This window comes from Grammomys surdaster, unplaced genomic scaffold, assembly GCF_004785775.1.
Source record: "Grammomys surdaster isolate TR1022 unplaced genomic scaffold, NIH_TR_1.0 138, whole genome shotgun sequence".
In the NCBI taxonomy this organism is placed as follows: domain Eukaryota; kingdom Metazoa; phylum Chordata; class Mammalia; order Rodentia; family Muridae; genus Grammomys; species Grammomys surdaster.
The window spans coordinates 3,162,225-3,286,346 of NW_021604596.1; the positions used below are offsets into that span (position 1 = coordinate 3,162,225).

Genomic DNA, 124,122 nt, shown 5'->3' on the forward strand with positions numbered 1-124,122 from the left:
GGGTAGGTAGGGGTTACATCCACAGAGAAGAAGGAGGAGGGGTGAGGGGATAGGGGGTTCCTGGGTGGGTGGGGGATGGGGTAAGGGGACAACATATGAAATGTAAATAAAACATCCAATAAAAAATTAAAAAAATATATACAAGAAAAAAAAGATGCAAATGTCATCATCAAGTGCCCTTCATTTAGGAACATGTCAAGTCAAAAATGATTCCCCAGTGATGCTCTTGTCTTAATTAGGGTTTCCATTGCTGTGAAGAGACACCATGAGGCACCGCTTATAAAGGACAACATTTAATTGAGGCTGGCTTACAGGTTCTGAGGTTCAGTCTAGTATCATAATTCGGGAAGCATAGCAGCATCCAGGCAGACATAGCACTGGAAGAACTGAGAGTTCTACATCTTCATCCAAAGGAAACCAGGAGCAGTCTGTTTGCAGGCAGCTAGGAGAAGGGTCTCAAAGCCCACCCCTACAGTGACTCACTTCAGCCAACAAGGCCATGCCCACTCAACAAGGCCACACCTACTCCAACAAGACCACACATCCTAATAGTGTCACTCTCTAGGTCAAGCATATTCAAATTACCGCACTCTTAGAACCAAAGCTTCATCACATCAGACATAGAGTGGACAGGTATGTGGATGACGTTGGAAGGCTGGAAGGACTCTAGGAGTTAAGATCTGGAAAGATGAGATGGGTACTAAAGAATCTGCCATAATCCAATTAAAGAACTAATACTGTGGCCATGTTTTCATTTATTGATCCCAAAATATATAGCATAGCACAGAGTCTTAATCACCATGGAATTTTGCGTGTGTCAGGACTTCTCAAATGTTAAAGTGCTTGTAAACAATGGGCAGATCTATTTGAAATATAGATTCTGAGGGCTTGGAGTGTAGCTCAGTGGTAGAGTATTTGCCTAGCATGCATGAGGCCCTCAGTTTAATGCCTAGCACTTAAAAAAATTCAAACAAACATGTAAAATTCAGATTGTTGTCCAGCAAATCAAAGCAGGATCTGAGAGCCTGACTTTCCAACCATCTTCAAGTGTCTCTACAGCTGCTGGTCTTGGGCTACACTTTGAGAAGCAACTGTTTAAATATGTGCAAATTATTCCTAATGCTCATGGGCAAGGAAAACAATTTTGCTGCTGGTGTATTCTGTTGTCTCACACTGTGAGGAACAGGATGGCATGGCACAGCCAAATGACTTCAAGTTACAGTTTTCCTGCCTCTGCCTCTCAAGTATGATGATTTCACATTGAGTTTCCAGCCTCACTTTGGAGATAATTTTAGATGAAAAAAAATGCTATGCAAACAGGATTGTTTCTCATGAGATGAATGAAAGCAGGTCAGATGGTAGTAGTAGAAATGCTAGAACAGATGTTGCCTGCCTTAGGTCGGTAATGGTGGACAAATCATACTGTGGTCTTTTATAGTTATGCTTCTAACTAAGATGACTGCAGTCTATTTGGGTTTTACAGTTTGAGGGCATTTTTACTTGTTTATTTTAAATGTATGAGTGTTTTGCTTGCAGGGATGCATGTCCCACAGGAGCTAAAAGAGAGTATTGGATCCCTTGGAACTAGACTTTCAGATGGCTGAGAGATACCCTGTGTGTGATGTTGGAAATGGAACCCTGAATTTCAGTGTGGACAACAAATGATCAAAACCATTGAGCCATCTCTCCAGCCTCACAGCTTGAGTTTTTAAGATGTTGTCTTTATGGCTACTGTTAGATGGAATTGGAATTTCTGGCATAGAGAACGCTAAGTCAAAGTTGATACTTTCATCCCCAAGAGCTTCAGAGAAGCTAATTTCAGGTAAAGCAGGTGTTCAGACTTACATCTGAATCCTGCAGCAAAACTAATGCTGACTCTACTCAGCCCCACTTGACTGTATACTTTCCTGGGTTGTAAACTATGTTTTTCCTTTTTGTCTAGCCTTCCCTGTCTTTGTAAGCAAGTACCTAACAGCCCACACACTCACAGCTTAGAAGCAATGATCTTGATACACGTCATATGAGTAATAGGCCAAAGAGACTTAAATGATGGAAAAGTGGTTCTCATTTTTTTCAATTTGTGTGTTTTGCTTATATGTATGTATCTGTACCATGTGTGTCCTCAGAGCCTGCAGAAGTCAGAAGAGGGAACTGAAGTTAGGGATAGTTGGGAACCACCATGTGGGTGCTGGGAACGGAACCCATGTTCTCTGAAAGAAGAGCAAGTGCCCTTAACTGTTGAGCCATCTCTCCAGCCCATGCTTCTCATTTCTTACTCAAGTAAATAGCTTTGGCCCTGTACTGTGACTTTAAAACGGTATTTGTAGTTTGGAACGGTTTAGGCCCATCTTCCCCACACACACACCTTTTATTGGTTATTTTATTTACATTTCAAACGTTATCCCCCTTCTCAGTTTCCCCTCTGAAATCTCCCTATCCCATCCTCACCCTTGCTTCTATGAGGGTGCTCCCCCACCCACCCACCCACTCCTGCCTCACTGCCCTGGAATTCCCCTACGCTGTGGTATGAAGCCTCCATAGGACCAAGGGCCTCCTCTCTCATTGATGTCAGATAAGGCCATTCTCTGCTATATATGCAGCTGGAGCCATGGGTCCCTCCATGTGTACTCTTTGGTTGGTGGTTTAGTCCCTGGGAGCTCGGGATGGGAGGTTCTTTCTGGTTAATATAGTTGTTCTTCCTATGGGGTTGCAAACCCCTTCAACTTCTTTAGTCCTTCCCCTAACTCCTCCATTGGGGTCCCCATGCTCAGTTTGATGGTTGGCTGTGAGCATCCACATCTGTATTGGTCAGGCTCTGGCAGAGCCTCTCAGAAGACAGCTATACCAGGCTCCTGTCAGCAAGTGCTTCTTGGCATCAGCAATAGTGTCTGGGTTTGGTGTCTGCAGATGGGATGGATCCCTAGGTGGGGCAGGATCTGGATAGACCCATCTTTTCTTGCACATTCAGTCTCACCACCATTGAGCAACTGCCAATTGTGTTGGTAATATCGGGAGAGCCGGAGTGGGAGGCTGTGAGACAGAAGCTCCTTGATTACTTCTGTTCCTGCAAGATCATCTTTTCTTTGCATTGTTTACTGAATAGACATTTCACTGCACATCCCTGGTTGGCCAGGAACTTTCTATGTAGCCTAGACTGCTTCAAAGTTGTGGTGATTCCCCTGCCTCTGCATCCTGAGTGCCAAGATTACAGGAGTGCACTACACCTGACATTCTTTTGATTTTATACATAAGAGTATGAGCATACCCCCCTTAAATGTTAGGGTTTTACCCTGGATGTGGTAAGAGAGTAAAGTGAATGCAGCCTGTGAAACCATCTGAAATGATTCTGTTGTGATTTGAATGCATTGTCGCCCTCAGTGTCAGTCTTGCAATGTTTGTACTCCACACGGTGGTGCTAGCTGGGAACTTTTGAAAGTGGGGCCTTTGATCATTGACAGTGAGTGGGTCCTTGAGAGAATAGCATCCCAGACTTGTTCCCATTTCACTCTCTCTACTTCTTGTCCACCAAAATAAGAACTACTCCTTGCCTTCCCTGCCATGATGGACTGAAGACCTCTGAAACTGTAAGCTAGAATAAATCTTTCCTCCCTCCATTAAGTTTTGACTGCCAGGTACTGTGGTCACATGATGCTATTGTAACTAATGCTCCAAGCCAAACTGGCTTCAGCTGTATTCTGAAGAGAGGCAACACTACACAGAAACTAGCCACACTAATGTCACAATGCTTCCTCCGACCAGTGGTGATTGTTTACTCCAAGGCCAGAGAAATGGTCCAATAAATAAAGTATCTCTGAGTAACTAAGTTCAGATTCACAGCACACATGTGAAACCAAGGCATGGTGGTGTTGTAGGTACAGGGAGTGGGTGTGTGGAGACAGGCATAGCCCTTAAGAACCGTTAGTCTTACTACCACTCAATCTAGCTCTGGGATCAGTGAAAGACTTTGTTACAAAAGACAAGGTGAAGAGCCATAGAAAAAGACACCTGACACTGACCTCTGACTTCCATACATTTGTACACACATATGTATGTGCACATTTGTGTTCAAAGACACACACACACATGCACACACACCCTCATTCCCAATAGGTAGACAACATTAGAAGCTAAACATACCTACCTTCTCTACACCTATAAAGTTCAAAGATATAAGTACAATAAAAACCAGAGTAGTAAAACACATTTAAAAGTTTATGTTCAGTTTTCTTCAGTCAAAAAACAAAGCATTGTGGAATATAGGGGCCATGCCTTTAATCCTAGCACTCAGGAGGCAGAGGGAGGCAAATCTCTGTGAGTTCAAGGCCAGCTTTGTCTACACAGCAAGTTTCAGGACAGCCATGGCCATAGAGAGAGACCCTATCTCCAAAACAAGATTTGCAAAAGAAATGTATCAAAAGGCAAAATGTAAAAAGTAGCACATGTCACACCCTTTATGCCAGGCATTGTCCTAACATCTTTAAAGCTCGCAGCCACCCTTGGAACACTTTTACTACATCTGAGTTGAGAAAACTGACTTCTAGGGAAGATGAGGAATTAGAACGGGGTCAGAGTTGGTAAAGTAGAAGTTTACATCCATGAAGTTGGACTCTGGATCCAATGTATCAACCATTATTCTGTTTTATCACCCAAGATACCAGATATTATGTCTACAGAGATAAACCTGTGGCCTGACGAATCATGGCAGCACAGGTCTTTAATCTCAGCATTATGGGTGTAGATGCAGTGGATCTCTGTGAGTTCAAGCAAGCCTGTTTATATGTCGAGTTCCAGAGCATTCAGTGAGATCATGTCTCACAAACAAAACTTCAGCCTCTTTTAATTTACAAAATACAGAACCCTATATGGAAAGCATCTTAAATTCAGAGTTCCTGCCAGAAAAACACAGAATGACCAGGTGTGTTGCTGACCTCAAGGACAGATGCATCCAGGAATCTGAACACAGAGTTTCTTCTTGGTGCTCCCTGGTGTAAGTCAGACTTGTGCTTTCAGATCAGCTTGTGTGGAATCACCTGATTCTCAGATTCATATCCTAGTTTGAAGTAAAAGAAGAAGAATGTGTTCATTTGTATTGGTTCCTGTAAGAACAATTACTGCAAAATACTGTGGTTTACCCACTTTAGGTCATGTGCCCATCCTTTTTTTTTTTAATGTTTTTCCTTTTTAAACTATTTATTTATTTATGTAAGTACACTGTAGCTGTCTTCAGACACCCCACAAGAGGGCATCAGATATCATTGCAGATGGTTGTGAGCCACCATGTGGTTGCTGGGATTTGAACTCATGACCTCTGGAAGAGCAGTCAGTGCTCTTAACCACTGAGCCATCTCACCAGCCCCCTCATGTGCTCATCCTTGAGGAAGTCACAATAGCAAGGGAGCTGGAGGATGGTAATTGTCTTTCTTGACCATACGCTGTGCCCTGGGGGTGCTGGGTCTGTATCAAAGGACAAAGTTCTGAATAAGAAAAAAAAAACCCAAGCAAAAGACCTTATACGTTTTAAAAATCTGCAAACTCCCTTCACACGACGAATTGTTGAGTCTCCATGGACCCTGGGAAGATAGCAGACCAAGTATAACTAAGGACACCACAGTAGATTAAGACACCCACAAAGTCTCTCACAGAGTTAACATCCTCCTAACTTGAATCAGGCTGGCCCTCATACTTAACCAATACAATGCAGCAATTTTTAAATTTTTTATTTTATTTTTTATTGTATATCTTCTTTATTTAAATTTCAAATGTTATCCCCTTTCTCGGTTTCACATCCCTTGCAAACCCCTTATTGCATCCCCCCTTCCCTTGCTTCTATGAGGGTGTTCCCCAATCCATCCACTTCTGCTTCCATGCCCTGGCATTCCCCTACACTGGGGCATCACACCTTCACAGGACCAAGGGCCTCTTCTCCCACTGATGCTCGACAAGGCCTTTCTCTGCTACATATGCAGCTGGAGGCATGGGTTCCTCCATGTGTACTTTTTGGTTGGAGGTTTAGTCCCTGGGAGCTCTGGGGGATCTGGTTGGTTGATGTTGTTCTTCCTATGGGGTTGCAAACCCCTTCAGCTCCTTCAGTCCTTTCTCTAACTCCTCCATTGGGGGTCCCATGCTCAGTCCAATAGTTGGCTGCAAGTATCCGGCTCTGGATTTGTCAGGCTCTGGAGGAGCCTCTCAGGAGACAGCTATATCAGTCTCCTGTCAGCAAGCACTTCTTGGCATCCACAAGTGTCTAGGTTTAGTGTCTGTATATGGGATGGATCCCAGGTGGGGCAGTCTCTAGATGGCCTTTCCTTCAGTCTCTGTTCCACATATTGTCCCCATATTTCCTCCCGTAAGTATTTTGTTCCCCCTTCTAAGACAGACCGAAGCATCTACATTTTGGTCTTCCTTCTTGAGCTTTGTGTGGTCTGTGAATTGTATCTTGAGTATTCCAAGCTTCTGGGCTAATATCCACTTATCAGTAAGTGCATACCATGTGTGTTCTTTTGTGATGGGGTTACCTCACTCAGGATGATATTTTCTAGTACCCTCCATTTGCAGAACAACTCAGGAAGTCATTGTTTTTAATAGCTGAGTAGCTTCAGCCTCCCCTGCCAAAGCACAAGTGCCTTTCTCTTCCCTGAAGAATGCTCTTAGGATACTCCTTCTGAAAACCCAGAGAACAAACTGAGATAGAAGTCTAGTTCCCATGGCAAATGTACAAGGAGACAGGCACTCCAGTGACACTTCCAGCAGGGCCCTTAACTTACAGGAAATAGATGCCAGGTAAAAGGAATATGCCAGGGTACCATGGCCTACAGCAATACAGATCAAAACTTTAAACTCTTAAAGAGAAGCTATCACTCCAATGATTCAGGGTCCCAGCTCGAGGTATCAGGGTCCCGATGTATAGCCTGACATTCTCTCACCCTACTATGCTTGCTCTGGTTCCTCTTGGTTTTCTATTCAAAAGAGAACATGTCTCAATCTTAAATTTCCACTTGAGGACTTTCTGCCCAAGACACCAGCTGGGTAGAGCACATAATTGTCCAGTCATCAAGTCAGCAAATAACAGAGGGGTGTCAGATAACTGAATCAAATGTGCTTAAAAAAATTTATTAAAAATTTATTTATCTTTCCGATAAATGCCCCTCCCCCCCTTCACGACTCGTCAGAAAGCTCCCCTTTGCTACACCTCTTCTTCCGGACTTACGAACAAGAACAAGTGAACACATCGGCAGTGGCTAAGCCTCTGCTGGGAATGGTGCTTGAGTGTAATGCACATGGGTCTCCCTCCTTATGCTCCCTCAGGAGTTGGGTCCTCACATGGCAAAGACCTGTGGGATATTAGAGTAGCATCTCCTGGCCTTTCCCCAAGAAATGCTTGGTTCACTTTTGCCTTGGTTTTCATTTTTGGCTTTGTTATTGGAAGTTTTTACTTTCACTTTGCCTGTGACAGATGTTTCCCTAGAATCAGAAAGTTTGGACTGTAATTCACTCTTGTCTGTCTCTGAGGACCATGGGAGTGGAATAGGTCACTACTTCTGTTTGTTAATAATAATGCGGTTGAATCAACAAGAGGACCTGGTCTAGGTACACCAGCTAACGTCCAGATGTTCTCTCCCGATTGTAACTTAGTTCCTACAATTGCCCCCACCGACCTGTTCCAAACAATAGTTAGATGAGTATTAAAAGCTTAAGAAAGTCTTGCTAGATTGTTGGTTCCAAGACTTAACAGAAATATTCAGAGGTACGCCAAGCGTAGATGTGAAACTGACTCGGTCTACTAATTCGCAAAGAGCACTGGGCGTTAGATGAATTAGATTTCCCAAGGGGAGACGCTAGGTGTCCAATAATTAAATCAGAATTTCACAGGAATGTAGTTTTATCATCTCTCTATACTGTAACTGCAATTGGTTATGTACCAATGTGCTGGGTTAGGTGTTAACCGCTTGCTGAATCTACATTTCATCTTTCTTGATACAGTTCATGGGTTAGCAGGAAACCGTGGCGATTGAGAAGTAGTGTGCACTCGGTTGAACGTAGGAAGTTCTTAAGAGAGACTACGCGAACAAACAGATGTATAAATAAAGGTAGCCTGAGTTGCTTCGGTGAACTGCACTTCCTGGTTCACGTCTTTCGCGGATCCCACACAGCCTCCTTCAGGTTCTAAACCTGACCCAGGCTTGACTGCCGGAAACACAACACCACAGACCAAGTGAGACAAGACCCCGGCAGTTGAGAGGGATAATGGCCCGTTGCGCAAGACTGCGCGTGCGTGCGTGCATGTGGGCGGGGCTGCGCTTGCGCTGGGCTGGAGGTAGGCGGGGGCTTGGCACGGCGCGGACTTCCCGGCGGCCCCTGCGGAGGCGGGCCCAAGCTAGTTCCCGCCGTCCGATCCCGCCATTGGCGGGCCGTTTGAATGACGGAAGTGACGAGGGCTGGGCCATGGCTGCCCCACAGGTACACAAACGGCTGCTGGGTAGCTGGCCGGGTGCGGGTGCCTGTGTGTCGTGAAGTCCGGCCGCACACGCTGTCAGGTGAGTGACGGAGGCCCGTCAGGGTTCTTTTGGCAGGCCGCGAGCATGCTGGCGAACCTTCCGGCCCTTTAAACCGCCCCGAGGCCGGTCCTGCGGAGAGCTCGGCCTTTCTGTGGCATCCGCCACCCGTAGCTCTTCTGTCTTACACTCAGCTTTGAAAAAATGGCAGTCCCAGCCGGGACTGTTAGTTCACCCTGTAATCCCAGCACTTGCAAGGAAGTGCTGAGGCAGGAGGAATGTCTCGAGTTCAAGACCAGCCGAGGCAACGGGCGTAGTGAGACCCTGCCTCAAGAAACTATAGCAGCGAATGGTTGTCGTCAGTCTTATATTAGAATGTGTTCGACGGTTTGGAAGTAACTAAGCCAGACATTTAGTACAGCCACGAGTGGTGGCTATTACTCCCCTTACACGGAATAAAGTTAACAAGACCCAAGGGATTTGAAACTTGGCTGCTGCCTTCTGTTAATGAATAGCAATGTCGGCTCTTGCATCCACATTTACTATTAATTTTGTGATTACTGTGTGTCAGATACTGCCAAATCCTCCGAATGAAATCTATCAAGATAAGTCCTACTGTGTCCATCATTATTGGACACTTAAAACAGAACTTAAAGAATCCACGCGGATAGAAATGACTAGTGAACAAACCAGGTAACAGGATTCTACTTAATAGGTGTAGGAGAAGTACTTTACTCCTATGGAAAACAACTTACAATATTCCTCTCTTGAAGCCTCAACCATCCTCAGGAGTTTTTTCTTAAGAATGTCAGTGGGGTGTATTGGAAAAGGTTTTCAATTCAAGCAGTTACTACTGTTTGAGGTTTATCCTCTTGGATCTAGTCTTGATTGGGTCTCGTTCAGTCCACCCTGAATTATTTATAGGATGCAAGATAGTTTTTTTAGATAAAAGACATGAGGTGGTGAATAAGTTCATATTTGTCCTGACTACAGTTGTGATAGAGAATTCTCTGCAAAAGGTGTTCTACTAGGTTGCCCAAGCACTTCATTGAAACAGTATTTTTAAGTTGTTATATTTGAGTATTAAGAGTTTTTAAAACTATAGCTACTATCACTCAGTTATTAAGACCCTGTCTACAAAAGACAAAAAATAATGAAAAACTAAAGGAGAAGCTATCTCTGTATGAATATAGATAGTCTATATTCTAGGCGAGATGAGTAAGTAAAGCTCATTCATAGAAGACAGCTCCTTTGATGCATCTGAGCTTAAGCTGGCTTCACAGCTGTAAATATCCAATAATAAATTTGCCTGCCTCATCACTGTGAAGAGACCAGAGAGATATGCATTCATCTCAGATAAGATCATGGCGTGCTGATGCTAAGGGTATACTTTTTGGTAGTGGTGATCATGGGAACAGGTTGATAGCAGAATTACTTGGAAAGAGTTTCAAGTTACACCAGCTCTCACAGCATTCCTCTAGATAAGAGCACATCAAAGAAAATTCTTAAGTTCTAGAGAAGAGGAGTGGGATTGTAGCACAGTGGAAGCATGAGCATGTGCAAAGCCTGGAGTTCTACAGAGACAAAAAAAAAAAGTGTAGGGAGGACATCAAGAACACCCAGACTAGACCCAGGAATCTAAGTACTTATGCCATTATAATTATCCTATAGGGATTTTTAAAAATGGTCATAAAAAAAAACTTTATAAAAACGTTTATATCACTTTGTCATAAGTTAGAGTCATTGGTAAGAGAACATTCAATTGAAAACATGCTCACATAAGATCTGTCTATGGTCACATGTGTAATACGATTTCTTGATTAATTATTGATGTGGAAGAGCCAGATCCAGTGTATGCCGTGCCATCCTTGGGCAGGTCATGCTGGATGGGATAAGAAAGTAGATTGAACGAGCCAACAACCAACACATTACTATGACCTCTGCATCAGCTCCTTGTTTCCATGTTTCTGCCATTTGAGTTCCTGCCCTGACTTCCCTTAATGATGGACTATAATGTGGAAATGCAAGCTGAAATAAACCCTTTATTCCCAATTTGCTTTTGGTCTTGGTGTTTTATTGAATCAGTAGAACCCCTAACTAATACGTGTTTGTAATTGTTGAAGGATCTTTTAAACGAAACCCATGGGATTGATAATATTCATGAGATTTAATGGTGCTAAATAATCAAATTATATACAGCAAACCAGGGGCCCCTAAAGTTACCTTTTTATTTTTATTAGGTACAGGTTATCAGTGTTAAATTGTACTTGTAAAAACATTTGTTTGATGCCAATAATAAACTATGGAAATGCCAAGACAGGGAAAAGGTAAGTACTGAAATATTGTTAGTCAGCTGTAGATGGGGCCAAACTTGTGAGGGATTCTACCCAAGCTTCATTTTCCTCATCCATCTGACAGCCAGTGATCTAAAGAGCAGATTTAGAACTGGAGCTAAGTTTGACTTTGTTTACCTGGATATAGGAAATACATATTACCCTTTAATTACTGAAAATATTAGCATGAAGTTTTAGAATCATTTTAATTGTTGCTGTATTTTAGTAATATATTTTATAGACATTTATCTGTTTATTTCTCTTCAATTCAGATCCATTATATTTAAAATACTCAGAAATGAAAAGAAAGGTAATAAATGGAAAGCTGAGATTGAGTCCCAATGAAGAAGCCTTCATTCTGAAGGAAGATTATGAAAGAAGACGAAAACTAAGATTGCTACAGGTATTGTTTACTTGGAGTTTAAATTTTTATATCTTCTTCAAATCATTCATATATTTTGGATAAGATTGTTGTAAACAAAGTGTTGCATTTACAGGCTTTTTCTATCCTTGAAAGAGCCCTGGTTCTTGCTTATTTACATTTGAAAAATAAGCTGATAAGTAGAAGGAGAAGAATTGAAAGATATTGCTTAACCCAAGTATTGAAAAATAATTATTTAAATATCTATATATTTTTTAAAAATTTTTATTCTTTGATAATTGCATTTGTGGATAGAATATATTTAGATCATTATCCACCCCTCTTTTCTCCCTCTATTTTCTCCCCAACTTTCTCTCATATCTTCCCTACTTCATGTCTTGTCTTTTTTTTTTTTTCTTAAATAACCCAGAGTTCATTTAATTCTGCCTGCATCTGTATTGTGCCATCCATTGGAACATGAGCAGTTTACTATTAGACCGTATTGCTGAAGAAAACTAACTGTCCCCCAGCAGCTGTCAGCTCCCAATAGCTCTGTAGCTAGGGTGGGGGGGTCTCATGAACCCTTCCTCTGTTCAGGAGTGTTGACTTACTTGATCTTGTGTCAGCAAGATCCATGCCTGCAACACTTCTGTTATGTCCAGAAGACATTATTTTGCAGAAATATTTCTCAATTTCTGGTTGTTAAAATCTTTCTGTCCCGTATCTCAATGGTACATAGTTGGTGAGCATTAGAAAAGGAAGCTCAAAAAGAATTTGGAAAAGACTATTGGAAAGATGAAACAGATTTACTAATATGAGCATCTAAAGCAAGTTTATTAGGAAAGTTTAGATTTCCCTTTCTAGCAATCTAAAATTCAGCTTTTGTGAGTCATGTAATAGATTTCTCCCTAGAATCAGAGGTGATGTGCTCTAGAGAGGGAGCTCCTATCTAACCTTGACTTGTGAAACTTGTGAAAGCATCTTACTCTTAGCGTCTTCTGTGTAATTGGAGGTAGAATAGATGAAACAGTGTTTGATTAAGTAATTTTAGAAATACCTTTGAGGGCTGCTGAGATAGCTCAGTAAGTAAAGGTATTTTACTGTCAAGCTTGGCAATCGAGGTCCTCAAGCAGGGATCCTCACGCAGGTTGTCTTCTGGCTCCTGTGCTACATACACATACACACCACCACCACCACATACACACAAATGAATGCAGTAAACATGTTCTAAATAGCTTCTCCATTGTTTTTCTCTCTGTCAGTGTAACTGTTTTTGCTAACCATAGTCTGTGTCTAATGAGTATTTAGGAGAATGGTAGATATGAAGAGAATTCATTTGCATTCTTATTCTCAGTTAAATTTTTTTTAAATGTTTAAACCCCCTTCATGTATTTTGTATAAATCCTCATCTTTCAGGTTCGAGAACAAGAAAGGGGCATTGCCTTCCAGATAAGAGAAAGCATAAAACAGAAGCGAAGTCAGCAGGTTTCTCATTTGGCTGAGGAGCTAAGGACAGAATGGGAAGAAGCACAAAGCCAGAAAATACAGAACTTGGAAAAACTGTATTTGGCAAGTTTAAGACATATAGGAGATGGACATCGACAGGCCAAAGAAAATGTGAGTGGTGAGCTCATCTGATCACTGATGGAGATAGTGTGGGTATATTTAAATTGATTTATTGAATGCTTACATGATAAACATGTTTTAATGTGTAGAACTGGGAGAGGCAAGCTGACCTTTAGTTTTTCAATCAGTTTACCATGAGAATAATGGCGTATCCATTGCCTTGTAAATCATGCCAAGCATACCTTTCTTCTTCTGGTTAATAATAATAATTTAGCATTACATCTTCCAGTTATTGCCTGTATAAAATGATGGTAATCTATGCAATCAGAAATTGTTTGACTCAAGCAGTTTGGACATATTCAGGGGACTAAATTCAGACTTCCAAATTTAAATTCATTCCTGACACCTCTAAATATGTATGACTGAATATGTACTTGCTTTTGTTGATGATTTTCCTAAAGGCAACTTAGAGTTCAATGTTTTCAGATAATTCCTTGAGTTTATTTGATTTGCTTACTGTAATTTATGGCTAGAAAATAGTCATTTGGCCAGGCATGGTATACATGTATGCCTGTAATCTAAAACTCATGAAAAGAGACAGGAGGGCTTCTTTAAGATCAGAGCCAACCTGGTAAACATAGTGAGTTACAGGTCAGTCAAAGCTACATAACAGAACAAAATAAAGAGTAAAAGGGGGCGGAGGAAGAAGGGAATAATAGCTTGTGTGTTTGTACCAAAAGTCCTAAGTTCTGACTTTTTTCTTTCACTTTTTTACCTTTTTGTGTCACTATGGGCCTTGTGTTTAATCATTTTCCCAAGCCTAACTCTCATTTGAATGACACCCATATGATTTTTGAAGGCCAGAAAACCAACTGTATTACTATACATTTGGCATTTTAGTTTAAATAAAATATTTTATTGCTTAATTTAACCCTGTGCACATTAGCTTGATAGTTTATATTTTTATAGGAAGTTAGATGTTGAGTACTGTGGCATGGTGATGGTGGTGGTCCCATTGCCATGCTTTGGGAAATATTTGTGTACTGTGGGAAGAGATGATGGAATCGCAAGGTAAGATGTTGATGTCAAGTAGACACATTTCTGTTCCTCTTGTATAGCATGAATTTTTAAGTAATATATACTTCTAGGAACCTGACTTGGATGCTGTTTCTCGTCGGGCAGCGGAAAGAAAAAGAAAAGCAGAAGTGAGGCATAAAGAAGCCCTAAAAGTGCAGAAAAATCAAAAAGAAATGTTAATGAAACAGAAAACCAGGTGACAAAATAACCTTTTCCATATTTTGAGCTGAAATTATTGTGGCAAGAAATAGAGGGAGTGTGGGGGGCTGTGAAAGGACATACCAAATGCAAGGTTGTGTATCCATGGCACTCTGATGCAGTAATGCAGTACGGAGTGGCTTTACTCGCTGAGTTCAGCAGGAGTTATTAAGTTTCTGAAGAAATGTATGGACAGTTCAGACTTAACATCAGCCAAAAACTGTCTCTGATGTAAAAACAAAGTAAAAAGTTTTGTGTGATTGAGAGCATTACAGAAGTCTTAGGGCAGGGTATGGTGGCACATACCTTTAAATCTAGTGCTTGTGAGTCAGAAGCATGCAGATCTTTGTGAGTTCAAGACCAGTCTGTTCTATACATACTGGGTTCTAGGCCAGTCAGGGTTATATAATGAGACTGTCTCAAAACACACACACACATATACACATGCACACACCTACGGTTGTGGACTGGAAAGCTTCAGTCATTAGTAACTTTTGCATACTGTTAGTGGTCTGTATTGTTCATTTTACACTGTGGCCTATCTTCAATATTTTAGTTCTGCTCTTATTGTAAAGAACTCTTGATTAACCCTCTCAGTTGACCCTCCTGCCTTTATGTAAGCCTCTTGTAGCTGGTAAACATGTTCAAACATTTATGTTTTGTCAAGCAGCAAACTGGGTGTGGACTCACTTAGAAGATGAGTCTCTGGCTTTATGTTTTTGACTCTGTACTGGTATCAAGTAAATGCATTTCTGATCCTCTTGGTGAAAACAGATACTACCCGAGAGACTAATTGGTGGCATCTCTTTTCTTTTAAGGCACATAAAAGCTCGAAAGGAAGCAGTGCTTGCAGAAAAACAGAGATCTGCTAAAATGATCAGGCTGCCGCCACCTGTCCCATCCCCCTTTGAGGTGAATTGCCTAGAGCTTTGTTTAAATGAGTTTTAATAATATTATTATACGAGTATATATGGAAGTATTTTAAAATCCTAGATGTTGTTTTACCTATTAATATTTTAATGTATGTCTTTAAGAACTGTAAAAAAAAAAAAAAAAACAGGACTGACATTTTGCTCAGTGTTACCTAACCCTTGTTGTTCCCATATGTATTGAGTTTTCCCCAGTGGTCTCAAAACAATTGGTGTTTGCAAAGCGTACTGGTTTTGGTTTCTCTTGTGCTACTGACCATTCTGCTTTTTACTTTTTTATAGCCTTTATTTGCTGAAAAGTTACATTAGTTGTTCTATAGATAATTGTATGAGTACTAGAATAGACATGCTAGCCCAGAATTTGTGAAGCTGAGGCAGGAGGATGGCTATTGAGCATAGTAAGGCTCTGTTTCAAGAGGGAAAAAAAAAAAGGAAAAAGAAAAGAATCACTTTTATTTACATTAGCATTTTGTGGTCATTGGAGTGGCTATAGAGCTGACTGTCAAAATTAGTTGTTTTATATAGAAGCTTTTTTTTTTTTAAACATGAAGACATAATACTGATATGAGTCTCTGTATCATGTATTTGTGTGCATATGATCAGCATGAGTGGCAGGCTCTGTCAGCCTCTCTGCTCTCACTGAGCCGTCTGCCATGACCCATTTAGGCCCAGGTAGAAATGTCCTGTTTCAGCCACTCCCCCAGGACCATACAAGAAGTTAAAAAGGCAGGCAGCATTTTAACCCATGATGCTTTTTTATTGCTTTTATTATATTTTCTAGTATTTATATTATAAGCCAGCCTTTAGCTTCTTGAAGAAGAATGCTTTTTAGAGTGCTGGATGGATAGAATTATCAGTTCCAGGATGGCAAATTTGTTATTTTTGTTTTGTTTTGTTTTTTTCTTTTTGGCAGTGGTGGTATGTTAGGAACCAACTCCTAGCAGAAAGCGGCTATCATCTTTACAGCCATCTTGGGGCATATACCCTGACAAGAGACTTGTTTTCAACAGCCTGCAGCAGCTGAGCACACTCTGATAAACATCTTGTTTTTCTCACATATCTTGTTTTGCTGCTTAGTGGCCCCAGCTGCAAGACACACTTTGTCTCCACACTGCTAGCTAGGCACACGTGGTCTCCACACTGCTAGGCGCACGTGGTATCCACACTGCAAGGCACATGACGTAGTGCCTTCAACTGTGCTTGTCCACGAGGACAAGACACGTGGTAAAGGGTATAAATACCCAAGATTTCCTTTTAATAAAGAGAGAGACTTGATCAGACACCCTGTCTCGTCTCCATTCTTCTCGACTCTTGCCCCTCCATCCCCACTCTCTTGCTAGACCCTGACCCGCAGACCAGAGCAGCAGCTCGGCCAGAGACAAAGTGGCCCCTGAACGTGGGCAGAACAGGTCGTTCCAGTGGTAGGGTCTCTTTCATTTTTGGGAATATCATTCTGGAGATATTAGATTTTATTATGCTACAAACAACTATTATCATTATTCTTTTTTATCTTTCTTGGAAGTTCATATCCTCTTCAGTGGAAGGAAGGCTTTTCAAGTTGGCTCTGTATTCATGTTTCTTAAGTGCTTCTTTGTTCTGTATCCCAGAAAATGACTGGCTCCTTGTGAACATACACAGCCCCACTTCTGGATCTTCCAACACACTTCGCTTTGTGTGTGTGTGCGCACACGCCATTTGTAGATACATAGCTCTTATAAGCTAAGAAGATCTGAATGATTGTATTCTTTTTTTCTTCTGTGGTATAGTGCACATTTGTTCTTTTTTGGTTTTTTTATGTTGTTGATGTTATTTTTCAAGACAGAGTTTCTCCATGTAGTTCTGGCTGTCCTGAAACTCACTATGTAGACCAGGCTGATCTCAAACTCAAAGATTCATCTGCCTGTGCCTTCCTACTGCTGGGATTAAAGGCATATACCACCTCTGCTGGGTTAAGATGATTAGTTCCTAATTTTTATTTTTGTTTGTTTGTTTGAGACAGGGTTTTTCTTGTAGCTTTAGCTGCCCTGGAACTCTCTCTGTAGACCATGCTGGCCTCAAATTCATAGAGATCTGCTTGCTTCTGTCTCCCAAGTATCCAGTGCATGACGTTTCCTTTTTGCACTGCCTTTAGAGATAGTAGGGAAAAAAACTAGATGCAGGAATAGTTGGATATTTTGTCTCCCCCTTTGATGGGTGAACCAGTCTCAGGTATTGCTGAGCTCTGCTTTTAGCTTGTACTCTGATAGTTTAAGTCCAGTGGTAACTTACAGCAGAGCAGAATTTAGACTGGAAGCTAGATGTTAACTGAGCAATTTAAAATCATTTACAAGTCATCCTAACAATACTGACAGTCCACAGACTAATTGACTAAACTCTAAAGTCTAGTTCACTGGAAGTTGTGTTTTAACTAATAATGATTGGTGGTAATTTGACTCTTAGGAGGTGGTCCTGTTTGGTTTTCCTACTCATCTATGTTAAAGCTGTGTCTAATTCTCAATTATACTTCTCCCTCTGCGCTCATCAGTGTTACCGCTTTGTGGTTTAACAGGTGATTTCTCAGACACATTGTCATTCTCACAATAATTGTCACCATGACCATGCAACATAGAAATAGCTTTGTGCCTTCTTTTCATAAGAAAGCTGAGGGATAGAGTCAGGTGCAGAAAAGACTCAAAGAAATTGTTGGCATTTCTCTGTGAAGGGACTTTTATTAGGTTACATACAGAACGTCAATTCATTAAGAACTCATTTTTAGAAGTGTTACTTTGAGCTGTGCAGTGGTTGCACACACCTTTAATCCCAGCACTTGGGAGGCAGAGGCAGGCAGATTTCTGAGTTTGAGGCCAGCCTGGTCTACAGAGTGAGTTCCAGGACAGCCAGGGCTACACAGGGAAACCCTGTCTCAAAAAAAAAAAAAAGAAGTGTTACTCTAAGTTTCTTGAAAGCAGGGGTTGTTACTTTATTTTATTTTCTGTTTTATTACAGTGCCTAGCTTGGACATGGTGATTGCTCAGAAATCCCTTGTTTAGTATAATTGGTTTAATTATATATCGATACATAATAAATTACAATGGCCTGACTGGTTTTATGCCAAAGTAACAGAAACAGGGAAGTAGCTTATTTCATCTTTTTGAGACTTGTGGAATTAATGTGCTTAAATATTAGCTAGTGTTTTCATACCAGAACTTAATTCATGATGAACCATAGTGGAATTTTTGTGATTAGTTAGTTGTGCTCTAGCTTGATTTGGTGTGTCTTACAAGCACATTTGTATTCAGGACATTTGAAAGTGCTCCGAGTTCTAAAGATGAAGTCAATGAAGGGGAGCACCTGCCTAGTATGTGCAAGGCCCTGGATACAAGTCCCCCGTAAAGAGTGTAGGGGGTGCTATAGCAAAACTAAATGTCTCTTTAAATAACTGAGAAGTTAGAGTGAACTTCTGAACTGAAATAGAAACATTGACTATATTACAGATACCTAGAAGGTATTTGAAGAATTAAAAAATCTAATATTTTTATTAAAACATGAAGTAATTTAACTTTGAAAAGATTTCTTTCATTATTAAGCAGATTTTAGCACCAGTCTTGTTTTAGTGCATTTCTAATAATACAGCGCAAGAGGCAAAGTAATTCATAGAGAAAAGACTGATTCTCCAAGACAAATGGGCTGCATCTGCTGTTGGCCTCCTTACTGGCAGTCACAAGTTGATGGAGAGCATCAAAGCCACAAACAAGGATATCTAAGCAAACTGGCGTTTGTAACAGATTCACTTTAGAAACAATTCGCCTTGGGATCCATTAATCACTTGAAAGGATTAATCTATTCATTTAGAAGAGCTGCCCTAATCACCCCTGAAGTTTCTACCTTGTTCCCTCCTAGTATCTTCTAGTGGGGATTAAAATAAAACAAATTATAGCATAGATTAATGCACAATTTTGTGACAGTGCACCTTGTAATCCCAGCACTCAGGAGGTTGAGACAGGAGACTTACCATAAGTCCAGGCCAGTCTCGGACTATGTAGCAAAATATTGTTTCAAATAAAAAAAAAACCAATTTTACTTTTTGCATTGGATCCTCTTTTAATTGAAATTGTAACTCTAACTGTATGTTATTTTCTATTTTCCAGAACATTGACATAAACAGAATTCCTTCATTGAAAACTAACAGTTCCACCTACCATCATATTTCCACCTTTGTGAGTAGACAGATGGATACAGAACAGGTGATTGACTTACTATTTGTGATCTTACTTGAGTATGTCTGTTCACTCAGTTGAGTTTTATCTTGATTCTATGGCTGGTGTGGCCAGTTCTCAAAATTTGAACAATCCTACTGACTACTCTAGAGAACACAAAGCATTCTAAATGTGCTTTGAATTTTCATGTCAGATATATGGTAGTCCTATATAATGGAAGAAATCCATGAATATTTGTGACTGTCTTTTAAAATGATAAATATATTTTTGTCATACATTGTACAAAATATGCTTCATTATAACAAAGTGGGTTTTAAAACTTGTAGTCATAAAATAGACTCTGTAGAAATAGAACTTTATATAGAAGGTAAACTAGGAGAAACATCAAGGATACTCCTACTAGAAAACAAAATGATTAATATTATATAAATTATAGTCTGTCTTTATGTATAAATGTACACACAAACATTTAAAAATAGTTGTTTGGTTTTTTTTTAATGTTTTATGGATGTTTTGCTTTGTAAGTATGTCTGTGTACCATATCACATGCCTGGTGCCTGCAGAAGCCAGAACAAGGGACATCTGATCCTCTAGGACTGGAATTACAGACAGTTGTGAGCTGCCATAGGAGTACTGGGAATTGAACCTGGGTCCTCCAAAATCATAGCCATTGCTCTTAACTGGTGAACCATCTCTCCAATCCCTAAAAAGAGGATTTTTTTACTTCACTAAATAATAGAAACATAATAATCTTGGACATTTATATCTAAATCTGATTGTATATTGAGAATAAATTTATAGAGGAAAAATTACTGCTTCCGAACTACATAGCATTTGATAAAGTTAATTAAACTGCCTTTTATAAAGTACCAATATCAGAATGGCTTTTATCCCTCTGCGTGCCTGCGTGTGTGTTTTCTGTAGATTGGATGTAGCTGTCTTCAGATACACCAGAAAGAAGAACATATCAGATTCCATTACAGATGGTTATAAGCCACCATGTGGTTACTAGGAATTGAACTCAGGACCTCTGAAAGAGCAGTCAGTTCTCTTAACTGTTGAGCCATCTCTCCAGCTCCTCTTCAGTGTTTGTTTGTCTTTCTGTTTGTTTGTTTGAAACTGTGTCTCAATTTGTAGCCCTGACTAGCCTGGAACTCACAGAAATGCACCTACCTCTGCCTTCTGTGTGCTAAGATTAAAGACATGCACCACCATAACTAGTCCCTTCTCCATAATGCATACTTCATTGTCTCTAGATCTTAATTATCATTCATGTTATGTATTGTTTTGAAGTTTTTTCCTCCCTCTTATGATTTTAATTTATCAGAATTGACATTCTGCTTTAAATTCATCTTCAAGTGGGGAGACTTCCATAGGAACTTTTTTCATGAAATTTTTTTCATGGCCTGAATAAAGTGAAGTGTTGTCTTAATAGCTTATTTTGTTTAATGATCTGTGCTCATTATAATTTTTATTTAATCTATTTTTGTTCTGCCTGGCATTATTTAAATTTGCAGAAGTATTCTGTCTCAAAAGAGGCTTATTTGATTAGTGTAACTCTTCCTGTTCACTGTCAGTTCTCTTCACCTGCTTGTCTCTGTATTTGGGGGCTTTTCATCTTCCTTCCGTGAGACAGTGTTTCAATTTAGTCTCATTGGCTTCAAACTTAGTATCTTAGTACAAAGATTGTAAGAGTGAGCTACCACGCCCACTCTGGGAGGAGTTAATCTTATGTATAAAGTTAATGTTTTCATTAATATTGTTTCAATTTATTGATAGAATTTGATCATATAAAGAACAAAGCTTTTCATTCAAAATGCTACCTATAGTGATGCAGACATGGCTCAGCAGTTAAGTGTTCACTGCGCTTGTAGAGTACCTACACCCACAGTAAACTTGTTATAACCAGCCTTTACTACAGCTCTGATAAATCAGATGCCCTTTTCTGGACTCTCAGGGCACATGCACATACACATAATTAAAACAAAATAAATGTTAAGTATATGTATTTGAAAGTAAATATTTAAAAAAAAAAAGCCGGGCGGTGGTGGCGCACGCCTTTAATCCCAGCACTTGGGAGGCAGAGGCAGGCAGATTTCTGAGTTCGAGGCCAACCTGGTCTACAGAGTGAGTTCCAGGACAGCCAGGGCTATACAGAGAAACCCTGTCTCGAAAAACCAAAAAAAAAAAAAAAAAAAAAAGTAAATATTTAGATAAGAGTGACAAGTTGTGGTAAGTGGCATAGTCACTGTTTCTGTATGAATTCTAGGAAACTAGGGTTATGTCTAAGTCATCATTCTAGCCTTCTTAGTTCAATCAGCATTGCCATTTAGAGGAATTTCTTAAAAATCATGGAGTAAGGCTGGGCAGTGGTGGTGCACACCTTTAATGCCAGCAGCAGGTGAATCTCTGTGAGTTCCAGGACAGCCATGGTTCCACAGAGAATCTTGTCTTAGAAAACAAAACAAAAAAAAGGAGTAATACCTTTGAATAGACAAAAAAAACCTGATGTGTTTTTAAATGTATTTATAAGACTTTATACTAATAATTTGGTCATTTTATGGCCAGATATTTTGATAATTGTAGACATTACTTCCAGGCGTGGTAGTGCACACCTTTAGTGTGCACTTGGGAGGCAGAAACTGATGCATCTACACAGGGCTACACAGAGAAACTCTGTCTTGAATCCCTCCCCAACCCATCCCTCCCCAACCCATCCCTCCACATCCTACCCCCTCCCCCAAGGGAACCTTTTTTAGTATTTCATTTTTATGTAAGTAGAAAAAGTTTTCTATTAATGACATTACTTTTTAAAGCTATTTCTTTGTTTCACGCTTCCTAAAAAAGATCTAAAATTGTGTTGATTGACTGCTAGCCAGATGCTCATTTGGCTGCTGAAGAAGAAGCTAGACGGTTGGAAAGACGACGAAAACAGGCAGCACAGGAGAGAATGGAACAATTTGAAAGGGCACATGTGCGGGGATCCCAAGCCATGAAAAAGATCCACTTGGCCCAAGTAAGAATTGCTGTCCCTGTGACCTGTAACTGCTGCTGATAGGCTGGTTGGTGGCATTGTAGAACTGCTCAGGGAATAAGTTCAGAGTCCAAGAGTATGAATATAGTATCTCATTGTCTTTTTCTGTTGCTGTGATAAAAATACGCTGAAAAAAGTAACTTAAGGAAAGGTTTCTTTTCCCTCACAGTTTAGGTGCAGTTCATCATGGAGGGCAAGTGAAGGAAGCAGGAACAGGTCACATTACACCAGTAAGGAACAAAGCATGAATGCCTGCAGCTGCTCAGCTTCCTTTCACATACAGTCTAGCACCCAACCAGGGAATGATGCCATCCACAATGAGCAGATTTCCTCAACCTCAACACAAGCAAGATAATTCCCAACAGGCACACTCAAAGGCCCATCTCCCATGTGATTCGAAATGTTGTCATGTTGACAACGTTAACCATCACATAGTATCTCATTAGTATGATTTCATTAAGATATCCCAGTATCCTTTCCCAACCTCTTGTTTTTTCTTTTTTAAAAAACTTTTATATTTTAAATTTTTATAGTTTTAGTTATATGAGTGCACTGTAGCTTCAGACACACCAGAAGAGGGCATTAGATCCCACTATAGATGGTTGTGAGCCACCATGTGGTTGCTGGGAATTGAACTCAGGACCTCTGCAAGAGCAGTCAGTGCTCTTAACAGCTGAGCCGTGTCTCCAGCCCTGCCATCCTCTTTTAAGCTCAGGTTAGATAAAGCTGTCTTCATAATATATCTTTGTTTTGCATGTTTACTAGGAAGATTAATCACTTTTTTCGATGTAGTAGTTTTTATTGCATTGTGTTGTATAACTCTGTGCAGTTGATGCATTAAACATTTTCTGAACAAAGTACTTACCGGCCTCTTAGAGAGCTGACTCTAAGGTAGGCTCGTGTCCTTGCTTATTTTTGTAGCACAGCATGAAAATGGTTCATCGTGTTTCATGTTTCTCTTTACTTTCTGTGTTTGACTACATTTGTGCATTTTAAACACCCAGCACCTTAAAAGAGAGTTTTTAAGTGCTCCTTTGAAATTTAATGCTTATCCTAAGGAAATTTACTTATACAGTAGGGTTTAGATTGTGACTCCCCTCCCTCAAATTTTTCATAAATGGAAATGAATTATGACTCAGTTAACCGAGTGTCTGAATTTTTAATCATTGTCATCTAAGACTTAAACCTACAATTAATAACAACAGGAACTGTGAGGAACGGTTCTAAGCTGAGTCTGTCCTTCCATAAAAGCAGCAGTGTTGAGTGGCTACAGAAATGAGTTTCCACAGCTTGCCTGGATTTACCTCTGTGTTGTTGATCTTAGCTCACCCTCTGAGCTAAGTTTCATAGTTTGTTTCTATGCATAAAGCTCATAGGAACATGGCATGGAGTTTTATAAATTCACCGTATTAGGAGAAGTACTAGTGGAGTGACATATCATGCTTTCAGTGAGCCAGGATAATGCACTTGCTCAAATAGCAAGTAACACATACACTATCATTATGTTCAGGCCACTCCTCTCTCTAGACTAGTATTTCTCACATAAAAAAGTCATCCATGCCAGACAGCCAGCCTGGTCTACAGAATGAGTTTCAGGACAGCCAGGGCTACGCAGAGAAACCCTGTCTTCAAAAGCAAAAACAAAACGAACAAACAAGTTATCCAAAACAATGACATCTTCCTATTAATTCCATTGCCTTATCTGAGCCTTTGGCCTAAGACCTTTTGGTCTGGGAATGTGTTTCCTGCTGGGCCTGTTGTAATTGGCATTTGGATTCTATCCTCTTCCAGTTTTATATTTTTTGTCTCTAATCCCTCTACCCTAGCCATAAAATGATATGTTGTTCTCTGGTTACTTTCACAGCCATGCCTGTATGCTGCCTCTGTTTTTTTTTTTCTACTACTTCATCTTTATAACTAATGCTTATCCACAAACTGAAGAAACTTCTCTGATCTCTCTTCTTTGCCCATACCATCAAAATTAAATCAGATAACTTTATTAAGACAATCTGGTTAAACTTTCATGTTAGTTGTCCTCTACACATAGAGATACACAAATCCCGTTTACTCATGGGAATCAGTGTGGAGTGGACAGAAAGTATCGTCAGGTAAAGCACAATCACTTAGGACCTGAAAGGTGCAGGGAGAGCTAAACTACAGCACCTTGCAGGGGCCCTGGCAATGAAACAGAAAGTGATGCCATGGCTTTCCTTTCCCAGGAGAATGGGTAATGGCAGACACCTTTCAGATTGATGGTGTCAGCAGTATCACCTGTGCTACCTGTTTTGCCCCATTACTAGTCTAGGGTCGACATACTATTTACAGTATGTTACTCACCAAATATATATTGATATATAGATTAGTATAATATCTCTTAGGTCAGAACAAATGGGAGAGGGGCTAGTTTTAGACCTTATTCTTTATGCTTTCCCCTCACCAGTTAATAGAACTATCTGAAGTTTGACTCTGCTGTTACTCATCTGTTTATTCTGTTGAAGAACCAGGAGCGGCTAATGGAAGAACTCAAACAGCTGCAGAAAGAAGACCTGGCCCGTAGGAGACAGACAGTGGCACAGATGCCACCACAGCTGCTGGAGCTGCCATACAGGCGGAGTGAGATGAAGGAAGACTGGCAGCGAGAGCTGGAGTTTGCCTTTGAAGATATGTACAATGCAGATAGGAGTAAGGGACTTTCAGCAGTGCTTTTAAATGTTTTGGTAGGAAATATTTGTAGTGATATGCATTGTTTATTTTTAAATGAGTTATTATATAAAAGGGGACCTAATGCTTTAGACTTAGAAAATTTTATAGTTAAATTCTTGTGAGTTTTTTTTTTTAAGTATTTTTCAGTCATATTAGAAGGAAACATGTCTCTGTATTTTTTTATTCAGAGGTGAAAGGAAACCTGATTTTGCATCTTAAGCCAGAACCTTTGCCTACAATGTCTGATCAGCTCCAAGATGAAGAACTGGACCTTTCAATGGAACGAGAAAATGAAGGTGAAACTGAGAATCCTCAAGTGCTAGATACTGAAATATGTTCTAGTGGAACAGGTACCTAAGCTGAATATTAAAACTTACAGAAAAGCATTTTAATCGTTAGCTAATAATTAGGAAATCTGTTCAATTTAAGTGCAAAAAAGGACACTAATGGGAGCAGTGCCACTCTGCATGTCTGTTTCTGCCATTGGAGAGCAGGTCACGACTTGTTGGAGATAGTCAATCACATGTCACAACATCTGGTGATCTTTAGATTACATGAGATAGGTTATCTTTAGAGTTGACCAGATCATTAGAATTTCTATTTTGTTCCATTACGGCTGGGTGGGTACTTCATGTATCATGATGAGGCATACAAACTTTGATCTTCTACCCTTCACCCCCAGCTTCAACGTTGAACTTCCTCACTTGACTGTCCCACAGGTACTTAACAGCCATATCCAGCACTAAACTTAGTCATCTCTTGCCTACTGAAACGTTAGTTTCCTAACTTAAGTGATTGATGGGTCCAACAAGATGGCTCAGTGGGTAAAGGCACTTGTCTCCAAGCCTAGCGACCTCACTTTGATTCCTGGGACCCCATGGTGGAAGGAGGGAACCAACTCCTGCAAGTTATCCTCTGACCTTCACATCCCCTTCCCCTGTGAATAAATATATAAGTGTAATTGAGTGATGGTATCGTGGTTAACTGAGGCAGACCACACACTTTGTTCTTTCACTTCTGCATCTCCTTAGAGACCACCCCACACCATTGAGCAGAGCTCAGCTTTCCTCTTTTCTTCCTATATTGCCTTTACGACATGCTTCTCAGGCTTACGTCTCATCGCAGGCACCCTACACGGTGGAACTAGCTCTCTATGGCTCTAACTTGACGGTGGGAGCTCAGAGCCGCCTTCTCCCTGCCTGCTCAGCCCACAAGTCTCTCCTCACCTATAAGACACTGTTTGACTCTGCGCTTAGCAGACAGTGGGTTGGTTTAGTGTTTACCCACCCTGTTTTTAATTGTTTTAATGGAACTTTTTATTTATATTTCTGGTTATCCAAAATTGAAGCCTAGCATTACATAAAGAAACATTCTATTTCCTGTTGATCCCAGTTAGGATCTGGCTTAATGTTGGTCAGTCTTCCAGCTTTTCATAAAAAGGTCGGAAGCTGTGTGTTACTGCACAACCTGTAGTTTCAGTTCTTCAGGAAGCTGAGGCAAGAGGATATCCAGGAGTTTGGTGATGCTCTGGACAAAATAACAGTAGTTTGTCTCTTGAAGACAACAACAAAAGACTGGGCATCCCTATTACTCTCCTTAAATTAAACTAAATCCTCATTGAAAATAATTACAAATAAAAGTTGGCAGCGTATCTCAATGGTAGAGTGTTTGCTCAGCATGTGTAAGCCCCTAAGTTCCATCCCTAGTACACACACACACACACATGTGCGCGCGCGTTTGACAGACACATCTGCATTTTGCTGTGCTGAGCATGCAGTTTTTGTGTGCTGAACTGTTTGCTACCCTTTTTTATTCTATTAGATTTTTTTCTTTAAATTTGGATGAAAATGTACTAATTGCCAGTTTTCCACTTCTATGGTATTCTTAGTTTTTTCTTTGATTAAACCAAAGCATTGTGTGCTTTCATCACAATTTGGTCCCGTAGAGAATTTTGAGTTCCGTTTGTAGTTAGGTTTTGCCATCTTTGTGGAAAAAATACTTGTTTCTGGTTTGAGAGTGAAAGGGTTTCCTTATGATGACAGACAGACAAGTTCATCTCAGGTCTTAGCAAGAATGATTTGAAAGCAGAGTCCTTACTCTGAAGGCTATAAAATTTGGTTTTGTTTTGTTTTGTTTTCTGTAGCCTGCTAAGAACTGTTTGGGTCATTACCTAGCACTGAACATAAAATCTTATAGTGCTTGACTCAAACACTAACCTTAGTCACAAGCTAATTGGGAGTTATAGCACTGAACATAAAATCTTATAGTGCTTGACTCAAACACTAACCTTAGTCACAAGCTAATTGGGAGTTATACAGTCTGCCATCACCTAGCAAGCAGAGTGTCCTCCTAAGATTTAAGCTTGAAATTAGTATATATGTATTATGCTATTGGAAATGGTCTAAATTTGAATTTAAGTTGAAAGAAATTATACTTGATTGGTAAACTAAGACAAGTTATCATTGTTGAATATACTGCTAACCTTTTATTGAAAATAAAGCTGTGCTTTTGTTTTAGCTAAATAATTATAGCAGTGACTGGGTGTAAAGGTAGCACAATTTGCCTAAATGTAATGAAGTTATTTTTCTCTTTTTTTAGTGCCCTTGGCAATGAAGACCCAACAAATTCCCTCAAGAATTCTTTTTAAAAGATTATTAAATAAGATTCGAAGTCAAAAATCTCTCTGGACAATTAAATCCGTGTCTGAGGATGAAGGTGAGGTGACTGAGAGCATCAGTGAGATTGAGAGTAAAGTACCAAGCATGGACTCGGGAGCCGTTACCATGGAGGAGAGGACAGCGTTCTTTAAGCGGGAGCAAGGTGCTTTCTCCACTACTCTGTCTGATGGCACATTGGTAAAAGGATGGATGCTAATACCTGGGTTTGGGGCTTAGAACAGTGATAGAGCTTCAAAGCCCGTGTTTCAGCCTGTATTTCTGGCAACCAGGAGGCGATGGCAGGGGTGGAAGTGGGAGGGTAGTAGTTGACTCATGTATGAAGAAACAAAGAACAGGGGCCAAAAGTTAAGATATGGGCTGGAGGGATCGCTCAGTGGTTAAGAACGCTTACTGGGAGGGCAGAAGGGTGTGTTTTAAAACAAAGTGAGCAGAGAAAGCCTCACCGAGAAAGCACAGTTGAACAGACTCTGCTCCCATCCCTTCACAGCCTCTCTCACCGGCTCGCTCTCTGTAGCTCTTCCCAACAGGCAGTGTACTTACTGTATTTTGCTTATTTTCTTCATCTCTAACCCACTTGTAAGAGAGAAACTTGAAGATTTTATTCGTCCCTCTGTTCTCAAGACGCCTTGTGTATAAAAAGTACACAGATTTTGTTGAATTAGTTGGATAGCTTAAAGCAAGAGAGTGAATTCAAGAAGTCAGATATTTAAAGCCACGAGAATGGAAGTTTCTTTTAGAGGAAAGAATTCAATGAGAAGGTAACTTACCTATGACTACCCAAGGGATTGCAGCTGTAGAAGAAGTTGCAAGAGGCATACAAGTAGAGAGAATACAGTGTTGGAATCCCAATAAAAGGAAGCTGCTGTTGAATCTGTAATTACATTCTTTTGAAAATACCCTGCATGAATAGAATAAGCATTCTTCCCTTTCAGCTGACTACACCACTTGTCTGTGAGTCTTCTAGTTTCTTGAGTAATCCAAAAAGAGTATGTGGTGGGGGGGGGGTGAGTTTTTTGGTTTATTTTTCTTTCTTTCCCCTCACAGAGCCTTCATACATGTTAGTGTCTGGATAGATCTGTTCATTTCCTTCACCTGACCTCCTTTCTTACCTTTCAGCGACTGCTTAAAGATCATTTTCTCAGAGAAATCACACCTGACTCACTAATCTGATATCCTTGTTTATTTAATAATATAGCCCTTGTTTTCTTTATGTAGTGCCTGTTTTTAATTCTCTTAAGTTTTATGTAGTTATATGATGTTTTTGTCCTCCTTTCAAACTTTCAGCCTCCTGCCATTCAGCACAATATTCCTTGTCATCTACCATGCCGTGATAGGTGGTTGAATGAGTGGTCTGTGCAGAAGAGCTAACTTGATATGATAGGATTTGTATCTTACAATTCCTAGAATCTAGTTATTCTAGTAAAAATTCATTGATTTTTCTTTAGCTCCTTTTTAGTCTTTGATTTTTCTTGTAATATTTGGCTTTGGTTGGATGGTTAATGTGTGTAGCTAACCAAAAGAATATAGGCCGGTCGGTGGTGGCGCATGCCTTTAATCCCAGCACTTGGGAGGCAGAGGCGGCAGATTTCTGAGTTCGAGGCCAGCCTGGTCTACAGAGTGAGTTCCAGGACAGCCAGGGCTACACAGAGAAACCCTGTCTCGAAAAACCAAAAAAAAAAAAAAAGAATACAGAGCTTTCACTGAATGTCTACTTCATATAGATGAAAGGAGAATGATTGATCTGAATCCTGTTCATTTGCCTCCCTTTAAGTTTGACACTATCCTAACAGTGGTGTCTTTTACAGTCATGGACAGTGATAGACTGACGGTAGAATCTGGACCACTGAGTAGTGAAGATAAGCCATTTGTCTACAAAGCGGGTACTGGAAAGGAACAAGGTACTTTTGTCATAGCCTCAAATTAAACTTGCTTGGTTCTTCACATTTTTTCTAGTAAAGAAGGGTACTGTAGTGGATTCATCTTTCTGAATTATTGATGCTAATTTTTGTTTTTGTTTGGGGATTTTTATAGCAATCACTGTGTCTCCACCTGCCACAACTGTGGCTCAGAGTTCAGTCCTGCTTCATCCTCAGGAAGAAGCAGTCAGAATTCGAATGTTAGTAAGGCACAAACAGGTAAACACACCCTGGGGCAGCAAATTTGTTTGACCTGTGTAACATGTCTTAATCTATGTTTTTTCTTACAAACATTCAGGTGACAAGATGCATTTGGTCTCTGCTTTACACTCATTTGCCCCTTAGGTGTCTGCTGTGTGCTTCTTTCCACTTTCTCTTGGTTCTCCCATAATCCCCTTTGCAACACCACTGGCAGATTTAAGACTAATTTCATGGACAATCAGTCCTTTTGGGTGATGACATGTGTTTCTTTTTACTGCACTGTACGAACTTTTGAAAGTCTATTGCTAGTTAGAACAATAGTGTTCTCATTACCTAGATAATGGAGATAGAAGAACAGAAGCAGAAGCAGTTGGAATTACTTGAACAAATTGAGCAACAGAAGTTAAGGTTAGAAACTGATTGTTTCCGAGCTCAACTGGAAGAGCAAAGAAAGAAAGCTGATCAGCTTCAGGTAGGATGGCATTGGGAGGCCAGAAAGTATTTTTTATGTTCCACCCAACCTGATATTTTTCCTCTTCAGTTTGTGTGCTATGCCAGTGTAATTTGATCAGGTTTATTAGTAAGGTGTGTATTGAGATTTTGGATTTACCTGGCACTGTAGAAAGTGGTAAATTAATTTTTTTTTTTTAATTTTTAGGTTTGCCCTACTCCAATGTCACATAGTATGATTTCTGACGAAGACTGTCACAGGCAGATGATTCGTAACTATCAACATCAGCTTTTACAACAAAACAGGTATAGACCAAGTCATAATTTCTGTGAGACAGTGTGCTACATCTTTGGGATTTATTATTTGTTTTATATAAGAATCTAATTGGAATTCCCTTAAAAATTGCCACATTTTCTTCAAGGGCAGTGGGAATGTTAGTACTTTTTCACAGTAAATATGGCCAGCTTTAGATTGTTGCTTACAGAGTTTAATATGTAAAATTTGAGAACCTGAGGGGTTTTAATTACAAATTAGTAGTATTTGTTTTTTATTTGTTTTTGATAGGTTACACAAGCAGACTGTTGAAACTGCCAGGAAACGATTACTCGAATACCAAACTGTATTAAGAAGAAGATTCCCATCCATGTCAGCCGCATCACTGATACCTGATTCTGTTGTGTCAGGGCCTCCACAGCAGTCCCAAAAGCCGCCTGCTGCTTCAAACTATTGGGATCCAAGCCAGAGACTGAAACTAAGTCCTAGCAAATATCAACCTGTGCAACCCTCACAGATCCATGCATTAGAGCAGAATCATATTCAGGTCACAAGACAGGGTCACATTCCACAGAGGCAAGGAGAAACAGTTGTATCAGAGATGTTAGAAAAACAGTCTGTGGAGTCACAGGAACGTCAGTGGCAATTCTCTCAGGTGGAAACACATCAGAGAGACTGTGAGTTCATCCTTAAAGATTCTCATTCACTTTCAAGGACTCTGTCTTATGTTAGGCCACAAACATTACAGGATGCTGACCAAGTATCTAAACCACTGAGAGCAATAATTTGTCAAAGTTCAGATTCCCAACAGATATCATCAGAAGATAGTGAAAATTTATCTTCTAAGCCAACTGAACCGTCTTCTTTTCTCCCACTGGTACCTGAACGCCCTTTTACTAGTCTCCCAGTTAAACTCGAATCTGGAACAATTCAGACACCCTTTAGAACCTTAAACCAGTCTGTGAACAGTCAAATGCATGATCAGCCTTTGCCATCCTCAGAGACTATTACAGCTCAGCAGGGTGACTTAAGGTTTCTTCAAGAACAGTTAGAACTACAGAAGAAAGTTCTTCAGGAAAGACAAGAGGCTCAGGAAAAGCTGCTTTTATATACACAGAAAGAACTGGAAGAGCAGACTGGCCTCCCAGTATTCCTCCCTTCACCAATTGGAAAGATACTTTCTTCACTGCCCTCTGCCTCAGCTGAATCAGGAAACATCCAGACATCTTCGACAAAAAGTGATACCACTGTTTCCTCAGACAATATGGACAGGCTTTGGGGTTCTTCACAACCCATCTCATCACAGCATGCTAATTTAGAATTTCTCCAAGAGCAGTTCAGTGTTGAGAAGGATAACCTCCAGGCTAGGCGGGAAGCCCAGGAGGTCTTGTTTGCACATACACAGAGTAAGCTGGATAAAATTGTACGTTCTGAACAGGCTGGGTCTTGGCCACCTCAGGTGGCTCAGCAGTCATTTAGTTCACTAACATCGGCTGATACACAATCTGGAAAAATCCAGAAACAGCCTTTACCTACAAACAAGAAAGGGCTACTCCCAAGCCAGTCTGAAATCTCAAGACCTCAGGATGGATCTTCAGGTTTTCTACAGCAGACTCTACCTCTCCAGAATACTTTAAAGTTGCTTCAAGAACAGCTGACTATACAGAGGGGTATGATTCAGGCTAAACATGATGCTCAAAAGGCATTACTTTTAAATAAAGAAAGATGTTCAGAAAACAGTGAGGATGGGCCAGTAAATTCACTCTCCTCAGTGGTTGCTCAGCATTCAGATGCTTCTCCTGCAGTTTCAGAAGTTGGGCCTAAGAGGCTCCAGGAACCGTATTCATCTAAGAAAGAAAATAAAGTTCTCTCCAGTCATTTGATCACCCCAGCAGTTCAGGAGGAGTCTCATGGCTTTCCACAGCACAGCCTGCCAAGACGAGAACATTTTACATCACTCCAGGAACAAACACACATTCAGAGGGTTATACTTGGTGCTAGGAAAAAAAATCAGGAATTTGCTCACAAACAACATGAAATAGAAAAGGGACTCTGTTCTCAACAGACTGGTGCCTTGTCTTCTCCATCCCAAGGAACTGAATGGGAAATATCCCAGGAGTCTGTATCAGTCAAAAGTGATAGTACAGATCCCTTAAGCCATTTTAAGATTCCAGGATTTCAGGAAAAACTAGTTAGATTTTCACAACATACATTCCCTCTACAAGATAATTTGCAAGAACACCAAGAATGGCTAGACACAGAAAAAGAGAGCTTTCAATTTAGTCCTCAAACTCCAGAAAATCCATCTTCTCAACAGACAGGCCTTTCGTCCTCCAAACCCTCATTAAGACTGCCATCATGTGTGTCCTTGCCATCTGCTGACTCTGGTATAACACAGCAGCCTCTCTCAACAGAGAGTGACAGTAAAGTAATATCAAACCATCTTGAGATACCAGAACTGCAGCATAAACTCTTAAAGATATCCCAGCTCATCCAGCCTCAGCAAGACAGTTTGAAGGCCCTTCAAGAACAATTAGCTACACAAAGAGAAGCCATCATCCACTCTAGACAAGAAGCTCATGAAGAAACACTAAGAGAATGGAAGGAAAAAATATTTCCAGAGCAGGTTGGTTCATTTTCTCCCCTGATACCACAGTGTTCACTTGCTTCATTCCCTGTTTCTGACACTGAAAGAGCACAAGAACTGTATTCAACCAACAGTGACACCATATCTTCCGGTTATTCTGAGATGCTAGAGTTGCCTGACAGGGCACTGAGTTTCTCATGTACTCAGCAGGATAATCTGACTGTACATCAAGAACGCCTTCATGCACAAACAAATTTCTTTCATTCTACTGAGAAAGCCCAGAAAGGATTGGTGTTTCCCAGACCACGTAAATTTGAAGAGATGTCTGCTGAGCATTTTATCCAACCTCATCATGATGACTTAAAGGCATTTCAACAGCAGTTAGATATGCAAAGAGAAGCCATTAGATCTGGCCAGGAAATACAAGAGGAACTGCTTTTGCAAAGGTTAAATAAATTGGAGCAAAGGGTATCTTCCAAACAAATTAGCTCCTCTCCATTCTCATCCCAGGTAGCACTGCCAACTGCCAATTCTGAAGGGGCCTTACAGTCTTTCCCAGCCAAAAGTGATGATACTGAGATGCTCAGGTCCCATGATGAGTATCTGAGCTTTTCACAGCCTCTTCAGCCTCTTCAGGATAACGTGACAGAGCAGTTGGACTTAGAAACAGTATTTCATAAAGAACTGATTTTACACAAACAAAAGAGCCAAAACAAAAGTGAATCTCCTGAGCATTCCCTCCCTGCTTTGTTTCAGTCCAAGGAAGTAGAGCATCCATTCATTCCACTACCTTTTGAAGAAACTAAATCTAAAAGCATTTGTGAGTTGGTTTTATCTGAAAAGAAGCATGCAGCTCCTTTTAATGATGCTGTGATCCCAAGATTGCAGGACGGACCTTTAAGTTATCCCCAGCCTGCCTTAACTCAGCAAGATAACATGAGTCTTCAGAAGCAGCTGAGTCTACAAAGAGAAGCTCTACACTCTAGGCAAAAAGCTCAAGAAGAATTGCTTGTGCAGAGACAGACAGCCTTACAACAGCAAATCCAAAAACACAGAGAGACTTTGAAAAATTTCTTTAACGTCAGTCAGGTATGTTCTGAATTTAAGACTTTAGCATTACATAATAGATGTTTAAACCTGAGTCCATTTTAATCCTAAACCTACCTTCTTAGTTATTGGGACTGTGGAAATTAAAATTATCTGCAGTAAACATTAAAAAATATCCATCTTCATTTATAAGTTTCGTTGCAGTGGGTTCTCAGATAAAGTTATAAAAAGGGCTGCCTAATAGAATTCTAATAGTGTAGCAGTAACATTTGTATATGAATCAAAATCTGTGTCCTGTTTTTCCCTAAGTGACATATGATATAGCTGGTATGGTTATAGTCTCATAGAGGCCAGACCTACGCTTCTTACATTGAGTTGCTGAGAAGACTGGTGTCGTCACTCAGACACATATTTAGTTAGAATGGGTCTATTCTACTCTAGGCCACTTCTTAAGTTCCTTAGTGCAAACAATTCTGCAGCACCTAGATGTTCAAGAGGCACTTGAATCTAGAAGTTAAAATCTTAGAGTTGTTGAAGGAAAAGTAATGGGGGAAAAGGCAAAAGGAAACGTTTAGGTCTAATGTGTCAGCAGGTGCAGAGGAAGCTAGTGCTTTGGGAGTAGGGCTGTACCTTGATTGTACTTTGCACTGGGAGTTTTACTCATTGAGTGAAAAAAGAATTTCCTAGTTTTGATCTGTCAGTATAAAACAGATTGTTTATTCTGAACTATATTTGGAGATAAGGGTTTAGGTTTTCCTAAATAGCTTGTTCCACTGTAGAAACAGTTTTTGTTTGTTTGTTTTGTTTTGTTTTGTTTGTTTGTTTCGAGACAGGGTTTCTCTGTGTAGCCCTGGCTGTCCTGGAACTCTCTGTAGACCAGGTTGGCCTCGAACTCAGAAATCCGCCTGCCTCTGCCTCCCAAGTGCTGGGATTAAAGGCATGCACCACCACCGCCCGGCCACTGTAGAAACAGTTACAGGAACTTTGTAGTTACAGAGCAACAGAAGGTCATATATTTATGGTGCTTTCCAAGTAGAGCCCATGAGGTAGGCCACTACAGAGATGCAGGGAAAACCTGCTATAGTGATGGAATTAGTCATTCAGTTAAGGTTCTGACTTAAATGAGATTTAAATCTCACAGTTTATTCACTTGATCCCTTAACCCACATCCCCATTTCCCTTCCTGTTTTTTCAGGCATGGAATCCCACAGGTGAGAATGACTTGGAAATGCAGAAGATAGAACAGCTTAGAGGGTGGTTTCCTCACATCCAAGGCCTTACCTGGAGAGACTCAGATCAGGGGAGCTCTGGTGGTGAGCAGCCACATTCAGCAGATGTCCATGCTGAGCACAGTGGTAAGACGATCCCTGTTGTCTTCTGATTATACCCCATCCCTGCAGCTAGCTGGCTGTATATTCACAAAGTTTCATTTACTTAACCTTTTCTTGACCTGATAGGTGAGAGTCTGGGCAAAGAACTGAGTGGAAGAGCCTCAAAGCCACCTGTCTCCAAAGTTAAGTGTGTTTTTGACTTAAACCAGCATGAGCTTAGTACTATACAAGAAGTAGAGTCACCAGCAAGTGGCAGGATTTCCATGCCAGGTAAACAAAGTGATAAATCTTACTAGTTTGTTAGCTTTTTACTTTTTCTCAGTATGCTAAAATGTATCTAAGAGACAGTCTTTGAGCACTTTTAGAAAGAAAAACTGGTTTACATAAAAATGATCAAAAATTTGGGGACAGAAAGATGGTTTACCAAGTAAAAAGCATTTTCCTGTTCACAGACCTGACAGTTGGAGTTCAGTCTCTGGATCCCAGGTAGAAATAGAAAACCAACTCCTAAAAGTTGTCCTCTGACCTCTACATACATGCCATGCCATGCATAAAGCAACACTCACACATATCGTATATATATACACACAATAATAAATAAAATAGAATGTATTGAAGTACTTAAATTTTTGACTTAAAGAAATATAATACTATAACTAGCTTTACTGTCTCACATGTGGAAGGCAGTGTGTACTGTAACTAACTAGCTTTTTTCACATATGGAGGACAGTGTGCTGTGACAAAGTCTTTGCTCTCCCACATTCTGACACAGTGCTTTCTTTTATGTCTGCTATCTAGAAACGCCTCAAGGTGGGACCTGGTTCTCTTTTTCTTTTCTTATCTATTCTCATTAGTCTTTTCCTGTATCTGGGTGGAACTTTTTTGTTTTGTTTCTAGACAGGAGCTTGATATTTAAACCAGGCAGGCTTTGATCTTTTTCTTGTATCTTTAATAGGATAATTATGTCTAAAGTGTTGGCTTTACTAGTCATTAGAACAGATTTTTTTTTTTTACCACACTACTTTTATGTTCAAACACCTAAAAAAAAATTTCTTCCTGAAATTCTTAACTCCCTCTAAATTTTAAAGTCACCAGATAATTTTCTTGATGAATTTACCAGAGCAAATCTTGTTTACAAGAAAGTTACCTTTTTTTTTTTTTTTAATTAAAAAGGTAGGAATAGATATGAATGTAATGTTAATATCAGCTGTTTGGGTCAAGCCATAAAATAAAGTGCCTTGCTTTCTTACTGAAAGAATATGGAAAGGTGAGGAACCACAGACCCTCTAAGAACCCGTGCCCTGCTCATAGTAGGAGAACACATATGTTTCATGAAATGAGAATCAGAATTTTTTTACTAGCTTTGGAAGCTTTTTCCCATTCAGGAAATTAACAATTTACCTAATTTAGAATAATTGTGAGGAAATTCCTTCTCACTGATTCCTGTAGTTAACTGAATCATGTTTGCAATTATAAAAATGCCATTTTATCTAAAGGGAAAGTCACATTCCTTCACTTCCTCTTTAAGGGTTGGTGTCCTAATCCAATAAATCACTGTCTCTTACCTCTTTGAACTCTTAAAACTGCCTACTTTCCATTCCCACTCAATCCTGGCTGTCCTGGTTTATCTTTGTTTTTTGTTTTTCTCGGATGGCTGCAGTAATTCCCAGCATTTTCTTTTGGCTCTTTCAAGCAGAGTCTTGCAGTGTAGTCCATGATGGTCTGGAGTTCACAGTGTAGCTCAGACTATACTCATGTGATCCTTTGTCTCAGCGTTCCAAGTGTTGGGATTACAGATGTATGCCTGGCTAAATGAGGTCATTCATAAAAAAATGTCTTTACCCCAACAAAATGAAAACTATTTGAGGGACAAGTGAAAACTTTGCAGTGATTTTTAATCCACAAACTACAGCTTGTGGGTAGGGCAGTTAGAGGGGACACAGGTTAATAATTAAATTGAAAACACTAATCTCTGTTGATTTTCTTTTTCTCTTTTGTAGCTCTTTTCCTTTGTCTTTGCTTTCTGCATAATTTTCCTTAATTCTTTTATTTTACTGTTTCTTTGCTTCTGAATTTTTATTGCTTCTGAATTTATTGTCTAATTAGAGTTAACAGTCTTTGTTTTTGGCTCTTCCAACACTCTACCTAGGTACATCCTACTTTTGTTCCATGAATACAGAATAGGAATAACTTTAAAAGTTAAGTTTTTGTTTTGGTTCCATATTTTCTATTGGTCCAAATTTTTCCCCATCATATATTTTAGAAGCGTTCCTCTAAGTTCCTGCATATTTGCTATACTAAAAGGCTGGCTGGATTTTTAAAACCTATTATCTATATGGCCATTTTATATGACAAAGTGGCCATTTATACACTAGAGAGGTAGTTGAGAGGTTGAGCACTAATTGCTCTTCCAGAGGATTCATGCACAGAACTATTTTCATTCCAGTTCCATGGGATCCATTGCCCCTTCCAGCCTCCAAGGCACTGCACTTATAGTGTAGATTCATATAGGCAGGCAAAACACTCTAAACACCTAAAGTGAATATATCTAAAAACAAATGGCCATTTTAACAACTAGAACTCTAATCACCTGGAGTTTCTTTTTTTTTTTCTTTTTTTTTTTGGGGGGGGGTGTTTTGTTTTTGTTTTTTCCCTATTCAGGAAAAGCAGAGTTTTATCAAGACCGAGACCCATTAAGGGTCTCAGTAAGCCGAGAACAAAGTTTCCTGGGGAGCCCGCTGGCACATGATACATTTGGTTATCACCAACCACCTGCCCAAGAGAACAGCAAAAGCGACGACAGTGCTGAAGCAGGTAAAAGTTATGTAGGAAGTGGAAATGTCCACAAGGACGTGTGGACAGAAGGTGACTGTTAGGTTGTGTGTACTAGTGGTAAGTAGCTTTGGTGACTGTCAGTAATAGATCATTGAGGTACATAGTTGCTCTCTTGATTTATGCAAGCTGAGACGCACAGAGATCTTTCTGCCTCTGTCTTGCAAGTGCAAGGAAATTTTTTTACTGCCAAACTGTCAACCTGCAGTGAATGCCATGATGGGGAGTATATGAGGAATGATGAGTTGGCAACTTTGTAGGCCACGTTGTGAATACAGTGGTAGGAAAGCTACCTTCTAAAAGCTGTGGCATTGTAAGAAAGAACCTCATATATGACTCGTAAACATTATGAGTAATCTTAAGTCAGTTATTCCACCAGCCAGTGGCATCCAAAGTTAGTTTTGTTGCTTTTAAATGAATACATATAGATACTCAGCTGTAATATTGTTTGCTGACCTACAGAGCAAAGCTCCAATAGCACTTTATTCATTGTAAATAACTTGTTTTTGTTTTTGTTTTTTTGAGACAGGGTTTCTCTGTGTAGCCCTGGCTATCCTGGAACTCACTCTGTAGATCAGGCTAGCCTCGAACTCTCGAACTCAGAAATCCACCTGCCTCTGCCTCCCAAGTGCTGGGATTAAAGGCGTGCACCACCACCGCCCGGCGTAAATAACTTTTTAAGTCATTAACTTTCAAGGATTTTTTATCTTAGCTTGATTTAAACACAGATAATTGGTATATGAGTTGTAGTTGAAACATAACAGGACACGAGAGGCTTTCTGTTGAAGGGTTCATAGGAGAGGGATTGAGTCCAGCAACTGCTTTTTGTGTTCTAATTGAAACAACAGTATAGGACATTGTCAGTTTTGATATTTTGATATGTACTTTTGACTCTTCCAACTTTATAATTAATTTTAAATATTTTAAAAGAATTTTTCCCTTGACTAGTGTGACAACTACATTTTTTTTCCTTTTCTTAATGAGTATTCCCCTAGTAAGTATTATAGATGACAATAAATGTTGGCAATTTTTCTTTGGCCTGAGGTAAGGCAATTTTAAGAAGGTAAATAAAAAATAAGGTATAGAAATGCAGAGAATGACCCCCCTCTGGTGCTAAAATTTACGTTGTCTTAATTGTCCCTACTCTTACTTTGACCCCTCAAATTCACATTTTAGTTACAGTCAAGAAATCTGATGTTGAAGATCATGCAGTACTGAGTCACGCTATCTCAGAAGAAGAAGAAGAAGCATGTACATACCTGGGTCCACTTGTGAAGCCAAATGAGGAGGTCAGTAATACTACTTGGTGTAATTTATTAAGCAGTTTGTTAAAAACTTAGTCTGTCCTCTGAGATCTACTGAAGTGGATCAATGATGAAAATAGCCAAATCTGAGCATCAGAAGACCTTTCGGTCTGTTTGGTGCATGATCTCTATAGTTCTGAGAAGCAAAACTACAAAACAGCTTAAAACAATTAGGTATGGTGAGAGAAGGAAGGGTGGTGTGGGTGTGTGGGTGTGTGTGTGTGTGTGTGTGTGTGTGTGTGGTCATTTCTGAGCAATGATGAAAAGGTTTTAGTACTGAATTTTGTCACTATGAAGGTTCCTACACTTGACCTGAGCTCAGAATTGACAACTGGCAATGTAGATGATTTGTCGTTTTTCTAGATGTGTCATGATCATGATCTAATATTTCCTTTTAAAATTTTTAGGCTGAAACACAAGAGATTTCTCAAGAGCCATTATCATCAGTAACTGTTTCTACTGGAAGTTTCTTAAGTTATGAAATCACAGATTTGAGCCTCACAGATCCAGGTACTATCAGACTTTGTGAACATTTTTAAAGGAGCTGCACTGGCTGGACTGTAGTGTGGTAATGGAGGAAGCATAGCTTCTTCATGGTGTGTCCAGGGGATTAGGTTTGGGGTTGAAACAGTCTCAAGTCTACAAAGAAAAAAGCATCAGTGTTGAATAGAATACAGTACTGTGTGATATTCTGAAAATGACAAAGTCAAGTGTGCATTCTGATACATTTTCTCTCTGAACAGATATCTTGGTTCTAGCAATCTCAGCAATATATATTGCTATGACATATGTTTGTGAGGAAGTACCCAGATATTAAATTACTGTATTATAAATGTTAATTAAATATTTTTATTACATTCAATTTCAGAGTCATTTTCAGAACACACAGAGCATCAAGAGCAAGAATCTATCAATAAACAGGAAGAGACTGATCCTCTTAGTTGTGCAGTCCCTTCAGTACAAGTTATTTATCATCAGCAGCACTCCTTAGGTGCTCATAACTCCCTGTTGCCCACGGAGGAAGAAAGTACATCTGATCATACACATGTTCAGCAGATCATAGACAAGGATATAAATGAAGCAAATTTGATACCTGACAAAAAAGACTTGCAGGGTAAAATATTTTAAAAGAATATTTAACTTATTCTAGCTTAACTTATTCTTCCTTTTTTTAGTTTTAAGTTTTGTTTGAGCTTCATATTTCTTATGGCCTGCACATCATTTGTGCCAGATAATATTGAGGGCATTATGAGACAAGGTATCTGGGAGCACTGTCTAACTGAAAAATATAAAGGGGCCAGTGAGAAGATATCTTGGCATTTGTTTTGGTTAGGGTTTTACTGCTGTGAACAAACACCATGACCAAGGCAGCTTTTTAAAGAACAACATTTAATTGGGGCTGGCTTACAGGTTCAGAGGTTCAGTCCATTATCATCAAGCCAGGAGCATGGCAGCATCCAGGCAAGCATGGTGCAGGAGGAACTGAGAGTTCTACATCTTCATCCGAAGGCTGCTAACAGAATACTGGCTTCTAGGCAGCTAAAATGAGTCTTAAAGCCCATGCCCTCAGTAACACACCTACTCCAACAGGGCCACACCTTCTAAAAGTGCCATTCCCGAGCATATACAAACCATCACAGCATTAAAGGCACTTGCTATCAACCCTTGATGTAGCTGGCTGAGTTCAATTCACAGAACCTACATTGGTGGAAGGAGAGAACTAACTTCTAGAGGTTACCTCTCACCTACATACAAGCACTTAAGCACTATGGTAGGTGCACCATGGCATATACATGTGCATACACACACATAAATGATTTTTTTAAATTAAAAAAAAAAACAGCTTGAGGAACCTAATGAGGACATCTACCTTTGCCTTTAATCACTACAACTAATGCAGGGATTTAGGTGGGATTTGGAGCATTTGCCATTTTGGGACCATAGAGAAGTTAATTTATCTCTTTTATAAAAGGGGTTGAAATTAAATAAGATAGTACACACATCAACAATAGTACATGTGCCCCATCTACAAGGAAGAGATACTCGGTAATGAAGTAAAGTAAGAGCTCAGAGCTCTTATAGCTAAGTTTTCCCACGTAGTCTTATGTGGCCTGCCACTCCTTTTTTTGTTTGTTTGTTTGTTTTTCGAGACAGGGTTTCTCTATGTAGCCCTGGCTGTCCTGGAACTCACTCTGTATTAGAGATGTTTAAACACTAGTGGACATGTTCTTAGCATTCATTTCCTGGGCTTCATTGAAGTTTTTAAAATTATAGTTATTTTGGTTTTTCTCTTTAAAGTTCCTGCTGTGGACATTGACTTTCCAGAATTGCAACACATATTTCCACACTTGCATCGTCAGCTCTTTAAACCCTTAGAACCACATCTGGATTTTGACTTTTCATCCCCTGGGACTCCTCAAGAAGACAGAGACTTTTACCAGGTATATGTTTACCAGGTTCAGTGCTGAGTATTGATGGATGGGTGATTGAAAGGTGGGGATCAGTCATCTTGAGGAATTTGTAGCTGAAAATGAGAAACTGCTTCACTCCCTTCAGATATGTGTGGCTCCTTGATAAAGGAGGTATCCCACTTATCAATCATTAGGTTTATAGAAACCAGAGGAAGGAATTAATTATCTCACAGCAGTTACAACATTCTGGGCAGAGTACAGGTTCATCTTTTAGGAATTTAGGCCTGGTGCCTGGTTTAGAATGGAATTTCTTTAATCATCACAACTCTGTGACTGTAAAGTTGTAAGGAAAAATACTAAAAGAATATAGTGGATTTGACTGATAACATAGGATCAGTGTTTCAGCCCTTTTTTCTTACTGTCCTCAGCAGTGCTCCTCATCTGAAAAACACATTAAGGCACCATCCACAAGCACAATCTGCTTCACAGCACTGAAGGCCAGCTCGCATTCTCCTAACTCAAGGCTGAACCAACTAGTTGATGTTAACCTGGGTACAACTGACGGTGTGTAACTAAGAGAGAGTGCTAAATCAACGTGAAGATTCTCTCCCATCCCTTCGGCATTTATGCCTCCCACATCATCTGTCCCCTCTCTGGTTTTCAGCATCAGAGGATCTGTTCCTTTAAGCAATATACTTGAATATGCACAGTACTGAGTCCCTTTTGTCCCACCTGACCAACTGCAGTCCTATCTTTGTAGAACTTTATATACATACACACATGCACGCACAAACATGTTCTATTTTTGCTATTCAGAATTCTCATGGGAATAAGCATGGAACCTGAATACATGATTTCTGTGAAAATTGCTGCCCACTGGCTTTATTGAATGTTTATACACATCAACTTTTCCTTCTAAAACTGCATAAAACCTATTTACAGTTTACTAAAAATCTGCTCTATCCAGTGTTGACTTTGTGGGGTTTTTTTGTTTTTTGAATGCAGGATCTGAACAGTCTTTTCAACAGCTCCTACCAGAATTCTCTTCACAGGAAAGCCAACATACTGATCTACCCAGTATTTATAGCATTGAAGCCAGAGGTGCCGCCCAAAGCATGGAAAACTATTCTGAAATATTACAAACTAAGGAAAAAAGTATCTATCTTCAGCCCTCAACAGGAAATTTGAGTCCAGCCTGCAGTTCAACTGATACTACTCTATTTGATCAGTTACACCTGCAGCACAGCACCCCATGGGGTTCTACCTCTACTGAGTGCTCAGTAAAACAATTAGGAAGCAGAGAAATGCTGGGTTTTGAAGATCTGTCAAGAGCAGTTACAATGTCACAAAGACTCACTGAAGATAAAAATACAGCTTTACCTATAAACCCACATGTAGGAACAGCAGAGATAGAAACTTCAGTTCAGGGGTCGAATTCGTTGAGTATTCAAAATGAAAAGCAAATTCAGAATGTAATTAAAACTAAAACTACAAAAGCTGCAAGAAATATATGTCAGCTAGCACAAGCAGAGCACATATTGAAATCTGAGTCCTGTCCATTTCGGAGCTCTATTCCAGTCTGGGTAAGTTAATTCCTCTTCATTAATTCCAAGCAAGTTTGAAAGGCCCCACTTTGGACACTCAGAAAATGTAGCTCGGCATGTAGGCTGTTTAACCCACCACTATATAACTCAGCATGGAACAGTTAAATGAGATAGGTATAAAAGTAGGTTTGTGAGAAAGCCTAAGACAGGCGAAGGCCTCCTAGGGATAGCAGAATGAGAGTAAAATGTTCATATTCCTAGCTGTTTATAATTGCAATGGATAAAATTGTTATTGACTTGTATGACAAATGGTTAACTGGAGTTGGTAATTTTAGGTCCTATAAAAATAGTAACAAATAATAAACTAGCTGACGTTCTGGGGTTTTAATTCTTAAGGGAAAATCGATTCCTATTTCAGGAAACTGAAACTGGCTATGGTATAATGGAAGAACCAGATCTTACTCTAGTGAGTACTAGTGACATCAGCATCACTGAAACAGATCTTGCAAACTTAACCCTTGAAGACAATGAGGCACAGAGTTGTTTTCAGGTAAATGTCTTAACTAGAACAGGCTGTTCTTGGGCCAAACAACGAGACTTCCTGGCACTAGCAAAGGGAAATACCTTAAAAATAAGCATGAGAACTGGGAGGTGGGAAGAAGGCAAGATGCTAGCAAACATAACTTCCTTGCAACTAGGCAAATGTAGCTCTGCCTACATCTTCAATGGAAACCTCTGTTTGTGGAGCTGTATCAGAGCCTTGTGTGGACCAAGCCACAGCACCTTCAGGTAAACCCCTTATCAGCTTGATAACATTATCAACTGATGTTTAGGTGAAATCCATGAATAATTTTTCTCAAATATTACAGCTACACTTATGGAACGATCCTACCAGAGACAAAGAGAGATCTGGAATAAAACCCGACTCCCTCAAACCAAAGAATCCAAGGAGAAGCTACTTACAGGTATGTTTCCTTAACAGTGGAGATTAAAAAAAGACTCAACCTGCCGGGCGTTGGTGGCGCACGCCTTTAATTCCAGCACTTGGGAGGCAGAGGCAGGCGGATTTCTGAGTTTGAGGCCAGCCTGGTCTACAGAGTGAGTTCCAGGACAGCCAGGGCTATACAGAGAAACCTTGTCTCAAAGACTCAACCTAAAAAAAACCTCATTCATCCCTGCTTTTCAGGTTCATCCTTGAGCCACCTGAATGAAGTGTCTCTTCCTGAAGAGAGAGAAGCTGCCCAAGCCCTTGTGCACCAAAGGGCACTAAGGTATCTATTCATTCCCTTGCTCTTAGCATTGTGTTACATGCTCCAACCTAATTCCACAAATTTCTCTTACAGGTTATACAGGCAGTTAGCTGAGGTGAAACAACAAAGAGAAGAGAAAGCAAAGCAAGAAAAAGGGTGAGCAGGAGCCACCTTTTCACTCACAAAGAAATACAAATTAAAACAGCTAAGTTTTCTTTCTGCGGGAAAACACTAGAGAAATTTCAGGCCAAATACATGCCAACTTCCTACAAATAGTGTAAAGGGTTTTTTTTTAATGTATAAAATTATTTATTAGGTCAAATAAATTCTTATTTAAGGGATTTGAATTTGATTCCTTTGTTGTCCATCCAGATCATCTGAAAATAGTCCTAAGAGAAGACAAAATAAAAGTATTGATGAGTTCATTATATTATTCAGGGGGAAGCCATGTTATCTTCTCAGAAAAACACAGCACTATCAAAAAAGTGCAGCATTTGCTCTGTGAAGAACATCAATCTTTGGTCACAGCGTTAAGAGCTTTTGGTTTTACAGCCCAAACAAGCCCTCTTTGAGATGACCTTCACTACCTGCCTCCCATATACATACCTTTCTCAAAGGTTGTCCAGTTGTACTTTTCAACTCTACATAAATAAGAACATGGGAGCAATTAGATGAGCATTCTAGAACCATCCACATTGCATTAGTAACTGGGTCCTAATTTACTGCTCGTCAACAAATGTTCCCAACAGGTTAGCCACTAGTCAAGTAGCATATGGCAAACCTAATGGGAATTTTTCTCTATGGTCATGTCCACAGCAAATGAGAAACTGCATTCTAAAAGCCTTGGTAATGACCATTATAAAAATAAGTAATATGACTAAATAAAATGATTATTACTTGCCTTTCTTTTTATCTGTCATTGACAACTTGTAAGTTCTTAACCTGTGGGAGGAAATGTTTCAAAGAATTACAAATTTCTATAAGGTTAGTTTTTTAGAGTGCTAAAACTAGGGGGAAATGAATGTTGCACTTGATACCCTGAAACTACAGTGCTGTGACTTCATACCCAGATGGGCTACATGAAGCAAGTTATCTTGCTCACATATATTGGCTGAGTGGGTAAAGGTTACTGTACAACTGCAACCCTGAATCCAAGAATATACCCATGGTTGAAGGAAAGGAGTCATCAATCAGGTCTGCATACATGGACTCTAAAGAGACTTACCCAAATATCGATGTTCAGAAAGGCTACTGTCATTCAGCCCAGTCAGAGCAGTTGAACATTTTGCCCATCATCACAACATCGTTTATCATAGGTAATGTTTTTCAAACCTGGCAGTAAATAAATTTCAGTGGGTTGGAAGTTAAGATCTTACCAGAAGATTTGAAGAAATACTCAATTTTCTTTAGGGATCCTCCTTATCTTTATAAACCTAGAAGATTGACAATAAACTGAATTATTATAGACTGAATTATTAATATCTCTGCGTTCTAGAGTGTAGTAGACAAATGTTACAGGTCTCATTGTCACCACTGTAATTTATCTGCTGTGATGGAAGCATGACCTGTATATCAATTTAGCCACATTGACCAGTTCTGGACACTGACCAACAATGCCCATTCTTACAATGAGGCTTAGTTTCTACTCAAGTAAGGACTGCTAGAAACAGAAATGCCTTACCATTTTAACGTAGGCTTCACTTGTAACAGCCTAGGAAGAAAAGGAATGGTTCATTCACCAGGAAACCCACATTGAGATCAAATTTAGAAGTTGCTGTGCCCTCCCCAAAAAACCTACATAAAAAATATGTACACGCATATGAAATAAACTGTATCATTAGAAATACCAGGTTTAACATGCACAAAGCCAAGAAACCAACGATGCCAGATAGTGAGTTTCTATGGCACTGCCTTTTGAACACTCAACAGGAAAGAACTGCTGAATGCAGATACCATGCAGTGCAAAGTCCTAAAGCACTCTCAGCCTTGCACTAAAGCAGCAGCTAATTTTTTAATGTTAACATATGTATACTAAGGGGGTTGGGTGGATCCCTCTTTCAGCTACTTAAGAGTTCTATCTCACATAAAAATAAAATCCCCACAAAACGGGAAAATCAAAAGATTAATGTTCTCTTGCACACACACTGACTGGTGTTGGCTACCTTCCCTGATCACTCCAACAAACACTGAAGTCTCACTAAAGTCAGAGCTTCTAGATTTAGCCATCATACCTGCCTGGCTGCTAGGGTTTTGGACTGTAGTACTTATATTCACTGTGGAGCTACCCAGCCAAGAATTTGATCTTCTGAGTTTTCCTGTTTCTCAGGCTGTATTCAAACTTGGATCTTCATACCTCAGACTCTCAACTCCTAGAATTACAGATGTGGGACTAGTACATGGTATATCTTTTAAAAATAACTCAATTATCCCTACTGAATGAGCACTTCTAATCATTTTGGTCTGGCATTTGAATGATTTACTTACTAGCCTAGCACAAAGAAAGTACTTTCTAGTTTGTACACACATGTTATCCCTGGAGATTTGTAATTTTTTTAATACAAAAAACCAACAGGAATATAGTTTTACTCACCAACGTCTCTGAAAAGTCTTCTTATATCCATTCCTAGAGAACAGTACATATGACTTTAAAAAGATATTTCATTTATAAAAACTACAATGTTTACCTAAGAGCTGTAGCCAGTTCTGTCAGAATTAAATTTTAGTTCATGTCTAGATCATTCAGCAGTTGAACAGTTAACTCATCATCTGAACTGTAGCTGTATTTCCCCAAAATGAATTAGTGTCACTAGAACTCACCTAAAACTCAGAATTCTAATCTTTATGAAGAAAATGCCAGTGCCTGAAGTAAAAAAAACAAAACAAAATTGACACATCACATGACACATCGGTTTTGCACTTTGTTTGCTGTCTTGTAGTTTCTTCCCACAGACCTAATAAACCGTCCTGTGAGAGTCAAGTAAAACCACAAGTTACTATATGAGGCGTTTCCAACGATGTCTGGCTACTAGGGAAGCCCCATCGGGATAGACCTCAAAAGCAATCATTTCAACAACTGTGAAGCTTTCTTCTATATGGACATCTATGAATAGGAAGTTAAGGAAATCACAAAGTAATCTCACAACATTTGCCTAGCTTAAGACCAAGGTTATATTCTTATAGTGCTGAGCTCTCAAACTGTCTTTTACTGTAGACATAGTTAACATGGTTATGCTGGCTGGAATACAGACACGCCCTTAGCACATACCTTTTATCCTAAACAATGAAGATAAAGTTAGTTTGTAGAAGCACCCATGTTTGAAAGTGATGTCTAACTGAGTGGAAGAGTGACAAAGATTTAAAAGAAGATATGCCCAACTGTCAGGAAGAAAGAGAAGCATTTAAATGGGCAGAAGGCAGGAGGAGAGCTTTACAAAGACACCTGTACATGAACAAGCTAGAATGAGCCAAAAGGATAGAGGCAGAAGTCAGATTCAATCAGTCAGCTGATGGACCATGAGCCAGAACAGCTGAGTTAAACCAGACAAAAGATCAGTAAGAAAGGGTGAAAACAATCTAGGCCTAGATCAGATTGTACAGAGGCTGGGAGCTTCCAACACGCCTTCATTAGCACATGGGCAGTAAGGCTCAGAGACAAATTAGGCAGAAAAAAGGTAAGTACCAGCATATATGGGCAGATAAAACTAAATCAAGAGCCTAAATAAAGGGGCAGTCTGAGTTTTTAGGAATAGCTAACTCATTACTTTTCAAATATTATGTGATGTTGCAAATTTCTGCTGTAGTTTATAAACCATGCTTGAGAAACTGATACTTTAAATTGCGTATTAGTCCTTATAGCCTTGTTTACTTTTGCATTATCCTGCCAAACATACCTCACAGTTCAAATTATTGTTTCTAATGTTCTAACGATTTACTGAGTTCCGGAGCACTCAAACTTTATTGAATTAACATCACTGAAAGTTAATGTAATTCTGAGATAAAACTGAAGATGTAAATGGACATGCTACTTACAACACTGAAACAAACATCCATTCGTGTATATCTTCCAATTCTGACTTCATAATCAAGACAAGCCTTTAAAGAAAGGAATATTCATCCATCGCATTGCCTTTATAGGATAAGCTATATATGTGTACATATATATATTACATATATGTGTGTGTATATATGTATACACATATACATACATATATATGTAGGATACTGCTAGAACTAGTCTCATTAATATCACCTATGTTCTTAATATTCCTTCTTGTATGTATCAAAACTCATACTGAACAATGAGTTCTGGGTTGCAAAAGAGGATTTTATTTTTTGCACCTGTCCACTGGCCTTTGTCCAACAGCCGAACAAAAACACACCAAGTGCTATCAAATTTGACACAAAACCAGCCATACAATTGTGACCACATTATGGACAGTGGTAATAATTCTAAACAACCATAGGGGAAGATAAGCACTTGTTTGACTCAAGACTTACATACCCAGCTAGAACCTGTCTGTGGATGTGAAAAGAAATCTCAGATAAGAACATTCTTGTAGCCGGGTGGTGGTGGTGCACGCCTTTAATCCCAGCACTTGGGAGGCAGAGGCAGGTGGATTTCTGAGTTCGAGAGTTCAAGAGTTCGAGGCTAGCCTGGTCTACTGAGTGAGTTCCAGGACAGCCCGGGCTACACAGAGAAACCCTGTCTCAAAAAACCAAAAAAAAAAGAACATTCTTGTAGGTGTAGATAGAATTGTGGTTCAGCTCCCATAACCTCAACAATGGCTGGCTAATTACCATCTTATAACTTGAGATCCAGGTGCCCTGATGCCTTCTGACCATGAGTACCAGGATGCATACCGCACACATATGCATGAAGGCAAAATACACAAATATGAAATAATGTTTAAAAAATTTGTTTGAGTTAAGCACTGAACTGTTTTGGTTCTTGAAACTACACATGTATAAGAATGTTAGCATTCTCCCTCGAGAATCAAAATCATATTTGCTCTAATAGTAGAATAGTCCCTATAGTATTTCTTACTCTGAAATCAAGCACTGAAAAGAGCTTTGCTGAGTATGTATTAGCCTCCCTCAGCAAGTTTATCTTCTTTCCCAGAATGGTTCAGTGATTCTTACTTTTCTTGATCTATTTGGCATACACAATCATCTGTGTTCTTTACCTTGATAGTCACATGTTCATCTCCTTTCCAGGTCCTTCTGTGCCCTGTGTGGCATCTTTGGCTTTTTTAGAGAATGTAGATTCTTTCTTAATCTTCTCTGGTTCTAAGTTTCTCTTCCTTGAGAATTCTGAACTTATTATGAAGCAACTGTCTTCCTGCATTTAATAGAAAAACTAGTAACTAAACTCACCAATGACTGGTGCATGAATGCAAATACATTCCTCACTACACCAGCACTATTTTCTCATAACAGACTAGCCAAATGTTCTGTATTATCTTATCAGGAGTTAGAGCAATGGCTCAGTGGTTAAGAACACCTGGAACACTAAGAACTGTTCTTTCAGGGGTCCTGTGTTCAATTCCCAACATCCACATGATGGCTCATAACCACCTATAACGTGACCTCTTCCATTAATCAGGTGTACAGATAGAGCACTCACACATTAAGTAAAAAACAGAAAACAGAACAAAAAGCAAGCGACAACATTGGCTTCTCTTACTTTCAAGACTAAGTTTCAATTCCATGCACCCACTATGTGTATGTAGCTCCAGTTCCAAGGGATCTATCTATATAACCTCTCCTGACCTACCCAGGCCCTAGGCATACATCTGGTATACTTACCTGCAAAGCACAATACTCAAATTTAAAAATAAATTTAAAAGAAGTCATTTGAGCCAGGCACAGATACACATTTTGCAAGTCAATAACAGGTACAAAGACTGTGTTGGCAGGTTAATCCACTGGTTTGTGGTCTCAAGAGGCCAGACTGACTCTGGCCTCCACAAATCTGTACTCATACCTGCATGCAAATACACACATACCCTACACACAAATATTCAAAGCTAGAATTATAACTCAGCAGTATGATGCCTTGTCATAAACATAAATGCAGACAAGGCTTTGAACCCTAACCCCTGGGGATAAGAGAGAAGGGCCACCAAAAAAAAAAAAAAAAAAAAAACCCCACCTTGGTATCAAATAGCCTGAATTGTTTAAATAAATGAAATTTCAAAATAGTATACAACTTCTACATTCTGTAAATGAGACAATAAAAATCAGCCACTTACAACCAACTTGATATCACATTCAGACTGAGGATTTGTTGCTTCATCTTCAGTTCTGTAACATCAAATGGAATGTGTCACAATCTTACCTAGTATTCTGATAACACTGAAACCTATAGTCAAAGAAAAACAATCCTCCCAAAGGTGATGTCCTGTACCTCAGATTAAACTATCCTAAATGGACTAGAGGTTATGATTACTATTGAAGAATTTTATAGGATGCTCATTTTATATAGATGGCACATGCCTTTAATCCTAGCAGAGACAGATAAATCTGAGTTCAACTCTAGCCAAAGCTATATAGTGAGACCATCTTTAAATTAGCTTAAAAAATGACAAATCCCATTAACAAATTACCCTTCAAGATCCAACTTACAATGGCTCTTCAATAGGAGAAAGCGGACCATCATCATCCATATACTTGTATCTACGGCTGTCAAGGTCTTCTTTTTCTAAATCTTCCCCAGCATGCATTTGCTTCAAGCATTCCTTAAGGTGGTGTTCATACTTGAGTTTCTCAATATGGTGAAAAAATCCTCTTGCAACAGCTTGCTGCAAGTTAGAACATACAATTCCTTACATAGTAAAACATAAATACTAATTATAACCAAGCTTGAAACTGTACCAAGGGCTAGACAACAGCTTGCTGTTCATCAAAGGACCAGATTTGAAAGCACAGAAGCCATGTAATGATGGTTCTTCTGTAATTCCAGACTTGGGTAGTGAAGACAATATCTAAGTACAAGGTGACTAGGAAGACAACCCAAATTGGCAAGTTCTGCCTTGTCTGCACATGCACACACAAAGAAATACAAAATAGACATCAATCCTCTGATTACACATTCCACCCAAGAACCATTCGCAATCAGTTTAATGCTCAAACATTTGAAAAACCTAACTGGTATCTGGGTGCTTGGTTTTTCTCTCCAGCTCTTGTCCTAGTTAACTTTAATTATCAATTTGGCATAGCTCAAAATCACCCGAGAAGGGATCCTAAACCAAAAGACTGCTTTATTTTTGCACAGTGATAGCCTAGATTGTGGTCATTACCATTTTGAGCAAGAGCTCCTAAGCTAACAATGCACATGATCAGCAGCTTCCTTCAGGGTCCTATTCTCCAGCCCCTCCTGGGTACCTCTAAAAGTGGGCCTTAAGAAGTGACACCATATCTGCTCACCTTGTAATGACAGGTTTGACTACTGCTGAAAAGTTGGGTAGAGTGTGCTTCAGAGTAGTTTAAAGACAATAGTATGAAGGGACTCTGTACAAGGAACCCTGTTGGAGTAGTCTAACTCCCTAAATCTGTGTGCACACTGACAAATGTACCTGTGCACATTTCTCTCACTAGTGATGCACGTGAGATGAAGAGTGGAGCACTTTACATAGATGACACTACTGTTAAAGTAACATCTGTTTCACGTGTCCCTCAGACAAGTAAGAATGGCCATCAAACCATTCCATCTTACCTAATGCATTCACCTACATTAAAAAAAAAAATCACTCACCTCATATGTTAAAATTTTCTTCCAAGGTAAAGGTTTTCTTCCACTTTCAGATTCTAAGAATGGAAACACAGCTCCTTTGTTTCTAATTTGTTTTGCATCTATTTGTGACCTTCTAGTGTTCCTTGTTCCATATGGTCTTCCTCTTGGTCTTAATTTTGGCTTGTACTTCCTCTTTTTCCTCCTTTTCCGTTTCTTTTTCTTAAATCTTTCAAAAATTGCCTTTAAAGTCAAAGGCCTTGGCTCTAGAGAAGAGTCACTTGATGACTCTGTTTCAACACTTGCAGGGGAAGTAACACTTTTCACAGTAGGGAGTCTTTGCTTTTGTGTAGGTGAAGGAACACACTGTGTTTTAAATAAGCTGCTATCAGATGAGTCATCACTAAAACAAAAATGAAACTGCATCACTGAATTATCATTAGATATAATCCTCCTCAAGTGGCAAGGCCCAACTCCCAGGTAGCTATAATCATGCATTCCTTCAGATTCACAGCTCTAACACCCTCTTACTGAACTAAGAGCACCAGGACAGACCATATAAAAAGCACTCACAAGAAATCCAAACATGTTAAACAGTCAAAGTACATTTCTTCAAAGATCAACCCCCCCTAAAATCATACCCAGCATTTTAGAATGAACTCAGGTACCAGTTAGCCACTATGTCCTTATTATACCTAAAACAAGACATTGTTGGCTAAAATGTTCAATTTTATTTTTCAAAAGCTCCACTTAACTACTGAAGCTTCCACTATCTACTAAACAAAACTGGGCCAAAAACCAGAAATAGCCCCCAAAATGTAGTTTTCTTAGAAAATTAGACTATGTTCCATTTCTACATGTTCAGATAGCTGCAAAACTGTTTTACTCAAACTGTATTAGTCAAGCCAATATATGTTGAGTTTTCTACATCTTTATGGACAAGCATTACAAATAACTTCCCATCATTCAAACACACTGGAGTGCAGGGTGTGGTACCCATGCCTTTAATCCCAACTCTTGGGAGGTAGACAGGCAGGATTACCTGGGTGAGAGCAGCCATGGCTCTATCCATTGAGACCTTGATTGAACATCTGGCCGAATCTACAGTTTCCCCACAAAGCTACCTTACCTTTGGTTTCCAGTATCTCCAGCTCTATCCGAGGCCACACCGTCAACAGAATTCACTTCTGATTGAGACATCACTTCTCTGCCTTACCCAGTTTTCTGCAATTACAAATTTCAATGATGCACCTTCCCATACACAGCATTCTAATGTTAAAGTTCAACATACTCCTCACCATTATGTGAAACCGCTCTGGACAGTACATTTTACATCTACTTCTAAAGCCTGAGTGAGCTCAGCAGAGCTCCTCTGCTCTTCCAGAGTTCCGCTTCCAGTACCCACATTGGGCTGCTCACAATTTCCCGTTAACCCCAGCCCCCGTATGTTTCGGATCTTTTGTCTTCCTGAGTACCCTCACACAGTTTTCTTTAAATCTGAGTGAAAACAAAGAAACCACATCCCAATGCAGTTTGTTTTCTCTCTAAATCTAACCCCCAAACCCTTCTTGGCTGTAACCACCACCTAGCCTCACAGTAATATAGCATTTCTAATTCCAATCTGGGCTGCCACCTGACACTCCAACTAGAGTTCGGGTAGTTGGGACATGGCGATAGTGGCTCAAAAGATTGTTACTGATCAAACGGTACAAGAACCTTTAGATTATGGCTGGAGCGGTGGCCTAGCAGTACTGTCAATGGACTAAGATTATACTCCCAGCACCAACATGGCAGCTTAAAAATAGCTGCAACCAGTCCTATAAGATTCGATATCCTCTTCTGGGCTCTGTGAGCACAGCGTGCACATAGTGTAGAAATAAGAGGGAGGTAAAACGGCCACGTGTACTAAAGGACAGAAAATTTCAAAGTTATTCTGGGCTACACAAATCCTAGAACTAAACTAATCACAATCTTCAAGGGTAAGAAAAACAGGTGACTACGACCTTAGATCGCAAAATATCCACTATATGAACTGCTTTTCTAAATTAACCCATCAAAACTGAAATATAAGGTTGGCCCGGTTACACCAACGATACATCTGTGGGTAAATCCAAAGATAATTACTATAAAGCCCTATCTAGGAATCACTCCTAGGAATCACTGTATGCTACTTTCAAGCTCCGAGCCTGCAAGCTTTGGAGGCCACGTGGTGAGCTGAGTCGAACATGTGCGGTGGGCCGGCAGACAAGACCCTTTAAGCAGGTTACGAGATGAGGGCAGGCAGCACGGACCCCTTTCAACACACTAAAAAACCCTTCCAGGCCCAGAACACCCCGGCCTCTCTCAACAGCGATCTGGAGTCTCGCGCGGTCTGCGGATGGCTGCAGCCTGGCCCGCTCTGCGGCTCGGAGCCCTACATCAGCGCCGTTTCCGCGCGGACAGCCGCCCAAAGAGCCCCGCGCTGCGGGCCCCGCGGTCCCGCCAGGTGGGCCGCGGCAGACCAGAGCACTCAACCCGAACAACCGTTTACCTCTTTCGCCGCGCCGAAAAGAGCGCTCCGGCGTCCAGGAGACGAACTAGGACAAGGACGAAATCTCGCGTGAGGGCACGTCTGTGGGCGTGGCCATACGTATGGACTGAGTGGTGGGCGGTCCTCCGGGAGGGGCGGTACCCAGGCTCTTGCCTTGGCCTAGAGCGATCAGAAAAGACAGGCTGGAGAGTGAACCTGTGTTGCTTCCTGCAAGCTTGAAGACACTGCAGGTCAGGTGAGCGTCGGTTTGTGGTGGTGACTGAACCGCAGTGTGCCGAGTTCCGTCAGACTAAGGGTGGCCTGTGCTATGGTATTTGTGTACTGTAGCTATGTACTCAGTTGCCTTACTTCTACTTTTTGATCCTAGCAGTTTGCCAACAATCTGTGGAATCCTGAATCATTGACTCTCTGTGGCCTTGCACACATGCAGCTCCACTAGGACTAAGTTCTAATGGAACATGACAAACACCTTATTCAGTGGGTGACAAGGTCTGATAAGAGGGCGTTCATGCTCGCACTTCACTATCCCTTGAGTTCTCATAGACAAATACATTTCAAATGTAAAGTTGTTGACCTAGAGATATAATTGGATTATAGAGAGCTTGCCTAGTGTGCATGGCACCACCGAGAAAAAAACAAAAAAGCAAACAAAAACCTGTGTGTGTGGTTAGATCTGTTTGAATAGGGTCCTATGTGACTGTACTATTTGCAAAGCTGTAAAGCCAGCCTTGTACTTGACCCCCTACTAGTCTAGTATATCATAAAAGTCTACCATATCATAAATACTTAACAATTAACTAATACACCGCCTACTGTGTGCAGTATACTTGGAAGAGAGGAGAAATCCAGTCTAGGAGGAAGATGAAGTTCAAGCATGATCAGTTCCCCTGAGTGCCGCTCTGAGTGCCGCGGGATCACTCCGAACACAGTCTTCCTGTTGGTAGCTGAAGGGGCGGTTTCTCTACTGCTCATTCAGCTTGGGATGGGTGCGTTCTGGGTTTACAGATCTGCCTTTGAGTTTGTAGCTGTTGCTGCTGTTCTTTGACACATGTCTCTCTATGTAGCCCTGAGAGTCCTAGTACTTGATATGTAAGCCGGGCTGGCCTTAAACTCACAGAGAATCTCTTGCTTCTGCACCCCTCTGCCCCTGCCTCTGTCTCCAGTGCTAGAACTAAATAAACATCTGCACACCACGCCTGGCTTGAATCTGCTTTCGAATTCTGCTTCTGCCATGTAACAACTGAATGATCTTGGGTAAATTCTATGTTTCTTCTTCTGTACAATAAGAAGTACAAGATAAGTCTGTCATGGATTTGAGAATTTTGAGGAACTTTAAAGGGCCTGACAGTTTCTGAATACAGGGTGGCCTTAATAATGACACTCAGCATGGTTGCCACGGTTAGTCTGTTGCCTACAGTGTTGTTTCTCCCTCTGCACTTACCTTCCTGTTCGTTCACCTTTTCTCTACCCCGTTTCTGGCCCATCGGCTCCCACCACTTACATCAGGAAAGTAAATATTTGCCTTCATCTGGCTGGAAGCTGTGCTGGAGCAGCTCTGACTGTCTGTGGAAACCATTCCCTTTGGGTCCGAACTCCAACCCCACCCTCTCCACACACGTTCTCCCCTGCTCCCGAGGAGCAACATATGTTCGATGGCATGTTCATCTGCATGAACATCTACATTTCTAAACCAGCTATTCGGGCTGGAGACTCCCCTGGTTAGACTTTTGTCTCTATTTTGGTAGGAATATAAAACAAACCGACCGATCTTCTCTTAAGAAAGTAAGCAGTTTAAATTAGGGATATTGCTGGGCGGTTGGTAGCACATGCCTTTAATCCCAGCACTCTGACTTCCAGAACACCCAGAAACCCTGTCTCTGGGGTGGGGAGGATGTTTTTAAATCTAAGTTGAATTCCTATTATTCTACTACATAGTTATCTAAAGTGCTTTCATTTTCCTCACTATGTACTGAGCTATACTAAGACCGGGTGTGGCAGTACATACATTGAGCTCCAGCACTCAAGGGATTCAACAGGAAGAGCATAGTTCCAGAGCAGCTGGGCCATACAGTGAGCCTTATCTCAACAAAAAAAGAAAAGAAAAACAAGCAGTAATGGATTAATATGCTATTTATCGTGCAGATTTGACATTTCATATATTAGGAAGTATCGCTGGTTAACCTCTACAGAGTGTGGTTAACTGTTAACATGGGGCATCTGGGTAAAGAGTGTGTAAGTTCTATCTGTATACAATATACCATTCTTAAACTATTTCAAAAGAAACTTAACATGTTTTAGTTCTAAACAATTAAAGACACTCAATTGGAAAACATGTTTAGAGTGATTCAAGCATGATTATAGCATCTGGGGCCCATTTTCAATAATTACTTATATTTCATTTGAAACACAAGAGTATATGTGTTAGATAATTAAAAGACTATAAAAAAAAGAATGTTTGGTAAAGTACTGAAGTAAATGTCACCTATTTCAACTACCCTGGAGGCCGAGGCAGGAGGATGGCTTGGGGGACAATGTAGGGATCCTATATCTTAAAGAAAAACTGTAAAGATAAGATGCTAAGTATGTGCAATGGCATGTTCATGGAATATGTATGTTCTGAAAGTATGGTCAGAAATAGAAATCGTAGGCCAGAGATGGCTTAGGAGTTATACATGGAGAGAGCTTACTTCTGCAAGTTGTCCTCTGACCTCCACATGTGGGTTGTGGCGTGCATGCGTGTGTGCACACACACACACACACACTAAACACACACATACACAATAAATACTTTTTAGTGAAATAATTTTTTAAAAAATTCTGAGCCTAAGAAACATATGAACCTGTAAAAATGGCTCTGGCTCAGCTCAGCAGTTGAATGCGCATTCCTCTTTCCAGCAGGACTGAGTTCCATTCTTAGCACATAGCCAAGGCTTTCGTTTAAGCCTTAAGTGATTGTGCTTCACTGGAGACACAGAGGCAGGGCGAGCTGTGAGCTGGAGGAAAACCGAATCAAAAGAAACGAACAGCAGTCTGAGGGCCCACTTCTCATTTGCGGCATGAGCACTTTTAAAGCCAACCATTCTGATTGAGATGTTCCATTAACAGGATTGAGTGCTAGCTACTCCCATGGTGCTCTGGGAGGCAGGAATGCCCTCAGTGATTTGACTGTCCTGTGCTGTGATTGGACCTGCCTGTCACCTCCCTGCCCTTCTCCTTTTCTTTTCCTGAATTCCCTTTAGCCATCTCACTGGGCTTGCTTATGAGGCGCATCTCCTGAACAGGGAAGTAAGTACCAATCTATGAATATATGTGCTTGGTTTTTGTAAAGTGTTTTTGCCATGCATTTTTAGAAATATAAAATTATAATTGATTAGGTTACCAGGTTAATTGAACATTAAAAGTACTTACCAAGTAAGTATATTTATTTATAAATTAAAGTATAAAAAAAAGACTTTCAGAATCTAATCATTCATAGGTTTCCATTTCAATTAGTAACTAAAATTTTCTCTTATAAAAATGACTAGTAAAAGGAATAATTCAAACATAAACAAATGAGATTTGGCAACATAATTTTTTAGCGTCAGGGAAAAAAACAAAACAAACTCCCATTGTGTTACTATAATGCCAGACTTTGGTGTTTTGTTATTAATGAGACCTACTTTGGTATTTTGTTATTAATGAGATCTACTTTGCTTTTTTGTTATTAATGAGATCTACTTTGCTTTTTTGTTATTAATGAGATCTACTTTTAGAATGAAATTTGTACTCTGTTTAAAAATAATAAAGGTGGGTAGTCAGGCCAGCATGACCGCTCAGTGGGTGAAGGAACTTACCAATAAGCCTGACTGAGTTCAGTCCCTGGCATCCACCTGGTAAAAGAGAGAACTAAGTCCTACAAGTTGTCCTGTGACCTCTACAGGTATGCTATGGCATGTACACAAGGACACCCATACAACACACACATTCACATACACACACACACAAACAAATGTAGTATTAAAAACAATTTAATAACTCCAAGACAATTAACTTTTAGGTTAAATGTCAAATATAGAGTAGCAGTCAAGTGATCTATCATATACAATACTGTGGACTGTACAGATTGTGTATACATACAGATGCACACATCTGCAAAACCAATTAATTATTTGTAATTCTTAATGCATGCCTTTTATTTCAAGACCATATTCTTAGACTGTCTGTTAGAAAACCTCAGGTTAGGCTGAGTATAGCACTCTGTGAGAAAGTGCTTTCCTGGCATACTTGAGCTCCTGGCTCAATCTCAGTACCAAACAAATAAAAATGAAAGGAAAAAAAGTATAAAGAATAGATTCATATAACAGTATTGGGCTGGGATGTAGCTGAAGCCCTGGGTTCCACCTACAACACTGCCAGGAAGGAGAAAGGGAAAGGAAGAAGGGAGGGAGAGAACAGAAAAATAGATCAAAATGGAGAGGAGAGAAAGAACAGTGGGGCAGAGGTCCCTCAGCTCCTGCTCACATGGAATAGACAGGAAGTTGTCTGAGCTCCGAGTGGAGCCTTGGAGCCCTTTGCCCTCCTTACGTAAGTGAACTCTGAGGATATGGAACCTCCATGGCCTTTGCCTTCATCAAGTAACTAAGCTCTATCATTCATTTCCAGAGCTGAGACTTCGTGCTGGTGCCCTGTGAGCTCTCGAGGTAGTCAACAACAGCTGCTGTGTTTGAGCAGCCTTGCTGAGAGGAAAGAGAATGGCTTGCATTGAGTTTTCTTTTCACATGCCAAGTCTAGAGGAGCTTGCTGAAGGTAAAAGTGATGTTAGCTTTGGGTGATTGTTTTTTGTATTGTTTGTTTGGTTGGTTGGTTGGTTTGATTTTGTTTTTTCAGAGACAGGGTTTCTCTGTGTATCCCTGGCTGTCCTGGAACTCACTCTGTAGACCAGGCTGGCCTCAAACTCAACAGAGATCCTCCTGCCTCTTCCTCCTGAGTATTGGAATTAAAGGTGTGTGCCACTAGCCCTGGCTAGCCGGCCTCAAACTCAACAGAGATCCTCCTGCCTCTTCCTCCTGAGTATTGGAATTAAAGGTGTGTGCCACTAGCCGTGGCTAGCCTTGGATATTTCAGGACTATTCCAGGAAATAAAACCAAAAGATCTCTGAGGTATATATGTAGCTGTAAATACAGTCTGCTGGAGCTGGAAAGATGGGGCAGTGGTTAAGAGCACTGGCTGAACTCTGATGACCTGAGTTCTGTCCCCAGAACTCACATAGTAGCTCACAATTGTCTGTAACTGTCAGTCATAGATGATTCAGTGCCTGCTTCTGGCTCCTTCAGCCCCAGACACAGGTAGTGCACAGACATATATGTGGACATAACACTCAAACACATTAAAAATAGATAAATAATAAAAACAAAAGATTTAGTCTTTTCCTGAGTGTTGATCATAGTCTCAAATATACTTTGCATATTGATGCACTGTCAGTTCACTTACTTTAATTTCCCTGCGTGGATTCTTTTTTGCTTACTTGTTTTTTGCTTTTTGGGTTTTTTGTTTGTTTGTTTGGTTGGTTGGTTGGTTTTTGAGTAGCCCTGGCTGTCCTGAAACCCACTCTGTAGATCAGGCTGGCCTTGAACTCTGAGATACACCTGCCTCAGCTTCCACAGTGCTGGAATTAAAGGCGTGTGCCACCATGCTCAGCCTTTTCCTTTCTTTCTTTTTTTTTTTTTTTACTTTGTTCAAACAAGAATGTAGGGAAGTTCTCCAGTGTAAATTAGAGAAAGAAAAAGATAGACAAATGCACCAGACAAGCCCAGAAGGTCTGCATTGGAAGCTGTGATATCTTTGGCTCCATTCTGTGGCGACTGCTGTCTCTAAAACCATCCATTTTCATAGTATACTGGCTGAGTAATAACATGTTCTCAAAGAAACTGAATCAGACATTTACTTGCTTTTTGCTTTTTTGCCTGCATGTATGTCTGTGCATCATGTGTGTGCCCCATGCATGCAGAGACCAGAAGCCATGCTGGATTATTAGGAACTGGAGTTACAGAGTTATCAGCCTTCTTATGGGTTCTGGGGATTGAACCTGACTCCTCTGGAGGAGAAGCCAAAGCTTTTAATCACTGAGCCATCTCTCCATCCCTGCATTTTGCTTTTTTTTTTTTCATTGCTTGCTTCCTATTCTTTTTGAATAAGAAACATAAAAATATAATCCTCCTGGAGTGACAAGTTGGCTCAGTGGATAGATGTGTTTGCAGCGCAAGTGTGGCTGCCTGAGTCCCATCCCTAGGACCAGCATAGTGAAGGGAGAGAACCGACTCCCATAAACCTTCATCTAACCTCCACATACACCTTGGCATGCATTAAGCTCTGTGTGTTTGTGTGTGTGTGTGTGTATGTGTGTGTGTGTGTGTGTGTGTATCACACACACATACAGATACTATAAATAAATGAAATATATATGTATATTAGTGTTAAATAGATTTGCATTGTAGCTGTGTCCCTTCCTAGCCATGGAAGAGACCATTTTTGTTGGCAAAGCTATCAGCTACTTAATTGGCATCAGATTCTGACTTTCACATTCTTCACTGACAAGGAGCTGTGGGATACCAGGTTATTGGGCATACTTTTTTCCTATTATTAATCATTCCATTCATTTACATCTCAAATGATATCCCACTTCCCAGTTACCCCTTCACCACCACCCCATCCCACATCTGTCCTCCCCTTTGCCTGTATGAGAGTGCTCCCCCACCCACCCACACTCTCCCGCCCCACCACTCCAGCATCCCCCTACTCTGGGGCATGCAGCCTCCACAGAACCAAGGGCCTCCCCTCCCAGTGCTGTCAGGCAAGGCCATCCTCTGCTACAAATGTATCTGAAGCCATGGATCCCTCCAGGTATATTCCTTGATTGGTCTAGACTTTGGGAGAGCTGGGTGGTCAGGCCATCCTATGTTGTTCTTCAAATGGGGTTGCAATCCCCCTCCGCTCCTCCAGTCCTTCTGACAGTTCCCTAACCAGGTTCCCTGAGCTCAGCCTGATGGTTGGCTCCCAGCATCCACATCTGCATTGGTTAGTTGCTAGCCTGACCGCCAGAGTAACCTCCATACTAGGTTTCTGTTGGCAAGTGCCTCTTGACCAGGGCAACAGTGCTGGGTTTGGTGTCTACAGACATGTTGTTTCCCCAGTTGGGGCTGTTCCCTGTTGGCCCTTTCTTCCGTTTCTGTTCTATTTTTTTGTTCCTGTTCTTCCTTTGGACAGGAACATTTCTAGGTTAAAAAACTTTGAGATGAGTGGGTGGCCCATCCCTGGTCCAGGGGCCTATCTACTGGAGGTGGTACCCACAGGTTCTATCTCCCCCTTCTCTGCACATTACGGCTAAAGTCAATCCTGTTGGGTCCTGGGAATATTGGGCATACTTTTCTAATGTCTCTTGAACAGAGTCAGGAAGATCTCTATGAATTTGGGACTAGCCTGATCTATGTAATGAGTTCCAGGACAGCCAGGGCTACATAGGAAGATACCTGTCTCAAAAAAACAAATAAAATAAATTTCTAGAATAAAAAGCTCTGGAATATTAAGACACTATGCTTTTCTACATTTGTATTACAGCACAATGCATCTACAGTAAAGTATAGTGATTGCAGAGTGTGAGCACATGTACCTGTGTGAACACATGTACCTGTGTGAGCACATATTCCTGTGTGAGCAAATATTCCTGTGTGAACACATGTACCTCTGTGAGCACATGTACCTCTGTAATCACATGTACCTCTGTGAGCACATGTTCCTGTGTGAGCACATGTACCTGTGTGAGCACATGTTACTAAGTGATCACATGTTACTAAGTGATCACATGTACCTGTGTGAGCACATGTTACTGTGTGAGCACATGTACCTGTGTGAACATATGTAACTTTATTAAATATATATTCAGTATCTTAATAGGCTCCCCCATGGACCTTCCAGTCAGCCTTTCTATCTGCAGAGATCACCTGAGATGCCTGCCTTTGAAACACTTCAAGTGGGGTCATGCAGTCTCTGCTCTTGTGTCTGGCTGCTATGGCTTGCACTGTAATTTGCCTGTATCACCACTGAATCTGTGGCATGAGATTCCTTTCATTAGGTGTTTTGAAATTCCCTCAAGGGAAGATAGCTCTCACCTGTGTGCAGTCTGGTTCCTTCCCACATCTGTTAGTTGCTGTGAAGGGACGCCAGGAAAAGACATGATAAACCTTCCCTCAAAGCCACACCTCCTCCAACAAGGCCACACCTTCTATTCCCTGATGACTAAGCTTTCAAATATGGGGGCCACTGTTCTTCAAATCAGCACACCAAAGTTAGTAATTACGGGTATTTATGTGTCAGAGAGTACATTATATCTTCTGAGCATGTCAAAGTCTAATTTTATTCATCAATACGAATATTCTGGGGCTGGAGAGATGGCTCAGTGGTTAAGAGCACTGCTCTTCCAGAGATCCTGAGTTCAATTCCCAGCAACCACATGGTGGCTCATAACCATCTGTAATGAGGATCTGATGCCCTCTTCTGGTGTGTCTGAAAACAGCTACAGTGTACTCATGTAATAAAATAAATTAAAAAAAAAAAAAAAGAATATTCTGGGGCTGGCTCATTGGCTAAGAGCACTGGCTGCTCTTCCAGAGGTCTTGCATTCTATTCCCAGCACCCACATGGTGGCTCATGATCATCTGTAACGGGATCCGATGCCCACTTCAGGTGTGTAGGTGTACATGCAGCAGAGCACTCATGGGTTAAATAAAAAGTAAACTTAAAAGAGCCGGGCGGTGGTGGCGCACGCCTTTAATCCCAGCACTTAGGAGGCAGAGGCAGGCGGATTTCTGAGTTCGAGGCCAGCCTGGTCTACAGAGTGAGTTCCAGGACAGCCAGGGCTACACAGAGAAACCCTGTCTCGAAAAACCAAAAAAAAAAAAAAAGATTACAAGGCTGTTTTTTGTTGTTTTTTTAAGAGCATTCTTGGGTTGGTGGTACAGGTCAATAGTAGACTATACTGTATGCCCCAGGTCCCTCATGTCCGTTTTATAATGTAACTTAAGGCTGTGAGTATAACAAAGAAGCTTTGAAGAAAGATTTACTACATGGTGGCTATTTTTTTTTTTTTACTTAATGTTAAATATCTCCTTTGTGTGTCTTTTATTAGTTTTGCAGAAGGGGCTAAAGGACAACTTTGCCGATGTCCAGGTCTCTGTGGTTGACTGTCCAGATTTAACAAAAGAGCCATTTACCTTTCCTGTAAAAGGTACGTAGTTTTTAAAAAAAGTTTTTGGTTTTCAGTTATACACTTTTTTGGAAGCAAGTGTTATTTTCCTCTATGAATAAAAGCTGTTATTACAAATTCAGGCTCAATTTTTGCCCAGTTTCTTTGGTTCAGATGTGGGCCCTTATATGGAGAAACTATGTTTCAGGTGTATTTATAACCCCCAACGGTTTGGTTATGCGACATACTCAGTAGGCTAAGTTTTAATAGAACAAGAATTTTGTTTTTAATTCCTCGAGTGACTTGTGAAGACTACCTTTAATTTTTGGTTGTATATGTTTGCTCAAGTTCACAAATATCTTAAGAGGCCTATATTTGGGGGCTGAAGAGATGGCTCAGCAGTTAAAAGCATTTGCTGCTCTTTTGGAGAACTCAAGTTTGGTCCCTAGCACCCACATCAAGTGGTTTGCAGCTGCCTGTAACCCCAGCTGCAGAGGATCCAAGGGCCTCTTCTAGCCTCTGAAGGAATCTGCATTCCTGAGCACATAGCCCCATACATACACATGCCATATACATAATTTAAAATTAAGTAAGCTTCTCTTTAGGCCTTATATTTGATTCATCTATTAAATGCTTAGACCCCTTCCATAAATTTGCCAAGTTTGAAGTACTAAAGGAAGGAAATGAATATTGGTTGAGTAAAACAGCCTCAGGGTGACAGACACTTGAGTCAGATGCATGTGACAGCAGCACTCCAAGGCCCTAGCTTCAGCTTGCTGAGCTAGAGAGAGGCCACATAAACTCAGTGTGAGTCATAATCAAGATCAAGTGTAGGCATGTTTCAAAAGTCTGACCTCCTCCGTTATGCCCTGTGGTGATGAGGAATTATAGGGTAGTGTATTCCTTTGTTTCTTTTATGTTAATTGACATAGCTGGTCACAAAGTAATCTGCTTGGAATTCTTAAAACACTGGTCCTAATGTCTATTCATCCATTACTTGGACTAAATCCCATAGTGTCCCAGGGCCTTAGATAACAGTAAGTAGGAGAGTCCAGCTGAGTGTTGTAGGAATCTTCCAGGTTAAACAGTCTTTGACTGTAGTCTCTCGACACCTTGCAACTATTAGAAACCATTTTGGAAACATTTATTTTCTATATACTGGATTCTATGTATGTATGTATGTATGTATGTATGTATGTATGTATGACTGTGTACCTTGTGCATGCTTGGTGCCTATGGAGTCTGGAAGAAGACATCAGATCCATCTGGAGTTACAGATGGCGGTGGGTGCTGGGAACTGAACCCAGGTCTTCTGGAAGAAGAAGCCAGTGCTCTTGACTGCTGAGCCATCTCTCCAGCCAGGGTTCAAATTTGTGAATGGGCAAAGTAAGATCACTTCTTTTTTCTTCCCCCTTGTAATCGTCTGTGGTTTCTGGTTTTCATTTTGAGAGTAAATTACTCTTTCTTCCTTGTTTCTCAAGCTGCCTCTCTCTATCTAGAAGACACTATAATGTTTCACAGGAACTTTTCCCCTTTCCTCCACCTACTTTGTAGAATCTTTCTGTATTGGGATGATATTTAGAAAATGGCACCTGGTCCAGCTTGTTCCCAGGCAGCCACTATGTTCCCATTGCTCCTCGGCTCTGTCTGGGGCTCCGATTAGCTGAATGCCCAGGCCCTGGCACCCACGAGATGCCAGCATTCACAAAGCTCGGCTGGACCCCAGACAATATCTGCCATCCTCTCAGTACCAGGTAGAAGTGAGACTCTTAAAGCGTAATGATCATCTAAAGGATTTATGTATTTAGAAATGCTCAATCAACAAGATGCCCACACGATTAGAGTTGTTACCCAATTTCTAATCTTTTGATACAAGTTGCTACCCAGTACAGCTTTCGACCCATCCTTGGTTCTCCATAGCCCATAGGCTCCTCCTTCTCCTCTCCTTCCGGTCTTTCTCCCCTCCCCTTCTTCTTTTTCTTTCTTCCCCTTCCTGTCTTTCTCCCCTCCCCTGACTCTTTTTCTCCCCTCCTCTTCCTCTCTTCTTCTCCAAGCTCCACCTCCTCTCCTACTGCCTAATCACTGAGCTCCACTGCAAATACAATGTAGCAAAATAAATATCCTGCAACATCTTTCCATCTTTTTCATCTAATCTTGTACTTCTAACCAGAATCCAGCACCTTTAAAACCTCTCTCACCTAGAGCTCTAGAATCTCCAGCTGTGTGTAGCACATCTCTACCTAGGACTTCCTTCTTCCTTAGTCCCTGGACAGCTGTGGGTCCTGTAGTAGTATCTCCAACCACCAGCATCTTGTCACTCAATGTACAACCTGTGGATAATTTCTGCACCTCCCAAGCTCCTCCCACAAATGGCACTTGTTTTTTGTTTGTTTGTTTGTTTGTTTGCTTGTTTGTTTTTGGTTTTTTGAGACAGTGTTTCTGGCTGTCCTGGAACTCATTCTGTAGACCAGGCTGGCCTCGAACTTAGAAATCCACTTGCCTCTGCCTCCCAAGTACTGGGATTAAAGGCGTGTGCCACCACTGCCAGGCCACAAAAGGCACTTGTAAGACTTTTTTGCATCTCTTCTCTGCATAACAGTAGGGCAATTAAATGTACTTCACTTAATGATAACCTTGAAAGACTTCTCAAGTAAAAGATAATGAGTGTCTACTCTGCTTTAAAAAGTGCCTTCTCCAAAACTGCCTCACTCTGTTGTTATAATACTAAAAATGTAAGTAACAGGGCTGGAAAGATGGCTCACGGTTAAGGCCCTTGCTGTCACACTTGGTGAAAAGAGTTCAATCCCAAGAATCCACGTTGTGGAAGGGGAAGACTCCCACAGGTTGTTTTCTGACCTCTATACTACATATACCCTCTACTACCACACACATATAAAATAAATAAACGTAATAAAGGAAAATGTAAGTAGAAGGGCTGGAGAGATGGCTCAGTGGGTAACAGCTCTTGCTGCTTAAGCATGAGGACTTGAGTACAGATCCTAACACCCACATAAAAACCTGGAAGGAGCCATGTTTGTCTGAACCCCAGCACTCAGGCAGATAATAGAAGATTGCTGGGGCTCACTTCAAGTTCAGAGAAAGCCCCTCAAGAAATAAGGTGGAAAGTGGAGCAGGTCACTCAGTATCTTTCTCTGGCCTCTACTTGTGGTATATATGTGCAGTATATGCACATAAACATATTTGAATATGCCATATACACACCACACTCATATACACATACATATACAATAAATCAAGCAATTAAAATGTAAGAAAAGTACAATATATAGTTTAATTTATTTGGTTTAAAATTAGTTTTAATAGTTTAACCTTGATTTTAAAGTAAGTAGGAGAACAACAGCTTAGTAGTACAATATGTTATTACCCCTGAGTTCAATTCCCTAGCACAGAACAAACAATAAAATACCGGTACAGCTACAGAAATACACACATAGAAACTTGCTAGTATCCAAAGGTTATCCATCATTGCTTGTTTTTTGGATAAACTTATTTATATAAACTTATAAAAAATTTCTCAACATGGGTCTAAAGAACAACATTCTACCAAAGTAAAATGTTATAAAAATTTAAAAATATGGGGCTGGAGAGATGACTTAGCAGTCAGGGGCACTGATTGTTCTTCCATAGGACCCAGGTTCAAATCTCAGTACCCACATGGCAGCTCACAACTGTCTGTAACTCCAAGATCTGAAACTTTCACACAGACATACATGCAGGCAAAACACCAATGCACATAAAATGGAAATAGATAAATTATAAAAAAATAAAAATACAACTTATGCCAAAAAAAAAAAGAATAGAATTTTTAAAGGAAAATGCCACCTGGGGGAATTTTTAAGGGAGTAGGCAAATGAATTCTAGAAACTCTACTCAAAAGTTGGTCCCTGCTCTCTTAGAAATCAGTCATTGGTATGCCACTGGCCTGTGAGCCACGCTCAGGAATGATGATGTTGGCGGCAGTTAAAGCAGACCAGAGCAGGGACCACTTGCATCTTTTCGTCTCTGCTAGTTCCAACTGAGATTCTCTTACATGCGTTCCTAATAAATTAGTGTCTTCTGGAATTTTATACATGAATGATGTGTTTGCCTGCTTTTAAGATGGCTTGTGTTTTTTAGGCATCTGTGGGCAAACTAGAATTGCAGAAGTAGGAGGTGTGCCTTACTTATTGCCTCTTGTAAACAAAAAAAAAGTAAGTATGTTTTTATTCTCGGTATTCACAGACTGTAGAAACTGGGTTGACTCACACCAGCAAGTGTGGCAGGCGAGGATCCGGTGGTCTGTTGTAAAAAATAAATCAAGAAATTCATTACAGCTTCAATAATTTTTCCTTCTTACAGGTTTATGACCTAAATGAAATTTCAAAACAAATAAAGCTGCCCGGAGCTTTTATCCTTGGAGCAGGGGCAGGTCCATTTCAGACACTTGGGTTCAATTCTGAGGTCAGTACGTATATATAGTATTATTTTATTTTGTTCATTTGGCTTTTCAGTTATTCATAACTTTTTTACTGGCCTGTCAAAAACTTACTTTTAGCTGGGAATGGTGGCTCATATATGTGGTTCTAGCACTTAGAAGGCTGAAGCAGGAGGATTGTGCAAGTTCAAAGTCATCATGGGCCAGATAGTGAGTTCCAAGTCAGTCTGGGTCACAGTGGGAGAAACCTGTCTCAAGGGAAAAACAAAAAACAAAAACCACCTTCTTTATGAGTGAATTGTAAGTTGTTGGTTTCTCTTCAGATTTGGGCCCAAGTGGACACTCCAACTGCTCCAGTGCTAATGAAGTGTCTATTTCAGAGTCTATAGAAAATAGGGGCCGGGCGGTGGTGGCGCATGCCTTTAACCCCAGCACTTGGGAGGCAGAGACAGGCGGATTTCTGAGTTCAAGGCCAGCCTGGTCTACAGAGTGAGTTCCAGGACAGCCAGAACTACACAGAGAAACCCTGTCTAGAAAAACCAAAATAAATAAATAAATAAATAAATAAATAGGTTAAACCCAAAAGGTGTGTGTGTGTGTGTGTGTGCATATATATCTGTAGTATAGTGTGTATATTATGTATATATGTGTGTATATGTGTAATGTATATGTATTATATATGTGTAGTGTGTATATGTGAATGTATGTGTATACTGTGTATATATTATGTGTATAGTTTGAATGTGTATTATGTGTGCATGTGTATTATATATATGTAAATGTGTGCATATGTTTAGTATGTAGTCTATATGTATTATGTGTGTATTATGTATGTGTGTATGTATGTAGTATGTACTATGAGTCTGTATTATGCATGTATGTGTTGTGTATGTACTATGTGTATGTGTTGTGTGTAGTGTATGTGCAGCGTGTAATGTGTATTATGTGTTTATGTATTATGTGTGTATTGTGTATAATGTATGTATGTACTATGTGTCTGTGTATTGTGTGTGTATGTGTGTAGTATGTGCAGTGTGTATTATGTTTGATGTGTGTATTATATGTATTATGTATGTGTATAGTGTGTTATGTGTATATGTGTGTAGTGTGTGTGTACTGTGTGCATTATTATGTGTGTAGAGTGTATATTCTGTGTGTATGTGTGTAGTGTGTGTACATATTATATGTGTATATGGTATGTATGTATGTGTGTGTATTATATATGTGTATATTATATGTGTATGTGGTATGTATGTGTATTATGTCTGTGTGTTATGTGTGTATGTGTATATTGTGTGTGTGTTATGTGTATGTATATTATGTCTGTGTGTATTGCATGTATTATGTATATTGTTTGAATTTTGTGTAGTGTGTTATGTATATAGTGTATTGTGTGTGTTATATGTATTATGCGTGTATGCGTGGTGTGTGTATTATGTATTTATGTGTGCTGTGTGTGTGTAGCATGTTATTATGTGTGTATGTGTGTGTGTGTCCTTGTTTCTTGAGCAGAATCTGGCTATATTATCCAGGCTGACCTCATTACAGTCATCTTTCTCTGCCTATTGAGTTCTGGATTGCCATGTCCACTGGAGGTCTCATGATTTTTGTTGTTGTTGTTGGTTTTGTTTTTGTTTTTCGAGACAGGGTTTCTCTGTGTAGCCCTGGCTGTCCTGGAACTCACTCTGTAGACCAGGCTGGTCTCAAACTCACAGAGATCCACCTGCTTTGCCTCCCAAGTGCTGGGACTAAAGGCGTGAGCTGCCACCTGGGTCATGATTTTTCTTACATATCATAGGATCCCTCACGTCTCTATAAATCCTTGCTGTCATATAAAGGCCACTTTGGATCCAAAGAGGAACAATAGGGAGAACTCCATGATAAAAAGCAGATAGTAGCCAGGCATGGTGGTACGTGCTTTTAATCTCTGAACTTGGGAGGCAGAGGCAAGCAGATTTCTATGAGTTTGAGGCCAGCCTCGTCTATGTACAGATCTATGTATCCAGGTCAGCCAGGGCTGTTAAACAGAGAAAACCTATCTCAAAAAACAAAACCAACAACAAAACATGGTAAATAACCATCAGAGTGAACAATTGGCTACTTATGAAAGTAAATTGCTAGTACTAGTGCCAGTCATGCATGCTATCTGTGATGTGTTATAATGTGCCTTGTTCCATTTATATTAAACATAATGTGTTCTACATATGCCATATGATAGTAAGATGCCACTGTCTAGATCTTATGATGATGGGACAGCACTGCCATTCTCTTATAACTTCATCAGATAGGGCATTGTTCAGAAGTTACACAACTTCTCTTGCAGAAGCAGTAATAGAATTTTCCCGGAGGCAGAGGCAGGCGGATGGAGGCAGAGGCAGGCGGATTTCTGAGTTCGAGGCCAGCCTGGTCTACAGAGTGAGTTCCAGGACAGCCAGGACTATACAGAGAAACCCTGTCTCGAAAAACCAAAAAAAAAAAAAAGTAGTTTCCCAGTATGCAAGATGGAAAAAAAGTTAAAATCTACAATTAGACATTTTCAGCCATGCATGATGACTCATACCTGTAATCTTTTTAGGTTTTTCAAGACGGAGTTTCTCTGTATAGCCCTGGCTGTCCTGGAACTCACTCTGTAGACCAGGCTGGCCTCAAACTCAGAAATCCGCCTGTCTCTGCCTCCCAAGTGCTGGGATTAAAGGCATGCGCCACCATATACCTGTAATCTTAATATTTGAGAGGTTGAGAAGGATTACTATAAGTCTAAGGTAAGCCTGGTCTACACAGCCAGCCAGAACCATAGAATGAGATCCTACTCAAATAAATAAATAAATAAATAAATAAATAAATAAATAAGACATTTTCTCAGGTGATGTGGTAGACACAGTAATCCCAGAATTCAGGCAAGAGGATTATATCTAAATTTGTGAGTTCCATGCCAGATAGTCTTCACAGCAACTTACTGGGATATACAGCAAGAGGCTGTCTCCAAAAAAGAGATACTGTAAACATTTTAGATAAGTGGGATGAAGAGGTGGTTCAGAGGTTAAGTGGCTGCTGTTCCTGAGGGCCCAGGTTCAGTTCCCAGCACACATATGGCAGGTCACAGCTGACTGTAACTCCAGTTCTAGGGATCCAGTGCCACCTTCTGGCCTCTGTGAGGACCAGGTATGCCACACATACGTGTAGGCAAAGCACTTACACATGTAAAAGAAATGAATCCAAAAGGAAATTAGAAAAGCATTTTACAAAACATTTGTGCTGAATGTCTACAGCTGTGACAAAATATTGGCAACAGACAACTGAAAGGAGACACTCTTGGGGTGACAGTTTCAGAAGTTTCCATCTGGGGTTGACTTCCAGGTGTTTTGGGCCTTTGTGGAGATAGCACAGTGAGGAAGGCATGGTGGGACACAGCTGCTTACCTTACTGTAGCTGGGAAGCGGACAGCCAGGGGACAAAGCCCTTTCCCCCAAACCACTACATCTCACAGACAGGTTAAGCTGTTGCCGAAGTGGCACTAGGGAGTGGTCATGCTGTTGCTTGAGTACAGTTTGAATTTGGCAGGGAATGCAAACCAGTGGTAGAACCTTGTCCTAGCATAAACAAAGGCCTGGGTGCAATCTCCAACACCACTACAAAGTGTGAATATAGTGGAAAAGACCTCGAATAAAATCTCCTAACATCTGAGAGAAGAAAATCATTAATGAATGCACTAGCACTGATTTTTTTTTTCTTTTCAGTTCATGCCAGTTGTTCAAACAGCAAGTGAACACAACCAACCTGTGAATGGAAGTTACTTTGCCCGTGCAAATCCTGCAGATGGACAATGTCTGCTGGAGAAATACAGCCAAAAATATCGCGATTTTGGATGTGCACTACTGGCTAATCTTTTTGCCAGCGAGGGCCAACCTGGCAAGGTGATTATGCCCTTAAGAACATAGTATTCTTTACATCTTCTCAGATAGCTAAGTAGGAGGTCTATTGTCCCTAATAGAGTTCTCCCAAGAAAATCAGATGTGCCAATGCCAACATTTTTATATGACCTATTTAGTTTACAAAAAAGATTCAGAATAGTACAGGGAAAGACAAAGTCTTTTTTCAAAACCCAAAGTTAAGAATATTTACTTAGTAAACAGAGCATCTGTTTGCTCTACTTTTCTGAGTAAAAGGTAACAAGATACAAATCTAGGATATTTATCACCTGCATAAAGCAATAAGATTAGGCCTACTTACAGGTGGGTAACTAGGTGTTTGTTTCAGAATGACCTGCACTGAGCTAGAAGTGTTGGTGACAAAAGCAAGAGCTGACAAGGAGCGTGCATGCCTGCTTGATCTCAGTGTTATCCCCTGTGGGGACCTAGACTGTGAAAGGAGAGAGCCTTGAGAAATGAGATAGGGGTGCAAAAGTACCCAAGAACACAGGCAAAACTTGTCCAGAATTTTAAAGGAAGTGAGACCTTGTAAATGTGCCTTCAGCTCTCATTACTCTAGGTGAATCTCTCTAAGCCCAGTAACTCATAAACTTTCTGAACCTCCTTGCTTTCCAGAGTTCAGAATAGGACTCAGTTCAGTACTCATGAGTAAGACTGTTGAAGTTACATATAGCTGGTGTGTGTGTGTGCGTGTGTGATGTAATGGAAAGAAATGAGGCATTTTAACTCTGATCCTTGTGTGCTGAACAAATAAGAATATTTACTTGGTGGCAGTAATTTTATAATGGTTGTTTAGGTAGTTGTCTACATAGAATTGTATAGTTTATGCAGTTATGAACACCATTTTACCCTCTCCAGGTCATTAAAGTGCAAGCCAAGAGGAGGACAGGAACACTTAACTTTGTGAGCTGTATGAGGCAGACTCTGGAGAAGCACTATGGTGACAAGCCCGTGGGGATGGGAGGCGCCTTCATTGTGCAGAAGGGGAAAGTGAAAGCCCACATCATGGTAAGCGCTGCGTCTGCTGCCTGCACACACTGCTGCCTGCACACCTACACACTGCTGCCTGCACAGACTGCTGCCTGGAGACCTACACACTGCATACAGCTGTCTGTGGAAGCAGACAGCTTTCCACAACTCAGGCTAGCTTCAAACTTACTACACAGACCACATTGCCTTTGGATTGACCAGCCTTTTGCCTCAGCCTGCTAAGTGCTGGCATTACAGATATATACCACCATTCATGGTACAGGTTTTTACTTTTCATATGGCCCAATAAACCATAACCAACCCCAATGTCAGAAATTTTCCCCTGTGTTTTTGTACGTTTTCTGTGCGTTTTAGCTGCCATTCTATCTTCTCCCCATTGAAGGTAACTTTTGTATATTACGCAGAGTCTACCTTCACCCACCCCTGTGCATGTGTGTGTCCAATTTTCCCTTTGGCTGGCACTGGTATTCTTGTTGAAAACTCATTCACCCAGGCAGGGGAAATTACTCAGTAATTAAGAGCACTCGCGGTTCTTTCAGAGGTCCTGAGTTCAATTCCCCCCATAGTGGTTCATAACTTTCATTATCTTGAGATCCATGGGCACCAGGCATGCACATGGTGCACACAGATACATGGAGGAAAAACATGAAAACACATAAAAATAAGTACATTTTTTAAAGGAAAAAAATCATTTGCACCCACCCCCACCCCATGGAATGCTTTGTTTTTGGCCTCTCTATTCTGTATCATTGGTCTACATGCATTCTGGTTAGGTTTTTATCAGTTTGACATAGGTTAGTCACCTGGGAAGAGAGAACCACAATTAAGGAAATGCCTCCATTAGATTGGCCTGGGAGCAACTCTGTGGGGTATTTTCTAAATGAATGATTGATGTGGGAGGGCCCAGCTTGTTATAGGCAGTGTGGTATAAAAAAAAAAAAAGCATGCCTAGCAAGCCATGGAGAACAAACCAGTAAAGAGCACCCCTCCATGGCCTCTGCTTCAGTTCCTGCCTTGTGTTCCTGCCCTGACTTCCCTTCACAATGGACTGTAAGCTGTAAGATAAAATAACACCTTCCCTACCAAGTTGCCATTGGTTGTGGTTTATCACAGCAATGGAAAGTAACAGGTAAAACATGCCTGTTTGTGCAGCTGGCACCATCAATTGCAGTAGACCTGTACATTTAGAAGTTAAAACGTGAAGACTTCTGACTTGTTTTACAGAATTGTTTTTAAAATTTCATAGAAATTTTAGGTGCATTTTTCTACTTGAAAAAAATAAAAAAGAAGTCAGTAAGATTTAAGTAGCTTGATATGGAGGTACATGCTTTTAATCCCAGAACATGGGAGGCAGAAGCAGACAGATCTCTGAGTTCCAGGCCAGCCAGAGTTACATAGTGAGACCAACATTTAAATAGCAATTACATTGATTTTCTCTGCTTTGCCCTTTGCCATCTTGGCGATCAAACCCAGGACCTCACAAACACCACAGAGCCATATTCCTAGCAACAATGAGTCTTGTTATTAGTTTTTGCTTTGGGGGGCCAGGCTGGTTCTAGAAGCCAAGGCCTCATACCCAGGAGGCCAGGACTGTAATGCTAAGACCCCTTCAGCACAGGGTCAAGTCCTTAGCTAGCCTTCAGGAGCGCTGGCATCTCGATCTTCTGTCATCTCTGTCTTCCCTAAATGCGGTGTGTTTTTCCATTATAATTTCTGTGTTGTATATTGTACGCGGTGTATGTGTGAATGCAGAAGCACACATGTGGAGAGAAGACGAGAACCTTTAAAAGTCTGTCCTCAGGCTGAGAGTTGCCTGCTCTGAAGACCTAGAGATAAGAGTGTAATGCCCAGATCCCACTTACAGGTAGAAGGAGAAAACACACTATGGAGTTACCCTCTGACCGACAATATTGGCACTGTGGTACACACACCTCCATCATGCATGTACACATCGATAATCCTTTTTTTTTTTTTAAGTTGGTTCTCTTCTGTTGTTAGTTTCAGGGATCGAATTTAGGACACCATGCTTTCATGGCAAGCACTTTTACCTGGTGAACCAAATTCCTGGCCCCACTCTGATTTCTTTCAGCAATTTTTATAGTTTCCTATATAAGTTCTCTCACCTCCTTGATTAAGCTTATTACAAAAAAGTTCTTGGGCTGGAGAGATGGCTCAGCAGTTAAGAGCACTGACTGCTCTTCTAAAGGTCCTGAGTTCAATTCTTAGCAACCACATGGTGTCTCACAACCATCTGTAATGGGATCTTATGCCCTCTTTTGGTGTGTCTGATGACAGCGACAGTTTAGTCATATATAAAATAAATAAATCTTTAAAAAAAAAACAAAAACAAAAACAGAAAAGTTCTTTATTCTCTTGGATGCCTCTGCCCGCTTCTAAACGTGTGTTCCCTTGTCCTGCCCACTTGCTGTCCTGGCAGCAGTTATGAGGTACAGACAAACACAGAGGAGCTCAGAGGAGCTCCTTGACTAGATGAGCAAGGCCCTGGGTTTGGTCCTAGCACTGAGGAAACTCTAAAGCCTAGGGTGAAGGGTTTGGGAAAAGGAAGGCGAGCAGTTCAGTGTTAGAGTACTTACCTAGATGGCAGGAGGTCCTGGTTCTAATCCCCAGAACTGAATGAGAAAAAATATTTTAGAATGGGGAGGGACTGGGGCTATGCCTCAGTGGTACAGTACTTGCCTAGAGTGTACAAGTCCCTAGGTTCAATTCCCAATATCACAAAAAAATTAAATGAAAATCACACATAAAATGGAACATGTATAACAAGAAGACTGCACATCTGTGGAAAGTAAAAGAAAAACAGTAATGCCTCATTTCATTAATTAGGAATAAGTTTTAGATTGTACAGGTTGGTTGGCTAGCCCTTTAAAAACTGCCATATGTGACCGATACCAAAGTGCACTCAGTGAAAAGTATAAACTCATAACAATGAGACCACACGTTTTTATTCTCATTATTTTTATTTTTCATTAATATTCAGTGTTTTGCTGTTTTACAATTTCTTATTGCAGCCTGCAGAGTTTTCTTCCTGCCCACTGAACTCGGATGAAGCTGTCAATAAATGGCTACACTTCTATGAGATGAAGGCTCCTTTGGTTTGTCTACCAGTTTTCGTTTCCAAAGACCCAGTGAGTCTTTCTCCTTCCTTTTATATGCAGTGAAAATGCTTGGTGGAATACTCATTCGTTTAATATTTTGTTAGTGTGCGTGTGCGTGTGCGTGTGTATGACATGGGTGGAGATCAGAGAACACCATGTGAGAGTCAGTTCTCTCCTACTATGTGAATACACAGATCAAACTCAGGTTGTTTGGCTTGGCAGCAAGCACTTTTGCCAGCTGAACCATCTTGCCCGCCTCATATTGATTGAGAATTAGGTAATTTGGATTTTTTTGAGGATGCACCAGGAGGATGTCAGAGGAGAAGGTTTACTGTAGATAAAAGCTTGAGCATAGCCAGAAACAGGGACATCTGGGAGAGTCCGTAGTGGACATGCCCCTGAGCCAAGTGAGGAGGAGGTGGGAGGGAGAGAGGAACCAGCTGCAGCAGCCAGGAGGGCAAAGGGTAAAAAAGGGGGGGGGCAGGTAACCAAAATGGCTGGATTATATAGGAAAGAAGAAGGATAGCCCAGCCCCTGGGCTGGAGAGTTCAGGGTAGAGGGCAGGGTAAGGCAGCCATACCCTGTAACTGGTAAGGACTGAGAGACACTAGGAGAACCTGGCAGCCAGGTCTGCTTTTATATGTTAAACAGGCATCTTAACCAGTTGTCCAAGGGTTTGAGACTTAATGTTACTGGCTATCTCAGAACTCACTATGTAGACCAGGCTGCTTGCCTCTGCCTCTCAATTGGTGGCACTAAGGGCATGTGATATCATGCCTGGCTTCTTTTCCCCTTGACCTTATGCATCAATCCAAGCCACCAACTCCCTCTTTAGCCAAGGATGACCTTGAACTTCTGATCCTTCTGCCTACATTTTCCTCTTTGGTGCTGAGGTTACAAGCATTGCCACCATGTCCAGTGTACGGACATTATCCTGAGAGACAAGGGATGTGTGGCTTTCTACACAGAGTGTTTGGCAGAGCAGACTTTACCTTCAAGAATTTTAAATAACACAGCAGTAGTGCTACTACACAATGGAAGAGCTGGGTGTGTCGGAACAAGCCTTTAATTCCAGCATTCTATAGGATCTCTGTGAGATCAGGCCATCCTGGGCTACACAGTGAGACCCTGTCTCAAAAAAATAAATAATAATAATAATAATAATAATAATAAAGCACAAGATTTAGGTCCCTTGCCATCCTGACTGGTGTTCATCGTATCCTAATGTTACATGCCAGAAAAAAAGTACTCTAGGCCAATTCGGAGAGTGTCTGCCAAAGTCCTGACTAGTGGGCCTTTTAAGCCAGTGCCTGCCATCTAAGATCTTATTTTTACAAGGCTGCACAGTGCTCAGTTAAAAGGCTACCAAGGACAACATTCTGTAGTAGTAGAAATATTGGAAATGTGTCCAGTGACACAGTGAGACCCTGAGCAGAACGCCAGAGAGTGTCCAAGAAAGCGAAGCACTTAATCTCTCATAGGCAGAAACTTGAAGATATATTGTAAGTTTGTGAAGAAAAAAAATTAAGTTGTATTTCTTTTCTATGTATGGATGTTTTGCCTACATGTAAGTCTGTGTGCCACAGGTGTGCCTGGTGCCCCTGGAGGCCAGAAGAGGGTGTCAGATCCCCTGGAACTGGAGTTACAGATGGTTGTAGCTGCTATGTTGGGGCTGAGAATTGCACATGGGTCCTCTGTTGATTCAGCCAGTGCTCTTAACTACTGAGGCACCTCTCTGTCCCGCTACATTGTTAATTTTTGAATAAGCAATATGCAGAAGAGTGTAGAAAGCTGCTGTTTGAATAAAAATGGTGAAAGTCTTCCTGGAAGGTCATACAGGAAGGTGCTTATATCTGCTGCCTTGAAGATAGACTTCTAGGGATTGCACTGACTGTACCATCCTGCATCCTTGCCTTTCTTTAGTGCAAGTCCATTGCCTACTTAAAAGCTGGTCAGCTGCAGATGTAGCTCAGTGATAGAGCCCTTGCCTGGCATGCATGAGGCCTTGCAGTCAAGGACCAGCACTACAAAAAGATTAATTGCAGGTTTAAGGGTAGATGCCTGTGGTCTGTCACTCAGAAGGTACAGTAGGAAGACTGGGAGTTTAAAGTTAGTCCCAGCCACAGTAAGTTCCTGTCCTAAAGAGAAAAAAAAAAAACCTTTAAGAAAAAGTAACAAAAGGCTTCTCTCCTTCCCCTTAAATACACTGTATTCAAAATAATTTGAATCTGTACTAACAGACTGCCTACTGTCCTAGGGGCTGGATTTGCGACTGGAGCACACACATTTCTTCAGTCATCATGGAGAAGGTGGACACTACCACTACGACACCACCCCAGACACAGTGGAGTATCTTGGCTACTTCTCACCTGCACAGTTCCTCTACCGCATTGATCAGCCCAAAGAGACCCATGCCTTTGGAAGGGATTAAAGCAGCTGGTTTAATGGTTAGCTAAAGTTAAATTACTAACCCAGCAACTGATAGTAATTAAAAAATATAGTAGAGGAGGAGGGAGAAGAGGAGGAGGAGGAAGAGGAGGAGGAGGAGGAGGAATGAGGAGGAATGAGGAGGAATGAGGAGGAATGAGGAGGAGAGAGCGCTTCCCTAGCAAGCCAAGGCCCTGCCTTAATCCACTGCACAACCAATAAAAGTAATTTCACTAAACATAGCACTATTTTTTATGGCATTTGAAATGCAAGGCTATGGACATATGATACTCATATTATTTAGCATTTTCATGTGAAGGAGAGTATTGGGAACATAGGTAACTAATTGAGATGTTCACTTTCCTATATGCTCACTTTAGTAAACCAATTTTATGTCTTTATAGCCCAGCAAAGCCTACCTTTTCTTCATACCTCAGATATGAACATGGACAGGGATCTTCCATTATTCCTGCTATCTAGGAAGAACTTACATTTGGGTGGCATTACTAGATTTTTCAAGTTCATCTCACAAGGGCTAATGGATTATTACTCTAATACTGAGTATTAGATACAACAGTGTGGAATCTTTGCACTGAGTTTTAAAACCCCACTCGGGAAATCAGTGTACTATGTTCTCAGCACTTGGGGGGCTCCCTACACTCAGAAGTCTGCAGCTGTCTTCTACAGATGTTAATAACATTGACTAGCCAGGCTCTTCCTGAATTAGGTCTCTATCCAACAGTTTTACCTTAGTAACAGTTTGAAAGATAAGAGAGAAAAGAAACAGCAACAAAACACAACACTGAACTCGGCCATTCTCCATTGTGAGATATAAAACTACTCTCTTAGTGTGAAGTGTCTTAAAAAGACACCTTTGTACCTGCCCTTTCTTTGGCTATATGGACTGTTGAGACAATAGACAAGACATTGGAATTCCCTCAGGAATTTCATGCCAGAGGAAGGAAAAGGCTGAGGCCTGGTGCCAGCCAGAGGAGGAACTTGTCTCCAGGAAAGAGATGTCACATAGCTCTCAGGACAAACAGAAGCCTAGACAATGGTGGCGGGCAGGACCACAGGTTGACCTGCTTTGTTAGGCATACCTCGTGCCTTCTACTTAAACTTGAACCTCATGCCAGGACCCAACATGGATTCTGCAGGATAGTGGGGAGGGATGGGAATCCAGAGACCTGTTTGTTCCTCTTCCCAAAGTGATTACATTCAAGAAATCTTTTTGTGCTTTTTCAAAAGATATTACACTATTACTGTGCGCTAATGGTTAGCATATGGTGATGATAGTTAGAAAACTCCTTGCTGTTCTGTATCATAGAACCTGTGATGATCATTAGCCAAAAATCAACTTTCGATCCTTGCTAATGGCAATAAGATGTGGGTCTAGGAACTCTTTAGAACTAAGCCCTAAATGTTTTCTGATTCTTTACTTTGTAATGCACATGCCTTGTATTATTTTTAATAAGTGTTATTTTTAATTAAACATGATTTTTGAGATGAACCTGAATAGAATAATTTAGTACTGTTTTTCTTTTCTCTCTCATTTATTTGTTTATTTATTGAGACAAGAGTGTCTCTATGCTGTCCTGGAACTCACACTGTAGAATAGATTGGTCTTGACCTCTAGATCTGCCTGCCTCTGACTCCCAGGTACTAGGAATAAAGGTGTGTGCCACCACTGCCCAGCTGATCAGCTGATAGTTTCTTTTAATACCTTACCTCAACAAAAACAATATTACTAACTTTTTTGTTTGTTTTTGGTTTTCAGTTTTTCTAGACAGGGTTTCTCTGTATAGCCCTGGCTGTCCTGGAACTCTCTCTATAGACCAGGCTGGTCTCGAACTCAGAAATCTGCCTGCCTCTGCCTCCCAAGTGCTGGGATTAAAGGCATGAGCCACCACCGCCCGGCCAATATTACTATTTTTAAACGTGTGTGTATGTGCTACATGTTTGCATGTCCACGACATAAGTGCGTGTTCATATGGAAGCCAGACGTTATCCCCAGTCTCTTTGATTTCTCTCTACCTTACATAGTGAGGCTTGCTGACTCAGGTAGGCTAATCAGTGTGATCCTGACTTTACCTCCATGAGCACTGGGAATACATGAGCTGCCACACCCACCTGGCTTTTTATGTGGGTTCTGGGGATCCAAGCTCCAATCTTCACACTTGTACAAGGGCTTGATCACCCCAGCCTAGTGCTAGTATCCTCTTATCTCACTTGCCCTGTACTCTGGAGCTGAGGGACGTATTAACTCACCATTGTAACACAGTGCCAAAAATAAGCATACAGTAAATATCTGCTGGGTAGGTGGATGATTATGCCAGATATGTCACTAGATTCTGGGATATGTTTAGTTGAAGAAACCAAACAAATATTATGTGATTAACATATGACTATGTGAAGAGAAATGCAGCAGGGGTGGAACATAAAAAGAATTTTATTTCTTCATGAGGTGTCCTGTCCATCAGGACATTAAACAGGGGTCCGGGGAGATCACCTGAAAGAGAAGATGGAGGAAACAGGCGAACACAAGGAACATGGCTTGTCTATAGGCTGATCAAACCGTAATTTTTACTTTTTCACACACAGGTTATATACACAAAAAGGCAGGATGTGGGGAATGGGATGACGCAGGAATGTGGGTGTTAAGGGGGAATACAGATTGTTCAGGGGGAGTACAGATATCTTCCAGAACAGAGTGTCAGCTAGGTGAAGGTTCAGGGGACAGACCACTATGACTCCGCCTATGATTCACTTGTCTTTATCTAAGTTGGTACTATCCACCAAGGTTACCTATCTTACAAGACCTATCAGTAGCCAGGCTTGGCAGCCTTCCACCAAAGCTGCTGTTTACAGTAACTCCCAGCTATCTGTTTCAGTGTTTTTCCACAGAGATCCAAGACTTGATGCTAGCAGGCATGTATGTCAGGCCTATTGCTGATTTTAGGTGTATGGCTGATTTTAGGCCTTCAGTGTATAAGCAGGGCTGCTCCCAACAGTGGGGTCCCACACTGAGAGGATGGATTCACTTCCTTAATTTGATTCAAATATCAAGACTAGTGAAATCACACACCTACAAGATTAATCCTAACATAAGGAAGGTTTCTAGAGAGATCAGGAGGGCTACTAGGCCTGTCTGAAAACAATGGCCTGACAGAATAGGGAAAGACTGGCTTTAATAGTTCCTGTATGAGCTTGGACTTTCCCACAGACATCAGTGGAGCATTCGGGTGCTCTTGACTTGTCAAATGTAGGTTTAAAGGCTGCCTGCAGTCAAGCATCACAAGTAGAATCAGGAGCTGGAAAGATGGCTCCACAGTGCTTGCTGCTCTTCAAGAGGACCTGCGTCTACTCCCTACCACCCACATCAGGTAGCTCACAACTGGCTGTAACAACAGCTCCAGAGAGTCCAGTGCCCTCTTCTGATCTCCATAGCACCTACACGTGCATGTGGGGATGGACACCAACACACATAAACGCTCATTTCCCTGCAGAGATTGCACTGCCAAGTGGAAGAACTGATACTCTTCAGTGTTCAACTGGCAAAGTGCTCTCTGCTCTGCCTGGATGGAAATCCTGGGTAGGCAAGCTTGTTAAATGTTGGTTTCCAGAAGCTTTTGTTTCCCTCAATGTCAGACTGTAATGAGTGGTGACAGTGTTGGGGGCCAGGGTGAGGAGTGCATGGTAACTGGAACCCTCTAATGTTTCTACTTCCTTGTTAAAAGTTGGCCTCCAGCAGCTTTCGTTTCCCTCAGTGTCTGACAGCAGTGGGTAGTGACAGTGTGCATGGGTAGGGACATTGTAAATGAAACTCTCTAATGCCTCCACCTCTCTTTTTCTTTGTGCCCTGACTACTCTAGGAACTTTTCAGTATTTCCTTCAGCTGTCAGTACCGTGGTCACAACTACTTGGAGCACTATCTCTGCTAGGAGTGTTTGAGAGCCAGGGCAGCTGGAGGGCTGTTCAGACTCTGGACACTGGGCCCAACTCAAGAAGCATCTCTTCCAGCAGATGGAATCTCCAAAGCTTTAGTGGCTGTACCAGCACTACTAGTGGGATGCAGGCCTGTGGACATTGTCAATAAGAAGTCAGAGGCTTCTGCAGACTACAGCTTCTACAGCTGTCAGCCAGGCTTGCTAAGGCCTCCATCTACACCTTGTAGTGGGAAGCGAGGGCCCAAGGACTTGACAAATGACTTCTAGACAAGGCAAGGTTGTTCAGAGCCCAAGATTAGACTCAAAGTGGTATCAAGGGCCAGCCTGGTCTACAGAGTGAGTTCCAAAACAGCCAGGGCTACACAGAAACTCTTAAAACAAACAAACAAACAAACCAAAATCACTGGATGGAAGTTGGGGGTTTAGTACCTATCAAGCTGTGGGACACTGTTGCCAATCAGCGTTCCTTGCTTTTTCTGGTGCAGCCTGCAAGTTGAAAGTAAGTAGGGAATGGCTACTCAGTAAAAGGCATGGCTGGACCTGACATCCTAACACCATGAGGAGAATGCCTCTTGGTGGGTCACCTGAGGAGTAACCTGCTCATACAGCCCAAGAAGGGGTATTTGGGCCAATCACAGCCATTTGTTTGGCTAAAGACAACTGTCTTTTGTCCGTGTGTGTACATGTCTGTGACTGTGTGAGTGTATACCACTTATGTGAGGAGACAACATAGCTCTCCATTTTGTCATTAAACCACTAGTCACAGCGGTCTGCACCAAGTCCTGGCCCAAACTGTGCCTACTAGACCAGGACAATCAGTTACAACCTTTTGTATAGGCATATCTGAGTGTTCTTGTAGTGTTTAAGACACCTGGTGCGGTCTGGATGGTAGCACTACTAGCTGTTTGACTAAGTCTTTTTGCTGGAAATCAGAGAGACTCCAACAGCTGCGAATTATACGGTGTCTTTGTAAGTGTTTACATAAATGTAAAGCCCTTACTTGTAACGGTACATACGTCTTCATCGTTAACTTCACTGAATGTAAAATCACCTAGAGGACATACCTCTGGGAGTATGTTCTCAGAGAGGTTTAACTAGGAAGTGAAAACCTACCCAGAAAGTGAGTGGACGCATCCCAGTGACTGGGTCCCAGACTGAATCAATGGGAGTGGTGTGGTGGGTACGCTGCGTGTCCCAAAAATCAAATAACTAACCAACTAACAAAGAAGCTGCGTGTCTCAACAACCAATCAACAAATTAATCAGATCAATAAGAAATAAGTTATTTTAAAAACCAAGCAACCAACTAAACAAACAAACAAACAAACAAACAAACAAACAAAAATTACAACACCCAGCGTATCTACATAATCAGCACACACTACTTTCAATGCTGCGGCGCGCCTCAGTCAGACGGAAGTTTCCGACTCTCGCGTGCAGCATACCGGAAGTGTCCGGGCAGCTGGCCCTCCGCGCCTGCTCATAGCGTTCCGCGAGACGCTACGCGGAGGATTGTGGGGCAGCGGTGGTGGTTGGTTTCCGCCCGGGCCGTTGCGTCGGGCTTTCGGGGAGCCTGGTGTCCAGGTTTCTGTGTCCGTGCTGTTTCTGAGTCTCCCGCGGGTCTCCCGCAGGCCGCCGCCAGCATGTCGGGCGTGCGAGCTGTGCGCATCAGCATCGAGTCGGCCTGCGAGAAGCAGGTGCAGGAGGTGGGCCTTGATGGCACCGAGACGTACCTGCAGCCGCTGTCTATGTCGCAGAACCTGGCGCGCCTGGCGCAGCGCATCGACTTCAGCCAGGGCTCCGGCTCTGAGGAGGAGGAGGCGGCGGGGCCTGACAGCGACGCGCCTGACTGGGGCGGCGCGGGGGCCGACCAGGACGACGAGGAGGGTGAGGCTTCGCCCTCGTTGCTGGTTCTGCCCCAGGTTCTCCCCTAGGAGTAAAGTGTGTTTTGTGGTGGGCGCCCTTGAGCTTAGCAGCCCCCACTTGTAATGAGAAGTAGTGACAGCAGTGGGAAGGCCGACCTAGTCGGGACGAGGTGTCACGTATAGCCTGGCAATCGCCTTTTTTTTTTTTTTTAGAACAGCCGAATGCTTTTGGGGGTGATTTTAGATGGAAACAGGTGATACTTAAAGATACCACTGAAACTTTGAGGTGCATGAATTATAACGAAACAAAACTGAAAGGGAAATTTGGAGAAGCAACTAGACTGGATTTCGGATTCTTCTTATCAAAGAAACAAAAATTTAGAAACCACAGTTCTTGATTTAGTGATGTGACAGAGTTTGTTTAAGTGGGGATGTTCATGTCTAGTGTGGCAATTGGCCAGGCAGAGGAAGTCAGATTTATGAAAAGCATGAGCTAATAGTGAGACACCATTTCAATAATTAAATAAAAATTTAAATGTAGTTTTCATAAATTTTGCAGAAAGTTAAAACACTGGGGACTGGAGAGATGGCTCAGCGGTTAAGAGCGCTGACTGCTCTTCCAGAGGTCCTGAGTTCAAGTCCCAGCAACCACATGCTGGTTCACAACCATCTGAGATGGGGTCCAGTGTCCTTTCTGGTGTGTCTGAAGACAGTGTACTCACATACATTAAATCAAGTAAATCTTTAAAAAAAAAAAACAACATTGTTATTATCCTGTATTGGAAGGGCAGATTAGCTCAGTAGTTTTAAATGCAAAATTTTAAATGTGTATCGTATTTGATCCATGAAATCCCCACCTACAGAACTGTAGAGTGTAAGTGTGTATTGAGATCCAGTACTGCCATGATTAGAAGCATTTGACCTATTAAGTGACAGGCTTAAATGGCTGCCTCCAGGCTTCCAAATATCTTGAGATGTGTGAAAGAATGAGTAGGTCCTATATTCTGGGTTGAGATATCTCTAAGGACATACCAACTAAAGGAATGGGCAAGTAATAGTATTGTGTTAAATTTGCTGGGAAAGCTTTGGAAGGGTTCACCCCAACTGTTAAGAATGGTTATGTCTCAGGAGGGAGGAGAGTCAGGCCTGAGATTAAAAGAAAACTTTTGACTTTCACTCCCTGATCCTTTATCGTGAACTCTGTAGAGTGAGCATGTATTAAAAATTGATTAAAAGGAAGATATACTCATGCAGCCAATAGTAATGCTGGTGGTATTGGCCATTTGAGGCTTTGCCTGTTGTTTTGCAGTTCAGGAATTTGCTACAGGTATTCAAGTTCTAAATGTTGGAAGGAAGCAGGTTATTTTAAAGGGGCCTGGAGATATAGCTCAGTGCTTATCTGGGATGAATGAAGCCCTAGGTTCAGAAAGATTCGAGTGCCTACCTAAGATATCTTACTGACAGTTTTGGGCCTGTGGAAATTACACTGGCATTTGTTTTGCCATAAAAGGAGTATTAACTGTTAACAGTTCAAGACAAGGCATGGGGAGGAGGTGAAAGAGGGGCAGTTTGTAAGAGAACTCATTTCTCCTTTTCACACTTTTAAACCTCTATGAGCCTTCTTCTGTCTTGTATTCAGTGTAACCAGTACACATGTGTTTCTGTTTTTCAGGGTTGGTAAAATTCCAACCTTCTCTGTGGCCTTGGGACTCGGTGAGGAACAATTTGCGAAGTGCCCTCACAGAGATGTGTGTTCTCTATGATGTCCTCAGTATTGTCAGGGACAAAAAGTTCATGACTCTGGACCCTGTCTCTCAGGATGCGCTTCCTCCCAAACAGGTATATGTGCCCTTTAACTGAACATCTTTTAAGTCCTAGGACCAATATTTGGTTGTGTGCGTTTTGCTCCCTTTTATTTTGTTGAAAAATTAAATCCACAAGCTAGAGCAATGGCTCAATGATTAAGAACACATATTGTTGTTACAGATGACCTGAGTTCTTAGTACCCACGTCAGGCAGCTTAAACCTGCCTGTAGCTCCAGGAGATCTGACACCCCCTAACCTCTTCAGATGCACAGACACACGTGTACAGATAAAAGTAGCATTAGGATTACAAAAGAGAAAAATTAAGTCCTGGCAAAGATGTAAGGACTGAGCGCTTCACAGATGAGGAGTATCTATGAATCTGGCTCCTTATATAGATAGAGAATGAGTGTGGCCTCTCTCCAGGTACTAACCAGGCCTGACCAACTTAGCTAGTCTGTGAGGTCAGGTGAGGTGGTGGGAATTCAGAGTAGTATAATTGCAGAAGGCTGGGGCCTTTTTGTGAAACTTACTCTTGCAAAATCTTTCGCTTCGTCTTTGGACACTCTTTACTGTTGGACAACTTGCACTTGTTAGACTTGTCATGTAGGAGTGTAGCTACTCAATAAAACACAAAGCTGGTGGTTGTGCACGCAGTCTGCAGTCACTTTTCAGCAGCTTCCATGAGTGAGTGTAGTTAATGCAGTGCTTCGGACTGATACCAGTCGAGATTTCAAAAGTCCTGGAGGCACCTACTTGGTCTTATGTCAGTTGTAAGCTTGGTGTTGATGTGTACCATATAGATGCTGATTTCTTTGTGTAGTTACATCTAAGCAGGGGGGTGGAATTTAACATGAAGTATGGGCGCCACAGAAAGGCATGCATAAGTTGGAGCTGGATGGTGAGGACAGGGCTCCGGCCTAGTTTGCCCCAAATGGCGTATTGCTGAGTTCTCATTTCTGGGCCACTATGGTGATTTGGCTTAAGGTCACTTTGTAAGCTTGCCAAGAAACAGGTTACGTTTGTTGTTTAAAAAAAGTTTTGCACGGGAAGATTTTTTTCAAAGCCTTGGTATGTTACTTCACCATCTGCTCATTTTTCTTCTACATTTATTCATTATGTTTTTGTGTATGTATTTGTATGTGTGTGTTCGTGCACACATGTGCGCATGGAAGGATGTAGAAGCCAGAAGTTACCCTAGATATCTTTCTCAGTTCTCTCTGAATTTTTATATTTTTGAGTCAGTTTTTCTTTCTGAAGGTAGAATTCACTAGTTGACCAGATTGACTGGCCAGAAAGCCTCCAGAATTGCCCTTCCCTGGGCTTGGAATGCCAGGTTCCTGTTGCTGTACTGGGTTGAATTCGGATGCTGGAGATGGAACTCAGCAGGCCTCATGCTTGCATGGCAAGCCCCTTGCCAACTGTCATCCCTGTTCCTTCATGTGTGTGCGTGTGTGGGGGTGGGGGGTGTTTAACCACAACTTTTCTTCCAAGTAAAATATTTTCTGCTTGAGAAAATATGTAGTTTTAAATGTATCTAAGATAATTTGGAACTCATTTTTTTTTAAATGTTTTTTTGAGGAACTCATTTTTGATAGAAAACATGCTATATTATTTTTTGCTAGAGTCCACAGACACTGCAGCTGATCTCTAAGAAGAAGTCCCTTGCTGGAGCGGCTCAAATCCTACTGAAGGGAGCAGAAAGACTGACCAAGTCAGTGGCTGAGAACCAGGAAAATAAGCTCCAGCGAGACTTCAATTCTGAGCTCTTGAGACTACGGCAACACTGGAAACTGAGGAAAGTGGGGGACAAGATCCTGGGTGACCTGAGCTACAGAAGTGCAGGTACAGATATCTGACCGTAGAAATTGCTTTGTATGTCTCCTAGCTTCCTGCCATGATCATTTCTCACCTCCCTGTGATAGTTAATATCTTTACCCATAAGCCAAAACCATTCTTGGCAGAGGTTGGTGTCACACACCTGGATGGAGTCCTAACACTTGGAAATTGAAGTGGGAAAGTCAAGAGTTCAAGGGGAACTTCGCCTACATGAGATCCTCCTTATCTTGAAAATCCCTAGACAGGCCAGTCTTACTGTAGTAGCTACACCGAAGAGAAAGTTTGAAGGCAGCATATTTAAGGTTTGGAGTCCAGTGAGAGATGGCCGAGAAGTCCTGCTGGGATGCTTGAGAACAGTACTAGAGATGTCAAAGATTCCTTGTACCAAAGTCAGGCTGCTACTAAAACACAATCTGGAGTCAGTGCCCCACACTGATGTGAGTTCCACTGCAAGATAAATTGGTGCTTTCTGGTTTTAGACATTGTAACTTCTTTACCCAAAATAATTACGGGCAAACACTTAATTTCTCTTTGGGCTGATCCCTTGAGGTTATGGAAGAGTTTAGTTGCTCTCTTTAACTGCAAGAAGATCCTGAATGTCTTTTCTTATTAGACTGGCATTGCACTTAACCATCCACTAACAATGTAGCCGTTACTTAGATTTCTGACTTGCATCGAGGTGCTGCTGCACATCAAAGTAGAGTTGCTGGCTGGAAATAGTACTCTGAGCACTGCTGGCTTGTCTTTCTGATGCTGAATTCACTTTATCAAAACTCCAAGAGAATAGTGTGTAGTCTGTAGAGGTCAGGTTACAGTGATGTCTTTAGGGCGGGTGCAGGTGTGCATCACCATGCTCACGAAGTCTTATGTTGTTTGGTTTTATTTGTAGACAAGATCTCTTGTGTAGCTCTCCTTGGCCTGGAATTCCCTATGTAGACCAGGCTGACCTCAAACTGTAGATTCACCTGTCTCTACCTCTTTTCTACTTTCTTTTTGGTTTGACTCATCCAGCAGGACTGTGGCCATCTCTCACTGGACTCCAAACCTTAAATATGCTGTCTTTGAACTTTCTCTTCAGTGTAGCTACTACAGTAAGACTGGCCTGTCTGGGAATTTTCAAGATAGGATGTCATGTAGGCAGTGTTGGCTTTGAACTCTTGACCCTCCCGCCTAGGCCTCTAAGTGCCTCCCTCTCATTGTGCACATTTCTAATGGAAAGAATTCATATTTAGTGATGTGGGGGTAAAGTGTTATACTTGATAATTTGTATTAATTTGTTATGTTAATTATTTTGATCTCTTAAACCCAATTAGGCTCTCTCTTTCCCCATCATGGTACCTTTGAAGTGATAAAGAATACAGACATTGACTTGGATAAAAAGATACCAGAAGATTACTGCCCTCTAGATGTCCAGATTCCTAGTGATTTAGAGGGGTCTGCATATATCAAGGTACTGATTAGCATTTTTCAAGTTATTTCTTGGCAATTACCCTGAAGCGACTTTGCTAACATTTTTCATGTTCTGTAGGTTTCTATTCAGAAACAGGCTCCAGACATTGGTGATCTTGGCACAGTTAACCTTTTTAAGAGAACTTTGCCCAAATCCAAGCCAGGTATGTCATGGTGTCTATACTTCATTCTATACTCACATACTCAGTAAGCCAAGTGTAAAGAGAGAGGAAAGGAGACCTTTGGTGTGAAAACAATAGGACGTTGGTGGTTATTGAAGATGTCTTAAGCAGTGAGAGTTAAGAGAAGAAGGATGCTCAGGAAGAAAGCTATCCCAGAGTGTGGATGTGGGTTTCTTAAAGAGCTGCCATCTGTGTTTGTTTTTTTGAGACAATCTTTGACTTTAAACTCATAATCCTTCTCCCTCAGCCTTCTGCATGTTGGAATTACAGGCATGAAATGCCATGCTTGCTTCTGGAAATGTACTTTTTATTAAAAATAAAGCATTAGTGAATAGCTGTATATTTTTGTAGGTTGAAGTACACTAGGTGTCTCTGTGTAAAAGAAGATGTTCAACGTCTCCAAGGCTCAGAATATCACGGCAAGTGGAGACACTAAGAATATAGAGGTTGGGGAAGAGTGCTCAGAAGCACTGCCTTCTGGGCATGGCACAGCCGTGCACTCATGCACTCTGGCTGTGGTTACCTGCTGCAGACTTGTACCTGACAGGGCCCCATCATTCCACTGTGGGTGGTCGAGGGGCTCATGAGGCCTCACCCTTACTGAGGGACTTCGGGCTACTAATGGTTTCTAGGCAAGGTGATGCAGACAAGAGTCCCTGCAGGCATTGCAGCCAGCATCAGAATTATACAAGTGAGTAAGACTGACACTCTGTTCAGCTTGACATCACTGGTTCAAACTTGTAGAGTCTGACAGCAGGCAGTTTATTTTAACCATATAAGTACAGCACAATTTTGGAAGAAAAGTTTTCTGATGACAAGTAACTAATTGCCACGTGTACAACAAAGCTTAAGACATGTTCACATTGAAATTCTTTACAAAGTACATATGGCTTCTTCCATAAAGATGGGTACTGTTGACTCAGAAACAGTGCCCAAGATTTAGGGTCTAGGGAACTTGACTGAGGTAAACATAATGCCTGTAGGTGTCAGGATTGGCCCGGCCCTAAGATAACACAAAAGTCATTTAGGCTGATGTAAAGCACAAGTGACATCTCATAAGGATGTGTTTAATGTTTAATGGACTTAAAAGCAATGTTCAAGGTTTATGGGAAAGGGTCTGGGAAAAACAAAACAGTATTCTAGAGTATATGGGCGGAGCCTGGCTCTATAGGTACAAGGATCACCAGGTTGTAAACGACATCCTTTCCGAGCATTCCAGGAGGAAGACAGGTAAACTTCTTCCTTTGAAGACATAGCCTACGTGTTTAACTTTGCATGGATTTTCCAGTGCTTATCTGTGTTCACTAGGACCTCTGGACCTCTAGTGCAGCCACTGATTAGCTGTCTATATTCCTGTAAATAACCCCGTGCTCATATGAGCAGCTACAAACTTTGACACACACATGCATGCAGGAAAGAAGCTTTGGAAGAAGAGTTTGAGTAGGAAAGGAGATAGAGAGGGAGGGAGGGAGGGGAGGGAGAGAGAGAGAGAGAGGGAGGGAGGGAGGGGAGGGACGGAGAGAGGGAGGGAGGGGGAGAGAGGAGAAAATGACCAAAAGCTTGTCTGCGTCTGTGAAATTGTGGAATTTTTTAAAGTGAGACTTTGTGTTTGAACAGAGGTTATAGCAGTATTCTCTGAAGCTTTGATTATGAAGTGAGGTCATTGTTCGTGCAGCTGTATACATGATCTGGCTGGACATGGCTTTATACACATGCCTTCTGTCTTTCAGGTTCCCCACACTGGCAGACAAAATTAGAAGCAGCACAAAATGTTCTTCTTTGTAAGGAAATTTTTGCACAGCTTTCTCGGGAAGCCGTTCAGATTAAGTCTCAGATCCCTCACATTGTGGTGAAAAACCAGATCATCTCTCAGCCCTTCCCAAGTAAGAGCAGGCAGCCTGCTGAAACCTGCAAGCAGGACTTTATGGTGTGGGTGTGCTGTAGGAGTGGCCTCAGGTAGAGGCTCCGCTGTGCATCATGGTGTCCAGGAAAGCCAGCGGTGCTGCCCACTCTGTTCTGTGACCTGAGGGTGGTATCTTGGGCTTTCATGGCATATGTTAAAAATTGTGGTGCTGTGGTTTCAGGCAGCAGCAGTGCTGTCAAGTGGCATTTGTTTCAAAGATACTTGTATTTTCTAAATGAGGTACCAACTTAAAAAAAATAGGATATTCCTAAATTTGTAGAAGAAATTTTTGTTCAGAAGCAGTCAAGCTTAGCCTAGAAATCAGTTGTCAGTGGCTGCATACTTGTTAGTTTAGGGTTAGATGCCCTATGCTTTTAGGAGCAGGGAAGAGAGCCTGGCAAAACTAGGCCCTAACTTCTTGTTGATATATAACTAGAAAAGCTTGTTTTTAAGATTCTATGTTTGTAAAAACCAAGCATTGAGAATTGTCCCCAGTCTTCTTGAGTTACAGCTCAGGATCAGAGCCACAGTATAGTCTGTGGAATATTACTGTTGTCCAAGCCTATGAGAATTTATCGTGTTAAGTAAAGGAGGTCATTGGAGTCGAGGTACTCACGTGAGGCCTGATGGTCCACTTCAGATTCTTGAGAATGCACTGTGATTGTCTTTTGGGAGGATGGCCTCAGCATCCAGTTCTTGGCTTATCTGCATCTGTCCTGCCTCTCTACACAGGCTTGCAGTTGTCCATTTCTCTGTGCCACTCCTCAGATGATAAGAAGTCCCAGAAATGTGCTACAGAGAAGCCTGGTCAGGAGGACCACCTCTACGTCTTGGAGCATAACTTGCACCTGCTGATCAGAGAGGTACCAACTCCAGTGAGGCTCTGCAGTGTGAGCACAGCAGAGCAGTGATCGAGCCTTGCACTGAGGCTCAGTAATGTGCAGCAGTGGTGCCCCTGCCTGATATGAATGAGCCTGCTGTGTTCCAGACATCATCAGTACACAGTCCTTGGGCCCAGAAAATCTTGTAGGGATATACAGCAAGTTCTGGAGTTATCATGAGAAGCACGTGCCACTGTACAGAGAAGGGTGGCTCTGGTGGGGAGGCCTGGGCTGTCCAACATCATGTTTTGAGACTCCAACCTCCCATCACCCCCACCCCTAGTCCCCATTCCCAGGATGGAGTTCTATTGATTGTAATGGTATAAAAGCCAGTGTTTTCGGTTTTTTAGACTGAGGATTTCCCTCAAGGTGGCAGGGTGAGGCTCTCAGTTCAATCCCACCATTACATGTTTCTTGGGGTTCTGCCAGGCAGTCTAGGCAGTTGATTAACTATCTGATCATGAGATGAAATGAGACTTAATGAAGAATGCTTTGTAATTTAAACTTTGAAAATAAAAATCACAGTTCAAAGGAACCCACCTCTTTATAGACGTGAATCATGCACATGGTCACTGAGTGCATTTCTCTCTGTATCAAGGTGATGGTGGTGATGATGATTTGAGGATAGGGTCTCACTGTAGTCCTGCCTGACTCGCAACACCTATGTAGACCAGGCTGGTGTCTGCCTCCCGAATACTAAAATTAAAGGCATTACTATTACATTTGGCAAGATTACTTTTTACTTATTATTTTCACTATTTCCAAAAATAATTTGAGCCCACCTTTGAACCTTTGATTAAACATTTCTGTCATGTTTATTACATGGGTATTGGTTATTAAAAGTGGCTTTTTTTTTTTTTTTCAGTTTCATAAACAGACCTTGAGCTCCATCGTGATGCCACACCCAGCAAGTGCTCCCTTTGGCCACAAAAGAATGAGACTCTCAGGGCCTCAAGCTTTTGATAAAAATGAAATTAATTCAATACAGTCCACGGAAGGACTCCTAGAAAAAATAATTAAACAAGCAAAGCATATTTTTCTAAGGAGCAGGTGAGGATGAAGAAAGTTACTGTTTTCTGTAAAGTTGAGTCCTTTTTCTGTCCTCTTTATGTTGATTTTGGGTACATGTTAGCAGAAAGTGGCTAAGAGAAAAATTATGGTGACAGACTGGGTCTTGTCCAGTTGAGGGGGGTGGGGGTGGATAGGAGGGGTGTTGGGGGTGCAGATCCTGCTATCAGGTTGAATGCTCTGTTTTTAACACTACCCAGAACCAGTCTAGACAGCTGGTTGACAGCCAGGAAAATGACTCTTCTCCTCCCTTTGTGTTTTGTTGTGTTTGGCAGCTCATCCTTGAAGCCCTTACTCCCATGTTGACTTAATTGTTACTTGGGGCAGATAACATTAAAGCCTTTTTTATTTCCTTCCTGATGAGCTGGTTGAGGCTTAGATAATTTAGTTTAGTTTGCTCAGCTAAAGCCAACAGCCCAAGGCTGTGTTAGCTCCAAAGTGTGTCTCTTTTTTGTTTTGAGTAGCCCTGGCCTTGAACTGAGAGCTACTTTGTCTCTTAACTGCCTTTGCTAGTGCTGCTGCCCCAGCCTCACTGTCTGTGGCTGGCGCGGTGAGAGGGAAGTGCATCTTCCTGTGTTAACATCTGCCCTCTCTTCCATACTGACACTGGCGAGGAGGTCTGTTTCATCTTGCCTTGAAGGTTCTGTAGCATTGTCATTTAGCAGGTGGTACTGCTTGTGGATATCTTGTTTCCAGTGGCTTCTTACCACTTGTCATGCTGATCCTATCGAGAGGTGCCCAGTTTTTGTTGCTTATGTCTAGCAATCATTGCTGACTTTCTTGATCGGTGATGTTTGGATTGTGCCCAAGTCTCTAGTGCCATGTCCAGCAGGGCATTAAACAGGGGTCCAGGGAGATCACCTGAAAGAGAGTGGGGGGAAAACAGGCAGACGCAGAGAACAGTGGCTTGTCTATAGGCTGATCAAACCGCCAATTTTACTTTTTTCACACAGGGGTTATATACACAAAAAGGCAGGATGTGGGGAAGGGGATGACGCAGGAGCGTAGGTGTTCAGGGGGAGGACAGATATCTTCCAGAACAGGGTATCAGCTGGGTTGAGGGTTCAGGGGACAGGTCACTATGACTCTGCCTATGATTTACTTGTCCTTATCTAAGTTGGTACTTTCCACCAAGGCTACCTATTTACAAGGTCTATGACTATCCACAAGACCTATGACTACTTGTTCTCATCCAGGCTGGTAAATTTCCACCAAAGCTGCCTGTTTACAATATCTTATAGCTATCTGTTCAGTGTTTTTCAAAGAGACCCAAGACTTTGTGTTAGCAGGCTGAGTTAGGCCTATTGCTGATTTTAGGCCTTCAGTGTATAAACAAGGCTGCCCCTGACACTCTAGTTTGCCTTATGGTTTATTCCAGGTGTAGGTATATCCCAAGTCAGTTGTTACCAAAGACCACTAATATCTGGGTGCATATCAGATTAGTACCTGGGACTATCTTATCTGTGTGGAATAAGCTTTCATGAGCCGGAGAAGATGAATGAGGTGGTTTGAGTGTGTGTTGTGGTGCAAAGCTATGACCAGCACAGCAGTGCATATGCGAGGGCTCCCAGAACCAACTCACCTCTAGAACCTTCGCCTTTCAAATGGTTGGTGTGGTCGGAAAGTAGGCAAAATTAGATAATTTTCAAATTTATATAGAATTGATACATAATTTAAATCCTTTCATTCTATATAGTGATTTTTAAATTTTCTTTTAAAGAACTGCTGCAACCATTGACAGCTTGGCAAGTCGAATTGAAGACCCCCAGATCCAGGCCCATTGGTCAAACATCAACGATGTCTATGAGTCGAGTGTAAAAGTCTTAATCACATCTCAGGGTTATGAACAGATCTGCAAGTAAGTGTCACCAGTAAGTCCCACAGACAGCTTGCTGAGCAGCTGTTTGTATCCTTCTCCAAGGGATTCTACAAGCCTCAGGGTTTTTTGTTATGGGCCATGAATTTCTATAAATTATATCACCTATAGCATATTTGCAAACACAAGAGGTTAGGGGTTGGAGAGATGACTAAGTGGTTTAAAGTTTTTTTTTGTTTGTTTGTTTGTTGTTTTTTTTGTTTTGTTTTGTTTTGTTTTGTTTTTTCGAGACAGGGTTTCTCTGTGTAGCCCTGGCTGTCCTGGACCTCACTCTGTAGATCAGGCTGGCCTCAAACTCTCAAACTCAGAGATCCGCCTGCCTCTGCCTCCCAAGTGCTGGGATTAAAGGCGTGCGCCACCACCACCTGGCTGGTTTAAAGTTTTCTTCCACAGAAGAAACTGTTCCTAGCAACCAAGTCAGGTGGCTCACAACTGCCTGTAACTCCAGCTCCAGGGAATCTTAGGTTCTCTTCTGACCTCCAGGGTGCCTGCACATATGTGGCATACACGCACATATCTCCTAAGAGCCACATACAATCTCATGTTTACAGTTTTGTGTTGGTCTATCCTTGGCCACATGGCAGCCTGTGGGCGATGAGTTGAACATGCCTAGCATCTACACATTGAGCGGAAAGCTACCTCACTTGCTAAGGTACTCGCCAAGCCTGAGTCAGTTCCGGCCTAGGGGCTGTGCAAGTCTGTTGTGTCAGGAGTGAGAGGACTGTGGACGCCTGCACTCAGCCTAGTCTGCTGAGGGTAGTCTGCGTTAGTTAGGTTGTTAGGACAACCCTGGCCTGGTGTTGTCGTTGGTTCTGATCCATTAGTTGATTGTACCTCTAAACCAGGTTGACTATTGTGTGTCTGTGGAATAGCAGCATCGTCCTTGTCCCAGCATTCTTAGTCAGATGCTTGAGCAAGGTATATGTCTCAGAATGCTTGCTTGGATTCTATAATAAAGCTAGGTGTGCTAGTACATAGCTCTAATCCCAGAGCTTGGGAAGTAGAGGCAGGAAGAGCACAGTGAGGTCAAGACCAGAATGGGCTTTACAAAACAAGATATCTCATCTTTAAAAACTGCAGTAAGAAGGCACATTTGTACCTGTTGGTCTGAGAGTCCCAGCCCTGCCTCTCCAGGCTCTGCAAGTGCTTAGATGCTTTATTTAAGACAGAGCAAACTGGCCACCATGAACAAAGCACTGTGACATGTAAAGTCGCTCCCTTGTGAAGGAGGAGCAGAAAATCTTTTGGGTTTTTTCGAGACAGGGTTTTTCTGTACAGTTCCGGGCTGGCCTCGAACTCAGAAATCCGCCTGCCTCTGCCTCCCAAGTGCTGGGATTAAAGGCGTGCGCCACCACCGCCCAGCTAGGAGCAGAAAATCTATGCAATACTGATTTTCAGTGTGGCAGTTTTAGTGAGTAAACGAGCATAAGATCAGATGCAGGAAGTAAAAGTAGGTGATGGAAAGGAACTAAGTATGTGTGTTTTACGTTTATTTCCTTATCTGGGACTTGGTGTGCATGCATTCCATGGTACATGTGCAGAGAGGTGTAGAGGACAGTCTGTAGAAGCTGGTTCTCTCCTTCCACAATGTAGGGACCTGGGATTGAATTCAGGTCCTCAGGCTTGGATGTAAAGAGCCCTTACCTACATTTTAAATCAGGGCCAGGCCCACATAGCTCACCACTTGGGGTTTAGGGGATGCTGCTGTGTCCATGTCCTGCTGTGACAACTCCAAGGGAAGACAGTCACCTGACTGACTAGCCTGCTGTAGAGCAGGTGCCTGTTGCAATCTGAGGAAGTCTGCCTTGGATTTCATTTGGTGGATGCTAAGAAACTACCGTCACCTGTAACATAAAAGTTGGTTTAGGTCATCAGAGCTGTTGCATCTTTGTGCATGCTGTTAACATGATGTAAAGTTGGGATTGTACCAACTAGAGTGTGTGTCTGTAGGTCCATCCAGCTACAGTTGAACATTGGTGTTGAGCATGTCCGTGTTGTGCACAGAGATGGGCGGGTGATTACGTTGTCCCATCAGGAACAGGAGCTACAGGACTTCCTTCTGTCTCAGGTAGGTTACACACTGTGCTTTGGTTGGAGTTTTGTTTATGTCTTTGAGATAAGTCTTAATGTAGCTCAGCCTAGCCTCGAATGAGTTGTGTAGCCCACTAGTCCTCCTGCTTCTGCCTCCTGGTTACTGGGATTGCAGGTGTGCACACATTCCTGGCCACACCTCAGGCCTTAAGTCCCTAGTTTCATTCATCGCTTAAGGAACAAACTGAGCAAGCAATAGCTGTAATGGTTACAGAAGGAGAGACCGTTTTTTCTGTATTGTCACTTCCTTCCAGGACACACTTTTGGTTCATAATCTGTCCTGGGTTTATTTGCACAATTGTTGGGGAATAGCCCCTCTTCAGGAAGGAGCAAGTATTAGCCCAAGGAAAGCAGAGAGAGGAAGACAGATGCAAACTATAGCAGCCACCATCCTATTATATTCATAGACAGCCATTAGACATAGACAGTGCAATGCTTTCTAGTCTTTGGCTCTGGAAAGGATTGCTCCTGTGAAAGGACACTGGAAAGTGCTGGCTTCTTGTCCCTGTTCCACAGACTTGTTTGGTAACACTGGAGTGCAAGAAAAGCAGTAGTTAGCCACCTTAGAGTTGAGAGTAGCTAGTAAAGTGATGAATTGTGGTAGAAAAGGGAGGGGTTTGTTCTAATGTAAAATAATGATTATTCACACAAATTAAGAAAAAATATGCTAATACTTTCCTCCAGGTGCGGTTCTCTCATAGAGGATTTGCCTCTTTGATGCCAGGTAATCAGGTGCATCTGTGAGGGACACAGCTGACTCAGCCCCCGTCAGTTACATCCTAAGTGGGTTTGCTTAGCTGAAGTGTATACACAGATGTGTTGGAGTGTCTCAGAGAGACTGGCACGTCTAGAGACCAAGGTCTGCAAGTGGACAGGGGTCAGAGAAGCAGGTAGTGATAGTGTTGCTGCCTGGTGCTGCTGCCTTTGCTGCTGGTGGCAGAATGCATTCCAGCAGGGTGGGAGTGAAGAACACGCGGGATGGTGTTTACTATGAGTCAGCTGACCATGTGGCTGTGGGAGACCCAGCAGTCATTTAGTGAGGCCTTCTGGCCTTGACCAGATGAGCAGGTTTTTGTCATGAGCTCTAGCTGACCTAGCCAGCCTCACAGGAACAAGTACCAGGAGCACAAGACCTGACCCACCGTGTTCCTTACTATTCTGCTGGCTGCATTGGGTAGCCCCCCAATGATGGTTCCATTGAAGCCAGAGAACACAGTAGACTGATGGGAAGTCTCCCCGGCAGAGAGTAGGGTAGGACTGTGTTTGAAGGGCAAACGGAAGATGCTTGGCACACTGAAACTTTGATGTTACTCCACATCCATTGATCCAGACAGGAAGCTGCAGCAGGCAGGCTTAGGGCCTGAGTCTGCACTCAAGCTGCCAGTAGACACAGACAGCACTAGACAGCCGCAGTTCTGCAGTGGAAGGAGGGCTCTACTCTCCTCTCTACTGGTCATATCACACAGAATTTCTCAAACCTGGGCCAGAGGTTGAGAACCCCAGCAAGCTTACAGTTACATCAGCTCACCAAAGTGTGCCTGTGAATCAGTCCTGTCTTTCTCATTCACAGATGTCACAGCACCAGGTGCATGCGGTTCAGCAGCTTGCCAAGGTTATGGGCTGGCAGGTCCTCAGCTTCAGTAATCATGTGGGACTCGGACCCATTGAGAGTATCGGCAATGCCTCCGCCATCACAGTGGCCTCTCCAAGCGGAGACTATGCTATTTCAGGTACTTTCCACTGCTCCAATGGAAAGGAAGCGCTTAACCTTCTCCTTTAGTATAACTAAATGTGCGTAGGAGGCACATGTATTTCTGTAATGAGTTGACATGTTCACACTGCTGTTATGTATACTTGTGTGTGTGTGTGTTAAGTGGGGAGGGTCAAGGAGACAGGGAACGTGTGTGAGAACTTACTGAGCAAACATTATCTTCAGTTATGCATCAGTTAAAACTTTATCAAAAAGGCTTCTTTCTTTTGCTTACTCTTTTCTTTCTGGGAGAGACTAGGTCATGTTTGCAGTTTAGGCTGGCTTTAGACTATGTAACGCAGGCTGGTGTTGAACTCACTTTGTGGCCAGGCCAGCCTCAGCCCTGTCTCAGCTTCTGAGGGTTTGGCTTCCAGGCATGTGCTACCACATCTGGCACATGTTGCCTAATTTATAGGGCAAATAATAGTTTAAAAATATTTAGATCATCTTAGAATGTGGATATGTGCAAAACTTTAGCATTTGGAGGTCTGACAAGATGTTTTAGCAGGAAAAGGCCCTTGCCACCAAGCCTGAGGACCTGAGTTTGATCGCAAGCCCCACATGGTTGTCAGATAGAACTGACATGGTTGTCAGTTGTCTTCTGACTTTCACACATGCATACATACACATGCATTTATACATATGCACATATATGTGCATAAAGTAATAAATAGATTTAATATTTTGGAACTGAAACATTGCCCTTGATCTCACTGTGTAGTCAGAACCAGTCTTGAACTCCTGATCCTACAGACTGCACCTCTCAGGTGCAGGGTTAGGGGTGTGTACTCTTAGGAGCTGCTCTTGAAACACTTGTGTATGAGATCGTCTAAGCTCTTGGGCAGGGTTTTCCATTACTTTCTAAGTCGCAAAGTGGATGTACTGATACTGGTTTCCTCAATAGTTCGCAACGGACCTGAGAGCGGCAGCAAGATTATGGTCCAGTTTCCCCGTAACCAGTGCAAAGACCTTCCGAAAAGTGATGTTTTACAAGACAGCAAGTGGGGTCATCTCCGCGGACCGTTCAAGGAGGTTCAGTGGAACAAGATGGAGGGCCGAAACTTCGTGTATAAAATGGAGCTGCTTATGTCTGCCCTGAGCCCCTGTCTGCTGTGATTTTCTCCAGAACAAGTTCCAGAAATACTGACTTGCCTGTTTGCAGATCGGTTATAAGCACAAGGGAAGATGTCTTCCATAGAAGTACTGAGCGCAGACTCATGTGCACTGGTGCTCCAGTCTTTCACGGGAGCCCTGTTTAAAAGTTACGTGTTTACCTTGCAGCTTGAATTCTCTCACTTTATAAGTGATGAGTACTTTGGAATGGAAAAATGTGTGTACAGTTATAGTATGCAGTATGGGGAGATGTAAAATAGTACATTTTTTTATACAGCTAACCTGAAAATATTACTAACTTAAGGGCTTGAATTTGCTTTTTTTTTTTTTTTTTAAATCCATCTTTAATGTTAACATAAACTTTGGGTTTAAAAATCTCCAAGTATTTTGTGAATTTCTTCTAACCTATATGAGCTGTGTCTCAAGTCAGCTACTCCTGCTGTTTCTTTAAAAATCACCTAAGAATATCTTACAGCACAGATTCACTGACCACACCAGGCCATCCCTGTCCCTGGAGTTCACCAAGATCTCTCACAGGAGTAGTCTTCCCTACTTGGGGGCCTTGGGGTGTTTGGGGACGTCAAGTGCTTTTGTAGCCATCTTCCTCAGTTGGGTCTACATGAACAGATTAAGAATTTCCTCAAAAAGCAGAAGAAACCAAACAGTGTACCATGATACAGTCTCTGTTTTCCCTGTTACTGGTCACTGTCTTTGGCTGTATAGAAACTTCCATAGAGCTGATGGTATTCCACTTGAAATTTGACAAGTTGAGATATAAAGGAGGTGCGCCAAGTGTGATGGCTCATGCCTGTAATCCCAGGACTAGGAAGTTGAAGACAGGAAGATCAAGAGTTCAAGTTCAGCCTGATCTGCATGAGTTCCAGGCCATCTGGAACTACATAGGGAGAACCTTGTCTCAAGGTAAAAATAGAAAGGAAGAAACAAAAGGGGTTTTAGTAAACCAAATATATTCATGCTATGGATTATGTTTTGCAAGGGGGAAAAGAGTGAAATTTAATAGGGAAAAACAAAGTGAGGTAATGCCAAGACACATCTGGAAATGCAGACAGGTCATGTGTATAACAGACACATCTGGAAATGGAGACAGGTCATGTGTATAACAGAGTCCATGGGTGGGGGTATAGTCCAGCGGGAGAATGCCTAGCATGTATGAGCACTCAGATTCAAGCTCCAGAATTATAGAAAGAGGGGTGGGTGGATATGACCATTGGAATGTGTACTGTAATGTATAGACATGATTGTGTATATGTTTGTCTAGAAAGATTCTGTGAGAAGTGAGGTTGAGGAGAGAGAACACTATATTGGGGACGTGTGTATCTTCTGACTTCAAGAAGCATTATTTTTGCAATTACAGATTCTTGAAAGGCAAAAGAAAGCATGACTTCAGCTGTCCTTAAGGATAGGCAGCTGAAGCCGGGCAGTGGTAGCGCACGCCTTCAATCCCAGCACTTGGGAGGCAGAGGCAGGCGGATTTCTGAGTTCGAGGCCAGCCTGGTCTACAGAGTGAGTTCCAGGACAGCCAGGGCCACACAGAGAAACCCTGTCTCGAAAAACAAACAAACAAACAAAAAGATAGGCAGCTGAGATGGTGGTCACATGCAGAAGCACATATATTGACAGTCCACCCCTCTTCTGAGTAAAACTTGATGTATTGTGGTAACAGTAGTTTCTCAGTTAACTCTAGAGGTGTCTGATGTCAGGAAACAGCGTAATACGCCAATTCTGATAAATGACAGCTGGAGGAAAGAGCCTTCACTGCCCTGGTACCATGGGAGTTGTCAAGGCAACTGCATCTGAGACTGTTTCTGAAAGTCACCTGTGGTGCTTTGAATGTAATTGGCCCCCATAGACCCATAGAGAGTGGCACTATTAGGAGGTGTGCCCTTGCTGGAGGAAGTGTATCACTGTGGGGTTGGGCCTTGAGGTCTCATATGCTCAAGGTACACTCCGTGTACACAGTTTCTCCTTGCCTGTGGATCAAGACAGAACTCAGAGCTCCATGTCCAGCACGTCTGCCTATACGCTGCCCTGTTATCTGCCATGATAATAATGGAATAAACCTCTGAAACTGTAAGCCAGCCCCATTAAATGTTTTGCTTTGTAGGAGTTGCTGTGGTCATGGTGTCTCTTCACAGCAATAAAACCCTAACTAAGACACCACTCCATCAATGACATTTGGTTCTCTCATCATTCTGTGGCACTCCACTTGCCATTTGCCCATGGTCACATTTCTTCAGCCATTCTGAATGGTGTCCTCCTCAGGCTGTGTCTCTACATTCTTGTACTGGCCAAGATATCCTGGCAACCTTACCTCACTGTATCTGTGCTTCACTGTGGTATTGCTTCCAGTTATGCCTGAGATTGTCTTAGGCAGTTACTGTCATTGTGGGCCAGTAAACTTTGCACCAGAAAACTTTTTTTTTTAAAGATTTTAAAAAATTATGTATATAGCATTCTGTCTACATGTATGCCTGCATGCCAGAAGAGGGTACCAGATCTCATTATAAATGGTTGTGAGCCACCATGTGGTTGCTGAGAATTGAACTCAGGACCTCTGGAAGAGCAGAGAGTGCTCTTAACCTCTGAGCTATCTCTCCGGCCCAATACCAGAAAACTTACATGAGCACAACATACACTTCGTAGATTTTTAGCTCATGCTCTCTGAGGAGACACCAGTATGTTCTACAAAGCAAAATATGCACCACTGCTGTATGTGGTGGCATGGCAGTCTCCTAGTTTCCACCCTTTCCAGAGGGAACAAGGACTCTAGAATTACTGTTAAAATTCTGGAAGAGGGGACTAAAGAGGAGGCTCAGTGGTTTAGAGCTCTGACTGCTCTTCCAGAGGTCCTGAGTTCAATTCCCAGCAACCACATGGTGGCTCACAACCATCTGTAATGGGATCTGCTGCCCTCTTCTGGTGTGTCTGAAGACAGCTACAGTGTACTCATATATATATATATATAAAATAAATTTAAAAATAAAGTGCCCATGGTTAAAAAAAAATTCTGGAAGCACACATTTTAAAAATGGTCTTCTGTCTACAACACAACAGGTTGTTGCACCTTGATTTGTTGTTGGGGCCTGAGGAGGAGAGGTAGCTAATGTTTTTGTCCTCCCAAGAAAAGGAATTTTCGAAACAAGTCCTTACTGCCACATGAGGAGTAAAAAAGATATGGGCATTGGGGACCTGAAAGAGGGGAAAAAAAAAAAAAGGAATACTCTATATACACTTTTACCTTTTTATGTATGGATCTGCAGCCCAGGCCCTGCACACAACCACTGACCCCAGCTTCCATCATAGTTGGAGTGGCGGTGCCTTTGAGCTGCCGCTGTGCATCAGAAGCAAGAAGGGAGGGGATGCTTGCAGCTAGAGCTTGGAAAAATGGAAGCTGGGAAGAAGACCCTTTCAGGTAAACCTGACAACAGTCTGAGAGTGTGAAAGCTGAGGCCAACAGAGACCTAACCCCCAAGCTCATCTGGAGCTCCTGATAACCCGGGTCACTGAAGAAACAAACTTGTTTAAATTTATTTTTTAAATTTTATTTCACGTGGATGAATGTTTTGCCTTCACATATATTTGTGCACCGTGTGCATGCAGTACCCGTGGGGGCCAGAAGAGGGAGGCAATCCCTGGAACTGGAGTTACAGAAGGTTATGAGCTACCATGTGGGTACATGGAATTGAATTAGGGTCCTCTGCAAGAACAGCAAGTGCTCTTAGGTGCTGAGCTTCTCTAGCCCCATCACAGGGCATTTTAATCTTTGCTCTGCAATACTGCCCTTTCTCAACTAGCTTTCCAGATCCTTCAAGGTTTTGCATGCTCTTCTTAATCCCTCCCAGAGGTCTAGGCTAATACTGGCTCCTCCTGATGCCATATGAGGTAGGTGAGTACCACATGCTCCCCTGCCCGGGATCTGACTGGAGACTTGAAGTGTTGATGATTGAATAGGGTGAAGCTGGATGAAGCCATAGAGATTTTACTTCTGTCATCCAACTACCCCTAGTTAACTTAAGCCATGTTTTTCTCATAGTAACCCAAGTTTAGGCTACTCAATTAATTTTGTATGAGGGAGGATGAGATCAATGTCTTCTGTTCCCTGTGCCCAAAGCTGGTCCCTTGGCGCACTTGGCTGGTCCCCATGAGGTACAGTTCACATCATCAGACTGCCTCAGTGCCTCAGGCTTGCTCGCAGAGCACAGAAGAACAGAGAACATGCTCCGGTGCTAGCTGCACATCAGCCCCTCTGCAGACACCTTGGCTCTGGAGACAGGAACTCCTTCAACAGGCCAGTGTGAGACTGCAGCCTGTATTGTAAGTGGTGGCAGGTGCCTGCCTGTGTGAAGGGTCAACATGGCCCTGAAGCTGCAACCAAGGAAAGTTCCTGGTTGAAGCCTCAGCTGTTTCTTTGTGCTGCAGGCAAGCCGTGGAACTGGCTTTTATAAGTAAGCCATCACTTCCAGATCCACAGTCAGCTTTCGTATCTCCCAGCTGTCTCATCAGGAAAGGGGTGAGAAAGCTGCAGCAAGGATTGGCTCGGTTTGTTCCTTCCACTGGAAAATACTGTTTTTCTCTTGAGGTAGCAATGTAGTTGGGCCCAGTCTTGGCTAACATTCAACATCTTTCATCTCAATCTCCTCAGTGGTGCTTTCTACGAAGCAAAAGACAAGTCAAGGACAACCCCTTTTGGTTAGATACATGATCATAAAGACCTAAATTCAGAGCCCCAGAGCCCACGAAAGAATTCCAGGGCACACATCTGTAATCCCAGTGCTCAGGGTGTGGATGGAAACAGGCAGATTCTGGGGATTATTGGCCAGCTGGTCTAGCCAATCAGTGATCTCCAGGTCAGAAAGAAATTCTGCTTCAAAGATTAGGGGTGGAGTGTGCTTGAGGAAGACACCTAATATTGACCTGACTTACACACATGCACACATGCACACACTCAACAAGAGATTGAGAATCTGCCACGGGGTGGCTTCTTGGTGAAAATGAGGTAACAGAAGCCACCTATGGCCTCGAAAGCACGAAGGGATTACCGCCCGGCCCAGAGCATTACCTTTGAGTTTGTACCTCCTCTTCCTCTGGAATTTATACGCACACTGATTGCAGACCCACATGAGGCTGATTAGCACCACAGCCACAGCAGAAAGGAGAGCAAAGAAGACAGCAACGAAGTGGAGGTCTTCGTAGCGGATCTCTGGGGTGGGACAGGAGGGAAGGCAAGGTCTCTCTTAATACTACAATGTCGCCCACCTGTGCCTGTAGCTCAGGGAGCCCTGGGGCTCTCTTACCAGACACATGCAGCAAGATGGTGCCGGACTGGCTGCTCCCCGGGCGCTCTGTGACAGTGATGACATAGTAGCCAGAATCCCTCACACCCACACTGAAAAGCTGGATGGAGCCATTGTCAAAGGTGCAGACTCTGTCTCTGTGGCTTTGGGAGACATTGGCTGGGGTCCCTGGCTTCCACTCCACAATCTTCTGCACACCCCAATTAGGCGTGTACTTCCACTCAATAGTGGGCACGCCATGGCAGATGTAGTCCACTGACAGCAGGATATCTTCTTGGACAGTGGCGTTGATGGCTGACTGTGGAATGTACAGTGACACACCCTGACCTGTAGAGCACACATCAGTTTCTTCATGAGCATGGACTGAGCACCTATAGTAATCACATGCCAGGTAAACAGACACAGCTCCTTAGCTCTGTTCTGTATTCAGCGAGGGGTGGAACACTAGGGACCGACAGAGTGGCCCGGGCACTGACGATGACAAGCAAGGATAACTGTGAGCAGTGGAGGTGGACACACAATGGTTTGGGAAGACTTCCCTGGGGAAATCACATTTGAGTTCAGACCCAATGGGCAAGCAAGAGGAAGTAGCCCCTGTGAAGGAAAGTATGAGGTAGATATTTTTTGGCAGAGATGAAGAGAGCTCTGGCATCTGTGTGCTGAGGGTGAACATGGTGTGTTTTAAGTGTGGCCAGGACTGGGAGGCAAGGAACACTGGGCAGGGCTTAGAATGAAAAGCTAGAGAACTGGGCAGGAGCCCAGACTGACAATGTCAGGAATTCAGGCATCATGGGAACTGCAGAGTACCTTAAGCCCAGCCATGATGCTAATATCTCCATGGAGAACAGCCTGAGAGCTAACAGGTGAGAGTGGGAACAAGAGAGGCCACCAGGTGGTTACTGAAAGAGAGAGATAGGGAATTAAAAAGGACAGGGTGATTTAGGACTTGCTTTAGAAACACCTGGGCCGAAGCACAATGACCAACTAGGTGTAGCTGTGGGGTTGGATAAGGCAGAGAGATATCTGCGGAGTGTGTAAGGGAATAGCAGTGCCCCAGTTGAACAGGTGTGTTTCACATGTACTAAATAGGTACTATGTCGCACAATGCACATCATGCACCAGGCCCCACACTGTTAAAGTCTCCCATAATCCATTGCCAGTTAATCAGTGGTTAAGCCTCAGGCTCATCATGACTAAAAAGTCTGCCCAGGATCACTCTGCAGGACTGAGGTTTACACACGGGCAGCTGACGTCAAAGCTCAAACATTTATAGCGTGTCTCAACTAGGAGGCCAGTAGCTGGCAGTGGAGGGGACAGAGTGTGACAGGTGCCTCCTACATACAGGGAGGCTAGAGACGGGAGGGGAGTGAACGGGGCAGGATGCAAGCCTGGTGTGCTGCCTAGTTCGATGTCAACTTGACACAAGCTTCAGTCATTTGGGAAGAGTGAACCTCAATTGAGGAAATCCCCCACCCCCATCATATTAGACTGTGGGCAAGCCTGTAGTGCATTTTCTTGATTAATGATTGATCTGAGAGGGTCCATCCCACTGTTGGTGGTGTCACCTCTGGAAGGGTTCTGGCGTATTAGAAGAAAGCAGGCTGAGCAAGCCATGAGCTAGCGGGTAAGCAGGGTTCCCCTCTGCTTCAGCTCCTGCCTCCAGGTTCCTGCCTTGAGCTCCTGCCCTGGCTTCCTTCAAAGATGGCCCGTGATGATCAAGAGTGAATGAAATAAGCCCTTTCCTTCCTAAGCTGCTTATGGTCACGGTGTTTTATCACCGCAGTGGAAACCCTAACTAAGACCCTTAGTTCCCACCTTTCTTTCTTGTTTAGCTTTCTCATCTTCGGGTACCCAGCTACCCCAGGTCCACACTGTCGGTTGTAGAAAACCCAACATGAAATGTTTCCAGACCCTTTCTATTGTCCTCTGTCACTGAGAACAGTTTCCTTGTACCCATTTTCTAGGGTGGCCGGAATTTCATGCTTTAAAAAAATGGGTAGGAGGGCCACTGAGATGGCTCAGTGGGTTAGGGGACTTGTCACCAAGCCTGATGGCCTGAGTCCAGGCCCTGAGACCCGCGTGGTAGGAGAGAACAGATTCCTTCAAGTTGTCCACTGAGCATGTGTATGTACCTTTTCCACACAAAATAAATAAACACAGTAAAAAAGAAATGTTAAAATGGTAATAATGGCTATCTAGAGTGATTCTGCCAAGAAACAGGAGTGCATATACTCTCTCCCTCTGATATTACCATGCAAGAATGAATATATATCTGATTTCTGTCACCAGGTCCTGTCACTCAGCTCCTAAAACTCTGGACTTTCTAGAGCAATGGGAGTGACAGGGAGCCTCTCTGTATACACATGACACAATTGGTGGCCAGCGACTCCTAGAAAGTTTCAGGAATGGAACTGGTCACCAGGAAAGGCAAGGAGTAGCTGGAATGCTAGAGCTTTGAGCCCCTCTTCCATCGTCCAGGGAGGGGAGGGGGCTGATCGGTAAGCTTCTTCCAGTGGTCCATGCAGTCATCAATGCCCACATGGAGAATCGTTTGCAAACCCCTAAAGGACAGTATTCTGGGAGCTAAACACACAGATGCCCACAGGAGAGCTCACTCAGAAAGGGTAAAAGTTCTGAAGCCCCCCGACACCCGTTTCCTGTGTCTGTCTTCCCCTGGTGCCCACCTGCAGCCTGTGTAAGCTCCTCATGAATGGGTAAATGTAAAGACAGTGTTTCTACATGCTGTTCTAGCAGATTTTTTTTTCTCACAAAGAGTGGGCTGGGCAGTTGAAAGCATGGGGGACAATTTGGGACATTTTAAAAACAGATTTATTTGTCTTTGCTTTGGGTGTGTACGCTGTCTGCATATATGTCTATGCACCATGTACACATGGTACTGCAGAGGCCACAAAAGGGTGTCAGATCCCTTGAAAATGGAGTTACAGATGAGAGCTGCTTCCTGACCAAACCTCTGACCTCTGCAGAAGCAGCAAGTGCTCTTAACAGATCCACCATCTCTAAAGCCCCAACCTGGGCTTTTGATTGGCATTTGAAGTTGAGGGCAATCTCGGGGACTGAACCATAAAAAAGTATGTTACAGCCGGGCGGTGGTGGCACACGCCTTTAATCCCAGCACTTGGGAGGCAGAGGCAGGTGGATTTCTGAGTTCGAGGCCAGCCTGGTCTACAGAGTGAGTTCCAGGACAGCCTGGAACAGAGAAACCCTGTTTTGAAATACCAAAAAAAAAAAAAGTACGTTACAGGCACCCTGAGACTTTGCCTGAGAGCAGATGTTCTCAGACACATGCACACCGTCATCCACCCCTGAGATTTAGCTTTGGGATAATACCATTTTAGTAGTCCATGTTAATGTATTTGCAGATGTGGCTATGTGTGTGTATGTGCAATGTGTGCTATGGTGCATGCATGGAGGTCAGAGGACAAATTGTGGGAGTCAATTCTCTCCTTCCACCATGTGAGTCCTGAGGATCAAACGGATTGTCAGTGCTGGTGGCAAGCACCTCTACCCACTGCCCCATCTCTCTGGCCCCATGGATAATGCTACTTCCTAGTGCCAGTGTATCTTCAGAGTTCCTTATTTGTTCACAGAATTGCGTTCCTACACAGAATCCACTCTCTGCATTTGGTCCTTATGCCTTGCTAAACTCTTTAATCCAGCAAAGCTTCTCCCCCTTAGAAATGGCATGAGACGCTGGGCAGTGGTGGTACACGCCTTTAATCCCAGCACTTGGGAGGCAGAGGCAGGCGGATTTCTGAGTTTGAGGCCAGCCTGGTCTACAGAGTGAGTTCCAGGACAGCCAGAGCTACACAGAGAAACCCTGTCTCGAAAAACCAAAATAAATAAATAAATAAATAAATAAATAAATAATTAAGGCATGAGACTTTCATGACAATATTTTGAAACATTTCACTCTAGGCTTGTTTGGAAACAAGGTAAAACCACTTTTTTGAACTGATTACATTTTAGGGAAGCCCTGGCCGGTGCAACAGAGACTGCCTGCCAGTGATAAGCTTAGTGCGGGAACCTGGCGGGAGCCAGCCAGATGCCTCTTTTCTAATATCTCCTGCTACACCCTCATGTTTCAAAGCCAAAGAATGAGAAACATTGTCATCTGTCACCATGGCAGACTGGTGAGGGGCCCTCTGAGGGTCAGTGTTGAGCTCTCTGAAATGCAGAATTAAGGAAACCACCCAGAGTTACTGGACTTCCTGAATCCCGTGCTCCACCACTTGTGGTGGCCACCTTTGGACAGAAGCGTGGCCTGGTGCTATGCTCAGGTGGAGTTCAGCCTCTCCAAGTATAAAGACTCTTCCTGGCCAACCTTCCCTTCAGATGGGAATTCTAAGAGCTCAGCTTGCAGCCTCTGCCAGGGCTTGTCCTCAAAGGACCCTGTTCTCTGCTGAAAGCTGCCTCTGCTAGGTCTCATGGCTCCTTCAGGAAGCTGCCCTTCACTCCAAGCTAGAATAGCAATGCAAACCTCAGAAGTTGTTCAGGGCTGGAGTGCTTTAGCTCGCTAAGGACCACTCATGACTGCTGGCCATTCTCTCTCAGGCCGGTGTGATACAGTTAGTTATCCTTTAACAAACAACACATGGCAGAGTTCAGGCTCCTGGAATAAATAAGAAAACTGAGGTCAAATTCCAGGTCAGCCTCGGAGGCCGGACTCCTGTACTCAGCACAATTTGGAGTACAGGGTGGCTGACCCATCAATGTCTGTTGAGTCAATGAATATGTGAGTGGCCGTGAGAAGTGCCAGCTCCCCTCCCCTCACCATGAAAGCTGCTGCGTGGCGGTTGGGAAGATCAGGCTCCTCTAACCAGTGTGTGGGAGGGCAGGACTGGTATTAAGGGTTCTTTTTTTTAACTTATTTGTGTGCATGTGAGTGTGAGTGTATGTATGTGTGCATGTGTGCGTGTGTTTGTGTATGTGTGTGTGAAAGAGAGAGAAAGAGAGGGAGAGAGAGAGAGAGAAGGTGTATATGTGGGGAGGGGAGTTGGTTCTGGGCATCAAACTCAGGTCCTCCGGCTTGCACAAAGTGCTTTTACCTGCTGAGCGCTCCTACCAGCTTAGAATCTAGGCTTTCTATGCTTGGTGCAGTTTACAAGATATCTGCGTGTCTGCATGTCTATGCATATATGTAAGTATCTATCATCTACCTACTAATTATCTACCTAGTGTCTAAGCATGTCTGAATATATGTAGCATCTATCAACACTTATCACTACCTACCACCTATTTGTTACTATACCATCTTCATTTATCCATCCTCCACCTATTACCTTCTACCTACTGTCATCCATCTATAACCTATCATTCACCTATTATCTATCATCCATAAGTCTATCAATTTATCATGTCTGTCGTCCTTCTATCACCCATTATCTATCTGTAATCGATTAATCGTCTACCTACTATCTTCATCTATCATTTCTCCATCTATCATTTGTCTACCCATCATCTATCAATCTATCTATCTATCTATCCCTCTATCCTCAATCAGTCTAGCTATCTACTCATCTGCTGTGCGAGCTGGGGTTCTGCTATGTGGCCCTGGCTGGCCTGGAATTTGCTTTCTATACCTGGCTTTGAACTTGCAGTGATCCCTTTCGCGCTCCCTCTAAGTGCTAGGAGTACAGGTTTGTACAGCCATGCCAAGCTTTTACACTAAATCATTTAAAATTATTAATTTTATTTTTTTTGAGGGACAGTTTTATATTGTGCAGGCTGGCCTCAGACTGTTGATCCTTCTGCACGGGATTTATTGACCTGTGCTAATACACCCTGCTTTTTCTTTTCTTTTCCACTTGGTCTTAGCCAAAAGGCTGAGAAACCTGATTTTTTTTTGTCTCTTCAAATAAGAATCAACAACACTCCCACACAGGAGTGACTGGGGAAGGTGGGGTCTCCTTCCAGCTCTGCCTGGTTTGTGACTATCTTATCTATCATCTCTTTATCTGCATTTCCTATGCCTCTGACCTCAGATTTGAGCAGTGATTGCTGTAACATTAGAGAGGGCTGGTAGCATATTTGCACTCCGTGTTTCTTGAGGTCAACGACAGACACGTGTGCTGGGAGACCACCAACTTAGCAGTAGCCTCGGGGATTCTCATTTTGGACATTCTAGTGCCCAGCACAGGGCCTGGCACTGTGCCTGTTGGAGCTCGTGGGCTCTGAAGACGGACAAATGGCTTCGTGCAGGTCCTGCTTGCCAAACTGTTGACAATTTGAGGAGACCAAAAATGACACAGGTTTAAGCAGCAGCTAAAATACTCATATCCTGGCCAGTTTCTGCCACCTAGGCAAGGCTAGAATTTAGAAGTCACCTTTGGATGAAGTCAACCAAATACTGGCTGGCTGTTGTAGCTGCCAAGAATCATGCTAATGGCTGACACACTCACACAGTTTAAGGGGTACCTCATCTTTTTGTGAGTGCTCATCAGTATCTGGTAACTAAGAAACTAATGTTCACCTCACTCTTCAGGAGCCCCCACGATGTTGCTGATTCATGACCTTGGGTAGTCACCCAAACACTCTGGACATAGATAGGCTTCTGTGCAGGGTATCAGGCTGCCCCTTTCAAGGTACGAGGCTGCCCCCTTCAACAAAGCTCAACATTTATATCCCAATAAGAAAAATCACTCCAACATAGCAAACCTTCACTGCCTATGAACAGCATCTGTGGGCACCAGACCCATATCACAGTTCAAGGAAACCAAAGGTGACAAGTTCAATGACTCTGGCCTTATCAGACTGGCAAAGATAAAGAACTTCGATAACATTAAATTGTCAGGGTGTGTACAAAAGTTATACTCAGCTTTACTGTTGATAGTAAACAGGTGGAAGCCTGCTTGGAAAGCCTATCTCAGCTTCTCCCAAGGTGTTCTATTACCACACCTCTCAGGCTTGTATGTCCTCGCTGTGAGACTACTGTATATCCCTCCCCCTTTAGATTGTAGTTTAACCTGCTTGGTCTATGTTGCACCCCAAGAATCTCGCAGTACACTGGTACATGGATAGGACTTACTGAGTAGTGGCCTCTCCCAGTGGGCTATTCAGGTGGCTTATAGGTATTTGGTACAGAATGCAGGACTAGGCCAAGCTGGGAATAAAATGCAGCTGAGGCCCCCATGGCTGAACCTCAGGATCCAAATTGCCTCCCTTGCTGTGACTGAAATGAGCCCCGTGTGAATGCAAGCATGTATGCCCCTGCTCCTAAGTGTGAGTCCTGGAGAGCCCAGAACCTTGCTTTCCTACAGATGGCAGCCATACATGGAGACAAGCCCAGGGAATCCCATCAGGGAGTCAAGGCCTTTAAAGGAGATGAGTTCGCAGAGGTAGGTTCCAATACCAGCCTACTCTTTGTTACTGTTGTGACAGCCAAGTTATGGCCAATCCACAGACTAGGCCTCTGTTCCTCATCTGTAATGGTGACTGATGCAATGGCTATAGTCACTTCACAGATCCGGTGTGTTAGGAGGGAACAAAGCAAAGCTGCAATTGCCAAACCCAGAACAGAAGTCCTGCCTGTGAGGATCCCAGCAGAAAGACACTGTGCTCTGCATCTCAGACTGCAGCAAACATACTAGGAAAAACCTCCACTCCAGGCCCCACCTTTGAGTTAGGGTTTCATTATGCTGCCCCACTTGGCCTGGAACTCACCACCATGCCCAGCAAAATCCCCATAGTTTTTAAAACAAGGAAAACAGGCAAACTTCTGCTCCTGACCCTGACAAGGACACTCAGCAGCCTTACAGAAATGGTCAGCTCCGTGTCCTCTTCTGCCAGGGCATGCCTTGCTCACAGGAACAGGGAGTGAAGGATTCTGCCAGATGGAGCAAAGGGAGGGGGCAAAGCCGGCAAATGCTAGCTGTGGAAGAAGGGGATTACACACAGTGCAGAAGACCCCATTAGAGGATCTAGCTTGACATAACTGCAACCATGTTAGTTACAATCCCATTCCGCCCACTGGCTCACACTGGCACATGTTTGAAGCTGTTACAGGATATTTGATCACACTGTGAAAACTGAGATTATTTACTGAGAAAACCTGTTTCTAGTTGTGGTGTGGCTCAGCCCTTAGTATACACCTTTAATCTCAAACAATGAAGGTAAAGTTAGTTTGTAGAGGGAAGCACCCATGTTTGAAAATGACACCTAACTGAGGGGCAGGCAAAGTGATGAATCAGAGAAATATCTGACAGAATAGGCTATGCCCAACTCTCATGAGAAGAGAGAGGAAAAGGAAAGGGAAAGGAAAAAGAAGGCAGGTTGTTGGCTTACAGGCAATTCTACTAGGCTCCTCCCAGGAACCTACAAATGGCTTGCATCACCACCTGCCACCACCACAAAGTACAAGCTGCATATAAAAGGATTGCCCACTACCCCAACCCCAACTCTCTCTCCTCTCTCTCTCTCTCTCTCTCTCTCTCTCTCTCTCTCTCTCTCTCTCTCTCTCTCTCTCTCACACACACACACACACACACACACACACACACACACACACTCTGTGTTTCTCTGTTCTGCACATTATCTCTCCTCCCCTTTCTGTCCTTCTCTGCGTGTCCCCCCGACCCCTCCCCGTCTTCTCTACCCTCATGGCTCTGTTCCCATCTGTTTGTCTCTATCCCTTCTCCAGTTCTTCATGCCTCTCCCTTCAGTTTTACTGGGACAGTTTTACTGGGACAGTTGTACAGAGACAGGTTGCAGACAGAAAACAGGTGAAGACAGAATGAGCCAAACAATGGGAAGGAGCCAGAAGAGTAGAACAAATTGCCAGAGTTAGTTTGAGGCCAAGCAGAACAATTAAGGAGAAGTGGAGAGAAGCCAGATTGAATCAGTCAGCTTGGAGAGGAGTTTGAGCCAGAACAGCTGAGTTGAATCAGCCAGCCAGAGATCAGGAAGAAGTAGAAAGTGTGAGCTTATTCAGTAGCAAGTATCAAAGGCTGAAAACATACTAGGCTAGATTAGGTTGAAGGGAGGCTAGAAGCTTCCAGGACTAGGCCTAGGATAGCAGACAGAGGCCGTAAGCCTCCAAGATGACAATTAGAGCAGGTGAATAAAAGTTACCTTTACAGGAAACCTTACAGAAGGAACAAAGCTATTCAGACAGCTAAGCACTTCAGTCTGCTCCTGGCACCTAGGTTACTTCTTGAATGACATTTCAGTTCCACAATTTGCTTCTCTTCTTTTTTGAGAAAGTTCATATGTTCTGATTTGCCTTTGGCCCCTGTCTCCTCCCACCCCTGCTTTTTTGAGACAGGCTCTTATGTGGTCCACATTGTCCTTGAAATCACTATATAGCTTTGAACTCCTTATCCTTCTGTCCTTCAAATCACTGTATGACCTTGAACTCCGAATCTTCCTGCCTCTGCTTCTGTACTGCAGAGTATAGTAATATATCCCCATGCCCGATTTAGACTGAGCTAGAGGTTGAACCAAGAGTTTTGTATATGGGGGGGGGCACTCTAGCAACTCTCCATCTCCAGCCTGTCTTTGTCAGGTTGGCCTATAAACCCCTACATCCCGTCTATGGGCTCACAGGTCCCACTATCTTGTAGGAGCCGACACTGTTCGGTGCTTTTAGCTTGATCTGTAGGCACCTTCCCACTTTGGCAGCTAGTTCTTTTATATTCCTCTTTGCTGAAGTATCCAGCTGCTTTGGCTGATGCACCCTAGTGGGGTGACTCTACAAATCCCTTCAGCACTCTCAGCCGCTTCCTCCACATTGGGAATTAGGGATCTTTATGGCCTGGCAGTCAATGAGTCAAAGAAAACCATCTTGTGGGGAAGAGAACTGGACTATCAGGAACAATTGATTCCAGGGGCACGGGGCCTCCTTTGCCTTTCATCCAGGGCTGCTCTGATTCTATCCATGACACTCGTTAAGTTCACCCTCTGGTGGATTAATACAGTATGTTCCTAGACTCCATCAGAAGATGTGGAGCAATGAGTGACCGCAGACCTGGCAAGGGCTGGTGGGAGTCACAGGTTACACTCGAAAAGCTTTCCAAGACCTGTGCCCTACCCAGAGTTCCACCCTTCTCATTTGCCTGTTAGAGTTTAAATGGTTTCCCCCAGAGACATGATAGCATCCTAACCTGTCTTAGTTTGTGATCTTTATAGACTGTGCATTTACAGAGGCCATCAAGTCAAAACGAGGTCATCAGACTGGGCTCAACTGGCCTGGACACAATTGATGTGGTGTCTTTTTAAAAAGAGAGATCTGGATCCAGACAGACAGCATCATGTGCAGGTATGTGGAGGCAGATATACGGTGCACAAGCCAAGGAACACAGGAGATTGCCAGCAACCAACAGAAGCTGGGAGAGGCCTCGAGCAGAGTTCTTTACAACCAGCCCACGCCTCAACGTTGAGTTCCATTCGGAATGACTTGCCTAAGTGGTCCAGCTGTGGAAGGTGGGCAGGAGGCTCAATGGATTGCCTCTCTGGTTTCTGTCTCCAGGAGTCATGATCCTGAGGTATTTAGTTTCCCAAGTGCAAATCGCCTTGATCCTGGAAGACCTCAATGCTGGTTCCAACTTTCTTCTCCACCTCTGTCTCCCATGATTCCTCTTCACTCTCAACTCCAATCACCCCAGCGATGGGCCAGTCTCCAGTGGGTCTTATTGCCTTAGCTCAACTCACCACTCCCTGGTCTCAAGGCCACTTTCTCTCTTCAAGGACTGTCTTAAGTGTGACCTGTTCTGTCTGTCAGGCCAGTTCACTGGGGCTGCTGAACTGAATTGAACTTTAATCCTGTTATATCAGGAGTTGTCGCCGTACAGATCAGGCCACACCTGCTGCGCCTTTTTCCAGGAGCAGGTGTGGGGAGCTGACAGGAAATGTCTACAGTAGCCTTGCAGACCATCTCCCTTTCCTCTGCCACATGGGAATCCAAGGCCACCCAGCCACATGCATGCACGTACTGTGGGGTTACTTATCAACCATAATGTACGGGACTGCCTCACCCCCAGGCCCCCAAACCTGTAATTCTGACAGCTCCTTTTGTCCACTTTGAAACTGAATCCCCTCTGGCTTTAGAGGCCTGGCACTCTGTGATATTCAATAATTCCCATAATATACCTTATACCCCGAAGGATAATTTCTCTCAGCACCTTCATCTCAAGCCTCTACTCTGTCTAACTCATCTAACACAAAGGAGAAAAGTTCTAGCTCAAGAATATCTCTGAAATATCATCACAAAGAATTTCCTAGACTGGATAAAAGGGACAAGAGAGGGGATAGTGGGGTTCTGCTTCCAGGCCTTGGCTTGAGCCTAGGATAGAGGTCTTCTTAGCATTAGGTTGTCTGTAGAGGAGGGCAGACAAAAAGAGCTTCCTGTTAGGTCCAGGCACCAGCGCTCTGTCTCCAGGGCTATATCTCCCTCCGTCTCTAGCACTAGGGTTTATCCCAACAACTTTCACCCAAGATCCATGACCTCCCAAGCTCCATTTTAACTGGCAGGGTATTGAGTGAAAGGGGAAGCAGGTGTAGTCTCACTGAGAACTGGGCTGCTGTTTGGCAGGTCTGAAGACCCCTGGATTTGGCTCCCCCAGAAACCAGCATTAAGAAAGGAACATATGGACACTATTGCTTAATGATAACATGCATTCTGAGAGAAGTGTAATTGGCAAGTGACTTTTCTGCATGATGGATTTACTGAGCTGGGAAAGTACCACACAGTCCTGTAGGCAACAGGAAACTGACACACAGGAGCATAAAGTCTAGTATAACTGAAGAATGATGTCCTAGTCACTGGCCTAGTGCCGGGAGGCTCCCTGTAATTCCTGCAGCTCAAGCTATCTCTGCCCACCTGCTTAGCCTTCAAGGCTTCCTCGTTAAGACAATCCTTCCCACTCCAAACTGAGCCCCAATCTCATGCCAAGTGCTAGTGATGTAACTCACCCTCTTGAGATTAGACTTTCTTAGGTGGTCCCTCAGAACCTCCAGCTCCCTGATGACCAGTGGCAGTAAGTGTTCAAGAACTTCCAAGACAAGTGAGACCAAAGCAAAATAGACTTATTCCCTACTCTAAACCCCGTAGGAAAGTCTTTAAAGTCTGTGTGACTCAAACCATACATCAATCGAGACTCCAAGACACAATGGTGGGTGTTTTGAGAAACGAATGTAAGAGACACCTCAGTACTTCTTGGCCAGTTCTTTCCCTACGACCAGACTGATGGACACTGTCTAGGAGAGGTGTGCTCTGCCTGGCCACACTTTAGCTGGAAAAACTCAAAGGCAGAACCACACAATCTGGTCCTTGCCTTTGGCAATGCTGGTTTTACTGGTGTGGGGTAGGGCATAGGTGCCCTTTTTCTTTTGAAAAATTGCTTATTTGCTTTACTGTATTCTGTGCAGATGAATGTTTTGTCTTCATGTTTGTATATGCATCACATGTGCCACCTGGTGTTCATGGAGGTCAGAAGAGGTCATTAGATTTCCTAGAACTGTAGTTACAGGTGATTATGAGCCGCCATGTGAGCGCTGGCAATTGATCCCCAGGAAGAGCAGCCAGTACTGCTTACCACCATCCATCAGCCATTCTAGTCCCCTATCAGGTTGGTTGGTTTGTTTTTCGCACCTGTCTTCATAAGCAAGTTGCAGGGGAAACACTGAGTTCCCTTCCTCACTGTCCTGACCCTGTGAACTCAGGACTTGTAAGGCTGGGACTGGCACTGAGCCTCAGAGACTTCTCTCTGCCATTTGGGGACTCTTCACAGAAGGCCTTCTCTGGGTCAGCAAGGGGCAGGTTTGAGCCACCCCTAGTGGCATTCCTCAGCAGGCAGAGACCAGCATGCATTCTCAACTGGCTGGACATGTGGACAAGACATGCCTTGTGTCTGTCGATCCCTGTCTGATCCATTTAGTCATCTCTGTGTCCCCTGAGAGCAGACTGATGTAGATGTCAGGTTGCTAGAATCAGTAAACTGTGGGGTTACCATCAACCACTATGTATGGGACTGCCTTAAGCAACCGATGCCCATATATTCCTTTCTTAATGCTGGTTTCTGGGGGAGCCAAGTCCAGGGAGCCTCAGACCTGCCAAGCACCAGCCCAGTTCTCAGTGAACCTGCTTTCCCTTCCGCTCAACACCTTGCCAGTTAAAATGGGGAATCAGTAAAGAGAAAGTCATTTTCACGTTCTGAACTTAACAATTCTCTTTTCCTATTGTGTTTTAGCTATCTAGGTAAACATAGGCACATACCACATAACAATGGACCACATATATGATTGTGACCCATGAGAGTATATCTCCTGGTGACATCAGAGACACCTTGGTTCCTGTGAGCACCCTGGAAGATGTTCTCATCACACTGAGATCAGCTGATAACGTAGGTCTCAGGATGTATCCCCATCTTAATAGCATAACTATACTTTTCCTCAACTTTTACTTTGCAGGAGGAAAACCCAGGTCCAGAGCATCTGTGGTTCTTGATGGGGGGGGAAGGGTGTCTCTCATGTTATCATAGCCTTCCGGCTATCACCATCTTGCTGTCCCAACATAACAGAGAGAAGGTAGATGTTCATCTTTTCTAAGTTTGTGGGCATATATTTAAACTACATCTTCCATTTCTGGTCTCCCAAACGTGTATCCATTCTACTTAAAAACCACATTTATTTTCCCTCAGTAGCCTTGAAAATCTGAACCGATTCTGGAATCAACACTAAAGTTAATCTTGAAGTCTCGGTTAAAAGTTCTCTAAGGCAGATGTGGGTGAGATGCCAGGAATGTCATCCTGAAGCAAGGCTCTTTCTGGCTGTGCACTGGGAACTACAGAAGTGACATATCCCAAAATACAGTGACGTGACACCCCCTCCCCACAGGGAGATTATCATTTTATTAGAAAGAAACCGAAGGGAAGCTGGGGTGGTGATGGAGTCTAAGCTCAGTAAGACATACTGTTAAGACTAGATTCTTCAGTTGGATGGTTTGCCTTTTGACATACTAAGGTGACCCCTGACATTCTTCCAGGTGGCCTGTGTCCACCATCGGAGCACTTGACACTGAAACTATGTCCTCTTCTCTCTCCTTTGTACCAAGGCAGCCCTGACAATCTCTTAATCAGTCCTGGTTACTTTGGAAGAACATGTCTACAGTTGCATAGGCCCATGAGTCAGTCAAGCAGTCAGTCAAACAAGACACCCACATTCTTCCTCCATCTTGTCCTGGCCCCTTGGGTTCAGACTGGCAGTGTTTCTGTTGGGGTGGCTGATTAGTGTCTGAGTTCACACCCATACTTATCAGGGCTGTTCACCACACCCTGGCCGCTCTCTTCCTAATATACCTTTATTATTAATTATTATTTTACACCATAGGTAGGTTACATCCAAATCTTTAAGATCTGCCTTTGTTTGTTTGTTTGTTTGTTGAGTTATTCAACTTTTGTTTTTTGAGACATGGTCTCACTATGTGGTCTTAGGTGGCCTAGAGTTCATAATGAAGACCAGCCTGGCCTTGAACTCCTGAGTGCTGGTATCAAATGCACCACCACACCCAGCTCAATTCATCATTTCCTCTTAGATTTGCTATGAGCTGGCAGGAGTGACAAAGCCCCTTCTCCAGCACTTTGCTTAGAAATCTCCTCAGCTAAATAAGCAACTGCCTCACTATCAATGGCTACCTTCCCCAACACACTAAAGCACAAAGGTGGCTCAGCCTGGATCTTTGCTACTTTGCCTGGATTCTCTCTGCACTGTCTAAGAATACTCCTGATTTCTCTGTAAGCCCTCACCAGAACTCCCCCCCCCCCCCAATCTGTTTCTAGTATACTGAAAACTTCTCCAGCCTCCACCCAGTAACTGGCTCTACAACACCACCTACAGCTTTACGTGCTTATGACACTAGCTCTGCAGTCCTCGGTACAAGTTCTCTGGTGTGGGCTGCTCTAAGAGTCTATAAGAACCGGGCATTTATTTTCCCCTCTGTCTTGGAGGGCAGGAAGTGCAAGATCCAGGGTATTTCATACAGATTCCCTCCCATTACATCTATAGTCATACTATATTTTAATTTAATTTAACAATACTTTTACATTTACTTATTTACTTATGGGCATATCATTTGTGTGGATGCGTGGGTGCCATTGATTCTGTGGGCATCACAAGATAACCTTACAGGAGTCAGTCCTCTCTGACCTCTGACCTTGCGAGTCCCAGGGATGGGTGGAAAGTGTCTTTACCTGCTGAGCCCTCTCACTGGCAAGAGATTTATAGTTTAGCGAACACCCCTTCCTGGCTTATTTAACTGCTCACTGTGTCCTCACCAGCAGAGGAAGAGTTCTTATTTCTTTTTGACAAGGATGCTAGTCTTGCCACATTGGGGAATATTATAGCACATCAGAGGTTTCAACCAATGCATTTGAAGGGATATATTTAGTCCCTAACACCACCACTGACAGAGTAAAAGATTCCAAGTATAGGAATTCTGTGTTTGGGGGCATGCTGTAACACAGGCTTTTTGGGAATGAAGCCTCTTGCTCTCACTCTCTTCCTTCTTTCACATTTGTTGTTTCTTGTTAACAGAGCTAGGGGCCAAGCACTGGGCCTTCTTCCTGTTAGAAAAGAACTGAGTTTTATCCCAGCCCCGAACTGACGCTTTTGGCAGAAGCTGAGAAGGTAGAGGATGCAGGGAGCTGAAGAGAAGAGGAGAGGCCCACCCCACATTGCTAGGGCTGTCCTCCAGCGCAGGCCTCATCCCGGCAGGTTCTTACCCACTTCACACCCACTCATCATTTGAGAAGAGATGCTCCTGGTTTGAAAGGAGCAGCAAACACTAGGGGCTGATCAGAGTGGACAGAGCTGATCTTCCTGAAGCTTACAGCCAGTCAGGAGACCGTCACCAGGTGACACAAACTTTCACCTTACATGTCTATACAAGAGCCTGTATTCTCTCTGTCACATTGTCATGGTGGCTCCTATCCAACTTCTAGGACCAGGTAAGTGTGGTTTCCTTTGCATAGGGTCCTCTCCTTTCCCAAATCTGAGTTCTAAGTGTTCCCAGAAGGCAGCAGCTACCTCCTCCAAAGGCCACTTCAAAGGAAAAACTGTTAACCAGAGTATCGCCCTGTACCTACTGTGGCCTGTTTCCTGCAGGGAGAAGACAGGCTCTGGATATTAACCCCCCAGAACATCACAGACAGACAGACGAACCAAGAGCAAGAATGGAGGCTAGAAAGTTGTGCTTGGGGCTTGGAAAACAATGGGAAAGGCCATTATCAAGATTCCTACCTGATGGACTAACAAGAGGCTAAGTCTGGCTTCCCAGCTGCAGAAGCCACAGCCCCCCAACTCAGCCCAGTCTTACTGAGCCTTGCAAATGCAAAGGGTCTCCAGGAAAAGACCCAGAGGCTGTGTGAGCCTTGGCTTCACCACACACCAGGTAGGTAGTCAATCACCTTGGCCGGGCAGCATTGCCTTCCCGTGCCTCAGTTGAAGGACTTAAAGAACACAGAAAAAGTGGTTCTCATTTTACAAGGGCGAACTGCTTAGGAAGCTTGTAGAGCCCAAGAATCTGTGAACGAAGGGGCTTGATGAAGGCCAGCTTTCCCCACCCACCCCCTCAACACCGGTGGCCCCTCTCTGGTCCTCTCTAAACCTCCACTGACTGATCCGAAAGATGGGAACGGTAATAAGAGTCCTTGAACAAGAATAAAATTCACTATAATCTCTCGTGTCCATAGATGATGATCATTGTGTGCCACATGCCAACTCACCATTCCAGGGCTTCTAGTGCTGCCTCATGAGGCACCTTCTCTGGTCTCATGCTCCAGTGAACCCCAGGACCTCTTTTCCTGAGGCCAGGCTACCTGGAAGTCTGCTGCATGTTAAGGGAGGTCCATAGGACCCAGGAAACCCACAGATGGTTTACCACCAGAGGGTGGTGGTGAGCGCTCTGGGGATTACACTCTGGTTATTTCTAGAAAGAAAATAAAAATTGCTGCCCAGGAGGCTAGGGCCCGGCAGGGAGCGACTTATCTCCAGGATGGCTTCCTGCTCCGATAGTAGCAGCCACAGAGGCCCAGGGCACCGAGGCGCCGAGGAGCCCTGGCTCGGCCTAGGACTCTCCAGCAGCGCCCCGCCAGCCTGGAGGGGGGTGAAATGACCCTAGCCAGCATCATCGTGGCCTCCCGACGGCACCAAAGGGGTCGTCCTTTGGTTGTTGTTGTTCCCACCCGCCATGTCACTCCCACCGGCGAGGTCTCCCAATCAAGCACTTACTCTGCAGACAGCGGGCAGCAGCCACCCAGAACGCGAGCAGCCCCAGCGGGATGCCTTGGGTCCTTCCCACGCACCGCGTTGGCCTCATGAGCGAGCCGCAGGCTGTATTGCCCCCTGCATGGGCCTCGGGGAGGCGGCCGGTCCAATGCTCGCCTTCAGCAGCGCCCCGCACCGCGGCGCGCCAGCCTAGCCTTCCAAGCCTTGGCTCTGCTGCTGCTCTGCTCCCAGCTCGGCACGTCTCAGCTCAGCTGCTCTGCCGGAGGCAGATGAGCAGATTGTACTCTGGTTCAACCAGTTCCAGGAGAAAGGGAAGAAAGGAGGAAGGGAAGAGGGAGGGAGGAGTGAGAGAAGGAAGGACTCTGAATGTGGAAAGATATGGGATAATGGGAAGGAACGCACTCAGAGGCACTAATGGCAAATAATGAGCAATTTCCTGAGAGTCACACCCACTGTATCAATTCAAGGTTCAGCGCCGGGAGGTGACTAGGAGAGAGGGCTAGTGCTAGCTGCTGCCAAAAGACCCAAAGAGACAATTTGAGGGCTTCATGGGCAAGGGGGAGGCTTTTAGGAAAGCCAAATGACAGCCTGGGAGTGTGAGGAGTGATGGAAGATGGATAGGAAGACTCAGGCTGGCTCTGGTGGAGTAGATGGACAGTCATGGTCCATCCATCCATCCATCCATCCATCCATCCATCCATCCATCCATCCATCCATC

General features: G+C 42.6%; 5 protein-coding genes, 1 long non-coding RNA gene and 11 other non-coding genes across 29 annotated transcripts; 6 read left to right on the forward strand and 11 right to left on the reverse strand.

Annotated features, from left to right (window-relative positions):
- Nucleotides 1–8,371: 8,371 nt before the first annotated feature.
- Cep295 (centrosomal protein 295) lies at nt 8,372–45,055 on the forward strand. Of its 11 annotated transcripts, XM_028763325.1 has the most exons (29): nt 8,440–8,534; nt 11,098–11,228; nt 12,603–12,803; nt 13,901–14,025; nt 14,846–14,939; nt 19,084–19,179; nt 22,028–22,168; nt 24,685–24,868; nt 25,078–25,239; nt 27,488–27,709; nt 29,373–29,465; nt 29,599–29,702; nt 30,022–30,156; nt 30,343–30,440; nt 30,700–34,084; nt 35,238–35,397; nt 35,500–35,643; nt 38,035–38,187; nt 39,382–39,494; nt 39,917–40,019; nt 40,378–40,623; nt 41,808–41,950; nt 42,349–42,484; nt 42,926–43,503; nt 43,883–44,014; nt 44,163–44,253; nt 44,334–44,429; nt 44,651–44,735; nt 44,808–45,055. In XM_028763325.1, the coding sequence occupies exons 2-29, from the start codon at nt 11,124–11,126 to the stop codon at nt 44,872–44,874; spliced, it is 7,392 nt and encodes a 2,463-aa protein (XP_028619158.1). In that variant the 5' UTR covers nt 8,440–8,534; nt 11,098–11,123; the 3' UTR covers nt 44,875–45,055. The 11 variants fall into 11 exon arrangements, with proteins under 11 accessions (XP_028619163.1, XP_028619162.1, XP_028619158.1 ...); XM_028763322.1 differs by having other exon boundaries at nt 44,651–45,055; XM_028763331.1 differs by lacking the exon at nt 44,651–44,735.
- LOC114617815 lies at nt 39,572–39,651 on the forward strand. Its single transcript, XR_003710878.1, has one exon. It is a non-coding gene; the product is annotated as a small nucleolar RNA U2-19 (small nucleolar RNA).
- LOC114617814 lies at nt 39,761–39,830 on the forward strand. The gene has a single exon (XR_003710877.1). It is a non-coding gene; the product is annotated as a small nucleolar RNA U2-30 (small nucleolar RNA).
- On the reverse strand, nt 44,978–45,357 carry LOC114617713. The gene is made up of 2 exons (XR_003710853.1): nt 45,321–45,357; nt 44,978–45,103 (listed from the first exon to the last, which is right to left on the reverse strand). It is a non-coding gene; the product is annotated as an uncharacterized LOC114617713 (long non-coding RNA).
- On the reverse strand, nt 45,161–45,294 carry LOC114617810. Its single transcript, XR_003710873.1, has one exon. It is a non-coding gene; the product is annotated as a small nucleolar RNA SNORA25 (small nucleolar RNA).
- Nucleotides 45,358–45,448: 91 nt separating the features above from the next.
- Nucleotides 45,449–45,570, reverse strand: LOC114617812. Its single transcript, XR_003710875.1, has one exon. It is a non-coding gene; the product is annotated as a small nucleolar RNA SNORA32 (small nucleolar RNA).
- Nucleotides 45,571–45,947: 377 nt separating this feature from the next.
- Nucleotides 45,948–46,020, reverse strand: LOC114617807. The gene has a single exon (XR_003710870.1). It is a non-coding gene; the product is annotated as a small nucleolar RNA Z40 (small nucleolar RNA).
- A 201-nt stretch (nt 46,021–46,221) lies between these two features.
- Nucleotides 46,222–46,350, reverse strand: LOC114617811. The gene has a single exon (XR_003710874.1). It is a non-coding gene; the product is annotated as a small nucleolar RNA SNORA1 (small nucleolar RNA).
- Nucleotides 46,351–46,450: 100 nt separating this feature from the next.
- Taf1d (TATA-box binding protein associated factor, RNA polymerase I subunit D) lies at nt 46,451–55,041 on the reverse strand. The gene is given in 10 exon segments (XM_028763334.1): nt 46,451–47,337; nt 47,532–47,574; nt 48,744–48,806; nt 49,898–49,944; nt 49,947–50,052; nt 50,966–51,017; nt 51,339–51,514; nt 52,468–52,846; nt 53,573–53,667; nt 54,974–55,041. Coding segments are annotated over 8 exon segments (915 nt in total). The 5' UTR covers nt 53,644–53,667; nt 54,974–55,041; the 3' UTR covers nt 46,451–47,337; nt 47,532–47,553.
- LOC114617808 lies at nt 46,542–46,678 on the reverse strand. Its single transcript, XR_003710871.1, has one exon. It is a non-coding gene; the product is annotated as a small nucleolar RNA SNORA8 (small nucleolar RNA).
- On the reverse strand, nt 47,416–47,486 carry LOC114617821. The gene has a single exon (XR_003710882.1). It is a non-coding gene; the product is annotated as a small nucleolar RNA SNORD5 (small nucleolar RNA).
- Nucleotides 47,638–47,770, reverse strand: LOC114617813. The gene has a single exon (XR_003710876.1). It is a non-coding gene; the product is annotated as a small nucleolar RNA SNORA18 (small nucleolar RNA).
- LOC114617819 lies at nt 48,974–49,101 on the reverse strand. The gene has a single exon (XR_003710881.1). It is a non-coding gene; the product is annotated as a small nucleolar RNA SNORA40 (small nucleolar RNA).
- Nucleotides 55,042–55,131: 90 nt separating the features above from the next.
- Nucleotides 55,132–80,609, forward strand: CUNH11orf54 (chromosome unknown C11orf54 homolog). Of its 3 annotated transcripts, XM_028763336.1 has the most exons (10): nt 55,154–55,208; nt 58,079–58,258; nt 59,615–59,758; nt 64,135–64,233; nt 68,329–68,402; nt 68,551–68,652; nt 72,364–72,540; nt 73,414–73,563; nt 76,575–76,691; nt 78,919–80,609. In XM_028763336.1, the coding sequence occupies exons 3-10, from the start codon at nt 59,704–59,706 to the stop codon at nt 79,090–79,092; spliced, it is 948 nt and encodes a 315-aa protein (XP_028619169.1). In that variant the 5' UTR covers nt 55,154–55,208; nt 58,079–58,258; nt 59,615–59,703; the 3' UTR covers nt 79,093–80,609. The 3 variants fall into 3 exon arrangements, with proteins under 3 accessions (XP_028619168.1, XP_028619170.1, XP_028619169.1); XM_028763335.1 differs by lacking the exon at nt 58,079–58,258 and having other exon boundaries at nt 55,132–55,208; XM_028763337.1 differs by lacking the exon at nt 58,079–58,258 and having other exon boundaries at nt 55,144–55,203.
- LOC114617809 lies at nt 61,410–61,539 on the forward strand. Its single transcript, XR_003710872.1, has one exon. It is a non-coding gene; the product is annotated as a small nucleolar RNA SNORA24 (small nucleolar RNA).
- A 4,056-nt stretch (nt 80,610–84,665) lies between the features above and the next one.
- Med17 (mediator complex subunit 17) lies at nt 84,666–101,146 on the forward strand. Its single transcript, XM_028763351.1, has 12 exons — nt 84,666–84,921; nt 86,572–86,738; nt 88,328–88,547; nt 89,855–89,991; nt 90,070–90,154; nt 91,903–92,055; nt 92,808–92,938; nt 93,822–94,006; nt 95,745–95,882; nt 97,851–97,968; nt 99,562–99,721; nt 100,646–101,146. Exons 1-12 carry the CDS (start codon nt 84,678–84,680, stop codon nt 100,855–100,857), a joined length of 1,950 nt encoding a protein of 649 aa, XP_028619184.1. The 5' UTR covers nt 84,666–84,677; the 3' UTR covers nt 100,858–101,146.
- A 4,336-nt stretch (nt 101,147–105,482) lies between these two features.
- Vstm5 (V-set and transmembrane domain containing 5) lies at nt 105,483–123,495 on the reverse strand. Its single transcript, XM_028763318.1, has 4 exons — nt 123,408–123,495; nt 106,170–106,496; nt 105,935–106,075; nt 105,483–105,526 (listed from the first exon to the last, which is right to left on the reverse strand). Exons 1-4 carry the CDS (start codon nt 123,493–123,495, stop codon nt 105,483–105,485), a joined length of 600 nt encoding a protein of 199 aa, XP_028619151.1.
- Between the last annotated feature and the right edge of the window lie 627 nt (nt 123,496–124,122).

What these genes read in the sequence shown, in the direction of transcription:
- Cep295 (XM_028763322.1), top strand. Translation starts at nt 11,124, where the DNA reads ATGAAAAGAAAGGTAATAAATGGAAAGCTGAGATTGAGTCCCAATGAA. An exon ending in AAAAGATCCACTTGGCCCAA is followed by an intron (nt 22,169 to 24,684) that starts GTAAGAATTGCT and finishes ATTCTGTTGAAG; the next exon opens with AACCAGGAGCGGCTAATGGA. An exon ending in TGTTAGTAAGGCACAAACAG is followed by an intron (nt 29,703 to 30,021) that starts GTAAACACACCC and finishes CTCATTACCTAG; the next exon opens with ATAATGGAGATAGAAGAACA.
- CUNH11orf54 (XM_028763335.1), top strand. Translation starts at nt 59,704, where the DNA reads ATGGCTTGCATTGAGTTTTCTTTTCACATGCCAAGTCTAGAGGAGCTT. An exon ending in CTCTTGTAAACAAAAAAAAA is followed by an intron (nt 68,403 to 68,550) that starts GTAAGTATGTTT and finishes TCCTTCTTACAG; the next exon opens with GTTTATGACCTAAATGAAAT. An exon ending in GCGAGGGCCAACCTGGCAAG is followed by an intron (nt 72,541 to 73,413) that starts GTGATTATGCCC and finishes TACCCTCTCCAG; the next exon opens with GTCATTAAAGTGCAAGCCAA.
- Med17 (XM_028763351.1), top strand. Translation starts at nt 84,678, where the DNA reads ATGTCGGGCGTGCGAGCTGTGCGCATCAGCATCGAGTCGGCCTGCGAG. An exon ending in CATCTCTCAGCCCTTCCCAA is followed by an intron (nt 92,056 to 92,807) that starts GTAAGAGCAGGC and finishes CTCTCTACACAG; the next exon opens with GCTTGCAGTTGTCCATTTCT. An exon ending in GGTTATGAACAGATCTGCAA is followed by an intron (nt 95,883 to 97,850) that starts GTAAGTGTCACC and finishes GTGTGTCTGTAG; the next exon opens with GTCCATCCAGCTACAGTTGA.
- Vstm5 (XM_028763318.1), bottom strand. Translation starts at nt 123,495, where the DNA reads ATGAGGCCAACGCGGTGCGTGGGAAGGACCCAAGGCATCCCGCTGGGG. An exon ending in CATCTTGCTGCATGTGTCTG is followed by an intron (nt 106,076 to 106,169) that starts GTAAGAGAGCCC and finishes GTCCCACCCCAG; the next exon opens with AGATCCGCTACGAAGACCTC. An exon ending in GAGGAGGTACAAACTCAAAG is followed by an intron (nt 105,527 to 105,934) that starts GTAATGCTCTGG and finishes TTTGCTTCGTAG; the next exon opens with AAAGCACCACTGAGGAGATT.